Source organism: Pipistrellus hanaki (genome assembly GCF_964339955.1).
Source record: "Pipistrellus hanaki genome assembly, chromosome: 5".
Taxonomy (NCBI): domain Eukaryota; kingdom Metazoa; phylum Chordata; class Mammalia; order Chiroptera; family Vespertilionidae; genus Pipistrellus; species Pipistrellus hanaki.
This window is the reverse complement of record NC_140507.1, coordinates 18,442,542-18,573,534: the sequence shown is the minus strand read 5'-3', so window position 1 is coordinate 18,573,534 and position 130,993 is coordinate 18,442,542. Positions and strand designations below refer to the sequence as shown.

The following is a 130,993-nucleotide window of genomic DNA, read 5'->3' as shown; positions in this document are numbered from 1 at the left end:
AGAACAGTAGCCATTAGCCACCCTTGGCTATTTGAATATAATTTAGTTAAAATCAGGAATTCAGTTCCTCAGTAGCACCAGCCACATTTCAAGGGCTCAGCAGCCACATGTGGCCATCACATTAGCCTGCACATGGACAGAACATTTCCCTCACTGCCAAAAGTTCAATCGGACGGCATTGCTGTGGCGACTGCAGGCTAATTAATAGGTAGTGACAGTGAAGCATCTTAGAGATGTGTTTTGGCAGAGAAATACAGGGAGCTACATGAGCTTGGACAAGGGAGCATCTGGTCAAAATTTGGGGATCTGGGAAGTCCTCCTGGAGGAAGTGACGCCTTAGCTGAGACCTGAAAGTAACCAAGTGAGAGCATAAGGAAGAGTGTTCTCAGCAAAAGGAAGAGACTGTGCAAAGGGAAGAGGACATTCGGGGAACTTAAAATTGTTCGCTCTGAGTGGAGCATGGAGTTTGAAGCAGGCAAGGGGAAGTAACTTAGGGAGGGCCTAGGGAAATAGGCAGGCTGATCACAGGAGCCTCATTCAGCTCTGGGGGTACGGCAGGGTGGTGAAGTGGGAGTTAGGAGGAAGGAGGGGGAGAGGTCACGAAATCCAACCGTCAACTGCTTCTGTGCCCTTCAGGCTGGGATTCCAGGGGAATGCTAGAGATAGCTCCTGGCTCAATGGCCTCACTTTGCAGATGAGGAAGTGAGGGGCAGACAAGGGAAGTGACTGTCCAAGTGAGTACATAGAGGGACTTCCTGGCTCCTAGTCCAGAGCTCGGTCCCACACCACACTCAGTCCCTCAGTGGCAGTGCGCTTTTAAAATGAGCAATGGCTGCCCGGCAGCTGTGGCTCAGTGGTTGAGTGTCAACAGTTCGATTCCCGATCAGGGCACATGCCCGAATTGCAAACTTGATCCCCAGTGGGGGGCATGCAGGAGTTAGCTGGTCAATGATTCTCTCTCGTTATTGATGTTTCTATCTCTCTCTCCCTCTCCTTTCCTCTCTGAAGTCAATAAAAATATTTTTTTTAAATAATAAAAATAAAATGTTCAGTAGCCACACAAGTGGTACTGTACCAGAATGGGCAGACACTCCCATCATCACAAAGTTCTATAGGCCTAAAGGCACTAGTCCTTGAGTTAGACCAGGCGGAAAGGATGGCTGCTATTTTTCTCTCCGCATAGACCCTTTTCTCTGCTGGGAGTAAATACACCTCCCACACCCATTGCTGTCAGATGCTCTTCTCTCTGCATCCTCCCCCCACCCCCACTCCCCCCACCACCACAACCCCCGGAGCTGGAATCTCCAGTCAGGAATACTTGGCTTGCACATTCTAGGGGAAGATTAGCATTGGGTTTCTTTCCCTGCCAAGATGCTGAGGGCAATTAGCTTCTCACACCTTCTCTCTCACCTCTTCTTTCTTCTAGCTATGAATTCCCTGAAATTGCCTCTTCTGTTCAGGCCATGCGAAAGACATCAAGGAAGAAGAGGCCCTTGGACTCAGTCCTGGTTTTGCTGTGTGGTCCAGGGCAAGTTCTTCCCCTTCTCTGAATTTCCCCTTCTGTGAAGTAAAGAAAGGAATCAGACTTGATAATCACCAAGGGACCTTCCATTCTGACTCGGTAAAGAAGTTCAAAAGTTCAGAAGGGGAAATCAGGGAAGGCTAAGATGGTCAGGAAATAATAGGTAATATTTAGGATTAACATCTACCAGACAAGGCCCTACGTGCTCTTAAGTGAATGATTGCATGCATTCCTCATCAGCACCCTAGGAGACTGGTACTGCTATTTTACAGATGAGGAAACTGAGGCTCATGGTGGTTTAGGCCAACTGCTCTTAAGTGGCACAGCTGGGGTTCAAACTCAGGTACTGTCTCCGGAGCTCACCTGGAGAGGAGTCCTCTGTGCTGGACCTGGAAGGATGGGTGAGATTTGTGTGTTCATGGGAACCTCTCCCAGGCCCACACCTTTGATGCTTAATTATTCAGCTCCATCTCTTCCACCTTGTTAATGTGTGGGACATGAGGGGGCCAGTCTCATAATAGTCAGTCAGTCAATATTTATTTAGTGAATGAATGGATTTGAGCCTGTGGGTTTCCTGACTCATGAATTCTATGGAAAGCTCCCAAGGACTGGGACTCCTCAGGTTCTTAGGACCTAGCCCAGGAGTCTGAGAAGATCGGGTCTTACTGTAAACCTAAGAAATCAGACTCTCGGGTAGAGGGAGGATGGAGGCAGCATTTTTAATAACCTTAGTACTTAGTAGAGTTTGAGAAAGCCAAGTCTTAAGAACCTTCCAACTCCAAACTGAGAAGTACCTGCTTATAGATAGGCAGCCAAGGAGCCCTCGGTGTCATGAACCCTCAGAATGTACCAAGTATGCTAGTACTTCTCTGGGTTCCCCAAGCATCCAGCCCATGACATTTGCAAAAGCCTTTTGAGTCTCTGAGCATCCACTCAGTGTCAGGCCCACCACCCTTTCCTGCACTCACCCTGTGACCTCAGCAAGTAGTTTCCTCTCTCAGTCCCTCACTTTCCTCATCTGTGAAAGGGGGTTAGTTCTCTTTGCCCATCTATAACCCTGGGAATATGCCCAGCAGGATACCTGTTAGGATAATTTCCCAAAGAATAACATAGGTCAGGGGTCCGTCAACTCTAGTGGTCCATCGGAATCATCTGATCTACCTGGTCTTGGTGGGTCCTTACATCAGCAGTTCTCAGTCCTGGCTGCACATTAGAATCACCAGGTGAGTGCCTAGAAAACACAGATGCCCAGCTCCCACCCCAGACTAATCACAGCAGAATCTCAGAGGATGTAGCCTGGGATTGTTATTTTAAAAGCTTCCCAGTTGATTCAAAATTGAGACTAACACTCTCGAAGGGGCCATTCCAACAGTTCTGATGCAGGTGGTCCCAGGACCTCACAATTTCTTGGGGCTCTGTGGTCTCACCCCACCTCTTCCCCCCTCCCCTTTTTTTTTGTACCAGGGGAGCTGCCTTCTCAGTACCAGGGTCAGAGACCGTGAGGAGGACAGATTTTAGAACATTATACATGATGAGTGTGAAAAGAAAAATTAAAACTCAGACCAAGTCACGAAGAGGAGAGCAGGTACATGTAACTCAGTCAGCATCTGAAAAAATGGGATTCGGGGATGCATTTTGCAAAATTGTGCTTTCCAAGGAAACAAATTCAGGGCAGTGTATTGCAAGATTTTTATCTAAGGAAAACGATCCAAGGACAAATGTTGCAAAATTGTGCTGCTGAAGGAAGTGGCTTCTTGGCCCATCAAATCTGGAACAAAGCTTAGAGATGTTCTTAAACCAACCCCCTGGCTGGTTAGAAGAGGAAACAGAGGCCCAAGGGATAGGAAGGCACGTACCCAGGGTCAGGCAGGGAGTTGTGGATGAGCTAGCATCACAATCCAGGCTTCCCGACCACTTCCTGTCTGCTCCCTTTCCTCTATCCCTCACATATCCACCACTTCTGTTTTTGCTCCAGGCCCCCAGCCCAACTCCTGTACTCACATTCTCTTGGATAGCACCCAAGGTCAAAACCTGGGACTAAATCTGTGTCTGGATAGACACCTGTCCCATAACTGGGGCCAGAGCCCGCGGGAGGCTGGGGCGGGTGTGCAAGAGAGGAAGGAGCTGTCTGATGATGTGGCCTGACCTCAGAAAGGAAGCCTGGTCACCAGGGGGAATTTCCCCGGGGCGAGGTCTCATGTCTATGCAAATGTGGCACTCCAAGTAGCCTGGACCCTAGAATGGGAGAGAGGAGAGGCAGGAAGCAGGGAAGGAATGGTGTCTGCACCTCCCAGGGTACCCACATTGTGCCAGGCTCCCGCTCTGTGATCTCATTGTGTCCCGGGGACACCCTGCTAAGGAGGAAAGTTGGCCGGAAGTCAGTGAGGGGAGGGTACATTTGCCCAAGAAAATGCAGTACATTCCAACCCCGAAGGGAAACCAGGAAGCAGCAACAAAACGATGATGGATTTGGTGCTGCCACTGCTGCCACTTGACAAGGGTGACAGTAATGATGCTTGAGTCCCAGAAGTCTGACAAGGTTTCATTTTAGGTTTCCTTCTTGCTCACTGGGGAGTTTTATCCTGGGGCCAGATCGCCTGGGGAGGTAATGACCCTGCCTCCCTTTGGGTGCATTTCAGAGCTCAGAACGTTAGTTAGTTAGTTAGTTAGTTAGCTAGCTAGCTAGTTTAGTTAGCTAGTTAGTGGGTATGGCAGCTGGCACCGTTAACCCTCTCACCACCAGCTCCCAGAACATTCCTGGATAAGGGAAGAGAATGGGAATGATGTTTTTGAAGGAAAATCTCTCTCCTGCCTCTTTACATGTCACTCATGTTGAGCCTCACCACCCTCTCCAGACTTCCCCCAGGATCCTGCTCCCTTCCAAGGCTGACCCCATTACTGCCTGGCTCTCCAGGGAGCTGGCCTTGCCTCCCCGAAGCAGGGTGGCAATAGGACCAGAGTCTTGGCGAGACAGTCAGGCCCCACATATGTTTATCTGCCCATTGCAGAACACACACAAGAGCAGCGGACTGCTGATTTCTGGAGCTGGGCGCTGCCCTCGAGGCTGTGTGCCAAGAAGAGTGAGTGTGTGAAAAGCAAGTGTGGGTACTTGTGTGAGCTGTTTCCTGTGTGGTCAAGAGTGCATATATGGACCACACATCAGGCTTTCTGATTGTGACCAGCAGTGCGTTTGTGGACCTCATCGTTTTGTTTTTCTCTATGTGGCCACCCATGTGTGCTTCTGATTCCGGGTGTACACAGTGTGTGTCCCTGTGGATATGACTGGCAGTGATTTGAATTCCCGTGTGTCTGATAAGTAGTCATTACAGGCTTTGAGTGGATACCAAATATATGGGAGTGGGAATGGGAATTGCGGGCCCAGCACTGGCCTAGGACCTCTTTGTCCAGGCCCTCCCATCCCTGCCCATGGCTATCTCCATCCAGGCCAAGGCCATCTCAATGGGGTAGCACTGGTCGGCAAATATCATATGTAAGAAGGAGTATCCTATATCAGTGGTCAGCAAACTCATCAGTCAACAGAGCAAAATATCAACAGTACAACGATTGAAATTTCTTTTGAGAGCCAAATTTTTTAAACTTGAACTTCTCCTAACACCACTTCTTCAAAATAGACTCGCCCAGGCCGTGGCATTTTGTAGAAGAGCCACACTCAAGGGGCCAAAGAGTTGCATGTGGCTCGAGAGCCACCATATGCAGACCACGGCACTAGAGGGTTCTAACTGCAGCTGGTGGCACAATAGGCAGATGGCAGTAGATGAGAGGAAGGGGTGAGACCCTCCCACAGAAGGAAATGTATGTTCTGGAACCGCTACAACAGCTGGGCCTGGGGGGAGGGCTCATTCCTACATGGCTCTGGTTCAGGGCTTCCTCCATCCTCACTGAGCTGAGGGGGCAGTGGGATGGCCTGCACCTGGGGCCTGGGCCTCACATCCTGCCTCTAAAAGCACTTCCTGCCTCTGGTTCCCGGGTAATGACTCCTGGCTTCCCGCTGCCTCCCTCTCTCATTCCCCAAAGCGGGCCGGGCAGTTCCCTTGGTTTCTTGCTGCCCCGTGTTTTTGTTATCTTTTCTTTTCTCCATCTCTGCTTCCTCCAGTCTGGCTCAGATCCTCCTGCCTCCACATCTGGGGAATGACTACAAGCCTGTCCAGTGGTCTCCCAGGCACTGGGCTCATCTCCTCCACAGATACATCTTTCTTTTTTTCTTTTCTTTTAAAAAAAATATATTTTATTGATTTTTCACAGACAGAAAGGGAGAGGGATAGCTAGAAACATCGATGAGAGAGAAACATCGATCAGCTGCCTCCTGCACCCCCCCACAGGGGATGTGCTTGCAACGAAGGCACATGCCCCTGACTGGAATCGAACCCGGGACCCTTCAGTCCGCAGGCTGACGCTCTATCCATTGAGCCAAACCAGTTAGGGCCACAGATACGTCTTTCTAAAGGACCTCTCAGCACCTCCCGGATGAAGTCCACACTCTAGCCCTGACTCTGTGAACTTCCAGATGGTGTCCTCACACTGGGTGTGGGGCCCAAGGCCCAGGGGCCCTTCCCATCGCCTCCACTTCTGTGCCCTTACTCCAGCTGTTGCCTTTCCCCCCACCTTTAATAGTTTTCCTTGTTGGAAGCACATATACACATCTTTCAAGGTGCCTGGACATGCCTCTTTCCAGGGGGCCGCTCTTAGCGCTTCTCTGTGGTTAATGTGTGGCCTCTGCCCTTCGTACCACTTGCTTGGTTGAATTTTTCTAAAAATATTTCTCCACTTCGCTGAGGGTTAGTGGCACAGTGTAAGGACTCAGTAGTCCTCAGAGACTATTGGAAGAGACTCCCCCTCGTTCTGCTCCATGAACTGGAATCTAGTCGACTTATTAATAACAAAGAGCTGAGTCCTTACTGTATCTTGAACAATGAGTGTGGTTTAATCTTCACAACCCTGTGAGTGAGAAACCTTTGTCATTCCCATTTTACAGATGAGGAAATTAAGGCATGGAAAGGTCAAGAGACTTATCTATGTCTTAGCGGTTCGCTTGTATTTGAGGCTGCCTGCCTGCTTCTGTAGATCTAACCACTGAGCAGAGGGCTGTTATTCAACTAAAATTTCCCACTTGCCTAACTCCAACCATAATGCGGGGAAGTCGGCCTTGGGAAACCTGAGGTCTGAGGGGAGTGGAGAGGCCTGTTGGAGCGCCGATTTACCGCTTCTGGGTTCTGAAATTTGGGTTGGGCAACTTGACACTTCTCCCTCCTATTGTCTGTGGGCTCAGTCTAGCTTCCGCATGTGGAGGAAGAGGAAGGAGATGTCAGCAGAGAGAGCAGGGCAGGAATCAGGAGGCCCAGGTGCTGGCCCCAGATCTAGCCCTTTCTCAGCCAGTCCTGCTCTCTGGCCACGATTACCAAACTTACGACATGGGAGGACTGCTTTGGATGACCACTAAGGCCAGTTCCCGCTCAGTCTATCCTCAGGCAATTTGCTTTCCCACTTGGACCGGCAGTGTTCTCATTAAATGGGCCGAACTCCAGAACTCCACGTCCCCAGCACTGCCACAAAGGAATGGTTATGGAAAAGCTTCTCCCACCAGATGCCTCTGGCAGTGACTCTCTCTGGCAGTGAATGGGGATGGGGGTGGGGGTGAACAGGGGTTAAAGAGCCAGTATTTCCTACACTGCTCTCCAATGGCAGGAAATGTGACAGTGGCAATCCCCAACAGCTGCTCTGTGCTCGGACTCAAAGGGCAACCCCTCCCAACCAGCTGCTTTCTTCAGACATTTCCTGTGGCCCAGAAGGCCAAGGCTGGCACACCCCAGTCCAGAGCTTCTGAAAAGGGTTTGCCCTGAAGGGGAAATGCATGGCTTAAGGCAGGAAGGAGCAGAGAGGAGCTCTTGAGAGGATGGGTCTGGCCCTCACTGGTTTTGTTCAATGGTTAGAGCATTGGCCCGTGGACTGAAGGGTCCTCTGTGGCAGGCTCAATCCCCCACCCCAGGCATGTGTCTCTCTCACATTGATGTAAAAAAAAAAAAAAGTTTTATTAAATAAATAAATAGGATGGCTCTGGATTGAAGCCCCCCTTAGAGGGGGAAGGAGAAAGCGGGAGAATGAAGGTCCAGGGAGTTTATAAAAGCACTGAGCCCGGCCCGGGACTGCAGGTCCCAGTTCTGCCTGCTGCTAACTGGCTGTGACTTGGGCCTGTCGCTTCCTCTCTGTGGAAGTGACAGTTGTCTTTCTGTAACTGAGAGGGAGGTGAGAATTTCTGAGGCCCCTTCCACATTCAGAACATTCACCACCATCGCCGTCTTCTCCCACTTTGAAACAGTGCGGTTTGGGCTTCTGCTTTCTCTTTCCTTTTAGTTTTAATTTAGTCCCCACTTCTCTCCCTTGAACTCTGGCCACAGAAGCAATCTCCAGTCTGTTATCAGTTGATACAGGTGTTCTGAAGGGAGGTGGGTGGAACACTCAGAGGGAAGCTCGTAAGGATGACCAGTTGGGTCTAACTTTTTACATCTTTAGCATCGAGCACATAGCATGGCACGTAGGAAGCATTGGATGAGTATGTGCTGCATGAATGAATGACTGAGTGAGTGAATGAAGTACCTTGGATTCACAAGAGTGGCTACTCCCTCCTCTGCTACAGTTCGAAGAAAATAACGTGGTTTGTTCTGCAGGCACCTGGGTCTTAGTGTGATTGTTGCAATGGATTCCCAATGAGCCATGCTCCTTTCATGTTTCCTTTTTTTTTTTTTATTAAAAAAAAATTTATTTTGAGAGAGAAAGATTGATCTGTTGCCTCCTGCACACACCCTACAGGGGGATTCATTGTCTGCCTCATGCACACCCCCTACCAGAGAATCGAGCAACCTAGGCATCTGCCCTGACCAGAAATAGAACCAGCAACCTCTTGGTGCATGGGATGATGCTCTACCAACTGAGCCACATGGGCCAGGGCCCTTCATGTTTTTCTTAAGTGCATGGCTAGATGCACACCTTCCTTTCCCAAGAAAGGCTTCCCCTGGGTTTTAAGATAAAATCTGGACATACAGGTCCTCTATAATTGGATGTGAACTCCCATTTCTAATCTGGTCTCCCTTACCCCACAAACCTTGAGGGTTTCCCTTCTACTACTGACTAGTCCCAGGACACAATCCATCCAACTGAAAGAAAATTAAGTGGAAAATGCATGTTGGGAAATGAGAACAGTGTTTTGTCCAGCACGAGGGCTCAGAGCTGACCTCATTCCTGATTTCTAGGAATTCCACAAGTCCTAGTCTCTCCACTTGTGTGTTCCCTCAGCCTCCTGGGGCCTTCCACTTCTTTTCTCTTAGGTCCCATTGCTCTCTTCTTCCCACTCCCAGCCTATTTTCCCACCAGAACATATTTTTAAGCAAATGTCATATTTAGCTTCAGATGCCTCTGTGATCTGCAACTGATTTCTTGAGAACAAAGCTCAGAAAACATCTTGGGATCTACCTCTCAGTTCCTACAGTGGGGCCTGACTCAGGGCAGGTGGTGCCATCAGGCGACTCCAAGGCACTTCCATGACCATCTCTCTCACCCCATGCCCCGCACAGAGCACAAGATAAGCAGAATTGGGGGCTGTGCTTTACAAGTAAGAAACTCCACAGCTCTTAGCCATTGGCTATCTTTTGGTAACAGTTAAATTAAGTTGGGCAAATACCCCAAAAACTCTGGCTGACTCTCATGGGGTTTGGGCTCACCATGGGGTGGAAGGCAGGAAGTGGAAAAGACACGAGGTAAGTTGTCGTACTTTCAGACTCATTTTGTCAGAGATGAAGAGAGGGCCCTTCAAAACTGTTGGATCCAAGCCCTCATTGTACAAATAGAGAAAAGGAGGTCCAGTGTGGGCACTGGTCCAAAGTCACACACTGAGGGAGGGACAAGACCAGACCCAGCCAGTCTCCTAACAACCACGGACCTTGCACAGCAGCTACATTATACACACAGTGACCTCCCAGGATGGCCAGGACAGGGAGCAGGGCCCTCCAGCCAGCAGGCACTGCCATGCGATGTCACTGGACAATGTTAGATACAAGTTTCAGGGTAGAAGCAGAGCTGGGGGAAGGAAGACAGAGAAACTGCAGTTGATTCTACTGCTTATCAGTGATCTTCACAAAGTGGAAACTTTCCACGGGCCTCCCCAGATCACGATCAGATCTGGTGCCCTTGAAGAGTTCAAAAGAGGAAGTTTGGGTTTGGTTATAATGGATGAAGAGCACACAAACATACGTCCATGCAGCAGGGGTGGGGGAGGGGGCCCAAGACCTAGAGCTTAGACTCTCCTTTGGGATCCCCAGGAGAGAGTATAAAGCTCACTCCTGGGCAGGCTCCAATGAGGACAATCTAGGCTGCAGGTTCAAGGTCAAATATACAGGTCCTCACTGGGAATGTGTTTATGTGTGTCTTTTTTATTTAAAGAAGTATAAAGAGAATGATCTGGAGGCATATCCCAGACTGTCAATGCTAGAAGAAAAGCCAAGATCTCTTTGCCCAACCCTCTCATTTTGTAGACAGGAAAACAGTGAATCGGGAGGGGAAAGAGATGAGCCCAAGGTCAGAAAGAAAGTATGTGGCTGATGCAAAATGGAACCCAGGTATTCGGACTCCTGGTTCAGTGCTCTAGCACAACCACCTGGACGGAGGTGGGTGCTGAAGAGGTGGCAGGATTGTTGGCCAGAAGATAATTATTCCTCCCTCCCGTCCCGCTGCCAAGAACACTCAACTGACACCTGTCACCAGGCCCTGCCATTCGAAACACACACATCACTCATTTCATAGACAGAGGCTCAGTATGTTTTTTGAATATAACAATGCCCATGCCAGGGCAGGGGCTGTGGCAGGGACAGAAGGGTGGAGGAGGAAGATGGGGAATAGAGGTGGACAGAATCTAGGGCTACCGTTCTTCAGCCAATCAGATGTAAGGAGTGACCATGCTGGGCCTTCCATGGCTCCTGGGAGTGGGAGCCTTTCCTAAACCCCAGTTAATGACAAGAGACCACCCCTGCCCCCCTCCCCCCACCCCTGCCCCTCCCGTAGTCTCTGAAGCTGAAGAATCAGGCTTGGTCACGGTGGCTGGTGCTGATGACCATGTCTTGGCTGAGGTGCCCGCCAAAGCCAGCGCCCTAGTCCTGGCCCCCACAGATAGCCAGCAAGGCCTTCATGAAGTCTCCGGAGGTGTCACCCTGGCAGAGGCAGAGGGAGAGCCGAGTAAGTGAAAACAATCCTGATGGTCTCAATGTCCCTCCTCCTAGCTGCCCACATTCCAGGAATAGTCTGTGCATCTACCAATGTGTGTCTATAGAACATCCCTTTCCTACATAGAAATGGATATGCGACAGCCACACTATTCTGGACCATACTTTTTTGAACTGAGAGAAGATCTCAAACCAACACATAGAGTCTCCTTGTGCTTTTTTACAGCTATATTGTACATCAGGTATTTAAGCAGTCCTATATGGAGGGCTTCCACTCTAGCTACTATAAACAATACTGGCATAAACATTCCTTTACGTGCCTTTGGGAATAGGTGTGGCTATGTCTGTAAAACAAATTCCTACACACATATACCAAGTCCAAGATGTAAATGTCTTGAATTTTGAAATCTCGAAACTCCCCTTTGAAGACATACTACCAAGTTGCCTTCCCACCAAACTGTGTGAGACTGCCTATGAGATTTCCCACAGTCTTGTCAACTGAGTACAGAATCAAATTAAGATCCTGGTCATTCTCAAAGACAAGAAAATGGGATCCATAGTGAAAAAAAGTCGGACACAAAAGAACCACATATTACGTGATTCCACTGCTAGGAAATACCCAGAAAAGGCAAGTCTACAGAGACAGGAAGTCGCTGGATGGTTGCCCGGGGCTGGGGGTGGAAACAGGTAAACAGGTACAAGGACCTTAGTGGGGGGAATGTTTTAAACTGGATTGTGGCGATGCTTGCACAACTCATTACATTTTCTAATATATTTAAAATTATACCCTCAAACAGGTGCATTTTATGGTATGTAAATTATACTAGTTCAGTAACAATTTTTAAAAAGCAAAAAAAGAAAGGCCCTTGTTTTATCTGGCAATCTTTAATTATAAACCTTTGAACCATCTGGAATTTATTTTGGTATAAACAATGAGGCAGGTCTTTCATTTAGCAACATCCTGGCTGTCCTCAGAGATAAGTCATTGAAAAAAAAAAGACTATGGGAAGAAAAAGGACTTCGAATCTTATGTTCCGGGAGCTGACTCTCACCCCCTTCCCCACTGACCCCTAGCCCCACTCCTCACCTCAATGACTTCATTGAGAGACTTGTCATATTTCTCAATGAACTCCCGCCGGATGTTGAGTAGGTCGACCTCACTCCGGGAGACCATGATCCTGGTGAGGGTCTTCTCATCCGTGCCGGCGCCCTGGGAGAGCCGGTGTGAGGAAGGCACAGGGCGGGAGAAGAAACAAGGCCAACTCAGGCAAGGACTAGTGGGTGTCCATCTGCCTCGCTCCCTTTTCCTGCTCAAACCGGGGTGGGATATTCTGCCTGTCTGCCACAAATATTCCTGACCCAAATTCTCCTGGGCCTAGGGCTGACCAGACAGGCAAAAATGGCTTATATGAATTAAAGAGTGTACCCCCAAAATTCATGTCCACCTGGAACCTTACAATGAGACTAATTTGGAAACAGGGTCTTTGCACATGTCATTAGTTGAGGTCCTACTGGATTAGCGTGGCCCTAGATCCAATGACTGGTATCCTTATAGGCGGCGTGCAGGAAGCAGCCAACCATCATTGATATTTCTCTCTCTCCTGCCCATTTTCTCTCTAAAATCAATACAAATATATTTAAAAGAAAAAAAAAAAAAAAAAAAAAAAAAAGGATGTATGGACATGGACACAGCAGATACAGATAAAGGCAGAGACGAGAGGGGTTCTTCCACAAGCCAAGAAACACCAGGATTCCTGGCAAACACAGAAGCTGGAGAGAGACACCAGCGAGTTTCTCCCTCGAAGCCTCCAGAGGAAGCAGTCCTGCCAATACCTTCACCTTGCCCTTCCGGCCTCTAGAACCACGAGAGAGTAAGTTCTGTGGCCCCTCAATTTGTGGCCAGTTGTTACAGCAGCTCTGGAACACTAATACAGGCTTGAGGAGCAGGCACAGCGCAGGGACGGTGTGGGCCGCTGGGGCCTGCTGTGCCCCCAGAGCTGGCACACAGTAAGTTCCACATAAGTGGTGTCATGTCTGGGGACTGCGGGCTGAGAGGGCTCTCAGCTCGCTCTCACCACGCAGCCTCCCCGGGCTCTGTCCATAGTGGAGACTCTACCTGCTGGGCTGAGAGGGTGGCCAGCATGGCCTTTGGGAAGCCAGGGCCAGACCCAGAGCTGAGCACTCGCTACCTTTTGTGATCATTTCACAGGAGGCTCTGTGTCACCCGCTGGAAGGGGAGCTCTGAGAGGGCAGACTGTGTCCCTCTCACTCAGCCCCGTGTCTCCAGAGCAAGTTTCTCAACCTTGGCCCCTGGGGCTGGATCATGCTTTGCTATGGGATCTCTCCTGTGCATTGCAGGCTGTTGGCAACCCTTGTCTTCTACCCAGCAGGTGCAAGCTGCTGTTACTCCCCAGGCTGTGACGCCCAGGATGTGTCAGAACACTGCCGATGTTCCCGGGGCAGGGCCACCCTCCCGCCATGGGCTGAGAACTACGATGCTAGAGCCAGACACAGGGCAGATGCTGCCAAATATCCAACAGGCTGTCACCGTGCTGGAAACGAAAGGAACAGACGAGCCCGCCGTCTTACCTTCATGGACTTGTAAAGTTTGTCGGCGAAGAAGAGAGGCTTGTTCTTGACACTCTGAACTGCAGGAAGAGGAGAGGGGTGCAGGGAACTTGGTCAGAGGAGCTTTGCCCAGACTCTGGGTGGGGCTTCCTTCAGCTACCTCCTCTCCCCCCATGCATTGCCAACCCCAGGGCCTGGCACACTCACTCCCCTTCCTGGTGCCACCTTCTCTGGCTCTCACTGGGTCCCAGATTGGAGAGGGTGCAGGCCAGGCTGAGGGACACCCCACCCCCATGCATGAATTTTGTGCACTAGGCCACTAGTATTGTGATAACTATGTTTGGTGCCAGGCGGGTGCTGGAAATACCGGAGAGAACACTGTGTAAAGTATGCTATTGTTCTATGATAAAGTATGAAACACTATGCTGCACCACTGAAACCAATACAAAATACTGAAAGTAAACTGTAATTGAAAAATAAAAAATAAAAATAAAAATTTAAAAAGGACTAAAATCATGCAAGAAGAGAGTAACCAAAAAGATCTAGGTACTGGGAGGAGGAAAAGGTGCACGTGTAGTGTGTGTGTGTGTGTGTGTGTGTGTACGAGTGTGTGTGTGTGTGTGTGTGTGTGTGTGTGTGTGTGAGAGAGTGTGTATGACTGTGTATACACTCCCAGCCCGCTATTGACCTCCTGGTTTTTTCTACAGGAGAGCTGTTTCTTCTTCCTGCTCTACAGCCTGGAATAAGTCCTCATGTTGCCCACCGATCCATCACACAGAGGCAGGACCCCGGGAGCTGGTAAGGGGCAGTGTTGATTTTCCGGTACTAGTCGCTTAGGCAGCTGCCACAGCCACGTGTTCAGGGAGTCTGGCCATGTGCCCAATGCCCCCAGTCCCCGCCCTGGACCTCTAGCCCCTTCCCTTGGTCCCCCAGTTACCAATGGCCACAAATGCGTCCTTGACGTCCCCAGACATCTCCTTCTTGATGATGTGCTCCACGTCATAGTTGGTCAACTTGATGAACTCCTGGAAGACTGGCCCCAAGAGAAGCCCCAGAGGTGGGGGTGAGCTTCAGAGGGAAGGGGGAGATCACCCCTCCCGCCCACCCAGCTCAGCCCACAGGCTGTAGAAAGGGGCAGCAGGTGTGGCTGCAGGTATGGCTGTGCCGAGGTGCACCAGCATTGAGGAAGGAAGTTTTGGCCCAGCCCAGCCGGTGTGGTCGACAAATCTGGGGTTTCCCTGCCGATCGGAAAGGGGAGGGGCGAGGCTCACCTCTCCGGAGGTGCGGATAGCTGCGTGTACACAGGATCGTCATGAAACGCGTCTCCATGGAGGTCTTGTCTCCACTGCTGGACGTGTCTGCTATTTCCTGCAGGGACGGTCGGGGCCGGGGTTTGGGAGGAAGACATGGGCAGGCCTTGGTTATCTCTCACTTCCATGTCTGCCTCGGCAGAGGGCAGCTAAAAGTTGGGCTAATCCAGCCACCCAAGGACACTGACATTGGCCCTTCTCCCTTCCTCGGCCTCCTCAGCCCCCACCAGTTCCCAGGAGCCCTGGGACTGACACACGGGGGCTGAGCCTCCGGGCAGAGGACGGCGACCCCGGGGGGAGGCAGACAGGCACCAGGAAGCGTGGAGGCGCGGGAAGCGTGTTGTGCAAAAGCCTAGCCAGTGTTTCCCCATGTGTCGGAATGCCAAACAACTTTAACACACCACATCTATGTTTCCACATGATCTAGCCAGCTACAGCTCCATTTGCATTGATTGTAAATTTCCCTTTAAAAATAACTGTTTCAGCCAAAGCCGGTTTAGCCCAGTGGATAGAGCGTCGGTCTGCAGACTGAAAGGTCCTGGGTTCGATTCTGGTCAAGGGCACGTACCTTGGTTGCAGGCACATATCCAGTTGGGGATGTGCAAGAGGCAGCTGATCAATGATCTCTCTCATCGATGTTTCTAACTCTCTATTCCTCTCTCTTAAAAATCAATAAAAATATATATTAAAAAAAACACACCTGATTTCAGGTTTTTAAAAAAGAGTCAATTTAAAGAAAATATTCATCGCTCACGTAGGTAGCACCAATCAGGTGGGAAATGAGTGGGTGAAGTTCGGGAAACACTTGCCTGGCCCGTATTTTACCCAGGGGGGTTCATAGAGAAGAGAGAGAAGCTGCGAGGCAAACCCCAAATCACTGCCTGCCCCTGCCCCTGCCCCCTCAGCCCCGCCCAGAGGCACAGGCACAATCAGCCTTCACTCAGAGGCCTTCCCGCACAGGGAGACCGCGGCACTCACCAAGATCTCAGCAGCCACCTGAGAGCAGGGGGGAGAGAGAGGGGGAGGCAAGAGTCAGAGGAGGCCCAGAGAGGGTGGCTATGGGGGCCCTGGGGTGCAGGGACAGGGGGCCTAGCTCAAGGTGGCAGAGGCCCCGAGAGGCCCCAAGGGGAGGCCCCAAGGGGACTTGGGACCACAGTGGGAGCAGGGAGAACACATGGTTCCCTGACCTTGGGACTGGACATCAACATGGGGACAGGCCTGGGAATTAATTACAAAAATGTTCACCAAGAGGGGAGGGGGGGACACAGAACAGGGCACCCTGCCCATCATCACCCCGGGCAACCTGGGTACCTCCAGACCTAGTGTGCACATCTGCAAAGCCACTGAGCAGTCTGACTGTGAGACCGGCTGCATTCTTCACCCCCTGCCCCCCACTCGGTGGAGGGTCCACAGGAGACCTGCTACTTCACTCCCTCAAGCGACAGAGAGGAGAGACGGGAGAGCCGAGGCCTGGAGGCGAGGGGATTGACAGGGCACGCAGCCCATCCGGGGGAAGTGCCAGTCGCTCGGCCATGTTACAGGGGACAGTGTTCATCGCTGCCTAAGGCCGAGCGCACATTCTGTGGGGACACGATTTTGTTGGGCCAGAACCATGACCAGGGATGCCTGGGGGTGAAATGTAGCCATCCCCGTGCACCCTGGGCTGAGTTCTGCCTTTGCCCATGTTCCCCAAACTGCCCACCCTTTCATCTCTGGGACAGACCAAAACCATCCCCTTCATAAACTTTCCAACAGCTCTCTGCTTTAGAGAGCTTCTTTCCATTCTAGAAGTTGGCCATGTCCATCAAAACGTAAAATGCATGTGCTGCCTGATCCAGCAACAGTGTGGCTGGGGATGTGCCTCAGAGACAGGCTGGCCAGGTCTGCCGAGATATCGCAAGGCGCCAGGGCGGCGGTCTTTGTAATAGGGAACAAGGGGACACCGTTACTACTGGCTTGTCACTCCGGCTATGCATGGCTCATCCAATGGGAGAAATGAAATCCACACAGCTATTTAAAAGAGTGAGCGTGATCTGCAGTGTTGATAAGGAGTTTCCATTTAATTTAAGCAAAAAGGTGTAGCATCACAGTGCATAAGTGTGGCTAACAGTGTCCCTTGTATCTAGATAAGAAGAGATGAACATACACTCACTCCTACCCATTTCCTGGGAAGTCAGGACACTGCTGACAGTGGCTAGCTTTGAGGAGGACTGTGGGGGGAATCTTTTGCATTTTGTTTTATTTTCCCTGAAATTTTATGTTTGCATTTTCTCAGCATGTGTTATTATTATTATTATTATTATTATTTTTTTAATTTTAATGTCAAATCAGAGTTATCAGGGCTACTAGGTTTACGGATGCTTCTGGGTTTTACTTATACTTTTTTCTATATTAAAAATTGCCCGGCTTAGTAGCTGAGTGTCGACTCACGAACCAGGAGGATTCCTAGTCAGGGCACATGCCTGGGATTTGGGCTCCATCCCAAGTGTGGGAGGGCATGCAGGAGGCAGCTGATTGATGATTCTCTCTTCATTAATGTTTCTATCTCTCTCTCCCTCTGCCTTCCTCTCTCTGAAATCAATTTTTAAAAGGTTAAAAAAAAACACCAATAAGAAACAAACAAAATGACCTCGCTGAACCTTGAGGACATCATGCCAAGTGAAATGAGCCAGTTATAAAAGGACGGATACTGCACGATGGTGACTATTTGACCTGGAGTGTCACATTCACAGGGGCAGGAAGTAGGACGGAGGTTGCCAGGGGCTGGGGGGTGGGGGGAGGGCAACGGGCAGTTATTATTTCATGGGCACAGAGTTTCGGTTTTACAAGATGAAAAGAGTCCAGCGGATGGACCGTGGTGATGGTTGCACAATGATGTGAATGCACTACTGTCACTGAATTGGACACTTACAGATGGTTAAGATGGTAAATTGTATGTTATGTGTATTTTTTATTATGTGTGATGCCCCTTTTTACCACAATTTTTAAAAAAGTTATGCTAAAAATGCCCAGTATTTTATTTTAAAAGAGGGAGATGTTTTTAAAAATTTAAGAAAAAGCAATTAAGGTATCAAACATTCTTCATGTATTTGGGTCAGAGAACCCCAGGCATATGTTTTTTTCAAAGCAACTTTAATAATATTTGTAATATAAAAAATGCAGTGGGTTACTAAAATAATTTTCCAGATAGTCAACACCAAAACGTTTCCTCATTAGCCTAGCTACTTCATGTAAAAATTAATCTGGGCTGTTCCTCCTAAAGTTAGTTAGCCACTCCTAGAAATATATCCAAAAGAAACAAAACATACGTGTACACAAAGACTTATACACAAATGCGTATAGCCAGCAGCATTATTCATAATAGCCCTAAAGTGGACACAACCCAAATGTCTATTAGCTGATAATTGGATCTTTAAAAAATGATATATTCATACAGTGAAATAGTATTTGGCAATGGAAAGGAAAGAAAAAAAATATGTTGCATAATTTGAATAAATTTTGAAAATATTATAATAAGTGAAAGAAACTAGTCACAGAAGACCACATATTCATGATTCCATGTATGTGAAATGCCCAGAATAGGCAAATCTTAGAGACAGAACGTAGATCAGTGGTTGCCCAGGGCTGGGGCTGCGAGAAAAGAGGAGTAACTGTAACATGAACAGTTTCTTTTGGGGATGATGAAATGTTGAAAAGTCGATTGTGGTGGTGGTTGCGCAAGGCTGTGAAGACACTAAAAACCACTGAAGTGTACATTTTAAACAGGTCATTGTGTGGTGTATGAATTATATTTCAATAGTGCTGTCACATCAAAAAATATAACCCCGGCCCTAGCCGGTTTGGCTCAGTGGGTAGAGTGTCAGCCTGCGGACTGAACGGTCCCAGGTTCGATTCCTGTCAAGGGCATGCACCTTGATTGCGGGCACATCCCCAGAGGGAGGTGTGCAGGAGGCAGCTGGTCAATGTTTCTCTCTCATCGATGTTTCTAACTCTCTATCCCTCTCCCTTCCTCTCTGGAAAAAAAAAAAAAAAATCAATAAAATATTAAAAAAAAATACAATCCGGTGATTGAATTATCTAAAACTGGCCACAAATCTTCATTTCACTCTTAGAGTATATCTAGAAAAGTTATAGGTATTCTTTTATCTGGCCATAATTCATTTCACAATTAGATTCTCTATATTATTTATTGCTCCAACAGGAACACTGAGAATGAAAGGGAAGCTACTGGCAATCACTGTGGGGCCAGAGGTGAACATTGGACCTGGGTCTCCTGTTCATAACAGACCTAGAGCCGTAAAAGTTTGTTCTGGATGCCCAGGTGAGAGTGTAGAAAGGAGGAGGCAAAAACAGGCCAACACTGCTAAGTACTAACGTGCATTATCTAGATTTTCAGGGGTGCAACTTGGTTCTGCATACCAAATGCCTTCAATTTTTGGAGAGATATTCTGCCAGTATTCTCATTTCACCTCTAGAAATTGAGTCAAAGGGAAAAGTCACGCATGTGATACAAGAGTTGGTTATTCGGACGAGGGCTGGTTAAATAAAATGTGGCAGATCTTTAACGGGACAGTACATAGCCATTAAATGACGTCGATTTTTAAAAATAATATGCCACTGTTTTAACAGGATGTTATTTTTACATTTTTAACTATTATAAATCAGGAATGACAACTAGAATGATATGTTCCCAAACATTAACAAAGGTTATTACTAGGTTCTGGATTTTATTTATTTATTTTGCTTGTCTCTATTTTCTAAAGTTTCTACAAAAGAATGCGTGTCCCTTTTCCAGTGACTATAAGGACCGAACCCACACTAAGATCAGGGTCTAGCGTCTGAGAATCTGCAAAGGCAGCTGAGTGGGGCAGGGCTCTGGTTCCTTTGGTTGTTTCCACTCAGGTTCTCTCTCATCCCTTCTCTTCCCCCAAAGCTGCAAGCAAGGCTCACCGCTGCCCCCTGCTGATAGCAACTGAAGCATATTCTCATAGGTAGACCAGGCCAGGGGTCAGCACTCATTAGTCAACAGAGCCAAATATCAACAGGAAGACGATTGAAATTTCTTTTGAGAGCCAATTTTTTTAAACTTATTCTTCTCCTAACACCACTTCTTCAAAATAGACTCACCCAGGCTGTGGTATTTTGTGGAAGAGTACACTCAAGGGGCCAAAGAGCCGCATGTGGCTCACGAGCCGCAGTTTGCCGACCACTGGCAGGCACCCGATTTCCAGAAGCACTGGGACAATAGATTTTGGGTGAGCTCTACGGAGTTAGCCAGGTTCAGAGACCCTCAGCAGCACAATAGGGCCACTCTATTGAATGAGTGAAGGAAACCCAGCCTCAGAAAGCCACTCTGGGGGGCTGGGTTCTGAGGTTAGTCCCTAAAACGCACTCACAATGCAGCTGGCATACCCATGAATGGAAGGAACCCTGCAGCTTCTGGCAGCTGAATCCCAAACCAGGGGCTGGACAACTGGACAATTGGTTTGGAAGTTGCAGGGAAATGACTATATTGGGTCATGGAGGATAGCACATGGTATTAAGTACAAGCTTTGGAGTCAGGCAGGCCTGGGTTCAAATCACTCTTTGGGCACTTGGAAATTGTACCCATGGATTTGTAAGGAGCTTCATTTCCCTCCAATAAAAAAAAAGGGGGGGGGCATTAAAAAAGTACAAAGTCGTCTTAACATCACACTCAGCAGTTAGTAAGCATTCTAATAGTTTTACAGTTGTCAGGTCACAGCTAAGTGCCTCCAGCTCTGATGCTGCGGTCCCATGCTACACCTCTGCTGGTGGAACTGGGAATTGAGCCGGTGCCCTGACTCCTAATCCATCAGGGCTCTCTTCAACCCACAACTGTAACAGAAGGGGGCTGGATCTGCAGGCTTGTAGTGTCTACGCCAATCCCTGGACCCAGAGTTTTGGGGGCGCTGAGAATGGTTCAGGAAAAAGAGATAGGATCCAGGCCCTGGCCTAGGCCAGAGGGAGCTGGGATCAAGGCACAGGTGAGTGGGGACAGTGTGGGTGGCATCAGCAGGGACTGCTCAGCCATAGGAACACTTAGGGATAAAAAATTTGAAATTGTCCAGCCTCTGTGAGGAGCCATCTCCAGACTTCAAGCTCCCCAAGCCTTAGGAGCAAGGCAGAAGCAGAGAAGCCACGAGACCCGAGAGAACCCCCTGCCCCCTTATTCATTCAACAATAAGAATACATTGCGTTCTGATCACGTGCCATTTCAGTACATCAGTGAGCAAAACAAAGGTCCCAGCCCTTGATAAACTCACTTTCTAGCTTCTCCCAGGACATGACCTTCAATCTTGGTCCCATTTCATAAATAATAAACTAGGAGCTGTAGTGCTCAGGCCCCTGTCCCAGCAAACTCCCAGACCTGCTCCCTCTGGGATAATTTCACCCGGGCTACTGATTTGCTGTGTGACTTTCAGGAGTCATTCGCCCTCTCTGGGCCTGTTTTCCCTCTGTAATACGAGGAGTTTGACCTGGATGATCTGTAAGTCCCTTCCAGCTCTCAAGGTCTCGGACTCTAAGCCTAACTCTTCACACAAGAAATACCAGTAAGACCAGCACCACATTCCCAGACATCACTGACAGCTCCGAGAGCCCTAAAAATCTCACTTCTGAGGGCGGAAAGGTGCCAGGGGCCCAGAGTCCACGTGTCTGCCCATAAAACCACCCATGCTTTGCCAGGAGGCTTCCCCACTCCCAGAGAGCTAGGGCCTGGCACGGACTGATGTCAGCTGAAGCAGCGGGGGTCTCACCTTGGCATCTTCCCGGGCTTTCTCCCGGTCTTCTCCTCCCTCATCACGGTTCCCCTGTAGCAGGACCGGTGCAAAAGGTCAGTCCCCACACACCCACCCTCTCTGTCCCTCAGCAGCCGTAGGACTTGCTCAGCCACTCCAAACCCTTCTCCTCAGCTGGGACATGGGGACAATGATCTGGCCTCCATGGGGCTGGCTTTGTGAGCATTACACTGGAAGGCACTTGGCCCAAGGCCCGACTCAGACACAGTGAACTTGCATCAGGGCCTGGAACCTGGGCTGTGAGAATTTAAGAGATGGTGGTGGCAGCTCCTGGGTCACAGCACAGGGAAAGGTCACCCACATGGCTTCCTCTTGTCAGCTGAGTGCCCAGAAAGCCAGACTGAGGGCCATCCCGGGAGGGCTGCCTGGAGAAGGTGGCACCAAACCGGCTTTGAAAAGTGAACAGTGGAGGAGGCTCTACACGCGGGAGTAACTGCCTCAGCAGTGGGACTGAGTTGGCAAGAAGGGAAGATATCCTCTCTTCCCTAGGACTGGGCTCCTATCCCCTCCTCCCAGGGCCCCAGAAGGCCTCGCAGGCCCGAGGCCATGAATCACCCACCGTAGCCAGAGAGATGAGGATCCTTTTGAAGTGGCCGGATGTGTCTGAGCTCAGAGCATCCTCCAGGCACTTGTGATAGTCTGAGACAGAGAAAGGGGGTGTAGGCGGCTGCTGGTGGAGAGGGCTGACGGGGGGACCTAGAGGCCCAGACTTGGTGGGAATGGTGGGGATGAAGGAGTTTGCAGTTGGTTCTTGGGAGTATGCAGCCATCTGCTGATCTTGACACTGATATGCCCACTGGTCCTTCACCGCCCTCTGCTCCTGTCCCTATCTCCATTCTCTCTTCTGCCTCCCCTCCCGCTTGACAGCTGCTGGCCCCACAAGCACAGCTCTGACCTCACAAATTCTACCATTTTAAAGCTGCTTTCAAGAGAAAAAGTTTAAACACTCTGGGTGGTGTTGAAGGTTCTTCAGAATAATATAAGGTCTCTGGTGAAAAAATTAATAAGAATTTCAAGATGGCAACGGTGTGGCACGCAATCAAGCACGGGCCTTCTGAACGCAGGGCCGGGTGGGGCTGCCAGGCCGCCCACCGAGCTTCCCTTCCTCTCCCAGCGGCGGGATGCTCTCTCCCCTCTCTCCCAGACACTCTCTCCCGCCCCCAGGCCTTTGTCTGGCTGAACCTCTATCGGGAGCACCCTTTCCCCAGACACAGGGCTGGTATCACCCAAGGCATTACCGAAGCCTCCTGGCCTGACAAAGGGAGACAGCAGAGCTGGGGACGAGGCGGGAAGCTGGGGGATCAAGCTGTTCGCCCACCCTCCTCCCAGGAGTGCTGGGCCCCAAGCCTCCTTCCCACGGACTCACCTTCCTTGTAGGCCTCGTTGATGGCCTGGATTTCAGCATTGGTCCGAGTAGCGAGGATTTCGATGAGAGTCTTTTCATCTGTGCCGGCTCCCTAGAATGTCAAGGGGAAGAGCATCGGAACCACAGCCCTGACCTGCGTGCAGAGGCAGGCCTGCTCCGAGAAACCGCCCAGGAGGTGAACGCTCAGGCCACCAAGCCCTCCTGGATTTTCTCCCCGTACCCAGACACAGCCCCCACACCACAGGCCTTGCCCAATCAGGGGCGAACATGCCAGCTTGTCAAGATTTCCAGAACCTCCCACAAAAATTGCTGCTTTTCTTTTTAAATGCTTTCATTGCTTTTTAGGGAGGGAGGAAGGGAGAGAGAGAGAAAGACCGATTGGCTGCCTCCTGCATGCCCTCTACTCGGGGTTGAGCCCACAACACGGGCATGTGTTCTGACCAGGAATCAAACTGGTGACCCCTTGGTTCCTGGGTTGATGGTCAACCAATGAGCCACACTGGATGAGCAAAAATTACTTTGTCTCAAAATTTAAAATGAAAGGAATATGTGGTATATGGGTACTTGTACATAAAATGCATATACGTGTACATATCGGAATATAAATATTTACACACAAGTATGTAAAAGGGACAGAGGACACATATCACAGGATCCATGATTGGTGTCTGGTAGATGAGGGGTCACAGGTGAGTTCTATTTTCTTCTCATTTGCTCTGTGTATATTTTCTCAAGTTTTCACAGTGAACACATTTGAATTTGTCAAAAGAAAGAAGGGTGTAGTGCTTGAAGGAAAAAAAATATGCTCTATTATATTGTTTATATTTGATGTGATGAGTAATACATTAGGTCTTCTGGACTGGGGCATCTGGGGGACCCGCTACTCAAAGGTCCCCACTTTGAGGGAGGGGGACAAGAATGATGGACTAATCGATTGGTAGATTCAAATATCTGTTAAACATTGGCCATATGCCATTCACTATGTAGGCCGTTGGGGCTACGACTATAAAAACAGGGAAGTTGCCTGCTGGGTGGCTCAGTTGGTTGGAGTGTCATCCCATACACCGAATGGTTTTGGGTTTGATTCCCAATCAGGCACATGCCTAGGTTGCAGGTTCAATCCTTGGTCTGGGTGAGTACGGGAGGCAACTGATTGACGTTTCTCTCTCACATCAATGTTTCTCTCTCTCTCAAATCAATAAAAAACATATCCGCCGAAACCGGTTTGGCTCAGTGGTAGAGCGTCGGTCTGCGGACTGAAAGGTCCCAGGTTCGATTCCGGTCAAGGGCATGTATCTTGGTTGTGGACACATCCCCGGTAGGGGGTGTGCAAGAGGCAGCTGGTCGATGTTTCTCTCTCATCGACGTTTCTAGCTCTCTATCTCTCTCCCTTCCTCTCTGTAAAAAACAAACAAACAAACAAACAAACAAACAAACAAACAAACAAAAACACATATCCTAGGATGAGGATTACAAACAAGCAGGGAGGTCGTGTTCCCCGGCCTGGGAAGTTACTGCCCAGTGGTCAACCGGTCCCTGAGTTCTCCGCCCCGAAGCAGACTGAGGCTGCCTGAGATCTTGAACAGCCTCTTTATTAAAAGCTGCATCGGTGAGGCCAGCCTGATCCTCAGAGTGTCCAGACACCCAGGTCTAGCCTCATCCTTCTCTTAATTCTGTACGTGGGTTTTTGTTTTTTAAAGTCATTCACTTTTTTGCCTAGAAGTTTTAAAAGGACAATAATCTCAACTTGCTTTGCCAGGGAATGTTTGTTCTCTAAATCCTTCAGAGGCCAAAGCCCTAGTGATTTTGAGGCAGGATAGTAAGAAATTGGGAAAACTCCTGGCAAGTGGGATGAGGGAAACTGAGACAAAAATAGATGCATAGGCTGAGCTATAAATCACAAGATCTTTATCTTCCCTAACCAAGGACTCTTGGGAGCAGATGGTTTACACCTCTCTTCCCCAACCAGGGAGTGAGTAGCTTAAATCACCCTGGTCAGGGAGACGGAGAACCGAGACCCGGCTGATGCCATCACTGCCAGCCAAACTCCAGAACAGATGGAATCAGGGGAATAAGTAACAAAAAAGCCCAATGAGAGCCAGACAAACCCAAGATAAAAGTAAAGCAGGGAAGCTGACCAGGGCAGCTGACCAGAGAATTATCCCAAATTCCTTTGTGGCTGACTCTGATGCATCAGCATGTTGAAGGACACACCTGGGAAGCTACTGAATATTCTGTTGAGACCCTGCCCTGAGACCTCCCCTAACACTCCCATCTTTAAAAAAGAGACACGAACCCTCGAGACCCCGTGTGCACTCTCTCCCTTGAGCACTTGGGTGTATACTTTTGCTTTCCTTCTCCTGAACTCTAAGGGTCCCCATGAGACTTGCAACCAGGGGAGCAGCGGCAGCTTGTCCTGGGCTAAACCTCGTCTCTAAGGATTCTCCTTTTACCTCTGGAACTTGTTTCCTGAGTCCATGCAGCCCAGCATGGCGCACTTATTTTGCCTCTACACCTTCCTTTCTTGAGTCCATGCAGCCCAGCCTAGGCTCCCTCCTGTTGCTGTGATCGTGCCTCTTCTATCTTAAGCTTCCTTTGTTTCACTGTCCCCAGCTTCAAAAAATGTACTCTCAAAACCACCTAGACCTGTGCTGTGAAATCTTTTCCTGTGTGAAGTCAAGAACCCACGCATTTCAGACCGTACAGGGCAGACCCTATCCCTTGGTCCCTGACCTTTTCTGGTGACAATTTCATGCAATTGTCAAGTCAGGCCCTAGAACCAGAAATATTTGATCCGAATCCCAGCTCTACTACTTCATAGCGCTGTGACCCTGACCAAGCAACCTAGCCTCAGTTTTCTCATATGTAAAATGGGGAGAAAAAATTAAAAGCCTTGCTTGCCTTGTGGGTGGATGGGACAAGTCACTGAGCTAAAACACTCAGCCCACGTTAGGTTCTACTCTATGCTCTTACTAAACGCTATCAGCTCCTGGCCCAGTTGGAGCTTTGGGAAGCAAAGCAGCCTCTGCAAGAGCTGAGCTGGGACCGAAGGCCCTTTCTTGCTATTCGCAGGGCCAGGTCTTCAGAGTTAGCCGTGCCCTTCACACCCGTGACCGCACTTGACCCTCTCCCACGTTTAGAGGGCAGGGATGGCTGTTTCCATTTCACACCTGAAAGCACACAGGCTGTGGCCCAACAGCACACAGTACGCATGTGGCAGGGTCAGGCTAGAATTCATACTCCAATGGCTGCTGCTGTTTCTTCCGGATCCACCCTGCTTCCTCTAGCCTCTCCAGGAGCTCCCGCTGACCCCTCCAGGAGCTCCCGCTGACCCCTCTGGTTCCTGGGCACGTGGCACCGCTTGAATCAGCCACAGTAACAGCTGAGACTTAGTCAGAATTCCTGGGAGGAAGGACCTCTTTCCACTGGTGCCCACTGCTAGAATAAGCCATCATACCGCCAGGGGGAGAAAGGCTGGCGGACAGCCAGGGGCCGCAGAAGAAAGTGAGTCAGGGTTGGGGAGAGACAAGAGTCCACCCATTTAACATTGTTTTTGTCCCGGGATCCAGCCATGTCAAAACCAGACCACGTTCTGTAATTTCCAGTTACAGACCAAGTCCTGTAATTCTCCCTTCCTCCCTCTCTAAACATCCCCTCTGTGTTCACGCCAGCTTGAACTGGGTGTGGGAGGGGCTCTCCCAAGGAGTCACAGCCAGCCCAGCGAGGCTCTGAGGAGCCCCCGTGTCCCTCCGGCACCTGCACACACTGGACCCCGTCCGCTTGCTGCCCACACCGTACCTCCATGGCCTTCTTTAACTGCTTGGCATCGTAATGGTCCGGTGGCAACATGAGCCCCAGAATCAGCCTCGCCAGGTCTCCGGAAAGCTCTGACTTCAGGTCAGCCATCAAGTCCTGCAAGAGGCAGAGCTGAGGTCACGCCCACGGCAGCACTTACCCTCATGGGACCCAGGTCAGGGAGGACATGTGGAGGAAATAGGGGCTCCCGGGGGTGCAAGGGTGCATGGGAGCCTGTGTCTGTTTTTTGCTGATGTTGGGCATACTGTTTAGAGGAACTCAGAAGAGGGTGGGGAAAATACAACCCGGAGGAGGAAGACCTGCTCTCCGTGGAGGCAACAGACGGGGAAGGAAAGGGGACAGTGCCATTTCAATCCCGGGGCAAGCGCGCCAGCCCCACATAGGTGCCACGAAGGTGCCATGACAAGTCACACTCAGCCTTAAAGCCTCTTTGTGCAGAGGGAACCGTGGGACGCCCGAGACACTGCACAAAAACAACATACACCCCCGGTCTCGCCGGGAACTCCAAGCCATTCATTCACACGCGTGTTGCTGACCACAAGGAACTGGGGGAATGCAGATGTGTCTGCAGGCAGCCCATACCCAGCGATGGAGACACTCTCAGAACACGTGACCCCAGGGGGGCCCCCTGCCACGAAGACCCCAGTGCAGAGCTGGCTGTGACAGGCCAACAGAAGCCCAGGTCCCGGGCGGAGCCCCTTACCCGGCCAAAGTGAGACTTGAAGGTCTGCCGCAGCTGCTGCCGCTGGGCGTTGCTGCGGTGCGTGATGATGTCAATGATGGTGTCCTCGTCGGTCCCTGAGTTAGAAAGCCACGTGGCTCAGAGGAGGGCCTGTGGCTCAGCTCCCCCCCTTCCCCCCGCTGATGGGCCCTGTCCGTCTCTGGCACAGAGCTCCATCTCGCAAAAGCATCTTTACACTGTTATCTCCGAGTCCTAGATATGCTCAGCAGATACAGTCCTTCCCAGGAGTCAAAGGAAAAGGAGGCCCCGAGAGCAGGGGACTTCACCCCAGGTCCCAGGGAGGTGCCCGTGGGCAGAAGAGGGGAGAGGGCAATGGAAGCCCCACCCCAGACGCTGTCCCCAGTGGCCTTTCTGAGGACGGGCCATCCATCCACCCACAGGATAGCTCTCCCACTGGACAAATGGAGGCCTGGAAGGGGTGGCCATCAGGGGGCGCTCCCATCTGAGGCTGGGGACTCGAGCTACAGGGTCCACACCCCTTATTTGGCACATGGGGAAACTGAGACTGGGGAGGCTTGAGGGATTTGCCCAAAGGCACACAGTGAGTCAGTGGCAAAGCCAGGACAAGAGTCTAGGCCTTTGGATCTTTCACCTGCACTAGGACTTTGCTCCTGAGGGGCTCCTTGGTCTCTGGGAAGGGAGTGTGTCAAGCCCCTTACAAACCCCTCCCGGCCATGCCCCCTCCACTCAGGAGGGTGGAGACTCAGGGACCCAGAGCTGAGCCCGCTGCTCTTGCTCCTGCCTGGCCTCCTGCCCAACTCTGAGGCCACCGGTCCCTTCACGGCCCCTTACCGAGACCCTTCATGGCTTTCCTCAACGCTTTGGCATCTGCGTCAGGGTTGAAGTCGTTGGCGGGACGCACGGTTCCATTCAGCTGCAAGAAGCGGAAATAGTCTGAGCAGGTGCCTGGAGGCCCCCCGGGGGGCCAGGCCAAGAGAGGAGCATGCGAGGGAGGGGAGGCTGTCCCCACGAGCCCCAAACCAAGCAGCTTGGGGGGAAGAGGCAGGAGTGAGGGCACAGCAGACAGACCCTTGCCCGAGAGCTGAGAGAGGGAGAGAGACAGACCTACGGCAAGTGCCGGGCAAGCAAAGTGTCCAGGCGCTTGCCCAGGCAGCTCTGTCCTGGCTCCACTGGGGCCGCCCCAGTCCCTCAGGCTTGTCCTGTCCCCAAGGCCCTCCTGCCTCTTAAAGAGCCATCCCTCCCTCCCGAAAAGACAGCAGGAATGCTCTGGAATACTAGAACAGTGTTTCCCAAATTTAAGTCATGCCTGAATGACCTTCACTTTGTTCTCCATGTTTGTATATACCCTATGCCAGTGGTCGACAAACTCATTAGCCAACAGAGCCAAATATCAACAGGACAACAATTGAAATTTCTTTTGAGAGCCGAATCTTTTAAACTTAAACTTCTTCTAACACCACTTCTTCAAAACAGACTCGCCCGGGCCGTGGTATTTTGTGGAAGAGCCACACTCAAGGGGCCAAAGAGCCGCACGTGGCTCGCGAGCTGCAGTTTGCCGACCACAGCCCTATGCTATTTTCTTAATATTTTTGCTGAATTCAATCCCTTTCTGTTTTCCTTAAGGCATGCGTTTTGAAATACATTTAAATACTGCTCAAGGGCAAGGCTTTCCATCCAGTGCCAGACTCAGTAAGCACTGAAAAAAATATTTGTTAAATTGATGAGTGAATAACATAATTTACATCACTATCACTAGTAGGATGTTGGTATCATGTTCTATAAACCCAGGAAAAATAAATGCAACACAAACAAAAAGCCACGCTGTCGAATACGTTTCGCCACAGTGAAGCAGGTGCCGTTCTTGCCAAAAGCAAAGACTGGGAGCTGGGAGGACCTGGCCCGCGCGGCTCTCGCTCCTGGTGGGAAAGGAGGACCAGCAGGTGCGGCAGAGATGCGGCACCGACCAAGACACTCTCTGCGACGTGGTCAGGAAGAGCGAGGAAATGAAGGGGGGGGGGGGGCGCTCTCTCACCACGTGAGGCTCCGTGTTAGTTCACGCCGTGGAGGCCCCCCTCCCAGGCCAAGTTCATTTCCCATGTTCATTTCCTGTATAACTTCAGGCGATACGCAATGACAGCTCTTGCCTACAATTTGGGAAACGCTGTTCTAGAACATCAGAGCTCAAGAGCCCTTCAAGGGCACTGAGACCACCATGTCCAACACCCTCATTTTATAGGTGGAGACAGAGGCTCAGGGAGAAGGGGGGAGGGCCTGCCTGAGGTGGCACAGCCAGTGAGTATCCAAGGTTCCAGATATTTCTGTGGGGACCCCGGGCTCCCACTCCTGAAGTGGTTTGCTCCAAGCACTTCTGTGAACACTCTCATCCCCGTCCTCTGTGGGGTCTGGGTGTGAGGATGCTCAGGACAACCTTGAATCCTCCGGTGCACCCCGGGGTGGCCCTCTGTTCTCAGCCTTCATGCCTCCTCAGCCCAACGGCTGGACCCAGGACGGGACAGGCCCCTCCACGGAGCCAGGCGGGTTAGCAGTTAGTGGGCCAGAACCCTTCCCGGCGTGTTAGACGTCAGAGCAGGGAGCGGATGCCCACACCAGAGTGCCCACACCAATCCATCACTCCGAGGAGAAGAGGAAGCTTCAGAGGCGAGGACCCTGCGCTGGCCGGCAGAGGGCAGCTGGGTGCTAACCAGAACAGCAGGAAGGTGCGAGCAGGAGGAGAGTGGAAGCAGGAAGTGGGGAGGGTCTGACCTCTACTCGGCCCACTGCACTAAGCTCCCACATCTGATAGGCCACCTGCGCTGCCTCCGGGAAGAATTGGCCAGCGGCACTGGAATGGAGGGGGTGGGGGAGGACAGGAGGGAATGTCATCGTAGGCACCACACACACACACACACACACACACACACACACACACATACATACACACATACATACACACACACTCTCTCTCACACACACACACACACACACACACACACATATACATACACACATACATACACACACACTCTCACACACACACACACACACACACACACACATATACATACACACATACATACACACACACACACACACACACACACACACACACATATACATACACACATACATACACACACACTCTCACACACACACACGCGCGCGCGCACACACACACACACACACACACACACACACGCACACAGTAAGTCCATCTACCTTCTCCAGCCTATGCCTCATCCACTCACCAGAGCGAACCCTCCCTCCTTCCATCTCTGAGAGCCTTCTGTCCTCTCCTGAGACCCCAGGAAATGCTGGCTCTGCTCAGCAGCCTTCCTGCCTCGGGTCCCCAGCAAGACAGCGCTTCTCCAGTCCTTCAACTCCCCCGCTCTTCCTTGCAATGGGAGCGATTCCTATTCCAGTCTCCCCTCTCAGAAAAGACCAGGTTATGGCCACATCACCTCTACAGCTCCTCCTGTAGGTGCTCAGCAAACATCTGCTGAGCTGAACCACCCCCTCCGGCACTTAGGGGAACAAAGGTTCCCGTAGCCCTTACTGAACTGGACCCTTCAAGCCAGGGTCTCAGAGATGGAAGGAGGGAAGGGAAATCTCGGTATCCACAGTTCCCTTCCCAGCACATTGGTCAAGTCACGCTTCCACTTCACCTCTTCACTGGCCCACCCCCCGGGGAGAGGCTCATGTCCCAGGAAGAGGCCCCCAGCCCTGCTCCCTCATGGCCCCACCTTTGTTCCCCGCACTGGACACAAGTGCGACCTCAGTTATAAAAATGAACCAGGCTGTAAGTGTCCGGCAGCAGATGATTGGATCCAAAAACTATGGTACATCTACACAATGGAATACTATGCGGCCATAAAAAAGAAGGAATTCTCATCATTTGCAGCAAACTGGATGGAATTGGAGAACATCATGCTGAGTGAAATAAGCCAATCAATGAAAGAGAAACACCACATGACCTCACTCATTTGTGGATAACAAAGAGCATTATAAACTGATGAACCAAATGATAGATATAGAGACAGTATATCAACAAATAGACTGTCAAATTACAGCGGGGAGGGGAGGAAGATCTGGGGGAGATAATAGATCAACCGAAGGACTTTTATACATGCATATAAGTACAACCAATGGACACAAAACTCTGGGGAGGGAGGGGATGTGTGGGAGGGAGGGTGGGGGGCAAAAAAAAAAATCAATAAAATATATTAAAAAAATAAATAAATAAAATAAAAATAAAATAAAATAAAATAAAATAAGATAAGATAAATGAAGTAAATCTAAAAAAAAAAATGAACCAGGCTGGCCCTGGCTGGTTTGGCTCAGTAGTTAGAGTGTTGGCCTGGGGACCGAAGGGTCGTGGGGTTCGATTCCCAGTCAAGGGCATGTATCTCGGGCGAGTTCCTTACCCAGGTGGGGGCCCGTGTGGGAGGCAACAAATTGATGTGTTTCTCTCATGCTGATGTTTCTCTTTCTCTTTCTCCCCTTCTTCCCTTCCTTTCAACCTCTACAAATTATTGGGGGAAATATCCTCAAGTTAGGATTAAAACAAACAAACAAACCAAGCTGTACCCTCTCATCTCAGGGCCGTTTCTCCATCCCAAACCCTCTCCTGCAGTTGCTGACTTCACCCTCCCACCTCCACTTCAGGTCTCAGCCTTTGTCCTCAGGAGCCTCTCCCAGGCCTGGTTATGCACCTCTCTGTGCTTCCATAGGCTCATGCCTTCCCCCCACAGGACTGTCCCGTATACATGTCCTGGTCTGGATGCCTTTCTTCATGTGCTTCCCAAGAAGGCTGTGAAATAGGCCGAATACGTGAGTGGGGAGAGCAGGCATCTGTATTTTGGCCCTTTAATGGATGACGAAGCCGAGGAGCAGCTATGAAGTAGGCCTGGACCCCCATCTTCTGGTTCCTGGTCCACACCCCAGACTGCCGCTCCAAGTTCACGGGAGCAGACATCGCCATGTGCAAGACCACGTTCACATTCACGGTCACACACAGACACTCAGACTTTCACCGCGTGGTGCTCCTGGCTCGGGGAATCCCCAAGCTCATCCACTCCATCCGCGAGGGTGAGGGACAGGACAGCTGCCCCCCAAGGCCACTGCCCCCCACCTGGAGCCAAGAACCCACTTACTCATCATCTCCCCCACACAGCTTCAGCAGGGCCTTCTTGTATTCGCCAGAGGTGTCATTCTGGGGAGGAGGGAAGAGAGAAGGTTACCTCTCTCCCAGCCCTGGGATCCTCGGACAAGGAGAGACGGTTCTGGAGAGCCCCCAAGAGGGGAGGCTAAACATCTATTCCCCGGAGCCCTGACTTTGCTCCTGTCTGGAAGTGGCCGAGACACCAAAGAGCGGTGTACTGGCGAGTATTTAACAACTGCCCTCCGGGGAGAAAAGCAAAAGAGCCCTGTTTGTAGCATTTGCCAATTGCTGTGGTATAAATACCTCCATCGGATAATTCCAAGCCACCAATATGGTTTCATGGGATGTGAAATGAAGAAGAAACGCTCACTGCTCTGCCGCCAGATAATCCCCAGACCAGCCCTCCCAAAGTGAAAACAGGCCTCCGTGCACAAAAACGTCAGGAAAGGGAAAAAACAAGCAAACATATATACATTTAATAGATGTGGCATATTCCCTCCTGGAGCTTCATAAGGGACTTCATCGAGTCAAAGCTGTCAGAAATTCTGAGATAAAGAAACTGGCTTATCTTGGTTTATTCTAGTTTTTCCCCAAACATTTTCCCACGGAGCCCCTTTTCACATCGTGCTTATAAGATTCTGCTTCAGAAATACACTTTGTGGAGCACAGCTTGAACTCAGAAAGCTTCATCCCATTCACCCCAAAAAAGGAGGAAAAAAACCCAACGCTGCATCGGTCTCTTGACCAAGTCTCATGAGCTGGACACCCCAGAGACAGCAACTGGCCCGAGGCCTAGGGGTCCCAAATAGACGCTTCAGTATCCCCCCTTCTTCCTGGAGACCGGACCCTCGCCGCCCTGGGACAGAGTCCTCTTGGATTCGGCCTGCGGGCCCTTCACGACCCAGCCCCGCCTTCTCTCAGGAGGCGCCTCTCGGCCCGTCTCACAAGCACCCCCAGAACTTCGCTTCCCTGAACGTGCCACAGGCAGGGTTCCTGGAGCTCCCGGGATGCCAGCTTTCAGGGACAGTGGCTCCAGCCCTGTCTCCCCCCCACCTCGTGCCCATCTCCCCGCTCACCTTGATCATGCTGTAAAGCGACTTCTCATACTTGGTCCGGAATATCTCCCGAATGTCCAGCATGTCCAGCTCGCTGCGGGAGACCATGATGCGGATCAGGGTGTTGTCCCGAGTCCCCAGGCCCTGAAAGACAAGCGGGTTTTGGGGACGGAGTTGAGAGGGGGCCAGAGGGCCGACGGCCCCCAGCTTAGTGGAAAATACACTTCTCCTAACAAAACGTTATGATCAAGAGCAAAAGGAAGCAGAACCTGGCCGTTCCCTCCCTGGGTGTCCCTCCTGCTTTGATCTCCATCACTCCAACCCTCATAGGTTTACCTAACTTTGTAGCTCTGAGCAATCTATTGTTTAGGTTTGCACATTTGGGATCTCTGTAACTGTGCCATGTGGATTTATTTTTCCTGCTACTCCTGATGGAGACTGGGTTGTTCCTGGTTTTTTTTTTTTTTAAATATATTTTTATTGATTTTTTACAGAGAGGAAGGGAGAGGGATAGAGTTAGAAACATTGATGAGAGAGAGAAACATCAATCAGCTGCCTCCTGGGGATGTGCCTGCAACCAAGGTACATGCTCTTGACCGGAATCCAACCTGGGACCCTTGAGTCCGCATGCCGACACTATCCACTGAGCCAAACCGGTTTCAGCATGGTTATTCCTCTTTTTCTCCTGACACGGACAATACTGAGATGAGCATTCGAATGTGGGCACACAGGCCACACCTCTCCAGGGCCCCACCCTGGCACCGGGAGACACCGAGTAGGTGCCCACCCCTGTGGGATGGCCACACAGGGGCCTGGGGCCTCTGGCTCTGGCAACACACGCCTGCGTTCACTTCCCTGCGTGCTATGGGCATGTCATTGGTTGTGTGTCCTGGGTGTAAAATACTGGGAAGCAGTGTTGTCCGACGCCCAGAGTAAGCAGCTGGGTCGTGAGTGAGCATCGTGACTCTTAGCGAACAATGCAAACGTGCTTTCTGCTTACCCGGGTCACTATATACACATTCTGATTGATTTTTTTTTAAAGTCCATCTGGCTGGATGGACTGGGTGCAGGCTGTCACCATGCCCTCTGCTCAGTCGGAGGGCAGGGCAGATTCTGGGCGGAAAAGTGTGTGACCAGGTAGCATCTCAAGCTCTGGAGCTCCCCTGGGACACACTGCTCTCACTCTGACCGGCGGCCAATCCCCGAAGGCTCCCTGGGGCTGGTGGACCACAGGGACGTGCCCACGAGTCCCAAAAGAGGACTCCTCCCCGAACCTCGTTCACGTCGAACCCGTCACGCACCTTCATGGCTTTGAAGAGCCTCTCGGCAAAGTACTCCGGGGTGCTCCGGATACACTTCACTGAGGAGAGAGACGGGGTGGTTTCAGGAGGAGGACGGGGTGCCCTGCCCGTTTCCACGGCTCAGGGGGCCGCCACGTCCGAACCCAGGAAGAACCTGGCTCCTGAGAACCTGCAGCCCCAGAGCATCCCGGACCTGCCCGCTTGTACCGCCGCCCCAGGGGGCAAAGAACTCGGGAAACGGTCTCTTGTCATGTGGCTCATGCGTTACAGAGACCCACTTTCCAGTTCCCTTTGGGTTTCCCAGGGCACTGGGCCGGGTGGGGGGTGGCATCTGGGCGGAGCAGGGAAAGGGGTGTCTTCAGATTCGGCTGCACTGAAAGGCACTGGCTGCTGGGCCACTGGTCCTGAGGGCAGAGCGGCCAGAACCTGACCACGGGGAATGGGGCGGCCAGGGGACAGCACAGGGTGGGGAGAGGAGGCCTGGGCTGTATTCCTCTCCTAAGAGACACACAGCCCAGGCTCAGACATGCCTGGATCGCCAGGGCCTCTGGGTCAGGCAGTCGGTCCCCTGCCCCCATTCGTCAGATGAAGAAACTGAGGCCCAGCAAGGATAAGAGACTTGCTTTAAGTCAACAGCAGATTTGGGAGAAGCCCCAGGTTTGAATCCTGACTCCACATTGACCAGTCGGCTCCTGGCATCCCACACACCGAACGTTCATTACAAAATGGCTCCTCGGCCAGGGACACGGCCTCTGTGCAACTCAGCTTTCTCCTCCGTGAAATGGAGACAACGGCAGTGCCCGCTCCGGGCTCCTTTTTAAAGATGAAACCCTCAGCACGGAGCCTGGCACGCAGCTCACGCTCCACGAAACCCACTCTCCTGGTCATTGCTTCCTGAGCCGGCCCAGTGCTCTTTCTCATCCCACCACACACTGGTCCCACCACACACTGGAGGGGGAGCCGGGGCCTGAGGCTCGACCCCTGCCTCCCCGCCTTCCTCTGCAGTGCTGCTCTGGCCAAACCTTTGGAATTCACTGCCCAACGGCTCTCACCTTTCCATCGCCACACCACAGAATTTTTCCTTCCCACCCTCAGCCCCGTGCTCCTGAGCCAGCACCCCACCCCCCTCCCCCCACTGCAGCCCCAGAGGCAACACCAGGACGTACCCACAGCCAGCATCAGCTTCTCAAAGTCCCCGGACAGCTCCGCTCGGATGCTGGCTTCGATGGGCTTCCCCGTGTTCCTCAGATACTCATCGAACACTGCGGGAGGCAGAGAATCAGGGGTGTCAGGAGAGTCCCCGGGGGCGTGGAGAACAAACAGGGATGTCAGAGGGGGAGGCGCTGTGGCCAGGACGGAGTGCTGGCAGGACGGGAGGGCTGGTACTGCGGAGGTGGCAAGGAGGTCGTGCACACTGCTGGCCACCTGCTGCGAATGCTGTGAGCGCCTGGGGACACCTCGGGCTCCAGGGGGAAGACAGGCGGGTCCTTAGACGGAGGGGATAAGCATCCTCTTCACGACTTTGGGGAAGGACCATGCAAACCACTGCCTAACAAATCGGGACTCGTGTCTGGGTTGCTGATGAAGTGGTGGCCACGCTCCGTCGGTAGGAAAGGAGAAGAGAGCAGAGTTCTTGGCACAGCTCCAAGGGGGTAGCCGTAGTCTTTTCTGGAGCTTACCCATCCGAAGATGCTGCTTGCTGCGATTTCCCAAAATGTAAACGAACTGGGCTTCGTCTGTTCCCCATTTCAGTTCCCCCGCCTCGTACAGGTCCTGAAGGAGGAGAGGGGGACTCACTGAAAGAGGAAACCTCGGGACGCAGGGCTCACCGGCCAAGCCGCTCCGAATTGATGCGGAACCCCGAACAGACCATAACTGGCGGCCTCAGGACCTCCGCAGGTACCACACGGCTTTCCCCTTCTTTCCGGGAAACTCCTAGTTAAGCTTCAAGTGCCCAAGGAGACATCCCGTTGGTTGTCAAAGCACTTCCGGCTATCCCCAGGCAGACTTCTGTTTCCCTCCCTCCCTCTCCTCTCTCCCAGCGTGTTTCTTTACAGCTGTATCCTCCTGTTTCTTTATAACTTTGACCCACTGTATATTACAATGATTTCTTTATATGCCTGTCTCTCCACTATGACATGGACCCCCCCAGGACAGGGACACTATCTCAGCATTCTCTCTATCTGCCCCTCCAGAGTTACTGCACATAGTGGGGCTCAACACGCCTCGAATAGATGGTATATCCAAGGAGAAGGTGTTCGTGTGGTTAACATAATCCTAGTACTGTCTGATTTTGTTTATTAGAGATCCCTCGATGCATGGCAGAGTGCCTGGCACATAGTAGGTGTTCAGCAAATATTAACTAACAACTAACTGAATAAATGGAAGAGTTAAGGAAGCTCCAAAATACACCTTACCCACTTTACACGTTGTGCACCTTAGAAAGATAACATACATCCTCTCTTTAACAAAGCACTACATACGCGAAGCCTGTGAGCCAGTTATTTCTGGTATTTGCAAATGACTTCGCCTCCCACCCTCCCCCGGGCCCCCAACCGTTCCCCTCTCTCGGGGCTCCCTCGCTGTGCCTCGGGGACCTCCTCAGGGCTTGTTTACCTGGGCATCCTGCTGCACCAAGTCCTCGCTCACCACATCGTCCTCCTCCCTGGTTCCCTGGGCAGAGAGACAAGGAGCACGTGGTTCAGACACCAGGGCCAGGGGAGGCCTGGTGCCAGGGGTGGAGATAGGGAACACCGGGAAAACCCAGTGGGCCTCTGAGTGTCAGAGAAGTGACTTATGGCAGCCATGAGTCGAGACCACATCATCTCTTTTGTGGGAAATCATAGTCCCTCCGCTGGCTTTTCCCTTCATCCTTGGAGCTGGGACCAGGGTCGGGGGGAGTCCTGAGAACAAGGTCCTTCCAGGTGCCCCCCTCCCAGGGGAAGCGAGGCCTCGTACCGAGAACACCTCGGAGGGCAGGGCCCCTGCCACAAGGCCTAGCAAGGCCCAAGACGCTCCCAACAAGATCACAAAAGTCCGAATGTGTGCATTCTGGTAGGGGCTCCCAAGAATTCGCCAAACAGGATCGGAGGCCTGGGCCCTCAGATCTCAGCTCTGACGCTGTGAAGGCACCAGATCTCACTGGTGCTCCTCACTCCCCACAGGCCCACGGACACTCGCATGGACAGGGACAGCCAACAGAAACAAAGAGGAGGCTTCATTATAGAGACAGCTGCCTAAAGGCTTGCTCCTCGGAGCTGGGCTTGCGCTATCTCCGTGTCTGTTCCCACAGGGCCTGCGGCCACAGAGATGGCCACGAGGCTGGACAGGTTCCCATGAGACCTGCTCCCCAGTGCACTGCAGTCATGCAAAATGCAGGCCTGCTGCTGCCAGGACTTTCAATTATTCAAAAGGGTCCAGACGTCTGGGGTTTTCTAACAAAATCTCCCTGTTCGTAATGTTAGCAAACTAACTATCTAAATAGGTGGGTTTTTTTAAAACCCACTGTGTGGGGGAAATCCCTACTTCACAGCCTTTCTATGGTCTCTCTCTTTTTAAAAAAAAAATATATTTTATTGATTTTTTACAGAGAAGAAGGGAGAGGAAAAGAGAGTCGGAAACATCGATGAGAGAGAAACATCGATCAGCTGCCTCTTGCACCCTCCCCCCACTGGGGGTGTGCCCACAACCAAGGTACATGCCTTTGACCGGAATCGAACCTGGGACCCTTGAGTCCGCAGGCGGATGCTCTATTCACTGAACCAAACCGGTTTTGGCTGTGGTCTCTTTTTTATGGGCTCCTCTGTGGGGCAGGAGGAGCAGCGGGGCAGGAGGAGCAGCAGGGCAGGATGAGGGGGATTCAGTGCGGCAGCCCCAGGACCACCTCAGCCCAGGCTGGAGAAGCAATGGCAGGAGGGAGGCCCGGGGAGGCGGGAGGAGTGTGTATGGAGAGAGGAAAGAGGTCACAGGAGAGGATATTCCTGGGCAGAAGAGGGGAGGGTGCCTGCAAAGGGAAATGTGGGTCACCTGCCTGTGCAAACCAGGGTAACAGAGCAGACACCTGGACGCTCAAATTCTACACCCGGTGAGCCAGAGGGAAACCATCTCAAGTTCAAGGACAAATGTGCAGAGGGGGAGGCAGTGGCCATAGTGTGTGAGGAGCTGCCAAGAAGCCAAGAAGCCCCTCACAGGCTCTCCCGTCTGTGGAGACAGGGCGGTGCACTCTGGCAGAGAGCTCAGGGCCCCACGTGGACCAACCTGGAGCAGGACCACGAGCATCTTCTGGAAGTGGCCTGAGGTGTCGCCGATGATGTCAGCCTCCAGGTCTCGCTCGTAGGCTGCAGGTTAGAACACAAGCTCTAGTCCCATCCCCAGGACACCCCAGGGATCCAGGAGAAGGGTCCCTGCTACCACCAAATGATCAGATATTGGTTACAAATCCAAAACCCCTGTATCCATGATAACCCTGGCAAGACCCAAGGTGTGTTTTCGCAGTTCCTTGTACTGACCTAGTATGATGGCATCTCTATCCCACCTGTGCCATCCTCCTCCGGGCACCATCATCGCTCAGTGGACAGTGGTTACATCCTCCTGACTATTCCCTCTGTGTCTGCTCTCACTCCCTCTCCGATCCACAGCCAGGAGGGTGACCATGTCTTAAAGCCATGTCTGATCACGGGCTCCTGCTTTCCACTGGACTTAGAATAAAATACCATGGCTTCCTCTCGGCCTACAATGTCCTGTGCCCCACCCTCTGTGCTCCAGCCTCACCCTGGCTACCAGGCTCGTTTCTGCTCCAGGGCCTGGGACTTGCTGTCCCCTCTGTCTGCCAGGATCTTCTCCCACTCTCTCTGTACTGGTTCCTTCTCATTCCAGGCTTTCCAGGGCCACCTGTCTGAAGCAGGTCTTCCCCAGTTAAGTTTCATTTTTATCTCATTTGTTTTCTACATAACATAACCACAGCATCAACGCGCTTAGCTGTTTATTGTCTGGATCCCTCTTCATCTCATTAGCCTATAAGCTCTCAGAGGCAGGGGCTACATGTGTCTTGCCTCGCATCATATCCTGAGACCCTGGCACCCTGCCCAGCACAGAACACCTGTGGACTGGGGGACAGTCAGATGAGGGGAGGAGGAAAGAAGATGGATAAATAGGTTCTTAGGGTCGCCATTGTTGCAATCCCCCCCATTTCATGTCTAAAACCCCCGAAGGGCCCCTCCCACCCATCTCACCATCTTTGTACGCTGCCACCAGCTGGTGGATCTGCTCATTGGTCCGGGAAGCCAAGATCTCAATGAGGCACTTCTCATCGGTGCCGATGCCCTGGGAGAGGAGAAGGGGCACGTGAGTCAAGGGCTGGGATGGGCCTTGGGCTGGGATTCTGGAATGGCCAGAGCTAAAAAACCTCAGCACTTAGGGCGTTCCTGATACAGCTCGTAAGCAGCGGTTGGTAAATAATGCTCCAAGAACCAAAAGACATAGATTCTAGCACCCCCCCCCCCCGACACACACACACACACACACACACACACACACACACACACACACACACTCACACAGTCCCAATATGCCTAGATTGCCAGTTCAATCTCTGGCCTGGACACATACAAGAAGCAACTAATGAATGCATAAATAAGTGGAACAACAAATCAATGTTTCTCTCTCTCATTCTCTCTTCCTCTCTCTCGAAAAACAATCAATAAAAAAAATTTTTAAAAAAAGAAAACTTTAAATTCTGGGTCTCAGTTTTCTCTTCTGTAAAACGGAGATGCTACGAGTTGTTCTACCATCTCACGGGGAGATGGAGAAGGTAATGATCTCTCCCATTGCTTCTCCAGGGCTAGAAACTGCTGGTGTGGGGGTCTGGGCCAAGGGCCCCTTTCCATACTGACGTGTGTCCCTCATCTGTCCCCCTGGAGGAGAACGTGGGACAGGGTTCAGGCAAGTTGCCTCTTGAAGCAAGGCACACCCATGCGTGGGTGAGGGCTCCAAAGACTTGCTGCAGGGCCAGAATCTTACCCTTCACCACACCCACGCCCCAACACATGCAGGCTCACACTTCTTACCGCGAGGGCGTCTTTAATTTCTTTGGCATCACAGTAGGCCAGTGGCCTCATCAGACCCACAATCAGCCTTTCAAACTTCCCCATCAGCTCCGACTTCAGGTCTGCAATGAGGTCCTAGTGGGTGGGGGATGGGGGGGGGAGGAAGGGGAAGAGCAGTTACACCGATAAGAATCACACTTACTGAGCATGGACTCTGGACAGGCACTGGGCTAAGTAAGCTCATTTCATTGTCACTCTTGGAGCTGTGAGCTACCATCAACCCAGAGAGGCAGGCGTGGAGATGTCAGGCCACCTGCCCCAAGCCACACAGCGGCACGTGGTGCAGGGGTCAGGTCCCCAGGCCCTGCCTGCTCCCCGCCACGGCTCATTTACTCATGTACTGTGTCTCCCTCCCACGACCAGCAAGACTGAGGGGTTGGTGCCTCCCTCCCTGGTCTCGTCCATCTGTGTGGCCCTAACACCCAGCACAGGGCCCAGCACACAGCAGGCGCTCGAGGCAGTCTGTGGCTAATGGTCCCTGACTGAAGAGAAAAAAAAGGCCAAAAGCACCAGCACAGAGGCTGATCCGGAGCAAAATGCGCGGGAAAGACCCCAAAGGAATACACAGGGATGAGATCATCCCCCCAGCCCCACCCCCTGCCCTCCGGTCGCCATGGTTACCTTGCCATAGAGGGACTTGTAGCTCTGGGAGATCTCTTGCCTCTGCCTGTTGCTCCGGGAAGTGATCAGCTCCAGGATGGCCTCCTTGTCACTGCCTGGAGTAGGGGTGTCGAACTCAATCAGAGAAGGGGCCAAAATCTAAAATCCAGCCTAAATCGCGGGCCGAATGGTTTACTGAACAGTCATAAACTGACAATGTCATAAACTGACAGCGGAGTGCAGTGATGACAGCGCGGTGCGGGCCACATTGCAAGGCCTGGCGGGCTGGATTTGGCCCGCGGGCCTTGTGTTTGACACATGTGGCGTGGAGGAAGGGAGGACACCCGCACCTAACCCAACCTGCCTCCAGGAAGCCCACCAGGGCTGCGCCCTGCAGTCCTGGGCATTAGCCTTCTGCTCCCAGGGGGTGGCATCACAGGGAGGACCTCTGGGGCCCGTCAAGCCCCCACTAAGAGGGCTCGTAGCACACACAGTATGTGAGCTCCGAGGGCCCGTGATTCAGCTCCCCATCACACAAATAAGAAAACTGAGGCTGGGGATGGGGGGGCAAGGACTCACCCCAGGTCTTACAAAGAGCCTGGCTTAGAAGACCTCAGGGGTCCTAGCACCCAGGACAGGGTTCTTTCAACAAAGAAAAGAGAATACTGAGGCCCTGGCTGGTGTTGCTAAGTAGAGCGTTGGCCTGCACACTGAAAGGTCACAGGCTCGATTCCTGGTCAAGGGCCCATACCTGGGTTGCAGGTTCAATCCCCAGGCTTTATCAAGGTGTGTGCAGGAGGCAACTGATCAATGTGCCTCTCTCACATCAATGTTTCTCTCTCCCTCTGCTGACCTCCCTTTCTACTCTCTCTAAAAATCAATGAAAAACACTTCCTTAGGCGAGGATTAACAACAGAACAAAAAGAGAGAATGCTGAGAACCAAGTTCAGGATAGTGGCTCCCCGAGAGGAGAGGAGTGGAGTGATCAGCAGGAGGACCTGCCAGGGAGGGTCTAACCAGAGGAGGAAGCGAGTGCAGTTCTCAAGCGGGGAGGCAGGTCTGTGGGCGAAGCCTCTGTTTAACTCAATCAGAGAAGGGGCCAAAATCTAAAATCCAGCCTAAATCGCGGGCCGAATGGTTTACTGAACAGTCATAAACTGACAATGTCATAAACTGACAGCGGGGTGCAGTGATGACAGCACGGTGTGGGCCACATTGCAAGGCCTGGCGGGCTGGATTTGGCCCGCGGGCCTTGTGTTTGACACATGTGCTCTAGAGTCTAGACCTTGTTGGTCTGGAGTATTTCATTGTAAAATGATGAAAAAGAGTAAGAAAACAAAAGAGTGAGTGAGTGTATCTTCCATCTCACCCCAACCCACACCCCCAAAAGGGCTCAGGGATGTGCCCACAAGCCCCAGCGAGTCCTGCTTCCTTTCCGGGACCCCACTCCCAGGGGCGGGCACCCACCGAAGCCCTTCATGGCGGTGTACAGCGCCTCGGCATCCTGGCTGGGATCAAAGTTTGGGAAGTCATGAATGGAGCCGCGGTACTTGGCACCCTGTGGAGAGAGAAGCAGAGGGTGAGCTGCTGACCCTGACCCTGACCGGGGCTCCAGCCCCAACCCCAGGCCACATTCCCAACCTTGGCCACAGGCGAGTCCAGGCTGAGCCCTTTCTCCTAAAACTGAGCGTTGACCACAGAAAGCCTGGCAGAGGGCTGACTCTCCTGGTATCTGCTACCACAACCTGCCCCCGGACGGTGCCAATTCCCGTGGGAGGGTGGCCCAGCCAAGCCTGGAAACGATCCCTACAGCGGTAACAAGAGCCCCTCATATTTGTATGGCACTCTCTGATTTACAAAGCCCTTTCGCCTCCATCGCGATGCTTTCAGCAACTTGGAGAAGCACCTAAGACGATCTCTATCACAGAAACAAAGACACCGAGCCCAGAGGAGGGAAGCCTGCTGCCAGGGTCCCTGGAAGCCAGCTCCCCTCTGCTCTCCGGCTCCAGAACCCTGCAGCTGCCAGCACCTGGGGGCGGGGGTCTTGGCCCGGAGAGCCCAGAGCCACCCCCAGGATCAATGCCAGGACAAGGCACCGCCCCTCTGGGACCAGTAAACTGAGCTGCGCGCTGGCATCTGAGGACAGGCTGGCTGGGTGCTCGGGGCGAAGGGGCAGAGACGTGGAGCCAGAGGATTTCAGACATGGAACCTGAATGCACAATAGGCTGCTTCACAGAGAAGTCCGGGTGGGTCAGCTACACTGCTGGAGAAGCGTGAGGTCCAGGGGAGCGGCAGAGAGCTGAGAGCCGAAGGTGCCGGGGTCCCAGGCACTGAGCACACAGCCTGGGGACACGGCACTCAACCTGGGCCAGGCCCGACATGGCAAGCTCTAGATTCAGGGAAAGAGAAGACCCCATTCCATCTTTCACGAGCTTCTGACCCAATGGAGATGAGAGACAAACATAAAGCTTGCAGCAAATACCCGAAGATAGATGCAAAGTAAAGTGGGGAAACAGCAGAGGTGGAAGCCAGCCTGGGGGAGGGAACCAGGAAAGGCTTGGTGGCGGACAGTGGGGAGGGAGTTTGGGGGTGGCCCACATAAACTATGTCTTAAAGGAAGAAGTAGACAGGCCTCTGATCACCTCCCGCGTCTCCCAGGGACCTGGCCTGGCATTTGAGTGCTCTCTGGTTCACATCTGCTGCTGCTGGCTTCTCGGAGGTATGCAGGCGTGGGCGCCGCGTGGGCACCGGGCTGCTATTTAAAGCTCGGACAGGGCGGGTGGCCAGAAAGGAACACAGCCCTCTTCCCGCCATCAGTGAATCCCTTGCAACCTGATCACAGCCCTGGACAGAGAAGGAACGAGGAAGGAACGCGTGCCCAATACCGGGACCAGAAGAGAGACAGTCCCTCTAGAAAGCTCCGTGTCTGTCCTGCTCGCTGACGCACTCCCCGCACCCAGCACAGGGCCTGGCACAGCAGCACTCACTAAAGACTTGTTTCCTAGACCCATGGTCGGCAAACGGGCTCGCGAGCCACATGTGGCTCTTGGGCCCCTTGAGTGTGGCTCTTCCACAAAATACCACGGCCTGGGCGAGTCTATTTTGGAGTGGCGTTAGAAGAAGTTTAAGTTTAAAAAATTTGGCTCTCAAAAGAAATTTCAGCCGAGACCGCTTTGGCTCAATGGATAGAGTGTTGGCTTGGGGACTGAAAGGTCCCGGGTTCGATTCCGGACAAGGGCATGTACCTTGGTTGCAGGCGCATCCCCGGTGGGGGGGGGTGGGGGGGTGTAGGAGGTAGCTGATCGATGATTCTCTCTCATCGATGTTTCTAACTCTCTATCCCTCTCTCTTCCTCTCTGTAAAAAATCAATAAAAAAAAAAAATTTCAATCATTGTGCTGTTGATATGTGGCTCTGTTGACTAGTGAGTTTGCCGACCACTGACCTAGATGAATGGGTGCGTGAATGGGTGATGACCCAGTGTGTTCTGAGCAGAAGGAAGGTAGGATCCAAGCTGTGTCCTAAAGGACACGTAACAGCTGGCCCCACAGGGCTGGGCAGGGCGAGGGCTTCAGAGAGCAAACAGCCTGGCAAAGGCTTGGAGGCAAGAGCAAGTCACACGGAGGGAAGCCAGCCCACGGCTTCGGCGCTCAGTGCAGACGTCCAACGTCGCCAAGATCACGGGAGTGTAAACTGCCAGGAGGGAGCGAGAAGATAGAAGTGTGTCCCAGGATGAAGGGCAGAGATGTCAGCAATGGCCGGTGAGCTGAGAACCCTCTCCTGTCGCTGCCCCCACCTCCACCTTCTCCCTCCTCCCACACTGCAGTGGTTTAGGTAGTGTTTGGGGAAGGAGCTGCAGCTAAAAGATGAGGCAATGCCATCCTGGGGGAAGGGAATTCTAAGGACAGGCATAAGGCTTGATCAAAATGAACTCTTAGAGCCAGGCCAGTGTGGCTCAATGGTGGAGCATCAACCTATGAACCAGGTTTGATTCCCAGTTGGGGCACATGCCCAGATTGTGGGCACAATCCCCATTAGGGGACGTTCTGGAGGCAGCTGGTCAATGTTGATGTTTCTTTCTCATGGATGTTTCTATCTCACTCTCCCCCTCCCTTCCTCTCTCTGAAGTCAATCCTATATAATAAAGATATAATATGCAAATGGTCGTTACATAACGATTGCATAATGACTGGATCACGGATCAGCAGGAGGGTGGAGCTACAAGTGGGCAGCAGAGAGCAACAGGAGGGAACGGGGCAGCAAGCTATGGGGGTGAGGGGGAGCTACAGGAGGGGGCAAGGCAGCAAGCTATGGAGGTCATCAGGGAGGCCAGGGGAACTACAGGAGAATGGGGCAGTGGGCAGAGAGCTACTGGAGGGCTGCAGCGAGCTAATGGTGAGCTACTGGCTCACGGATTTGTGCGCAGGGCTACTAGTAAAAACATATTTAAACAAAAATAAAAACTATCCCTTAGAGATTGGCCTAGCAAGCAGCAGGGTCTCTCTCCCACAAGGGTCTTTGCACAAGGATGATAAAATCTTCTGGGGGACCACCAGCCAGGTTAGTTATCCCTGGACCCGGCAGGATCACAGCCGCCAGAAGAGGGGGTGCAGGGCGCCTCAGCACTGGTCACACAGAGACACAATCAGCACTGGTCACACAGAGACAGTCCTTCAAATCACCCAGGCTCAAGTGTCCCACCATCGGCTATCCTCACACCAAGCTGGTGAATTTTTCGTCCCCAAGTGCCACCTGTGCAGCTGTCCTACTTCTCTGGCAGACAGGTTCCAGGCCTCCGGGGCCCACAATTGAGGGGGGAGGGAGAGCAGAGGCAAAGGGACTTTCCACCCTGAAATATTCAGCAGGTCCCAATGCCAGCTGGTGAGCAGCCTGAACCCTAGGGCCCTGAGGTCTTGGGCCCCATCCAGGCTGCGGCTGGAGTAGGAGCGCCCAGGCCTCTGGGGAGCAGAGGTGACACCACCCAGAGAGAGGACTGTGGCCAGGGCTCCCCCGGAGAGCTAGCTGCCTTGATTATATCTGACCCAGGCCTCTTGCCTGGAATTCCAGCACCTGCCCTCTTGCCCTGTCCTCAAAGGGTTCCTACACCCATGATCCCATTCAAACTCAGACACCCCTGTGCACCTGAGGCGACAGAGCCATGCCTCCAGGACCTTTCTATGACACCACACTATTTCCTCAGTCTTTGGGCCTCAAGTCCTCCTCTTCTGAACAGAAAGAGAGGGAGAATAGCACAATCACAGAAGTAACTGGGAGTGATCTGGGCCAGAGAAAAGAGTAGGTTTTTTCTGTGCATGAGTGTGTGAGTGTGTGTGTGTGTGTGTGTGTGTGTTTGCATGTGTGTGGTGAAGGTGGGCACACTAGAAGCCGAACTAAGGTGCTAATAATTGGGAGCAATAGACCAATTGGAAGACCTTTGTCACACTTTTCTAGTATTGTCTTCTGCAAACTCCTCCCCTCCTAACCCTTTGCACTCCCAGCATGCCTGTTACAGCTACTGCCCTGAGCGCACTGCTTCCTCTCCCTCCCTTCTGCTCCAGCAGCCCCTCTACCTAGACCTCTCAGCCCCCTGCTCTTTCTGGGTGGCCCCTCCAGGCAGCTGCCCCATTCCCCCCACCTAGGTGCCCCCAGAGCACCAACACCATGCATGGGGGTTGCAACTCACCCCATAGGACCAGAGACCCCTAGTATTCTGCCACCCTAGGACTCTTGCTTGCAGGATGTCTACTGGCCCTTGGCCCATGGCAACATGGGTCAGCCAGGCAGACAGCATGGTCTGGGAGCACTAGACCAGGAGTCCAAGATCTGAGCCCTAGGTCCTGGCCCTTCTGACCTCCCAGGGCCTGATGTGTCTACTTCAGTCACCTAGAATCTTGCAGTTCAAAAGCCGCTCAGAAAGTACCTGGGGCTGACTGCCCATGGAGAATGAGGAACAGCAAAAGTTCCGCCTTGGCTCTTTGCCCATAACCAGGAATATCCTCTCCTCCTGGTTAAAGAGTTCACTTGTGCAAAGTGTGCTCCACAGAAGCTCACAGGGGCCAGAGCTAGAGTTGTACTGACCTATATCACATGATACACTGTGCTCTTCAAAAACTCTGACTGGACATCCTGAAGGCTCTTGTTCATTGGGTGGTGGGCCATGAAGACAGGGACGAAGTTTAGTTTTCCCTGAGCTCAACCACCTCACAATGGAAACTGAGGCCCGGAGAGGGTGAAGAATCCCCCCAAGATCACACAGCTTCTGCATTATGTCCACGGCCAGAGGCTCTGTGACTGAAGTGAGGCACAAACGGGGCCAAGTCAAAAGTCCCTTAGTTTGATTCTTCCTTTTCGATCCCATGTCTCTTTCTCCAAAAGCAGCAAACAGGGATCTCTCTCGGGCAAACCCAGGCACAGAACGACCCTGGTTCTTTCCAAGGGCAGAACCCAATCCTGGCTGCACACAGGAGTAAAACCTCCGACACACCTCAAATTCTACTGCCCAGCAAGGTGTCCCACCACATGAAAGACTGGGGTCTCACCCAGCTGGCGTGGCTCAGTGGTTGAGCACCTACCTACGAACCAGGAGGTCACAGTTCAATTCCCAGTCAGGGCACACGCCTGGGTTGCGGGCTCGATCCCCAGTAGGGGACATACAGGAGGTAGCCGATCAATGATTCTCTCTCATCATTGATGTTTCTAACCCTTTCTCCCTTTCCCTTCCTCTCTGAAATCAATAAAAATATATTTAAAAGGAACGAAAGAAACACTGGGGTCTCCTAAGCCAGGGGACCTTAATTCCAGATGCGTGTGACAGCACACTCCCACCGCCAGAGCATAGAAGACCCTCCGTGCTCCTGCCTGTCCAATATCTACTTCCCTTCCTGGGGGAACCCCTCTTGGGCCATGAAGTTCAGGTGGGACCAACCCTACTTTCTGGATCCAAGTTACCCAGGCCCAGCCCATGAGGATCTAACCTCGGACTTTCCCTAGAATCACGGGTTATAAATGATGTTGTTTCCTCCAGGCTTCTCAGGAAGCAGACGGAAAGCCCGGAGCTATTGGTGACTGGTGTGCCAACTCAGGGAAGGAGCTGCCCAAGAATGGAGCCACCAGAGGAATCCCACTTCAGGGACAGAATCTAACACCAGCATGTGGACCCCTGGATCCAGCCAGACCTGAAGGCCTGGGCTTCTCAGTCATGTGCACCAATACGCATCCTTCCTGCTTAGGCTGCTGTGGGTGCCGTGAGTCACATGCCTGACGTGGACCAGGAACAAGCAATGTCGGGGACCCTCTCCTGCTCCGATCAGGCTGAAGGTACCTGTGCAGCACACCCGGTGACTCTAGAGCCCAGGCCCGGGGAAGGCAGAGCACAGCCTCGGGAGGGGAGAGGCTCCTTACCTGTGCTGGATTGGCCATGGTCTCGGGTTCTGCAGCAGAATACACTGTGGAGAAGAAAGAGACCCCATGAGACCCCTTGCACGCTGCTCCCCTCCACTCTCGCCCCCAATTTTGCTCACCCCTCCTTCTTCCCAAGGGAGCATATGTTCTTCCTGCTCTTTTCCAGCTGCCTCCAGCCCTTCGGGTTCAGTGACACCCCAAAACCTGGCTCGGGGCCAGATGAGCTTTCCAGAGGACAGTGGATAGAGTAGCCGGTGTCCAGGCACTCCCACCAGGATGGGAAAGGGACTTGGAACCCAGAGGGAGAGAAGTCACAGCCACCGACTGCACGTGACTCCTCCAGGCCAGGCAGGTACTTTCCTAGATATGGTCCCACCTCACCCTCACGGCAATCCTTCGCAGCAGCAATTCCCCTTCTTACAGAGAAGAAAACTGAGGACGAGGGGAGTGGGCTCAGGGAGCTAAATCATTCTCCCAAGATCACACAGCTTAAGACGGAATTCAGTCAAGTCCAGATTCCAGAGTCAATGCCATCTGTACCCTGTGTGCCCTCTTTCCAAGTCACCAAGATCTGTCCCCAAACCCAGGCAGCTTAGCGGTCTGCACGTGAGAAGACTCGGGGCTCCTGGTCCCCTGAGCAAATTACCTGAAGGGCCACGGTCCCTGTGTAAGTCAAGAAACATGTCCTGAGCATCTACTCTGGCAAGGCACCACTCTCGGTGCCGAGCTTAAAACCTGCTTTTCTGGAGCTTACTCTGTAATGGGGAATATAAATCTGATAAAAACCAGGGAGAAAACCCCGGCTGGGTTACCCAGTCTGTTGGAGTGTCGTCTTGTAAACCAAAAGGTTATGGGCTCGATCCCCAGTCAAGGTTCATATGGAAGAGAACCGATCGATGTCTCTTCCTCACATTGAGGTATCTCCCTCTCTCTCTCCCTATTCCTCTCTCAAAAATCAAGAAACATTTTCTCGGGTAAGGATTAAAAAACAAAATACTAAGGAGAAAAGATAAAGCTTGGGCAGGAGGGACAGTGGTCAGGGGGTCTCATGGACCAGGTGGATTCCTGGGAGCTCGGTGTGGCTAGTATGGCAGCAGGGTCGCTTAGAGGATGTGGGGTCAGGGGCCCAGTGCTTGAGGCCACTGCAGAGACTTTAAAATTTTCTTTGATGAAACACAAAGTCATGGGGTTGAGGGGTGATTGAACAAACAGGACACACGAACTCACTAGAGGAAATGCCAGGACACAGGTTCTACACTAAAGGACTAAGAAACCAAGGTAGTAAGTCACTAATGTGGTAACTATGCACGGTGCCAGGTGGGTACCTGAAATATGGGGGACCACCTTGTAAGGTAGATGACTGTCTCTCCACTATGCTGTACACCTGAAATACAAAACCATACTGAGCTGAAACCAGTTTGGCTCAGTGGATAGAGCGTTAGCCTGTGGACTGAAAGGTCCCAGGTTCGATTCCAGTCAAGGGCATGTACCTTGGTTGCTGTAGGGGGTGTGCAAGAGGTAGCTGATCGATGATTCTCTCTCATCGATGTTTCTAACTCTCTATCCCTCTGTAAAAAGTCAATAAAATATATATTTTTAAAAATCATATTGAATGTCAATTATAATTGAAAAATAAAAGTAAAAAAGACCCCAAAGTCTCTTACCTAAAAACAGATGAAAAAGGGGATGTGATTGGTTTGGAAAGGGGAAGAGCTCCCTTAGCAGGAAGGCAAAGATGGAAGTGAGCAATCTCCTCAGAATGAGAGGAGAAAGGAGGACCAGTACTTTCCATTTTATGGAAATTAGAACTTTTTTTTTTTTTTTTTAAAGCAGAAACCCTCTGGAAAGAATCAATCAAGAATTTTTAAAACTATATTTTATTGGTTTTTTACAAAAAGGAAGGGAGAGGGATAGACAATTAGAAACATCAATGAGAAACATCGATCATCTGCCTCCTGCACACCCCCTACTGGAATGTGCCCGCAACCAAGGTACATGCCCTTGACCGGAATCGAACCTGGGACCCTTCAGCCTACAGGCCGACGCTCTATCCACTGAGCCAAACTGGTTAGGGTGAAATCAGAACTTTTTAAAGCATGTCTATGGATTGCTTTTTAAAGGTAAAAATCACAACTCTGTCAGACATACTCAGTAAGGGGCTGAGCTAGGAGAGAGGGCAGACACCAAGGCGGCTGTAGCTCAGTGCTTTCCAGTTCTGCACATCAACTCTCCCCCAAAAAACCCTAACAAAAACGCTTAAAGGAAAGCAGCCCTGGTCTTGTGGTGTGGTCACTGGGGACAGTGTGACACAGTGGGGGAAACACAGGTTTTGGAATCAAACAGACAGGCCTGAATTCAAATCCAGTTTGTCACTTATTAGCTATGTGACCTTGGGCATATGACTCATCCCTAAGCTCAAGGTTACCTCAAGGGCAAAACTGTGGCTTGCCCTTTCCTGCCTTGTAGGGTGGTTGGAAGATGAGACACAGCTCTGGTCGGAAGCAGAGCACATGAGGTCAGCCAGAGGCCTATTCTCAGTAAACGGCGGCATTTGCTGCACTAGCGGGAAGCTCTGAGGACGGGTCCCCACTGCCTGATTGAGCTCCCCAAAGGGCAGTCAGCAGGCAGACATGAGATGGGGTAGGAAGTGAAGTGAAGAGCAGAGGGCAGAGATATGTTTGCAAACAGCCTGCTGTTGCTCTGACAACCAGGGGCCCCTTGGTAATATGTGCAGCTCTCACCAGGAAATGGAAACCAGCCCTGGGTTTCCCTGGGGCCAGGGGGAAAGAGTGGGGGAAAGAGCGCTGAGGCCAGCAGAGAAACAGGGACTTCCGAGGAGGCCGGGAAGTCAGCTGAGGCCGGGAGGGCGGGACGAGGCCTGTCACCTGCACCTCCAGCCTCTAAGCCTTCTCGTTTGGCCTTGTAGATGGAAACTCCGCCGCTGGCTGCAGCCCAGGCCCATCTGGACAAGAGCCCCTTTCCAAGGAGAGCGGCTCGGAGGAGGGGCCTCGAAGTCCTTGGGGAAAATGCTCTCAGCTCTGAGAGCTGCTTTTGAGTGCTGGCCTTGTGTGTACGTGGAAAGCAAGCTTCTTCCAGGATTAAATGTTCAGATTGCAGCTCAGGGGGGTCGATCTCCAGCAGTCCCTCCTCCCTGGGCTCAGGGACACTCTGGAGCGAATCATAGAGGTGCCGTCTACACTGCTTTACCCTGGCTTTCCGAGGGGCTCTGTGTCTTCCCAGAGCAACCCAGCCCACACTTCCCAACAGGCTCACAACATGTTTTCTATCCAATGTTTCAGAAAACCAGGGGGCCCCTTAACGATCCACTACTCTAAACTCTCATTTTCTACACGGGGGTATAGGCGCCTTAGGGAGACAAGTGGCTTGCCAATTCCAAGACCAAGACCAAGACCACAGCCACACTCTGCCTCCCAGCCTGCCACAACGAGCACCCACACAGCCCTGAGCCCTGGCTGCAATGGGACCTGAGGAAGGGGCCCCAGGGAGACGCCCAGGTTCTTGTTCCCAAACTGTCTGTAACTTCAGACAAGCCAGGTTCCCTCTCTGGACCTCAGTTTCTTCATCTGTAAAATGGGGACATTATCACTCCCTCTTTGGGAAAATCCAGGGTGGATGTGAGAGGCTTTTATAGATTTCAACCAGGAATCTTCACAGCAAAATCTCAGAGTATCAATCCTACCAGGATTCTCCCCCAGACCCACATGATTCCTCTCCAGCACCCCTCCCCAACCTTAATATGCACGTCTCACCCTCTTGGTTGAAACCGTTTCTCAAAACTAGCAGGTATGGCCACTCTAGACCTGAGCCTCCTCTCTCCTCCACCAAACCCTGGATCTCTTCTGATCTGGCTGCTCACGAAGGCTCATTGTGGCTGGTCATTCCAGAAATCCATTCAAGGGCAGAGCAGCCTCGTGGCTGCCGTGGCCACCCCCTGCCTTAGCCCTGTAGCCTGCAAGCAGCCCTGTTTCCCCCTCCCTCTCTGGGAGCTCAGGCCTGACTCTAGGAAGAATGCTCTGGGGTCGAGAACATACCAGAGCCGGCAGGACCCGTGGCTCACTGTCCCAGAGCGGGGGAGCCTGACAGCTGGACAGGGGAAGGTCACGTCCAAGTCACGCAAAAGGCATGGGCTTCGGGATCAGACGTGACTGTGAGTCACAGCTCTGCTCCTGCACCCAGTCTGTGATTTCAGTAAGTTACCTAAACTGAATCTCCATGTCCACATCTGCAAAAGGCCTTTACCCTGGTAAACGTTATCTCCACGTACGGAGAAATAAAGGAAACAATGACTGTGTAGCTGTTAGCACGGTGCCGGGCACACAGCAAACACAGAATAAATGGCGGCTTTTATAGGGACGAGCCTAAACAAATACAAGGGAGGCAGCGTGGCAGCCTAAGAAAGAATGCAGGTTTTGCCGTCATGACCCAAGTTCAAATCCTGACACGGCAAATTCCTGGTTCATGACCGTGGGTGAGTTATGTCATTTCTCTGACTTGGTTTCTTCATTTCTGAAATGACAATTCCATGAAGTTTTTGCAAAATCCAATGAAGTAAGGCAGGTCAAATGCTCAGCATGGGCAGACACAGAGGCAATGTTTAATCATTGGTGGCTTCCTCTTAGAGCAGTGACTCCAGTTTTGATGGTCCATTGGGATGTTTGTTATACACACAGACAGTGAAAGATATATACAGAAGTTCACAGTCAGGAGTTTGGACTCGCCCCAGCCAGTGTGGCTCAGTGGATAGAGTGGTGAACTGCAGACTAAAGGATCCTGGGTTTGATTCCAGTCAAGGACACATGCCTGGGTTGCAGGCTTGATCCTCAGTAAGGGGTGTGCAGGAGGTAGCCAATCAATGATTCTCTCTCATCATTGATGTTTCTATTTCTCTCTCCCTTTTTCCCTTCCTCTCTGAAAACAATAAAAATATATTTATAGACTCAATGAAGTGAAGCAGAGGGAGGAGGAGAAAAGGGGGAGAGGCCAGGTGATACTAAAACACCAGCATAACAAAAACATTTCTGTCCTCCAAAGGTGGCCCTGGCCTGCGTAGCACAATGGGTTGGAGCTGCGTACCAAAGGATTGTGGTTCCATTCCCGGTCAGGGCACAAATGCAGGTTAAGGGTTCGATCCCTGGTACATGCAGTAAACCAATGTTTCTCTCTCCCCTCTCCCTCTCTAAAATTAACAAAATAAAATTTATTTTTAAAAGGTGGCTTGTGGACTTTGGAGGAGCCAAGTGCACTTTTAGGGAAGGAGGACATGTTGCATGTAAGGGGGTGAAACCAGGTGTCTGGGGTGAACAATTTGAGGAAAATCAGGAAATAACCTGGCCCAGGATGGTGTCCTCAGTGGGTAGAGCATCAGCAGGCAAACTGAAGGGTTTGGGGTTCTATCAATATTTCTTCTTCTTCTTTTTTTTTAATATATATATATATTTTATTGATTTTTTACAGAGAGGAAGAGAGAGGAATAGAGAGCTAGAAATATCGATGTGAGAGAATCATTGATCAGCTGCCTCTTGCACACCCCCTACTGGGGATGTGCCCGCAACCAAGGTACATGCCTTTGACCGGAATCGAACTCGGGACCTTTCAGTCCGCAAGCCGACGCTCTATCCACTGAGCCAAACCGGCCTCGGCTGGGGTTCTATTTCTGATCAAGGGCACGCCTATCTGGGTTGCAGGTTTGATCCCACATGCAGAATGCAACCAATCAATGTGCTTCTCTCACACTGATGTCTCTCTCTCTCTCTCTCTCTCTCTCTCTCTCTCTCTCTCTCTCTTTCTCTCTGCCCCCTCCCTCACTCCCTATCTCTAAAAACATCAATGGGGAAAAATCCTTGGGTGAAAATTTTTTAAAAAGAAGGAAGGAAGGAAGGAAGGAAGGAAGGAAGGAAGGAAGGAAGGAAAGAAGGACCTGGAAGGTGGTATCTGTGCCCCAGGAATCCCCAAGAGACTTACACTTGAGCTGTGTCACTGCCCTCAATACAGCACTCCCCCGCCACACACACACACACACACCCTGCAACTCAGCATTCAAGGCCTTTGACATCCTTCCTGATTTAACTGTCCTCTCCTCCCTCCATCCACACCACACCCTCCCCTGCACCCTCCAACCCAGAATCTCTGCCTACCAGCATTTCCGACCCAGCTTTCTAGCACTAACACAGTGCTTTTAAATTCTGGCTTCATTAATCCCACTGGGGGATGGGGGGCGGGTTCAAACTAACCAAACCAACCCCCAGAGACTCTGATTCAACAGTTCTGAGGTGAGGTCTGGGCTTTGGTAATTTTTTTAAACTTTCCTAAATGATTCTGCCAACTCTTCCAGGAAGCCAGGAGAGATTTCTCCCGCCTTTGGGGACCCCCCTCCCCCCCCCCCCCCAAACAGCATTCTGAAACCACCTGCACTCAGTGGCTTGGGGCAACCACTGTGGATTTAGGATTCTCCTATTAGATGGAGGCAGCTTGCCTCCAAGGTATTATGGGGGGGAATCTGTACTTCAAGTTTTCTAGGGTGTCTGGTTTCAGTCTTTGCTTTTGAGCTGTTTTATAGTGCAGGAAGTTGTAGATAACTGACTGACGGTAATGCAAAGTAATTCTTATGACATGCTCATCCTGTCCTACCTGGTGAAGGTCTAATTATTTCTCTCCTCCTCTGATGGAAAAAAGTTTGCCTCCATTTGCACATTCCTTTCAATATAAAGATGTCTACTGATTCTCTCTGGAGCTGGTTGGGTCATTAATCAATGAGTACAATAAAATCTTTAGCACATGGTCGTTTTTATAGCTGGGTGAGCCATGATTCTACTCTTTCTTGAAAATACTGTATATGTGTCTTTGCCATGTACCATCGTGCGTGGCTCATAAGGATTGTTGGATAAAATGCACTGAGTAGCTTTAATGCTGTCTTTATTGACCCCCTTGAAAAATCACAGTGTAGCCCTAGCCGGTGTGGCTCAGTTCACTGGGCATCGTCCCGTACACCAAAAGGCTGCTGGTTCTTGCTGTTTGATTCCCAGTCAGGGCACATGCTGGACCGCAGGCTCCATCCCTGGCAGGGGGAGTGCAGGAGCAGCCGATTGATCTTTTGCTCTCACACCGATGTTTCTCTCTCCCTCTCCCTTCTCTCTCTAAAAAAAAATCTATTAAAAATACTTTTAAAAAATCACAATGTAGGGGAGGAAAAATAATTTCCCTTTTACTAGACCTTCTAGGTTCTTCTGTCTGGTTTAATAATGGAATCAACGTGAGACAACTGAACAAGAGAAAATAACCAAATTTGTCATGTATGTACATATAGGAGTTCACTAAGATTATGGGACTCAAGGGTAAATGGCCAGTTGAGGCTTATGAACTACTTTTAAAGAGAAAGGAGTAGTGGCTGGGACTTCAAAGAGGAGGCAGGCAATTCGCAGGAGCAAACATCTGGGCCACCCAGCAATAACTCGACCCTTAGGGGAGTCTCACAACCAGACTTTGTTAGCCATATCTAGTCATTATTATGCTAAGGTGGATATGCTGGAGTGACCTCCCTTTCTGGGGCAGATTTTTCTATCTAAATTATTTTAGGCAAGTAAGGGGGAGGGTAAAAAGCTCTTCTTGAGTCTTTTGTTTTTAAAACAAAACAAAACACACAGCTGAAAATTATCACTATTCCCCCAAAACGGGCATATTTGGGGGTGGCAAACTCTGCTCCCCCTCAACAGAATAAAAGGAACCATCCGGCCTGGTGCTTCTATTCCTAGTTAGATAGCTAAGAGAGGAAATACACCGAGTGGTGAAGTAACTTGCCCAACTCAGAAAGAGAATGCGCACTTAAGCAGGGGCTCATTTTCCCAAAAGCATTTACTGAGCGCCTCTTGGGTGTCCACTGAGAGGAACTGGGGGTGGAATAAAAAATGAAACGGACGAGTCTCCCCCTGCCACCAAGCTGGCAATTTAGTGCAGTAACCTGCCTTTTTTTCCCTTTTTTTGGATCCCATACACCGCCAGAGACAAAAGAAAGTAACTGTGCATTCATCATGATGAACAAAAGCATGCTTTTTAAGCATGAGATCAAACGTCTATAGTAAACCAAAAGGTTTCTACCCGTACCTTTCGGATGAAAGAAAGTCATCTTTCGTGCCTGCCGGGGTGTGTGCACCCCACTTAGAGGTCTCTGGCCTCTAGCGTGTCTTCCCTTTCCCCTTTCCTGATGGCTCCTCCCCCAGCCCGCAGGAAGCGCCCCAGGCCTCCGGGAGCCTCGGGTAAATGGCATTCCTGGCCCAGAGCTCGGGCACGCCCCCCCCCAGCTCAAGCACTCGGGTTTCTTAGAGAGCAGTGTTTTTCCCTCTCCTGACCCACAATCATTGATCCCAGGGCTGCACAAGGCCGCAGGAGATCACTGGCTGCCCCCAGCTGGAACTGGACTGACCCGGTTTGAATCCCAGCCTGTCACTTTCAAGGTGCAGTGTCTCCCAGTACAGAGGCTATGGCTCCAGGGCCTGTGCCCGAAGCTGAACCAGCTAGGCAGGAACCTTGAGCAAGCACTTAACCTCCTAAGTAGGAGGAGAGAGAAAAACAGTGCCTACCACAGAGGAGTGACGGTGAGAATGAAAAAAATTTTTAAAAAGTGTCAACAACAAGAAGTTAAAAAAAAAAAGAAGCCCTAGCCGGTTTGGCTCAGTGGATAGAGCACCAGCCCTCAGACTGAAGGGTCCTGGTTCGATTCGGTGTCAAGGGCCTATACCTTGGTTGTAGGTTTCCTGGCCATGGTTGGGGCATGGGCAGGAGAAAACCAATCGATGTGTCTCTCTCACACTGATGTTTCTCTCTGTCCCTCCCCCTTCCTTCCACTCTCTCTAAAAATCAATGGAAAACATCCTCGGGTGAGGATTAACAATAAAATAAAATAAAATAAAAAGTTAAAAAAGAAGAAAACATGGTTAGTGCTTAGAAGAGGTCCTGGCACATAGGACACATTATGTGAGACTATTATTTCTCCCCTACACTTTTAAAGGCTCCGTTTCCACATCTGCAAAATGGGCATGCTAACAGCGTCTCCCTATCCAGGGCTGGGCCAGGGCCTGCCAAGTTGGAAGGGTGCCATACCTCAGAGAAGCTGCTATTTTAGTCTTACTTAGAGGGCCCGGGACACCCGCTTTGCAGATGGGGAACTTGAGGCTCGGGTCACTGCCATTGAGAGCACCACGCTCCTCTGAGACTGCACCGGTAGCACTTGCTTCTCTGTGCACGGCACTCTGCAACCTACAAGACACTTTCACATCTGCAATTCTGCAATCCCAAGAGGGCAAACACATCCTCCTTCTGCGGGGGGGCGGGGAGGTGTCTGAGGCTCAGAAAACCCAAGGACAGTCACTCCCCCTGAGCCAGTCTCGGTGGGGGAGGAAATGGAAAGTGGCTGATTCCCAGCCAAGAAGTGTATAAGCATGAAGGCATCCACACTACAGGCACAGACTTCCGCTCCTCTATGGGGATGGGGGGGGGGGGTTGTGTTGGGGGAAAGAGACGTGCATACTCAGAAATCTGGGTAAAGACCACATCCTGTGCTTTGTCTCCACCCCGGAAGTATCGTGGAGAGGCTGGGTGGGGTGTGAAATTGGCTGCACCCCTGGGCCTCCCGAGAAAATCCTAGAATGATACAAGAAGACCCATGCAGCCCCCACCCCCTTTACCAGCTGGGTACCCTGGGCCCATCTCCCATCCCTCTAAAGAGGAAGGAGCTAAGGACAGCGGGGGGGGGGGGGGGGGGGGGGGGTGTAACCAGGGCTCCCTCCAGTGCTGCAGTGCAGAGGCTCCAGACCCTGGCAGCGACCCATCACTGCAGAGCTCCCCCAGCCCTCCCTGGAATCAGCCCCGAGAGCTCAGGTCCCCGGCTTCCCAGGGGCAGCCTGGAAAACTCATGCAAACACATTCTGCCCCAGCAACAGCTGCAGCCCTTACCCAGAAACCACAACTATTTTCTGTATCCCAGCAGCCGCCTTGGGAACAGGGGTGGAAGGCAAAGGGAGATGGGTGAGTGACTGCCACAGCTGCAGAGGGGGAACGGAGGCCTCAGCCTCCCCGCCCAGCCCCACCCAACTCCCAGAATTCTAAGTCTTAGGGCCTTGAATCCTAGAAAACCAGTGCCAGCTCTGGAAGAGAAAGCAGATTCAGCAGACTTTGCTACCAGCGGGGGCTAAGGCCCAGAGAGGGAAGGGGCTTGCTCAAGGACCCCTCCCCCCCCAGCACCTGGATCAATATCCCAGCTTTCCCCTGACCCCAGGCCATTGCCCTCTGCATGGTGCAGGGCGTGATGGGCAGAAGGGCAGGGTCCGTGGGAGCTGAAGCAGGGCAGGTCGTTCACCCCGAAGGGGAGGGACTAAGAGGTCAGGATATCCCCTCGGGGTCCGTGGGACCAGCGATTCAAGGTGTGCTCTGGGCGGGGAAGAAGGGGAAGTGAGGGAAACCAGAGGCCTTCCTTTCACAAACCCTGGAGCCATATGCCCAAATTTGGAATAGTCCTGGGAGACCCACCAGGATTTAGAGAAAAGGAGGGGGAGGGAGGAAGCAAAGGCTGCCTCCATCCTCCCAAAGGACCCCCTGCCCCTGCCCCTCCAGGGCTGGGAGGAGGGGGGAGCGGGCCAGGCTTCCCAAACCTTTTCACAGCCAGTTTCCAGAGAGGGCCTGGCTCTATCCGCTTGTCCTTGGAGATGGAAACTGAGGCAGAGAGGGAAAACTACCCATTCAAGGTTACCCTGCAAGTTGCTGGTAGAGCTGGGCTTCGATTCAAGAACTTCATTCCCGTTCCAGGGGTGACCTGAAACCCCCAAGTTTGGGGAAGGCCTACACTGGGCTTGGGGAGAGCAGGAAGAAGGGTGGGGCCTTTGCTGGAAGCCTCCTTTAGGGGCGAGCAGGGTCCGCACCCAGACAGCCCTCCCCCCAGTTGCCTATTCCAGCCTCCACCTAAGGCTGCAAGTCTGGCTCTGCGCGACCCCGCCTGCGCCCTCAGCCACGCCCGTCCTTGCGGGTCGGGTCCTTGGATCCCCCTTTCCGAGTGCCTCCAGGGCCTCCCTTCCTCCCTCCAGCCCTCCCTCCCTCCCTTCCTCCCCAGCCCTCCCGAGCCCAGAGCAGGGCCGTCAGCGCCGGGCCTCAGCCAGGTGCGGGGCCCCTGGACCACACCCTCCGCAGGCAGAGCCGGTCGCCCCCGGGCCAGGGCGCCCTCCGCCCCTCTCCCCCGCCGGCAGCGCCAGGTCTGCTCCCCGCCCTCCCCTCTCCCGGAGACGCACCCAGCCTGCGACCCTCCGGGTGACCGCGCCCTTGGGCCCCGGCTCCCGGCAGCCCTCCCGGCTCCCGGGCGCCCCCTCCCCACGCCCGGGCGGGAGGCGGGGGTCCGGAGTGATCGAGCGTTTACTAATCGCCCCCCGCACCTTCGCAGCCCCTGGCCGGGGGGTCCCCTGGAGCCAGGCCCTCTCGGCCTCCCCGCACTCACCGCAGACGGGAGGAGGGACGGGCGGGCGGACGCGGAGCTCGCTGGGTGGAAGCCCGTTAGCGGAGCAGCAGCCGCAGCGGGGGCGGACCGGGCGCAGAGCCGTGGGCCGGGGAGGGACACGTGGCGCGCGGGGGCCAATCCGGCTCGCCCCGCCTCCCCGCCTCCCCGCCTCCCCTCCCACCCCCGGCCTTTGCCTAGGTCCCAGTCCCCGATAGCCCACCAGATCGCTGACGTTCCTTACCTGCTCTCCAGGAGACAAGGGTCCAGGGAAGCCCCGGGCTTTGGCCAGAGTCACACAGTCAGCGGGTTGTGGAGTCAGGAGAGGAACCTGAGCCTGGGGAGTCCAGAGAGCTGCTCCGTCGGGCTCGGTTCTGGGCAGTGCATGGCCCAGAGGGAAAGGGAGACAAAAAGACCAGCGGTTATGATCCAGGGCTGCGGGGACAGCAGCACGCATTTCCTGAAAGCATGAACTCTTTGGCCATACAGAGAGAGCAGGGCAGAACGGATCCCCCGGGGATTTGCGAAGACTTCCTGGAGGAGGCGACGGGTGCGGGGAAAGTCAAGTAGAACCTCCCATTTTCCGCCTCCTTAGAAATTCTGCTTTGGTGAACAGGCAGAAAGATGGCGATTCCGAGATGTCATTCAGCTGCAGAGACTCCCCGGCCAAGACTCTGACGATCAATTTGCTCATCTGAATGATAAGGGTAGCCAACGTTTCTACCAGGATTGTCCTCAATCTGTTACTATTTTCAGAGACCTCTAAGCCTCCCACAAGGAGACCTGGTTGGAAAGCCCTTTCCTCTCTTCATTTCCCAACGACATTGAACACAGTTCCTGAGCGGGGAGGCCGACGTACGCAAATGGAGGGCAGGTGCCCTAGGTCACGGTTATAATGAAGGTCAGCCAGCTGTAACCTGGACATCATAAACGGCAGTGATGGCCCACAGCAGATGGGCCCAGCCTAGCCTAGGCTTCCGCAGGACAGTGATGCTACGCTGTGACCAGAAAGATGAGTGTAATCTAGTAAGAGACTAGGAAGGAATTAAAATAATTACCTTAAGATGAGGAGGAACCAAATTGTGGGGGCAGAGGGTGGAGGCTTGTGAGCCCTGTGAGACTTTGCCTTTTACTCTGAGGCATTTGGGAGCTGTTACCGAACGTTCAGCAGATGATGGACATGATTTTTTTTCTGTAAATCCACATAACATAAATTAAGCATTTTATAATGAATATTTCGGTGGCATATACTACATTCATATTGTGCCACCACTGCCTCTATCTAGTTCCAAAATGTTTTCATCACCCTAAAAGGAGACCCCATAACCTTTAAGCAGTCACCCCATTTCTCCCCTTCCCTCGCCTGGCAACCACCAACCTGCTTTCCGCCTCTGTGGATTTACCTGTCCTGAATATGTCACATAAATAGATCCGAAGTTCTGAGTATGTCACATAAATAGATCCGAAGTATCTGTGGCTCTTGTGTCTGGCTTCCTTCTTCTAGCTTAATTGTGTTGGTCGGGGTTTTCTGGAAAAACAGAACCAAAAGGATACAAGAGGAGATTTGTTATAGAAATTGGCTTGCGCAGTTATGGAGTCCGGAAAGTCCCTCCATCTGCCGACTCCTGGGCAGAGAAGCAGGAGAGCCAATGGTGCAATTCAGTCAGAGGCTGAGGCCTGAGAACCTGGAGCCCTGAGGGCAGGAAAAGATGGACATCTCAATGAGAGAGAGAGAGAGAGAGAGAGAGAGAGAGAGAGAGAGAGAGGGAAAGAGAGAGAGAGACCTCAATGGCTTGGATGACTAGGGCAGGTGCCTTTACTCAGTCTGCTCAATTGAAGGCTAACCTCTTAGCTAATCTAATGCTAACCCTCACAGACACTCCCAGAAATAAAGTTTTACTAGCTCTCCAGGCACCCCTTAGCCCAGTTAAGCTGACACATAAAATTAACCATCACAATAATGATTTTGAAGTTCGTATCAATACTCTATCCTTTTTACAGCTGAAGAGTATTCCACTGGGCGGAGGTACCACATTTGTTTATTCATTCATCACCTTGTGGACAGTGCTGCTATAAATGCTTGATACAAATATTTGATTGAGCACATGTTTTCAGTCCTTCTGTGTTTTCCCTGAAGAGTGGAATTGCTGGTTTATACAGTAATTCTATATTTAACTTCTGTTGAACTATTTTCCAGTGTCTGCACCATCTTTTTTATTTATCTTTCGTGGCTCCTCTGGTCCTGGTGTGTTCCCTCAGCTCCTGAAGAGCTCTCATGGTTCCCCAACCTTCTCAAGGCATCTCGCTCTCCCTCTCGCTCTCCCTCTCCCCCCCCCCCCCCTTTGTTTTTATGAAGAAGCCATTCAATTGGCCCTCAGTTGTCTCTGGGGAAGAATTGCTCTAAATATAGGTGTACCTTGCATATGCTCTTGGGAAGGGATGAGTTCGGGGTCCACCTACGCCACCATCTGGGACCAGCCTCCAGCCGCACCATTTCATATTCCCACCAGCAACGCACAAGAATTCTCCACATCCTTGCCAGCACTTAATGTTTTTAGTTTGTAATTGCCACCCTAATTGGTGTGAGATAGTATTGCATGGGATTTGACTTGCATTCCTCCAATGACGTTGAACCTCTTTTCAACTCCTTGCTGGCCATTTGTATATCTTCTTTGAAGAAATGTCTATTCAAATCTTTGCCCATTTTAAAAATTAGGTTGTTTGTCTTTTTGTCATCGAGATGTAAGAATTCTTTATATATTCTGGAGATGACATATGCCTCAAAGGGTCATCAGACCCCTGTGCTAAGAGTACTGAATGCCGATAAGGGGTAAGAGTAGAAGCAAGTTCCTTAGGAGGTTTTTGTGGTAACCTGGGCAACAGATGCTGCTGGCTCAGTGTGTGTGTGCTGTGTGTGTGTGTGTTGGGGTGGGGGTGGGGGTGGGGAAGGCACCAAAAGTCTGAAGAACTGACAAGTAGCCTTATTCAAATTCTTTTTTAAAAAAAATATATTTTATTGATTTTGTACAGAGAGGAAGGGAGAGAGATAGAGTTAGAAACATCGATGAGAGAGAGTCATCAATCAGCAGCCTCTTGCACACCCCCTACTGGGGATATGCCCGCAACCAAGGTACATGCCCTTGACCGGAATCGAACCCAGGACCCTTCAGTCTCCAAGCCGACGCCCTATCCATTGAGCCAAACCGGTCTCGGCCCTTATTCAAATTCTTAAGAGCTTTAGTAGGAGACACTTACATGTAGCACATAGGCATTCTTCCTTAATAATTGTAAGCTGAACAGGCAAAGCCTTGTCTTGGTTACACATCTTACCAAAAAGGCAGATGTGTTCTCTGCATTGACTCTTATCTTTGCCCAACTGTCCTTGGGGACTGGGTTTTGATATGTAAATCCAGTCAAGTACCAGGAATGCAAGAATTCAAATAATCTCCTTTGTCTTGACTCCCCCCCCCCTTTTTTTAAATTAAATTATCTGTGTACATATCTTACCATTGCCCCCCCCCATACATACCCTCCCTCCCTAGAGTTTTGTGTCCATTGGTTGTAGTTATATGCATGAATACAAGCCTTCAGTTGATCTATTATCTCCCCCACTTCGTGGTATTTGGGGGTATAAAATAAACACGCTCTGGGTCACTATCTCTCCATCAGAAGAGGCCAGCTGTCCACCCAGTCCCAGCTTTTTCCTTCTATCTCTGTGACTTGTCACTTTCTTTTATTTCTCAATCCTCAGCTGCCTCTACTCAGGAATCGGACCCGCTCTCTAGTTGCACTGGACTCGGAAAAGAGAGAAAATAGTTACACTTATATACAGGGGCAAGACAGCTGCTTCCGGTGGTGGTCGGCTGGGGAAAAACCCACACGCTTCCCAGGACAGGGTCTCTTTTTTTTAAATCAGGTGTTAATAGTAAAACCATAGGGTTCAGGGTCACAGGGACCTCCGGTAAGAACAACGTATTCCTAAATGAGCAGTGATCAAATTCCATACATTCATTAACCTCCTTCCTAGGCGTCTGATGTTTACCTTTGGGGGGTAGGCATTCTGGTTTTTGGGTTAATCGGCCAGTCAGCCAAGCCTGAGGCTACAGAGAGTTAAGAGTCCAACACTTCCCAGATGCCTTTGCTGCTGGAGCCCTATTACATTTCAGCAAGTTCCCCTTCACTTGGCTGGAGGTGGTGATACGTGGTTAGAGACAGGATATATTTGAAAGTGGAGTGAACATGATTTCTTGAAGGGCTGGATGTGAGGTGAGAAAAAAAAGAGGAATCAAGAATGACTCCAGGGATGCTGGCCTGAACCACTGGAAGGAGGGCATTACCGTGAACTGAGATGAGCAAAATGCAGGAGGAGCAATTTTGGGGTTGGAAGTGGGAAAAAGATTAGGAGTGCAAATTTGGACCTGTTTGTTTAAGATTTCTATCACACATCCAAGAGGAGACGTCACAGAGGCAGTTGGATAGACAAATCTGGAGTTCAGAAAAGATCAGACTGGAGATATCAATCTGAAAGTCAGAGGCATATAAATATTGCTCAAGGCCTGAGAAGAGATGAAGTCATCAAAGACGGAGAGAACCAAGGGTCATGATGCTACACGGAGTCAGGGAGAAGAAAAGAGTCCAATTAGGTGACTGGGGAAGAGCTTGCTGTGCTGCTGCCGTGAAAGGAACCCCAGGAGAGCTGGTGACTTGGAAACAATGAGGAGAAAGTGCTTCAAGGAGGAGGGAGTGGTCAGTGTGCCAAATGCTGCTCTGAGGCCCAGCAGGACAGGACCCAAGAATCCATCACGGATTTAGCAACACGAAGGTCTCTCGTGCTCTGAGGAGCAGATGTGGTGGAGTGTTGGGGGGTAAGGGCCAGATAGGAATGGGCTTAGGATAAAAGTGCCCACTACTTATTCTAGGCGTTTTGCTGAAAGGGGTCAGTGTCCAATTCTTAATTTACAGTGAAGTTCATTGAAGTTCAGAGAAATGGTGACCTTGGCCTAAAGATAGCCCACGTGAGGCTGGACTGGAAGCCAGGTCGCCTTGACTTCAGAGGCCAGTCTTGTTCCTGAGCCTCAGAAAGAGGCGGATGCACTGCTCAGTCTCTTTGAGTTGATCATCTCACACCTAAGAAAATAATGTGAAATACGGAGAAAGGTTTGAGACCCAACACTGTTATTTTTAAAATCCTCACCCAAAAGGAGAGATAAAAGGAGGGAGGGAGGGAGGAAGGAAAGGAGAGAGAGAGAGAGAGAGAGAGAGAGAGAGAGAGAGAGAGAGAGAGGGAGACAGAGAGAGAGAGAGACCAATTGGCTGCCTCCCGTATATATCCCGATGGATATGTGCCCTGCCTGGGAATTGAACCTGAAATCTTTTTGGTGTATAGGACGACATTTCCACCAACCCAGAAACCTGTCCAGAGAAAATCTGTCCAATTATTTTCTTAACCACTAAAAAAGAATCAATTGAAACATGCAGGGGCCATGCAATAGCAAATAGGCATGTGTTACTCAGAAGAAGGCTGGTGGGAGAAGGCAAGCAAGGGATAGAAACACTAAGATGACTTCAACTTTTGGCCCTCTCCCAAACCACCTTCCTCCACGGAGCTCTGCTTCCCAAAGTGTTTGTAAAAGAGAGAGTGTGATGTGGCCCCGAACAATGGACTGGGATTCCATACTTTCTCCCCTCCCCTCTTTGGGCTTTAGTTTCTCTGATTTAGGAGAGGTCAGGATCTCCAGGCTGCCCTGTGGGGAGCTGGAAATAGTCCGATACTGCCACCTGCTGGTAGGCCCCAGTTATGTCGGCCTCCATCAGGAGAGGGTGCCCAGGATGGATCTCATCTTAAGTTCTCTAGAGCAATGATTTTCAGATTTTCAACCGTGTGCTGCAAGATTTTTAAAGACATGCGATACCTGACTATTTAGTTAGAGATACTGACCTCTTTTCCTTAGATTGTCAAATAAGAAAACGACAACAGCCAACACAATTGCTGTCAGGTGTGAATGAATCAAAATTATACTTTTTTTTTGTCAGATCAGAAAAAAAATATGTATTTTTGGTATACTGTAGAACTTCAGTAATTGGTTTCTGTGTGCCACAAGATGAAAAAGGTTGAAAAATCTTGAAGGAACCCTTCTAATGACCACCAGGTAGCCCCCCTTTCGCCACAACTCCCCGTAAGGTCTGTCGTCCTTAAGAAACACTAGAAAGGCCGGGACCGATTTGGCTCAGTGGATAGAGTGTCGGCCTGCGGACTGAAAGGTTCCAGGTTCGATTCCGGGCAAGGGCATGTACATTGGTTGCAGGCACATCCCCGGTGGGGGGTGTGCAAGAGGCAGCTGATCGATGATTCTCTCTCATTGATGTTTCTAACTCTCTATCCCTCTCTCTTCCACTCTGTGAAAAGTCAATAAAAATATATTAAAAAAAAAAAAAAAGAAACACTAGAAAGAAACATCAATGGGTTGCCTTCTGCACATGCCCCAACCATGGATTGAACCCCCCAACCAAGGTATCTCCCCTGACCAGGACTCGAAGAACCCACAGCCTTCTGGGGTATGGGACGACGCTCCAGCCACCTGAGCCACCCAGCCAGGGCTGTGAACATCTTTTTATGTGATTAAATTTTCTTTTTCAAAACATTTTAAAAGGCTATAAAATTCCATTATATGGTAACAGTATAATTGATCGAATTGCCTATTGTTGGACATTTACGTTGACTAACTTTTCCACATGGCTTTGAGATGTTTTCCTAAACCTTGAGTTCCGGATAAAGGAATAATGAATAGCTTTTGAAGTGTCTGATACAAATTGCTGACTTGCTTTCTGTGGAGAGGAAACCTCATTCACAAGGTATTATAGAAGGAAAACCATTGAACCTTACCGCTACTGCATAGGTCACGAAGCATGTTTGTATCGGTTATCTCTTCGCAAAGGAGGTAGACAGAGCAGGCACTGTAATCCCATCTGAAATGCATGGATTTACTGGCTGAGGGGACTCACTGGGTTCAGGGGGGCTCTGTGACTTAGCGTGCACAACAGCTATTTCGTGCCTGGGTTCAGGCTGGAACTCACGTTTCCCGACTCCATGCGGTCTCTGGGATTCCACAAACACTTCCTTTAGGTTTAACAGCACACTTGGGCCTTCAGAATGCTTTGCTTCTTGGACATGGGAGTGTACGGCGGACCTTCCAGGCAGGCAGCTCATCACCCCACAGTCTAGTCAAGCCACGAGATTACCTTGACCCTTGAAGGGGAAGTTACGGAAGGCTGGGTCACTGTGGAGAGGGTAGGCCTGTAAGCTGCTCTGATTAGAAAAGCAACTGCATAGTTCAGTGCTTTAGAGCATGGTCTTTAAATTAAAAAGCGAATAAGTAAAAACAGCCCTAGGGTCTGGCTCCATCACATTCTAGCTGAATAACCAGTAACCTTTTTTTTTTCTTTTCCCTTGAGAGTCTGTTTTCTTGATCATAATACATGGCTAGTATAAAAGTATCTTCCTCACACGTTTGTTGTTGGAATCCACCGATATAGTGATATAAATCATGTAGCAAACATTAACACTTAGTGATGAGACAATGAATGTAAGCATTGCTACTATTATTAAGTAAATGGATAGAGCCCTGCTTTATTAATAATAACAGGTGAGGGCTAATGCTGGCTGGGCGATACATGCCCTTGCAATTTTGCTTTGTTCTGTCTGTACAACGGTAGAGAAAAGGGATGGGAACACATGATCTATTCAGATTCCCTTTATCCTTAGTGAGGAAATTCTTGAGTCTCTCACATTCTAAGATTCCATTTACTGTTCAAGAGTCGGTAAGCACTTGTCTCAAGATTCTGTGAGGTGCTGGGACCGGTTTGGCCCAGTGGATAGAGCATCGGCCTGCGGACTGAAAGGTCCCAGGTTCGATTCTGGTCAAGGGCATGTACCTTGGTTGTGAGCACATCCCCAGTGGGAGGTGTGCAGGAGGCAGCTAATCAATGTTTATCTCTCGTCGATGTTTCTAACTCTCTATCTCTCTCAATTCCTCTCTGTAAAAAATCAATAAAATATATTTTTAAAAAAAGATTCTGTGAGGTTAAGATTCTATAGTTTTGAGATACTTTTTCTGCGACCCCAAGATCCCCTGACTCACTCAGAATTCCATTGAAATATTTCATTTGCATGGAATGAAATCTTCTAAGCCCGGCAGAAGCTTGCCTGAGGAGCGCTTACTATTCTTGTAGGTCTCTCCTTAAATAGCACTTCTTCAGAAATTCCTTCCTAATTCTTCCTCCAGTGCTCTTTATCCACCCCTTCCCTTGTCTCTGCTGGAATCCTGCTCTTTCCCATCCTGGCACAGTCCTTACTGGTAACCAGAGATTTGTGTGATTTGGTTAATGCCTGTCTTTGTGTCTCTGTTGCTTGGAGAAGTAGACTTTCAATGAATATTTGATGAATGATACATAAATGAATGCATGAATGCTACGAGTCAAAAATTCCATGAGTGTTTATTCCCAAAGTCTACTATTCCAGGCATTCCCCACCCCCCACCACCTGAGGACCTGACACTTGGGAAGGGAGTGACCTGTGACCTTTCCAATTCCATGATGTTGTCTGGCCTGCTTGTGTTCCCCCCTCCATACTCTCCCCACACCTCCTTTATTTGCCTGTTTGGGAACTCTTGCTCTTGAAATACAGAAAAGGTTGGGCTGTGTCTCTGCTGTTGAATCCAGCCTGGACACCAATTCGTTCGTTTGTTGTTTGTTCATTCATTCATTCATTCATTCAGCAAATGCTTGGCTAGTGCCCACAAAGTGCCAGGCCCTGTGCAAGGGACTGGGTCAAAGGGTGAACAAAACAGACCTAGTTCCAATTTTCTTTCTTTCTCTTTTCTTTTGTTTCTTTTTTTTTTTTTTTTTAAATATATTTTATTGATTTTTAACAGAGAGAAAGGGAGAGAGATAGAGAGCTAGAAACGTTGATGAGAGAGAAACATCGACCAGCAGCCTCCCGCACACCCCCCATCGGGGATGCGCCCGCAACCAACGCACATGCCCCTGATCGGAATCGAACCTGGGACCCTTCAGTCCCCAGACCGACGCTCTACCACCGAGCCAAACCGGCTTCAGCTCTAGTTCCAATTTTCATAGAGCTCACACCCTAGGGAGCCAGATATGGCATCCATGACACAATCACAAACTTAAACCATGAACCTGTGGTGGGAGGGAGAATAACAGGGTGCCCTGAGAGCTTACAACAGCACACGGTCTAGACCCAGGTCACCACACAGTGTCCTCCAGGGCCTTGACCTGGTCTCCATGTCCATTATCTGGACACTCTGCTTGTGAAACCTCTCCCTGGGGAACAATCAGCAGGAACTTGGGTTCAAAGTGGTGACAGGCTGAGCTCCCAGTACCCTTGAAAGTACTATGCCCAGCCCTAACCGGTTTGGCTCAGTGGAAGAGCGTCGGTTTGCGGACTGAGAGGGTCCCAGGTTTGATTCCGGTCAAGGGCATGTACCTTAGTTGCAGGCACATCACCAGTAGGGGGTGTGCAGGAGGCAGCTGATTGATGTTTCTCTCTCATCGGTGTTTCTAACTCTCTAACCCTCTCCCTTCCTCTCTAAAAAATCCCCACACCAATAAAATATATTTTAAAAAAAGAAAAAAGAAAGTACTACACCCAGCCGGCTGGAAGATAAACCCTCACCTCTCAGAGCCCTTCCTCTCCTCACAGGATTCGATCACTGAAAAAGAAACATTAATATCCTAGAAGGCCCAAGCTCTAGGTGCCCAACACCCACCTTGAACAGGTGGGGAAACCAAGGCCCAAAGAGGCAAAGCTGCTCAAGGTCACACAGTCAAGTGGCAAAGGGAGAAAAAACACACCAAAAAACAAACAAACAAACAAAAAAACAACAAGCTCCCCATTGTCTCCCCTCCCCCCACACCCTCTACCCACCTTCTGCCAAGAGTGACCACTGAGTATGTGCATACAGAGGGAATCCTTTTTTTAGCCTGAAGCCAAGAGGGGTTCCACAGGCTACAAGCAAAAGTTAGCATGTAGACAAGGCTCTGCAGGACAGGAAGAGGTTTATGGCTACATTTGGAGGGATTTGCGCTATGGTGTTTCCTTAGGTCCCAAACATAAATGAGAGAAAATGCATCCGGTGACGTGTCTGTATTAAATGCCATGCTTTTACTTAACAAACATCTTCTTCAAGGAAATGTAGCTATATGAGCCTGGGAATGCTAGTTCTTGCTGATGGCAGTTTGTCTCCATAGCAAAAAAACTGGAGACAACCCACCTAAATGGAAACAACTTAAAAGTCCTTTGGCAAGGGAATGGATAAACTGTGGTAGAGCCCAGCCATAGAATACTGTGCAGCACTTTAAAAAGTATAAAGGTACATCTTCATAAGGGACCAGGCACATTGCTGAGTTTTAAGGAGAGGCAAATTTAAGAAAAACATGTACAGTGTCAAACCATATTAAGCTTCATCTGTATTTTTTTTTTTTTTTCGAGAATGAATTTTATTTACATACTAGAAGCTCTGTGCACCAGTGGGGTCCCTCAGCCTGGACTGCGGGATCAGGCCAAAAACAACTCTCTGACATCCCCTGAGGGATCTCAGATTGAGAGGGAGCACAGGCCAGGCTGAGGGACCCCATTGGTGCCCGGTCAGAGCTGGGGAGGGATGTGGGAGATCCTCAGATGGGGAGGGACGAGGGAGGGCTCCAGGGCATGTCCAGCCTGTCTTCTCAGTGGCAAACAGCCAGACTCCAGCAGCAAGCTAACCTACCAGTCAGAGAGTCTGTCCCTGGTGGTCAGAGCACATCATAGCGCATCATAGCGACTGGTCTATCGGTTGACTGTCTGCCCCCTGGTGGCCACTACACATCAAAGAGAGTGGTTGAGTGGCCTTAGCATATCATTAGCATGTTATGCTTTGATTGGTTGAATGGCTGACAGGATGACTGGACACTTAGCATATTAGCCTTTTATTATATAGAACTAAAGGGCAGGTGCACAAAAATTTGTGCATGGGGGCATTCCTCAGCTCAACCTGCCCTCTTCACAGTCCAGGAACCCTCCGAGGAGGTCCTACCAGAACCAAGACCTACATCCGGGCATCAAAAGGCAATCCTAGGGCCCAGACCTCAAACACAGTTTCTAGTCCTTTATCTGGGTCCAGACACCCACAGTATTCCAGACCACTATTCTATGACTCAGAGGTCCAGCTCCACTAGGGGCCCAGGACCCAATCCTACATCTGGGCATCAGATCTACACGCAGATCCCTGACCTTCATGTGAGGACCCAGAAGATCATCCCAGTGCTCAGACCCCAAACATGGAATCCATCCTTTTATCAGGGGGTCAGATCTTCATCCATAGTCCAGACCACCAGCCCATAACCCAGAGGTCCAGCCCTTGACCCAGAACTCCTCCAGGGACCCAACCTCTCTTTGGGGCCCAAACAACCCTCCAGGAATTTGAACTATCTGGGGCTCAGACCTACATCTGGGTTCCAGATCATCATGCCGCAGCCCAGAAGTCCATCCTGGGGACTGGACTTCGAACCCAGTATCTATTCCTTTATCTGGGTCCAGACATCCACAGTAGTCCAGACTACCATTCCATGATCCAGAGGTCAACCCCTGACCCAGACCTCCTCCTGCCCCAGACTGCCCTCCAGTGCCAGGACCTCCCTCCCTAGACCTATACCACCACCAGGGGCTCAGATCTACAAAATGGTGTCTGACCTTCATGTGGGAAAAGGGTGTAAGCCGAAATCTGACCTCCCTCTGCAGGAGGTGCCCGGGTAGATGAGGGGAAGGAGCCGCCCCCATCACCCCGCTACTGCTGCTGCTTGCCCTAGGTCCTTGCTTCTTAGCGCTGGCCCTGCCCCCACCCACTGGTGGGTGGTGGGTGATCAGGGCCAGGCCGGCTTAGGGGAGGGGCTGTGGGAGGTTGAGGGACAGCATATGGCACCCTGTCCAGCCTCTGTGGAGGCATGGCACCGGGGCCCGCAGCAATGCCTCTGTGGCTGCCTCTCCGAAAGGGACAACACTGGGACCGGGACCGTGCTGCCCCCTCTCCTGCTGAGTGTCCTCGCAGACACTGTGGCTTTGTCAGGAAGGACATCTGGAAGACGTCCGGTCTAATTAGCATAGTACCCTTTTATTAGCATAGATTATTTACTTAAGTAGAATTATTCTTTAGAAATGCCAGTCTTTAGAGCCAGGTTAACAAACCTTTTGGCAGAGGCACCGGCCGCAGAGATTTTGGGCTCTGTGGGCCACATGTCGCTGTCACAGTTGCTCCATTCTGCCGTCATTGTGGTGCAAAAGCAGCCCAGACAGTCCATAGGAGTGTGAGCGTGGCCCTTTTCCAACACAACTTTATTTTTGGACACTGAGATTTGAATTTCCTATAATTTTCATGTGTCACCAATTTTTCTTTAACCATTTAAAAACATTCAAACCATTCTTAGCTCACACCGTGGCCAACACATGTGGCCCTGGGGTAGTAGCCAAGCCTTGCTTTAAGTCCAGTTCAAGCTCCACCTCCCTTCTATCCATACTCACCTATTTCGTCCTCACGTCTTCCTGTCCTCTTCCTCTGTGGCCCTCCGTGACCTTCATGGCCCTCCAGCTGCCTCCCAGCTCTGCCTGTCTGGCCTTGGGGACCCTCATCTCCTGGCGGCAGGACTGTTTTTTCCTGAGCAGGGCTCTGAATAGCTCCATTCACCTTGGCAAGGGGGAGCCCAGAGGAAGGAATTTTGTTTGGAGTCCTGGAGAAGCCGGGACTCGAGACTTTGATTTGCCTTTGAAATCAGGTCCCTTCCCCTCCCACTCCCAGGGGTCCCTTGCTACTATTTCCCCTGCTCACACCTTGCCAGCCCCAACAGTCTGTTCCCTGCAGCTCCTGCGGGCCACATCAGCTCCAGGTCTCTCACCATGGACCTCAGAACCCTCTGCTTCCTGTCCTGTTGCCTGGTCATCTGTGTCCTCTCAGGTACGGCCTCTCCTTCCTTCTTGGCAAATAAGTTTGACTCCCCCAGGATGTCCAGAGACCCCCTTCCTGCCTCTTCCGTCCAGGGAGTGCCCGTTCACAGCATGGGGCCGGGGAGTGAGGCTGGAACCCTGGTGTCAGGAGGCTGAGATCTAGGCTCAGCTCCTCCTTAATTGAGTCCTGCCACCTCTGGGAGCTCAGCTTCTTCATCTGAGCAATGACAAAGATGGGCTGTGGGACCTTCCAGAGCCAACAAGCCTCTCTGATCTAAAAGTCAGGGGCTATTCCTTTAAGTCTAGTCCTGACTTAGATTCCTGGGCGGTTCTAGTGTGTGGAGCTCTGAAATCTGACAGGTACAAACCCTGGCTCCTCTGCTCGCTCACTGGCAAGATTTCATAAAACAGTCTCTAAACTCAGTCTATTCAGGAGTAAAGTAGGGATAACAATAATCTTAAAGTTATAGAGTGGTTTTGAGGATTAAATGACATAATGTATATAAACGTTTGGCCTGGAGTCTTGCATGTAAATACTCAACAAGTGGTAGCAATGTTATTTTAACTTGAAAGACCCCTGACTAAAGCTGGCCAATCCAAGATTATATAATTCTAAAAGTCGGAGTGATCATTTCTAGGTTCTTTGACTCTAGGAGTCTATATTTTGCTCACAAAGAGCAGCAGTTGGAAGGCTCCATCAGGGGCACAGCCTGCAAGATTCTAGCCCAGAACCTAATGGAAGACAGATCTTAGGGGAGGCAGAGGGCCCAGGGAGACTTCCTCCATCTCTCCACTTCCAGCCGTCCCGGGAAGAGTTGGGACTGGAATAATCTCTGCGAGAGAAGAGCTGGGTTTGGCACAGGATTTGGAGAGATGCTGTCATCCCAGACTTCCTCTTCCAGATGCTGCCTGGCCCCTGGCAGTATCCCCACGTGGTGCCATCAGATGTTACTTAGGGAGCTTCAGATGGGAGGGAAGCGCAGGCATTTTCCTGGCAACAAAGGAGTTTAGCAAAGGGTTGATGAGCGACATTGGAGGGTTATATGAAGGAGGAGGAGTTGGGGGGGGGGGCGAATTCTGGAGGTGATGTGATCTCAGACATTTAGAACAAGGGCACTGAGAAGGCTCCTTGAGAGTCATCTAGACGAGGTTTCATAAAGCTGTGCTCTAAGGAAATAATCCTGTTGTCTATTGCCTGCCTTCGGGTGGGAGAGGGAGGGGGGGAAATAGTGGTTGAAAAGCTGGATGGGTGGGTTTCCAAACTCCACCCCCTTCTACCAGAACAAACCTATTATTATGCTTTATCATTGGCCTTTCTTTTTTAAAAAACATATACATATTGATTTTAGAGAGGAAAGGAGAGGGCGAGATAGAAACATCAACGATGAGAGAGAATCACTGATCTGCTGCCTCTTGCACGCTCCCTTCTGGGGGTGGAGCCCACAACCCAGGCATGTGCCCTTGACTGGAATCAAATCCACAGGCCGATGTTCTATGCACTGAGCCAAACCAGCTAGGGCTATCATTGGCCCTTCAATATTTCAAGAGAGGGTTCTGCTATCTAGACTTTACCTATTGATTGGTTTGCTTTTATTTAAAAAAAAAAAATATATATTTTATTGATTTTGTACAGAAAGGAAGGGAGAGAGATAGAGAGCTAGAAACGTCGATGAGAGAGAGTCATCAATCAGCTGCCTCTTGCACACCCCCTACTGGGGATATGCCCGCAACCAAGGTACATGCCCTTGATCGGAATCGAACCTGGGACCTTTCAGTCCCCAAGCCGACGCTCTATCCATTGAGCCAGACCGTTTTCGGCTGATTGGTTTGCTTTTAAACTTGAAAAGCTCTGGTTTAACTGAACCTCTTTGTTTTATAAATGCAAAAACGGAGACTAGACACAGGAAGATGGATAATATAACATGGTAGCATCCGATAGAATCCGTGGGCAAGCCACGGGATCCTCGTTTCCTCATCGGCAGGCTTTGTGGGTGTTAGATAAGATAATGCACAGAGAGCACTTCACACAGTGCCTAGGGGCCCAACAATTTTTAGTTATGACCATTATCATCATCATCAGATGCTGAAATAAAACTTGCCATCTTCCTGCAGTTTGCCCAAGTGACCTGTTGCCTTGGCCAGTCCCGAAGATCCAAAGTTGTAGACATCGTGTGACGGCTCCCTGAGGGCCCCTCCCAACGGGGTCCCACAGTCCTCAGTCCTGGGATGAGTTTGCAGCCCCCTGTCATCAGGGCTTGTGGTGGGCCCTGCCGGGTCTGCCAGGACAGCCCCAGCTCTGGGAGCCACCTCAGCCAGATATATTCAGGTTTAATATATGTAATACAGGCATACCTTGGAGTCACTGCACATTCCATTCAGACCACCACAAATGAAGCGAGTATAGCAATACAGTGAGTGGTAATCTTCTTGCTGGTGAGGGTTTTGCCTTCCGGTTGTAAAAACAAACAAACAACATAACACATAACATCTGGGAAGCACAATAGAGTGAAGTGCCATAAAACGAGGTGCACTCTAGTCCTGCAAGGCAGGCGTTCTTGTTCTCATTTTCTAAATGAAGAAAGTGTGGCTCAGGGAAATCAAGTGACTTGGCCAAGGCCACACAGCTAATTTGTAGCAGAACAAAGATGGAGAGCCCAGACCACTGGCTCCAAAGTCTGTGTTCCATCAGCCGGTCCCAGCTCACCATCCCTTCTCTGGAGCGGCCTAGATACATGCCCCCCGAGAATCTTCCTGTTTGGATGCCAGACTTCAGTGTTCTAGGTCACCGCGTTCATATGTTAAGCCCAGCTGTTCTCCCTGAGGCTTCGTTTCTCAGCCTGTAAAAAGGAGTAAGAAGCCAAAACCGGTTTGGCTCAGTGGATGGAGCGTCAGCCTGCGGACTGAAGGGTCCCGGGTTCGATTCCAGTCAAGGGCATGTACCTTGGTTGCGGGCACATCCTCAGTGGGGGGTGTGCAGAGGCAGCTAATCACTGTTTCTCTCTCATTGATGTTTCTAACTCTCTATCCCTCTCCCTTTCTCTCTGTAAAAAATCAATAAAATATATGTTTAAAAAAACAACAATACCCAACAATGAAAAAAAAAAAATCATGAAATCATATACAAGTCATTAAAAATGCTGGTGTATTGCCGAAACTGGTTTGGCTCAGTGGATAGAGTGTCGGCCTGTGGACTGAAAGTACCCAGGTTTGATTCCGGTCAAGGGCATGTACCTTGGTTGTGGGAACATCCCCAGTAGGGGGTGTGCAAGAGGCAGCTGATTGATGATTCTCTCTCATCGATGTTTCTAACTCTCTCCCTCTCTGTAAAAAAAAAAAAAAAAAAAAAAAAAAAAAATCAATAAAAAAAAGGTTGGTGTACAGCTCTGGATGGTGTGGTACAGTGGTTTGGGCACCATCCCATGCACTGAAGGTTGCTGGTTCAATTCCCAGTCAGGCACATGCCCAGGTTTCAGGCTCTATCTCTGGTAGGGGGGTGTGCAGGAGGCAGCCAATAGATGTTGCTCTCACATGGATGTTTCTTTTTCACTCTCAAAATCAATTAAAAAAAAATTTTTTTTTAATGTTGGTGTACACGTGTTTGCCATGAAATAGTAATCCAAATGTATCACTAAGAGAAAATTCAGGTTAAAGATATGTATTATATTATTCCATTTTTTTTTAACAAAATAGTTATTTAAAATACTTGCATTAAAATAGCGTTGGGGAAATGTGCTTCAAACATTCATGGTGCTTATCTGTGGATGGTAAGTTTTGGGGCAAATTTAATATTTTTCTTGGTTTGTCTGTATTTTATGTTTTTTTGTTTGTTTGTTTGTTTTTTTCCCTAAAGAGGGACAATGATTTGTGTAATAGTAATAAGTGTACGAGGTCTTCACAGGACTCTGAGACCAGTCAACTCCTGGGGTGAGGAAAGGACAGAGGTAGAGGCGAATGGTGAAGGCTGGTGACCCTAGACTCCCCTGTCTCCCTGCAGCTGAAACCCAGGAGCGTGGCAGAGCGCCCAAGGCTCAGAAAAAGAAGGACGGCCACGCAGCCACGCCCTCAGGAGCCTCTGGCAGGAGAAAACCCAAGCCAGAGCGGAGACAGCAGCCCCTGCAGAAGAAGACTCCCATGGAGGCTGCATCTCCCAGCGCCCCTGCCCTCTCCATCCTGACCCAAGTGTTAGGGAGGGGCCACTTCCAGAAGGTGGGGGACTCTCTGAGCCTGCGGGCCGGGGAGCCCCTGGAGCTGCGCTGCCGGGGAAAGGTGGTCCACTGGCGGGTGCCCATGTACCTGGAAGAGGAGGGTGAGGGCCGCCTCAGGTATGGGGAGGAGGCGCTCCTGCCACAGCCTGGGTGGGTGCGGGGTGGCTCCGGGGATGCTGGGCAACGGTTTATAGGCGCTGAGACCGTTGTCATAGGGACTGAGGTGGCCCAGGACCCACCCTGGGCATCCCATGACGTACAACTGCAGGCACCTGACAGAAGCAGGAGGGTGGGCTCGCAAGACCCACCAGCTGCAGAGAGGCTTCACAGAATGGACATGTGGCTTCCAGTGATTCTGGGAAGTCAGTTCTGGGGGCAGCAAATAGTTCTGGGGGCAGCAAATGGTGCCCGTGGGGAGAAAGGTGGCAGAGGCAAAGCCAAAGAGGTCGGCAGTCCAGCAGGTGGCACCCTTCTGCCAGGGGCCCCGCCTCGGGAAGCCAGGAAGAAAGACCAAGTCGGCCCCACCAGCACTGCCCACTCAAGTCCAGAAGAAAACCGGGCAGAGGCTGGGCTGTGGAACTGGGCTCAGAAGGTTTGCCTGCTGTTTCTCAGTTTAGCTTCTTACAATGAGCTCTCTGGGGACTCTGCCTTTTTTTAGCAGGTGCAGGCGCTTAGCGGGCCATTGCTGCCCTGAATGAACCAAGGGCCACAGCAAAGTCAGGAGCGCAAAGGTGTTTGGGGGATCCCGCTCAGCCGGTGTGGGCGTAGTCAGTGGAGAATAGATATCCCAATTATTAGAAGTTGGGTCTGGGATAGGCGAGCCAACCACAAACTGTGGGTGGGGCCAATACAAACCCTGCCAGCTTCTTCAGGGGAGCAGAGCTGGGGTAGTTGAGTGATGAAAGTTGGGGAGGGGGGACTGTCAATCAACCAAATGCTGCCACTAAGTGTCCCAAGCCACCTCCCCCATCTCCACCTCCTATCCTCACCCCCCACCCCGTCTCCTGAACCCACCGATGGCCTTTCAGAATCAGGCACTTCAGCCAGCACAGCCGGTTACAGCTGGTGAACTCCACGGGCGCGGACACCGGAGAATACAGCTGCTGGGCCCGAGGCTGCCGGGATGCCGCCTGCACAGGGGGCGAGGACCGCCAGGGGAGGACCTTCATCTTCTTCACAGGTGCCCTGGGGCCGGGTCCCCAAGAACCGCGGTTTTCCAAGAAAAACCCTCCAGACATAACTGTCTTAAGCCTTTCCCCTTCGTCCCACCTGTGCAAGGAGGGAATTGCAGAGTGGTCTCCGAGATCCTACCTGTGACATTCTGGGGTTCCAAGGCTAATTCCACGGAGAGCTGAGGAGCCCTACTTTGTCCCACCAAGGGAACAGACGATGCCCCTAGAATCCGCGGAGTCCCCCTTACTCAAATCCAACCATAACAGGAATGATTGCCCAACCTAGAGAGAGGTCCTTGGCCCTGACTCGGTGTCACCTGGAAACACCTTAAAAACAACAGGTTTCTGGGCGCCAGCCCATTCAGGCTGGATGAAGTCTGGAGCCAGGGCAGAATGCCAACATTGAGAAGACTTGGCAGCCAGCAGTCAGGGATTCCCAAGTCTGGCTGCCCACTAGGGCCCCCTGTGGGACTTTAAACCAACTGATTCTCTCTCCCGCCCCCAGCAAGGTTCTGATTTACTTGGTCTGGGGGGTGGTGCCCAGGACTTGGTTATTTTAAAATCACTTCAGGTAATTCTGATGTTCAGCCAAAGTTAACCATTGCATTTATTTGTCTCACCCTAGAGCGGTTTCATCTAATACAGATGCCACTAAATCGATGTGGCTATTTAAATCTAAATTAATGAACATGAAATAAAGTTTAAGGTCCAGTTCCTCAGTTGCACGAGCTACACTTGAAATGCCTGTGGCTAGTGGTGACATATGACAGCACTATTCTATCCTGACAGAAAGTTCTATTGGACGGCACTGCTCTAGAAAGCTGGTCCCCAGGCAGCTCCTACTCACTGCACCATGGTGCACCCAGGAATCTGGCCTGAGACTATGGTGCTCAAGGTGCCTTGAAAGAGTTTCATGAATGTGTGCCTCTCACAGGCCTGGTGCCTCATATCCAGTATCCCATTTGCTTCTTATCAGCTCTGCACAGTAGGCCATAATCGCTCCTACTTGTCATGTAAGAAGAACCAAGGCTCAGAGGAAGAAAGTGATTTGCTTAAGATCCCACGGTGAGAGGGTGGCAGGATTGGGAATCCAACCAGAAACCTCAACTTCAAGTTCAGTACTTCCTGTAATACTTTTCACATAGAAGGACCTTTAGAGACCAAGCCATCTGAACCCACATTACACAAATAAAGACACTAAAGACCAGAGAGGGATTTGCTTACGATGCACAGCCAGCTGATGACAAAAGCTTGAACTAGCAGGCTGGTCTTCAGCTCCCAGTCCAGAGCCCCTTTCCGGCGAGGAAAGAACATGGAGAATAGAGAAGGGCAGGGAAAGGGGGATTTCAAATCCTCTCAAGGGACTTATGCTCATGAGTGATGGCAGAGCATCAGGAAACAATACATATGTCCTAAGCTCATTCTTCTCTCTCCCTCCAGACCCAGAAGAACTCTTTGTCCCCACGGAGAATTATTATGAGGTGGTACAGTTACGCAGTCATCAACCAGTCCTGCTTCCCTGCCAGGTGACCAACCCCCTGGCCCAGGTGACGCTGCATCGAGAGTTCCCCCCAGAGGAGGTCCCAGTGGATGGGACGGACATCTCCTTTGATGTGAAGAAGGGCTTCACCATCCACCGGCCCCGAGCTTCCTTGGCTGGCTCCCTTTTCTGCTTGGCCAGCCTAGGAGGGGTGAGGCAAATCTCTACCAAGTACATGCTGATCTACATCAACTGTGCGTGAGTCTAGGTCTCTGGGTGGGCAGGGCAGGGCAGGGGAGGATATCGGAGGGATCCCTCCTTTGGGAACCTCAGGTTTGGAATCTGTGGATTAGCTCTAAACCACCAACCACCTTTTTACAACACTCCATGTATCCAACCATCTTGTCCAGAAATAGCCAGGCAATCAGCTACTGAGCTAGCGTGTATCAGTTCAGCCTTTCTGTCCACCCACTTAATTCTTAATCAAATCACATTATTCATCCATCCTCCCTTCAACCAACCATTCCATTCACCCATCGTCCATCAGATGAACTGTTCCATCATCTATCCGTCCTCTACTAATTCATTACAACCATTCGCACATCCTCTATCAATTCAACCACCTCAACTATTCATCCTTTATCAATTTAACCATTTCAACCATCCATTCAATCATTATAATAATCAAGTTAATATGTTTGTCCCTATTTCTCCCATCTTCTCCATGGCAGACCCATCATCATCCCCCAAACCCACCATCCAAGCTTCAACAACATCGGTCCTACTGGGAGAGAATTTCAATGTGACCTGCACGGTTCTGAGTGAGCCAGCGATTGCTGTGGACTTCCAGTGGGAATATCCGGGGCAGAAGGTAAGCTGAGGATGAAGATATGTGAGTATGTGGTGGTGGTGGTGTGTTGGGGCAGGAGTGTGGGAGTGAAGGATTAGGATGAGGGCCAAGAACAATCACAGCAGAGTGGAACCCCTGCTTGACTAGGAATCTGATGATCAGGGATTCTAGTCCCAACTCTGACATTACTTCTTTGAGTGACCTTGGATAGAGGGGCTCCTTTCAACATTTCTTTGCTTGGGAAAGCTTTAATTTCTCCTTCATATCTAACGGATAAAATCCTTAGCTGATGGTTCCCATCTTTCAATATTTCCTTCCATTTCCCCCTGTCTTGTAATGTTTCTCTTGACAAAATTGGATGATAATCTAATGGGGTTTCCATTGTAGGTTACAGTCTTATTAGAGGCCCGATGCACAAAATTCGTGCAAGAGTAGGCCTTCCTTCCCCTGGCTGCTGGCACTGGCATCCCATGTGACAGACGCTATAGTCTGTGTCTCCCCAATTTAACTTTGCTTCACTCAGTGTTTCCCAGACAATTTTGATAATGAGTCCCCCACTCCCCTGCTTTGGGGAGGGAGTACCTATTGTCATCCCCACAGAACCAGAGTGTTACCCACTCACCATTACCTCCTGCATGTCTGTGAGTGGGGAGGAGACCCTGGCTGCTCTCCAGGGACCCGAGAAGCTTTGCATTTCCCACAAAGAGTCTGGCCTTTCAGGGGCTCTGACACTGAGCTGTGGTCTTGGGCAAGTCACTTCCCCTTCCCCGGAAGGACACGTGGTACCTCTTACCTGCTGGGGCCTGAGGGAGCAATGGCCCTGGGCGAAGCTGGCAGACGGTTATCTTTTTCCTACAGATGGGCCGACCCCCCTACGTCAGCGAGCGGGCCGACGTGGTCCGCAGGGAGGGCCGGGCCCAGCAGGAGGCGGGGAGCACCCTGTACGTGGAAGAGGCCCGGGCTGGGGACGCTGGCGTCTACACCTGCCGGGCCACCAACCTTCAGGGCACTGGGACGGCCACCACCCGCGTCTATGTGACCCGGAGGCCTCGAGTCTCCCCTGCGCCTTCCTAGCTCCCTCCCTGACTGCAGGCATCTGCGTACGGAGCGGTGGGCAGAAGCAGGGGTAGGTAACTGGGCGAACTTCGGTGTTTTTGATGCCAAGGAAGTGCTCCCACTGGAGAGAAAGAACCTTAGCCTTCACCCCTTACACTGTCCCATCTCTACTTTCACCCCTCACTTCATGCTCACTGCCTCACGCCCTGCCCTGCCCTGCTCTGCAAGCCAGCCTCCATTCCAACCCCAGCTGCAGGGCTGGGCAAAGCCAGGGCCAGGGGGGCACCAGCACCCCGGGAGGAAGCCTAGACCCTGCTGGGCCACCCAGGCCCCAGGATTATTCCTCACAGAGGCCTGGCCCGGCAGAGGTCATCACCAGGACCCCCCTTTTCCCTCTCCCAGGAAAACACAGAGGCCAAGAGAATGCTATTGTGTTTCTATTTGGCTTCCACAGCTTGTCTGCCCCAGGGTGAGGCTACAACCACAGTGTGTCCCCTCCAGGCACCACAGGGAAACCCTCCTCCCCACAGCCTGCCCCTTTCCAGCCCTCCCCGATCACGGAAACAGGCTTTCCAAAGGGCGTTCTGCAGCCGGCAGCGCAGTCAGAGGAGGCTAGGAAACGCTGAAGACTTTGCTTCTTCCCCGGGACTCTGAAATGTACTTTAGCATATTAAAGGTTCTGAGAAGTCCTGCAGCTGGCAGATCTGCTTCATGGGATTGAATCTGGAGCTGCTCAAATTGCTTGGCCACTAATTCTTTTCTTGGTTGTGTGTGTCCAATGAACTAGTGTATCCCCAACAGGCTTTAGGGAAAGTTACGTGAAATAGTCCGTGGAGAGCTCCCTCCAAGGCTCCTGGATAACCCGTCTGCCCACCGCGGGCCTCCCCTAGCCCTGCGGAACCCCCAGAACTAGAAACGAATGGAGAAGGCAGTCTGGGACGAGGGAGGGAAACCTTAGTTCTACTGGACTAACTTTTTCTACAAGCGGGCCCTGCTGGGGGCTGACACTGGTGATCTCAGTCTGCTTTGATGTTGAAGAGAGGTAAGGACCTGCTTCAATGTTTTATGCAGACTGGAGGGGGAGGTGTATCAGAAAGCATTTCATTAAAAATGCTCTCTGCAAGAAAGGTTGTTATTATAGCCTCCTGCTGACGGGAAGCTTCCTGAGAAGAATCTTAAATCCACAGATATGAGGGCTGAGGGCCTGGACTGGCCTGCCCCGGTGAGTTACTCCAGCCACCCTGTTGCCGGGGAGGCAGAGGGCCCAGTGCTAGGGCCTGGGGTCAGTGGTGGTAGGAGTTAAGGTGCGAGCAGGAGTAAAAGAGAGACCGAGTGGGCAGGGGCCAGAGAGAGGAAGGAGGAGAAAGACTGTCCCAGACTTGATCTTCCCAGAGCCTGGGGAGAAAGAAAAAGCACAAGATGAGACCTGAATGACAGCTGAGGCCCCTGTCCTGGCTCCGTGAGTCCCGCTCCCCACGAGGTTTCCTCATCTGGACAGAGAGGAGGTCCCAGCGTTGGCTGTGGAGTGATTCAGATGCACCAGACGGGCCCTGTGCCCACGTGGCACTGAGACGGAGGACCTGGAGGGCCGAGGAGCGGGCTTTGCCTGGTCAAGGAGGGGCTCTGGCTTCACCAGACTCTGGGAGCAGGAGCAGTGGCATGTCCGATGCCCAGCTTCGACCCTGCCTTGGCTGGGTGGCCCCTGGCACTGCCAGCCCCAAGGGCCTCCATTGACCCCCTCCCAGATGCTCACCTTTCCCAGGTGAATCGTAAGGTTTGGCCCACTTCCTCCCCTGTCCCGAAGCCCCTAGTCTGACCTTCAGACAATCCCACAACGGGACACTGCCGTGACATAGGAGCCATTTGTTCAGTTCCCCCATCCTCTGTAGAGGCTGAGAGAAGGCCAGGGCAGAAGTGGGGGCCTCTAGGGGTAGGTTGATGGCTGGCAGCAAAGCTGACTGGTTAAGACCAGGAGGTTGTGTCCTCTTAGTCCGATGCTCAAAGCGGCCCAGGCTCCCCCTGGGAAAAGCCTCAAAGCTCCCCGATTTGAACAGAGACGGGGGGACGGGCAGAAGGGCTCCTCTTGCTTGTTCCCTGGGCCAACTTGAGAGAAGGCTTCCGGGGGGCCTCTGATGCCCCACGGGCGATTCTACGTGGCCCAAAGCCCTGCGGCTCCCTGGGTACACGCCCTGCTCCCATCGCTCTCTCGCCCTCGTCCCTCCTGGGGACAGAACGAGAGGCTCCTGCCGTCTCCTCCGAAGGTCCGGAGAGGGAGCGGTGACACGGGTGGCACGGTGGCCCAGGCCCTGGGCCTAGGTGGCCAGGAAGGAGACCTCGGTGGGCGTGACGGAGGGCAGGGGGAAGGCGGGGGAGGCGTCAGCCCCAAGGACCCGGTACAGCAGCTCCTCCTTCTCCTGCTGCAGCTGCCGCCTCAGCTGCGACTCCTTCTCCAGGGCCTCGTGGGCGAGCAGCAGGTCCTCCGAGAGCTGCCTGTGGAGGCAGACAGAGACCATGGTTGCCCCACAGGGACTCCAGCGGCTGCAGAGACCAACCCGTTCCTCTAGGACAGTGTTTCCCAAACTTTTGACATGTGTGTACCCCTTCTATAATTTTCATAACGCTGAGTACCCCTCGTTCTCATGAGAACGTAGAATTAGGCACAGCTAAGCACGGTGCAGTGCATATCCCCACCAAACTCCGGTGCAACGCGTACCCCCACCAAACTCTTCCCGTACCCCTGTGGGTACCCGTACCACACTTTGGGAAACACTTTGGGAAACATAGATGGGTCACCTGCTTGGCCCAGGGTCCCCGCCGTCCCATCAGGCCCCCTTGCACGCAAGAGGTGACCTGATCTGCTGACCAAGGAGCCTGGTCCTCATGGGCAGACAGCTCTGGGTTCAAATCTGCCGCATCACTGAGCTGTGTTTCCTTGGACGAGTTATTTACTCTTTTCAAATGTCAGTCCCCTCGTTTGTAACGTGGGAATGAGAATGATGGGAGCCAGCTCTTAGAGTAATAAGGATAGATGATAGGTGTCCATCAGATTATGTCTGATACGATATCAGCTCTAATTTACTAAGCCCTTAGATCTGACGCATTCACGTACATTCATTCATTCACTGGGCCCCCTGAGCTGGTCTCAGACTGGGCTTTCCCATGATGCTCACTCAGCCAGGATGGGGACAAGCGGATACTAATCAGGACCTCTGATTTAGGTTTCCAGTCAGGGTTGGCCCCTAGGGATACTGACTCCCAAGGGAGGAGGAGCCACATTCCCCAGACAGACCTGGGCCCACCGGTCAACCTGCCCCCTGGGCTGCTCTGAGGCCCTCAGCGGGAGGTTCTGGCCACAAGGGTGGAGGCGCGGAGGCCGGGGAACAGCTACCTGGACACCACCGCCTGGTTGCGGGCTCGGACGTGGAGGTCCTCGTTCTCCTGCTGGAGGGTGGTGATCTTCTCCTCCAGCATCAGGTTCTTTTCTTTCTGTAACAAACCAGAACGAGCTCAGGCGGCCACCAAACAACGTGTGCCGTCACCTCCCTCTTATCCGTAGGCCCTGAAAACGCCGACTCATTCTAGACCCAATGTTACAATTCAGGGAGCAAAATAACTTTAAAAAAAAATAAAATAAAGCGAAGGAGTGCACAGGGGGCTGGCCGTTCTTCATTGGGCCACGTGAGAACGTTACAAAAAGGATACAGCCACCACCACCTAGTATCGCCATCATTTCAGAAGAGAAGGGATATTCTTGGTTCTCCAAAAATCAGGGAATCAACTATATAGAAATAAAATGAAGGGTGCCTGTTATGCTCAGAGAGCCATAAAAATGGTTGGACAAAATTTAGAGGGGACATTTGAAGTTAAATGTCTGATTAAAATACAGGTTGTGCACACACAGGCCAGAGACACGTCTTCCAGAGCCACGGAATCTCTGTGCAGGTTCAACCCAGGTTTCCAAAACCCCCCTTCTCCGCAGACACAGCCACGGGGTTCCCAATGCCTGCGGTTCCCAGGCCTGTCCCCGCTCACTTTGGCCTCCCATGTCTGTCTGGTTTTCAGCCTGACATGTGACATCTGCCAGGCCCTCCTGGTTAGCCAGGCTACGTCCTGGCGTCACTCATGTGACAGCAATACAAGTAGCTAAAGAAAAGTGCAGGACCCAGGTGACAAGGAGCCAATGTTACAGAGCAGTCTCAGCATGGGTGGCAGGTCAAAGCTGGTGGGGACCTCATCCGGGTCCTACCCCCTGCACACTCCCCTGAGGGGGTCCTACCCTCTGCACACTCCACTGAGGAACTGCTTAGAGAGCAGAGGCCTGAGGTTGTATCCCTCTTGACCCCACCCCCCCATCGCTTCCTCCACGTACCACTGTTTCCATGAGGATCAGCCGCTTGTCTAGCTCATGAATTCGCTCATTCTTCATCTCAATGACAAAGTGCAAGCTCTCCAGCTCCTGCTCCCAGAACTGACTGGGGCTCCCGTAATCCTAGACAGGGACATGAGTGGCTTCGTCAGTCCAGCAGGTAGAGGGCACGCGCTGTCTCCCTCCTCCCCATTCTGCCTCCAACAACTCATGGTTTGACTTACAGAAGTCCCCTCTTTTTCTTGGCCCGTGGGAAGTGCTTAACATGCTCATTCTATCCCAATAATCCCCTGATGAGGAAACCGTGGCTCAGACAGGTTAAGTTGCCGTGTTGAGTGGTTGGTTTGCTGTTTGCACCTAATTCTCCCTGAATCCAGAGTCTGAGCATTTTATAACCCACATGCGTCCCTCTGAGCCCTGCTTCCCCTGCCCCAGTGACACGTGACCCTGCTTCTTCCGGTCCCTTGTGAAGAGAAGAATGTCAAGCCTGATCCCGGTCCTTGAAGAGGGCCTGGCCTTCCCTGTGGCTCAGACCTTGGCCTCCCTGGAGTTTCCAGAAGGAAAGGGCCCAGGTGTAGGGCCACCCACCTGGATGTGCTTCTTATAGTCTCGGCTCAGGATGGACTCCTCCACCCTCTTCATCTTGGCCTGGAAGGCCTCCAGCTGAGAGCTCAGTCCATCGATGGTCTCCTGGAGCAGGAGCGATGATCAACGCCTGGCTCACAGAGGCAGTGGGTGACCTCTCCATCTCCCCGAGAGGGACCCGTTCGGGTTCCTCGGCCTGCCTGCTCTACCACACCCAACGAAGCAGGCGCAAACCACTTCAACCACTGCTTGGCACACACCAGCCCCGCCTCTTGTCCTAAAGCCTTTAAGGCCCCTCCATAGTCGTGGGAACAATGTCCTGGGATTCAAGGCTGGTGTTAGCTTGGCATTCACAGCACCTCCAAACCGGGCTCAATACACTCACCCAGGTTTATCTCCACGGCTCCAGCTACACACCACCTCCTGCAGCCAAAGATCACATCCCTCCTCCACCTGTAAGGTGCATTCTGGCCTCCACAGCTTTCCCCTGCCAGGAATTTCCTCTACCTCCACCTTGCCTGTTACCCTTAGTGCAGGACGCAACCCTTTAATAGGATGCCCAGGTTCCCCTGCGTTTGCCCTGTGCCTACCTCTCCAGCCCCAGTTCTCTCTCCCACTCTACGCTACACCCCAGGCATCTTGAGCTTCTTCTAGTCCCACAGGGATTCCATATTGCCCCTCTCCTTCATGCCTTGAAACACACTGGTTTTGTTTTGTGTTTGTTTTTGTTTGTTTTTAGATTTTAAGCTGGGGACTGGGTGGGCCGCCATCCTGTCTGCTGGAGAGGCAGGAAGAAGATGATGACGGCCCCTCCCAGTGCCTTTATTTTATAGCCCCAATACCAGGAAGTACACACTGGTTTGTTTTTGTTTTTGTTTTCTGCATAAGGCACCTTTCCTACCCTTCTTCTGAAGAATTCCGACCTATCCTTTAGGCTCTGATATCGATCTCACTCCCTTTAGGAAATCCCTGACCAGCCAGGTTGGGTTGGATGCCTTCTTTCACGCTTCCACAGGTCCCAGTCATCCATCTGCTCACCAGTCTCATCCCACGGTGGCAGCAGCCCATGACGTCTCCAAGATCCTCCCAACAATCCTTAGAAAAACAGGCCAGCCCTAATCTCAAGCTTGGCTGTCATACCAAGGGGTCTGGATACATGAAGGCAATCCAGCCTGTCTCTCAGGCCCAGGTAGAGGCCGCCAGCTTCGCCTGTTCGGGGCTCCGTGCTGCCTTCCTGCAGTCCTCCCCTCCTGTCACGGAGACTGGCATGGCCCGCCTCTTACCTGCAGGGCCACCTTGGCCTCCTGGAAGGAGTGGGTAAGGGCTTCCTTCTCTTGCTCCTGTGAGGCCCGGAGGACTGTAGGGAAAGGAGACCTCCGTGAGCTTAGACACCCAGACACTCCACCCTAAAGCCTTCTGGCAGGCCCTCAGAGGCCAAGAGTGTGGGAATGCACTTATCCATCCTCCTATCTCATGGGCTTGGGGCCGTGTCGAAAATAAAGTAGATATCTAATAAAAGCTCATGGAAATGGCAACAAATTATGTCCAGCGAGGAACCATGAACCCTAGCAGATTGTGGGTGCCATCCACATGCCACTGGGGCTAAGATCCAAAGGACTTACGTCAAACTGTCCACCTCAGTCCACAGCATGCTGTGGAAAATGCATAGGGCCAGTGTCTTGTAAGCTGGGTTAACCAAGTCATGAATCATTGAGTTATGACTCATCAAACCATGGTAAGCACATTAGATTGGGGGCTCGGAAGTCTACCTGGTCCGGATCCTGCTTCTTCAAAATGGAGGAGCCTTGATATTTTACTTAAAATCCCTAGAAGTGCTTTTACCTCGATGGTGAAATGGGTCAATAAGCCTGGCCTCATGTCTCTAAGGGGCAAGAAAAGGACATGCGAGGACGTTCCAGGCTGGGCAGTGCTATGCGGAGCTGGATTTATCCATTCCCCAAATCAATACAGTTATATTTTTCCTCCCACCTCCTCGACAAAGTACCTTCTGGAAAATTCCAACCATGTCTTAACCAAAAGAAGACAACACAGAAATGACCAATCAATAGTGGGATGGGAAAGAGGACAGAGGACAGGAACGTTTAATACAGCCAAAGGCCCAGGTGCAGAAGGGGTCTGTCCGAGTGGGCAGTGACACAGAGAAAGGAATGTTCAATAATAGAAATGTGGGCTGTCAAAAATGGAAAAGACAGCTATATAAAAAGTATAGGCTTATTTAAAATAAAATATGGGTCTAATTTGCTTAATTAATTTGCCCATCAGTACAGATTCTGGTTCCAGGTAAGAAGGGGGAAGCACACTCCATCCAGTCTCTGACTAAATGTGGCTATAAAACCTGAACAGAATAAACGAAGCTGCTGTTTCTAGACCCCAAAAAGTAAATGATGGCAGGCCGACTGGGCAAGAAAACCAGAATTTGAAGTACCACTGAATCAGTAGATTTAAACAAGATCCAGAATCTCATGTACTCAAATATGCAAAAAGAGACAATACAAAATTGCTCAGCATATGAATCCAAAAATGGCTCAGCATACAATCCCAAATACTTAGCATACAAAGTAGCAATAAAATCTCACCCTAGCTGGTTTGTCTCAGTGGATAGAGTGTTGGCCTGCAGACTGAGGGTCCCGGATTCGAATTTGGTCAAGGATACATGCCTGGGTTTCAGGCTCAGTTCCCAGTAGGGGGCATGCAGGAGGCAGCCAATCAATGATTATCTCTCATCACTGATGTTTCTATCTCTCTCTCTTTCTCCCTTCCTCTCTGAAGTCAATAAAAACAATATTTTTTAAAAAGGAAAAGAAAATCTTAATTTGCCCGAAAAGAAATCCAACAGATGCCAATACTGAGACACCACAGAATCGTTACCAGAGACTTAAGACAGACATTATAAAAGCTCCATGAAGTCAGAGTGAGTACTCTTAGAAAGAATGGAAAATAGAAATTCAGAAAAATAGTGTCTTATTTAGAGAAAACAACAGTTTGAACAACTGTGGATTTCTCATTAGAAACCTTAGTGACTAGAAGGAATAAGCACATTTAAAAACTGCTGAAATAAAAAAAAACACGCACACACACACACCCCTATAAATCTAGAATCCTAAATCCAATAGAAATATTCTTCAGGAAAGAAGGTAAAATAAAGACATTCTCAGATGAAGGCATACTAAAAAAAAAAAATAAAAATTCATCACCAACAGACTTGTGTTAAAAGAATTGCTCAAGAAAATTATTCAGACAGAGGCAAATAACACCAGGAGAGAAACCTGGAACTTCAGGAATATAGAAAGAGCAACAGAACTGGTAAATACCTGGGTAAATATAACAGGCTATTCTTCTTCCCTGAGCTCTTTAAAACACGATTGATGGCCTTAGCCAGTTTTGCTCAGTGGATAGAGCATCTGCCTACAGACTCAAGAGTCCCAGGTTCGATTTCAAGGGCATGTACCTTGGTTGCAGGCACATCCCCAGTAGAGGGTGTGCAGGAGGCAGCTGATCGATGTTTCTCTCTCATGGATGTTTCTAAATCTCTATCCCTCTCCCTTCCTCTCTCTAAAAAAAAATCAATAAAATATATATTTTTAAAAACATGATAGATGGTTAAAAGCAAAAATTATAACATTGTCTGATGGGCTATTCAATGTATGTCGATGTAAGACATCAGACAAGTACAAGTAAAAGGGGAGAGGTTAAAGGGACATACATGATGGTAAGATTTCTACAATATATTCCGCTTGAAGTGGTAAAATATTAATTTAAGTAGACTGTTATATACACTAATTATTAGAGCAATGATTACACACACACAGAGAGAAAGAGATATAGTAAAAGAGACAATAGGTAACATAGATCTAAATGCAAAATTTAAATCCATAAAACTTCTGGAAGACAACATAGAAGACCTTTGTTACTCAGGGTTCAGCAAAGAGTTTTTAAAATGACACCAAAAGCATATATATATATATATATATATATTAATTGTCTGATCATTGTCTCTCTGATCATTCAACCAGTCACTATGATACACACTGACCATCAGGGGGCAAACACTCTGACCAGTAAGTTAGCTGGAGTCTGGCGATCAGACTGGGTGAGATAGGCCAGACGTACCCTAGAGCCTTCCTGTGGTTCCTCCCTGGTCCCAATCGTGGGGTCCTTTGGCCTGGCCTGCTCCCTCTCACAATTTGGGACCTCTTAGGGGATGTTGGAGAGGTTTTGGCCTGATCCCCACAGGCTAGGCCGAGGGACCCCACCAATGCATGAATCTGTGCACCAGGCCTCTAGTAATGAATAAAATAGAAAATAATACATTGGAATTTATAAAAACTAAAAGTTTTGCTGTTAAGAGAATGAAAAAAACAAACAAATAAATACACAGTCTAGAAGAATATATTTGCAAATACAAAGGACTCATATCCAAAAATATAAAGACGTCTCAAAACTCAACAGTAAGAACAAGCAAGCTAATTAAAATGGGCAAAATATTTGAAAAGACATTTGACCAGAGGATATATAAATAACAAGCAACAAAAGAAAAGGTGTCCCATATCATTAGTCAATTTAACCCATGAAGAAATATTACTGCACACCTATTAGAACAGCTACAATGAAAAATATTGACAAGTATTGGCAAGAAAGAATAGTAGGACTCATGCATTGCTGATGGAATGAAATGGTGGTCACTTGGGACCACAGTTTAGCCTTTTCTCATAAAGCTACACCTACGTTTATTATGTAACCTATCAATCCAACTCCTACCCAAGAGAAATGGGTACACAAAAACCTGTACCCACATGTTCAGAAGAGATGTATTCATAATCGCCTCAAATTGGAAACAACCCAAATGTCCCACAAGTGAATGAGTGAACAATGCAATACAACTCAGAGATGAAAATGAATACACTAATGATGCATGCAACAACTTGGATGAATCTCAAAGGCATCGGGATGAATGGTATTGTATTATTTTGTTTATATAACAGCTTCAAAAAGACATAACTATAACTGAAGAAGAGATCAGTGGGGGGGGGGGGAGGGTAGAGGAGGATATGAGCACAAAAGGGCAGCCTGAGAGAATATTTTTGGGGGTGATGGAACTGTTTTATACCAGATTATGGTGATGGTTACATGAATCTATGCATGTGCTAGAAGTTATGGAATCGTATACCCCAAAGAGTCAATTTTGTTTCTAAACATAAAAACAAAAGCCTCTAGTAGAAAATAAAAGAAAAAAATAAAGGTCATCGAATGTGGAAAACCACCATTATCCTCACCCAGTTACCTGTACACCTTCTCCCAAACAAAGCCCATATATTTTCCCCACGCTGTACATTCATTTAATACATGTTTATGTAGCACTTAATATGTGCCAAGAAATTTAATAATAAGCAGGAAAGAATTCTGATGAGAAGAACTTAAGATAGACAGTCCCTTCTCCTCTAGGGTTTTATAATAGGGCATTTTTCTTATCAATATATTTATAATGCTAAAAATCCTATCAAAGCAAGGTTTGGGGAACAGTTATTTTCCCACAATAGCCTTATGAGGCAGGGAAGGTAGATTTTAGACTCACAAAAAGTACACTGAGGTCAAGAGACAGGCCCAGTTTCATGAGGTATATTAATATTAAAACACAACTCTTCAAATTCCCAGGGTGAGGACCTCAATTCCATTTCAAAACATTTTGTGCTAATGTTGCAATATATTTCAAGATTCTTAAAATTGTTCAGACCTCTGTTCTAGTTATTTCATTTCTGGGAATCTGAGGACATCATGTGAAATGTGTGCAAATCTTTATGCAAAAGACGTTCAGTGCAGTGTTATTTATAGTAGTTAAAACCTAGATGTCTAGCTAGACTCCTGGTAACTTAAGAAAAACCATGTATGCAATTGTCTAGCCTTCATAAACATGTAAGTGGCAGCATAATTATATGGACACATGTTTTATAGAATGTTAAAGTAAAAAGAACAGGGTACAAAATTTTACCTACAACTAATCATCACGTGTTTTTGAAAGATAAATAATTCTGGGGAAAGGTCATGCAAATACTGATGATTAAAGGGAAAACTGGCATAACATTTTCTAGGTTAATTTCAATAGCATCAAAAATATATGTAGCCCTGATCAGTTTGGCTCAATGGAGAGAGCATCAGCCTGCTAACTGAAGGGTCCCAGGTTTGTTTCCGGTCAAGGGCATGTACCTTGGTTGTGGGCACATCCCCGGTAGGGAGTGTGCAGGAGGCAGCTGATGGATGTTTCTCTCTCATTGATGTTTCTAGTTCTCTATCCCTCTCTTTTCCTCTCTGTAAAAAAAAACAATAAAACATATTTTAAAAATAATAATTCTTCCTCATCGCTGATATTTCTATATTTGTCCCCATCTCCTTCTTCTCTGAAACCAACAAAAATATGTTAAAAATATGTAAATTTTCAAAGACGATGTACAAATGGTCAACAAGGGCATGAAATGATGCTCAGCAAAATTAGTCATGAGGGAAATGCAAATCAAAACCACAATGAGAAAACACTGTGGTGCAACTGGGACCCTTCGCATTGCTGGTGGGAACGTCAAATGGGGCAGCCACGGTGGGAAACACCTGGTGGTTTCTTAAAAATTTAAGCATAAAATTACCACGTGACCCAGCAATTGTACTCCTGGGTGCACACCCAGGGGAACCAAAAGCAGGTGCTCAAGCAGGTGCGGGTCTTAGTGTCTCCATTCACAGCAGCCAAAGAGAGGAGGTAGCCCGTGTGTTCACCAACCAGTGAATGGCAACAACGTGTGGTGCATCCAGGCCAATAGTAATGAAATATTACTCAGCCAATAAAACGAAACGGAGTGCTTTGTAAAACGGGCAAAACAACAGCAACGGAGGAATGGAGCACAAATGCATGCTGCAGTCCGAATGAGGCTCGGAACGTGCTGGGTGAGGGAAGCCGCAGGTTGCACACTTCCATTTATATGGGTGTCCAGAATAGATGCGGCAGCAGGCAGCGGGTGGGTGTTTGCCAGGGGCTGGGCGTTGGGAGGGCGCTTGTGGAGTGACTGCTGGGTGATGAGAGTGTTCTGGAACTGGATGGTGGTGATGGGGATGGACAGTGGTGTGGAATGTGGCCACATTTTTTTTTTACAAAATGGGGTTCACACCTGTAAGTGTCACCACTATTGTAAAAATTGGCAAACGTTTGGAATGATCTAAATGCCTGTCCAAAGGGGCCCGGTTAAATGAACAAGGGTGCACACTGGAATGCTATGTTGTTACTAAAACTGATGCCGCAGAAGTTTAATAAGTTGTTAAGGCAATTCAAAGTAAAACAACAATAATTTATCTCCTCCCCCCAAAGTATGTGTGTGTGTAAAGATGTATAGTCTACGTATATACCCCCCAAATGAAAGAGATCTATATCGAAGGGGTAACTGACCAGTTCTGGGTGGAACTGCACACAATTTTAATCTTCTCAATAATAAAATAATAATGCTAAGAATTATTTGCTCAATATCGTGCAAAATTCTATCTATTTACCTAAACATTAAATTAAACACCCTACGAACAAAGCTTCAAGGTTACACAGCTGCTAAGTGGCAGAGCTAGAATTCAAACCCAAGGCTGATGGCTGTGGAGTCCGAGATCCTAACCACTACGCAATAGGATCTTTCTGTTTAATCTATAGATTATGCATTTTCTATGAGGTCCACATTTGGTGATATAAGAGGAAAGGGAGCTATTTGAAAGAAATGATCAATCTAACCGGAAACTGTAAGCCCTGTCATTATTGTGGGGAAGAAATATGAAACATCCTCCTATATGTCTAGGTTTTCCAAATGTCCTTTAAGGAATATAAACAGCTTTTAAAATGGAAAAGAAAACAAACAAACAAACCACCTTCCAACTAAGGTGACACCAAGCTTGATGTCAGACTTTTAAAGCTATGCCCCACAGGGCCAGCCACGGAGCCTACAGACTGCAGTCCTGCGGCTGCCAACTGCTGGTGAAGCAGAGGCAGGAGGAGGGATGGCGGGACTCCCCCCTGTGGACGTGGCAGATGGGCCAGAAGGAGGCCCGCCCACACCCTCCCTAAGCACGGCTCCATCCTTACCTTGCAAGGCTGCCTCATGCTCGCCTTCCAGGACTCTCCTCTGCTCATCCAGTTTCTCTTGAAGCTCTAGCTCCCTCTCCTTCTCCACCTGGGGGCGGGAGTGCCAAGTGGGATGAGACTGAGCAGGTTCAGGTGCAGGTTCAGCAGAGCCTACTTACCCACTCACTGTCCCTTGGGTGCTTCCTGGAGCTAGGTGATCAGAATCCCACCCCCTCAACAGAGTGCTCAGAGAGGGCACAAGACCCCCTAGATATAGCAGGAGTGACTGACTGCCTTCTTTAGGGCTTAGAGGGGGATCCCTGAGAATTACCTAGGAAAGGGACTTAGGAGTCTTCTAATTCTGATGCCCACTCAAGATAGGAAGCCCTTCTACTGTGTTAGTGTTTCTGCACCTTCCTTTGCATATAATAAATATAATGAAACATAAATGAATATAATGAAACAAGCAGTTAGAGATATTTGTTCAACTGATAAAGAACTCCCTTCTTGGACAAAGGAGTAGGAGATACTTACCTCAACAATAAAGCCAAAAGTCGGTCCTCACTCTTGGATTTTGTAAGGCTCACGGAACAGGAGGAAAGGAGAGTGGCTGGGACGTACCTGCTGTGCCCATTTCTTCTTGTCCTCTTCGTGCTGCTGGAGAAGCCTGGCAATTTCCTTCTGGTGCTGCTCAGCCTCCTCAGATGCACAGAGCTGGACAGTCGTGGCTACAGGTGAAAAAGCAAAATAAGTAAAATCCCACTGGGAGGAAGTGGGGTAATCACAGCGACAGAGCGCGTGGGAGGCCGGAGCTGAGGGGTGAGAACCCTGATCCCTTGCAGGAATGGTCTTAGCTGGAGATCAACCTCCAGAGGCAGCCCCAGCCTCTCGGGCTTTGCAGGCTCCTCGGTGCAGGGCCAGTGGTGTCGTGTTGGAACAGCTGCTCACTTACAGGACAGGGTCAACCCAACTACCCTACCCAATATCCAAATTAAAAAGAAAGTACCCTGTTTCCCCGAAAATAAGACAGTGTCTTATATTAATTTTTTTCTCCCAAAGTTGCGCTAGGTCTTATTTTCAGGGGATGTCTTATCTTTCCATGCGCTAGGTCTTATTTTCGGGGAAACACAGGTAGTTGTTGATATTTAATGACTGGGTAGCTGTTACTTACTACAGATTTTCAGCTTTTTTGCAGAAGCCAAAGAATTGGCAGTGTATGCCTTTGTCAAGTGGGAGCTGGGGCGAGGAGCAGCTGCCGCCCTCGTCCAGGAGGGGGCTCTGCTGTCCCCACAGCCCTCACCTCTTCCTATGAGCTTCACCTGCTGGGGCCTGTGAGTGTCTGATTCTGGCCTTTAGCATTTCCCCAGCTGGATGGCGAGGAGCTGCCTGAGCAGGAAGGAGCCACAAACAGGAAGTCTAGCTCTTGCTTAGGGAAACTCCAAACAGTCTTAACAAGCTCTGGGGAGGATCTGAGGCAGCGGCCCATCCCCTCTGTGGCTCAGTTACTCAACATGTGAAATCAGGACAATAATAACACATTCTTCACGGGGCTATCGAAATGATTCAAGTAGAAAACAATGGCAATAGAAATAATAACAGCAGGTAAGGAACACCCAGAGCTCAGCATGCCCGGGCTCGTGCCCAGTTCTGCTCCAAATGCCTCACAGGTGCTACTTAGTCTGCACAACCACCCAGTGGTGGGCAGCATGATGATTCCCACTTCACAGGTGAGGAGACTGAGGGACAGAGGAGTTAGGCAATTGGCCTGCGATTCCCACTTCACAATCAGGGAGAAGGGCTAGGAGCCAATGCAATCCGAGTCCACTACCACCCCATTCATCTGATTATGCACGAAAAGCAGTGAGTGTGTGCCATGGCCAGGTAGCTTGGTTGGTTAGAGCAGTGGTAGGCAAACTGCGGTTCGTGAGCCACAGTTTGCCACTCTGTTGACTAATGAGTTTGCTGACCACTGCTAGACTAAATGTTATCGTGTAGTTGGAAGCTGTGAGGATTAGGCAATTGTGGCATATTGTGTGCAAAGAGGTAAAGGGTAGTATATGACAGTGGTTGGCAAACTCATTAGTCAAACTTGCAAGTCGCAGTTTGCTGACCATTGGGTTAGAACTTCACTGGATACACCAAGGTTGTAGATTCAATTCTCAGTCAGGGTACATATGAGAATCAACCAATGAGTGCATAAATACGTGGAACAACAAGTCAATGTTTCTCTCTCTCTCCCTCAAATCAAATAGAAAAAAAGGTTAAATAAAGAAAAGCAGTAAGTGTGGTGCTGAGCATTTGGAAGTGCTCAGTGTTCACTAAATGGCCTCCAACTGTTCCTCGGGACTCATGGCAAGCATTAGAGGCAAATACCAGTGTTGTTTGCATGTTCCTGTTATGATCACAGACCTTCATAGGCTGGGCCCGGGTAGGGTATGATGAGAAATATGGGGATTGGGGCTGCTAAGTGAAAAGCCAACACTGAGGTCAGTCCATGGGGCAGAGGAAGCGAGTCAGCGCCCTTGGTCCTGGCAGTCACAGTGGTCAAGATCAGAGAGCCCCACACAAGGTCAGAGAGCTCCACACAAGCTCAGAGAGCCCCCCACAAGCTCAGAGAGCCCCACACAAGCTCACAGATCACTCGGCTCAGGGTTCCAAATGTTAGTTCACAAGACCAGGACCGACTGGCCCTAGCTACCGAGAAGCTCACTACTCACAAACATATCATCCCTAACAGTGCAGGCTCTCCAGCCCACTCCCAGAGATTCTAATTTCATTGGTCGGGGACGGGGCCCCAGGAACTGTATCTTTGAAGTTTCCCCAGGCAATTCTCATGTACAGCCAGGCGAGAGAAACTGATTTCTGGTTCAATTGTTTATCTGGTACTTGAGCCTCATCTACAATATCGCGGACAGCCTCCAGGCTGTAATTAAACACTTTCAGCGATGGAGAACTCATTCTATTACCAGGCAGCTCTGAGGATTTTACGCCAACCCCCACACAAAACCATCCTTTGAGGCTGAACTGAATCCTGCCTGCCCGTTCCTGTTACCTGGAGGCCCTAGTTCTGACCTCTGGGTCACGCTGTACAAGGCTTATGTTTCTTCTCCATTGAGGGCACTTCAAACACTCAGTAAAACATCCTCTGTTCCTTTCACTGCTCCTTCCAGGGCCCAATTTCCAGATTCCTTATACGCCATTCTCCCTTCATTGAAATCCTTCCAATTTTCCTGGATCCCTCTGAAAATGCACTTTGAGGAAATAAACTCAGGTGTGGTATCCACAGCCCAGAACAGGAAAGCACAGGTCAGGACGATCACCTCCCTGATTTTAGACACGATACTCCTATGAATGTCACCTATCTAAAAAATCTCATGAGACAATTATGTGGCGATGTCACCTTTGTTAATTATAAAGCAGGAAACCTCGTGGATGTCAGGGAAGGCGTTTGTGGAGCAGGCTACTCACCTGTGTCCCCATTGAGGGGACCTAGTTCCTGGGGCTCCGGTCTGGGTGGCTGATCTGGTTCCCGGCGTCTCTGGAAGAAACGGCACAGCAATGAGGTGGAGGCGGAGGGTGGGAGGTCAGTGTGAGGATGGCTGCTACAGTGTCCTTCTTCCAAAGCAAGACAGGACTTCCGCTGTGCGGGACCATGTAGGCCCCCCACTTCCCCATCCCGAGGCAGCACGCCTTTTGAGGGGAAGGAGTTCCCACACGGGTTTTTCACCATGGCCAGGAAAAGCCTCTGTGTGGTTTGAGTCCTCCTGCCCCAAACCAAGGCCTTTTCCTCCTTCTCCCGGGATTGGCCAGACTCTGCTTTTACCCTCACCCCAGCTATGACCTTCAGGTGCCCTAAAACTTCCCAACTTCCAGTTCAGGGACAATTCCCCCTTCTTCCCAGGGCCCGTGGCTAGCACAACGTCCAGCCAAGTTGTCCTTCAAGTTCTGTGGTGTTGGGGGCAGAGCATCAGCAGTCCAGGCCGTGGTTTTACCGTGTTTATCTCCGCTGGAAGGGCCTGCTTCCCAGCCCTAAAGAGGCAGAAGTACTTACCTTGCCAGACGGGGTGAGACACTGAATTGGGATGTACTGGGTGGACACTATGCTGTCTACACTATTTAGCTTAATCTTCAGAGCAACCGTGGGAAATAGGAATGTCCCCACTTTAAAGAGGAGAAGGTAGGTCAGGCCTCCAGCAAGGTAGGTTAGGGCATAATTGACAGTTAAGTATTTGAGCCAGATCTAACAGGTGATTTAACCAGCCTTGGCCAGCGTTGGCTGAATCTGATCAAATGAGACTGATGGATGCAAAGGGCTTTCTAGATCACAGTGTAAGTGGCTTCCAGATTTTCGGTTTTCACAAAATTTTTAAAAAATTCTCACCTGAGGATATGTTTAGAGATGAAGGGACAGAGGAAGGGAAGAAAGGAGGGAAATTGGGGGAGTGAGGGGAGAGGAACATCAACGTGAGAGCGAAACATCCATCAGTTGCCTCCTGTATGTATCCCAACCGGGGATTGAATTTGTAACCTAGGTGTGTGCCCTGACCAGGAATCAATCCTGCAAACTTTTGGTTTACCAGATGATGCTCCAACCAACTGAGCTTCCTAGCAAGGGCAAATGAATAATTTTTTTAAAAAAATATATTTTTAGAGAAAGAAGAATGGGGAAAGAGGGAGAGAGAAAAGCATGGACATGAGAGCAAAATATTGATTGGCTGCCTCCCGTATGCACCCCAACTGCGGATTGAACCCAGCCATGTGCCCTGACTGGGAATTGAAGAACCAGTGACCTTTCGGTGCATGGGGCAGCATCTAACCAATTGAGCCACACCAGCCAGGGCAAATGAGTAATATGTTTACTGGAGAGTTCTTAAGCAAAAGGGATGAAAAATTATTTGCAGACTACCACTCACTTCATAAAATAGAGGACATTTTAACCTTGCAAAATATAGTAAGAAAAACTCAAAACCAGTTCTTCCAGGAAAAGGGAATGACATTGTTATCCAAGGTTACACAAACTCTCACACCTTTCATTTTCTCATTTCACCTCAGATAGGTGACTATTTGGTCAATATCTGGCACTGACCACTGGACCAGAACCAAAGCAAAATAATGTAAATCCTTTTTGTACACTTCTCAAGATATTCTTTAAAAGAAAGAAAGAAAGAAAGAAAGAAAGAAAGAAAGAAAGAAAGAAGAAAGAAAAAGAAAGAAAAGATATTCTAGACCCCATTTTGAGAAACATTAAAAAATAATAATAAGTTGGCCCATGAAAAGGCTATGAAAATGTTCAATTGTGAATTATCACTATAAAAGAAAAACTGGAACAGATTTTTACATGTAATTATCAGAATAAAAATTATTAACAATTTCATGAACTCAAGAACCACTGAATGCTGTTAGAAAGCATACTTGTGCTTGGGGAGGGAAGATAAGCGAAGGGAAGGCTCCTAGATTCTAGAACATTCTGCTCCTGGCACGGTGTGAGCCCCTAGCACACTGAGGGAGGCAGGGTGCCTCCCCCAGGCCCTGGTGCCCCAAATCTGCGCAGCAGCTGGGCGTGCCTGACCACAGAGTCCTCCACCCACCCTGCGAAGACTCGGCCCTCCCTTCCCAGGGGAGAGGGAGATGGCTGGGCCAGGCACAAGCCAGGGAGGCTGTCAACACGGGAATCTGGGGAAGTGACAGGAGCCAGCCTCTCCCCCTGGGCTGGAGGAAGGAGGGAGATAAGCACAGATGGTTGTCTCATCCCTCTTGCCACCCCTGGTTCCATTAATTGAAGCAACGTTTTTATGGGAGTGGGAATTCCTGAGCTCCTGTCACGGCTCTTCCACGCACTTGGACAATCCCTTTCCTCCTTTGGGAGGGGAGGGGAGGAGGTCTTCCTTTCCCCCGGGGCACTCAGAACGCTTGAGCAGCGTTTTTCAACCGCTGTTCCGCGGCACACTAGTGTGCCGCAAGATGTTGCCTGGTGTGCCGTAGGTGCAGACAAGACAAGAATTTTATAATTTTTCACTAATTTGTTTACTTAATATTTCATAATAAAGTAATTATAAAATACTTTCTTTGTGTTTATTTGATTCCTATTCAAGAGAATTACTTTATATATAGTCAATATAGACACAGAGTTAAATTTTTTAACATTTTCTAATGGTGGTGTGCCTCGTGATTTTTTTCATGAAACAAGTGTGCCTTTGCCCAAAAAAGGTTGAAAAACACTGCGCTAGAGACTGGAGCAGTGTGATCACCAGCTCCGGGCGGCCCAGATCTGGATTCAAATCCTAAATCGAACCCTGAGTGATGTATGACCTCTCCAAACCCTGGTTCCCTCCTGAGGTGGTTTTTAGGGTTAGAGGAGATAAAGCACCTCTAATACCTGGCACGTCCTAAGAGCTCACACACTGCATATGTTTGAAAGGATGGCAGGAACAGAGACTCCACAGGGCTTTGGTAGCTCGCTGAGGCAGCCAGGGGCCTCAGGTTGCCTGAAATAAGATCATAAAGCTCACGAAAAATGCTTTTCCCCCGAAGAACAACCAGAGGAAGGGGCACCACTCTCCTTCACGAATGGCTTCCAGACCAGAGGTGGGATGTGGCCTGCACCGGAGTCCCCAGATCCCGACAAAACCACCCCAGGATCACTCCTTCAGAATGACTCTCAAAGCCTGTCACGGTCTGCCCTCCGTCTGCCATCCTTCTCCTCACCCCATTTTTTTAGTTGAGGTCAAGTTGGTATAGAACATTATGTAAGTTTCAGGGGTACACATTAAAACTTGGTATTTGCATACACTACAAAGCGATCACTACCACCACCATAGATCTAGTTCCCATCCATCGCCACACAACTGACCCCCTTCACCCATGGTGCCCTTTCCCACCCCCTTTTCCTCAGGTAACCACCAATCGGTCCTCTTTATCTCTAAGGTTTTTGTTTTGCTCTGCTTATTCATTTGACTTGTTGTATAGTTCCCACATCTAAATAAAATGATACAGTACGTATCTTTCTCTGACTTATTCCACTTAGCATAATACTCTCAAGGTCCATCCATATTGTTGCAAATGGCAAGATTTCCTTTCCTTTTTTTTTTTTTTTTTTTTTTTTTAATGGCCAGGTAGTATTCCATTCTATATATGTGCCCCCCTCCCCATTTATAAAAATATTTTTATTAATTTCAGAGAGGAAGGGAGAGGGAGAGAGAGAGAGAAACATGAATGATGAGAAAGAATCATTGATCGGCAGCCTCCTGCACACCTCCCACTGGGGATTGAGCCCACAACCCAAGCATGTGCCCTTGACTGGCATCAAACCGGGAACCCTTCAGTCCACAGGCCAACGCTCTATCCACCGAGCCAAACCAGCCAGGGTGTGCCCCAACTTTTTTTTTTATCCATTCATCCATCAATGGGAACTTAGGTTGTTTCCAGATCTTGGCAGTTTTAAATAATGCTGCAATGAACATAAGGGAGCAGATACCTTTCTGAATTAGTGTTTTGGATGAGCACCCAGAAGTGGAAAAGCTGGATCATTTTGTAGTTCTGTCTTCAATTTTTTGAGGCCTCTCCACACTGTTTTCAGAGTAGCTGCATCAGTTTACAGTTCCACCAACAGCAGAGAAGAGTTCTCTCTTCTCCACGCCTCTCCAGCACTTGTCATGGCTTTTCTTTCGGTCATCGCCATTCTAACAGGTGTGAGGCGATATCTCATTGTGGTTTTGATTTGCATTTCCTGATAATTAGTGGTGCCAACCATCTTTTCATGCGCTTGTTGGCCATCTGTATGTCTTCTTTGGAAAGCTGTCTATTTAGATCCTCTGCCTGTTCTTTCATTGTTTATTTTTGTTGTTGAGTTATATGAATCATTTATATATTTTGGAGCCCATTTTCTTAATATTTAAATATTTGTAAACATTTTTCAAATTATAGTAATAGCAACATACACACATTTATTTGTTATTATAATATTACATTATTTCCTTACATATTAAATTTTCAAATAGGTTATGAGCATTTACTACATGGCATTAAGTACTCTGTAAAAATCATTAGTGTTAATGACCAAGGTATTACATCTCTATGGATGGATTTAATCATTTAATCAATAATCTACTGTTGAGTATTTAGATTATTTCTATTTTCCAATTTCCAAATTATGCTTCAGTTAACATACAGATGTGTAAGATTTTTTTACCTAAAAGTACTGGCTCTGCCCTCCAGAACGGTTCTACCAATCAGTTCGCCCACCAATAGCACACAAGGCCAGCTTCACAGCCACCTTGCCAACATGAAATAGTATCACTTTTTTTTTTTTTTTTTAATGTTGGCAAATCTTCTAGGCCAAACCCAAACCCAAACTATCTATTGTACCCACCATGTACATCCCAAGGTGCTCAAGATGACCTCAGCATGTCATACCTCGGAAATACTGACAGTCTGGTCCCAGACCACCACAATCAGGTGAGTTGTAATATTTTTGCTGGGGAAGGGTCTTGCCTTCAATTTGTAAAACAATGCAACATCTAGGAAGCATCATAGAGTGCAGCACAATAAAATGAGGCATGCCTGCACAGCCAACAATTTCTCAGAACTCCAGGCCCAGCTCATCTATCACTTCTCCGTCATCTCTCCCCAGGCCTGAGTCAGTTCTTATCAGCTCTAATCTCCAGGGCCCAGTCAGACATATGGGGTCTTACCTGACTACTTGTGTTCCTCCTGCTAGGTCAAGGGGCTCTCTGAGGACAGGGACCATTTGTGAAATCTACTACGGATTTGCCCCCTTACGATGCCCAGGGCGGTATTTGTAGAAATGTGGCCTATGGGCCTGCTGTGTTAGGACCACATGGAGTGCTGGCTTAACATACACCCCAGGCCCAGTGTTAGGCCTGCAGACCTTGAGAGTGGTGAGTGTGCTGGGAGGCTCCAATCTACAATCTCTGGGTGATTCTGACGCTCATAAACACCTGAGGACACATCGCCCAGTGCTGAGTAGGAATTGATAAGCAGCCACTCATGGAAAATCCCCAGGTTGGACCCTGGCCGCTTCCTCCTTGGAGGTCATGGAGCAGAGTTCACCCTGCAGTGCTAGAGGACCGGAGCAGGGAGGGAGACATGACTATTTCCCGTCCAAAAGCACAGCCGGGGGACTGGGGTGGGTGGGGAAGGCCTGGGACAGGGGTGGGACATCTGGGTTGAGCTCTGGAAGAGGGATGGCAGCTTCCCGAGTCAATGGAAACTTGGGGGAGGGGAGGAGAGAACCCAGGACTAGGGGAGAGGCTGGGAGACCTGGGTTCCAGCTTTGCTGTGTGGCTTTAAGGAAGTCCCATTCCCTCTCTGGACCTTCATTTCTCCATCTGTGATGGGTCAGAGTTGGAACAGAGGTTCTCAGTCCTTCTGAACTCCCAGGTAGCCCTTCTGCTAAGAAGGCTGGAAACAGGACGCCTGTCTCTTGATAACACACACAGTTCTGGATCCAGGCCCTGGTTGTCAAGCAGATTAGAGCCCTGCTCTAGGTTCAACCTCAAGCAAACCTGGTCTGAGTAGGACGTGGCTGCCCAAAGCAGACAGAGTCAGGGTACAATGGGAGGACAGTGCCCCGAGCAGAAGCCAGTAAAGTTCAGTTGGTGAAACCCCTCCCCTCCTAGAATATGTTTGCATTTTGGAGGGTAAATCGAGAAACAAATGTGTCCAAAAGGAACTGACAGGATGTGGAAGGAGACCCCAAACTAAATGACAGGAGGGACTGTTAACAGAACAATGGTGGCCAGCCTCCTGAGCAGTCAGGAAAACCGGCCACTCTCTTCAGATCTGCAGAACGCAGGAACTGCTAGCATGTGGTCCACAGCCTCGGACAACAGGGCTGTGGCCAAGGACTAGGCTTTCCAAGAAGTTTCAGTTCAACCTGGAGAAGGATTTCAGAACTATCCCAAACAGAGCAGGCTGTCTTACTGGAGGGTGGGGGTAGGGTGGGGGGTGGAGGTGGTAGTGAGCTCTCCATCACGGGCAGCATCGAAGAAGAGGCAGTCTCCCTTTTGCAGGTTGCACTGAGCGAACTCAGAGAACCCGCAGCTCCAACAGTCTATGACTCCATAAGGTAGCCCTGATGTTCAACAACTAAAGACCTCTGGTAAGCACCAAGTGTTCGGCTAGTGTGGATGGTGCGTAAAACCACCAGCCCCCACAGAGCCTCAGAGGGCTCTGTCCAGTAGCATTCAGCCTGCAGTACTTGGGGTGTACTAAAGCCCTCAGGAGTAGACTCCTCCACTTCCCTTAAATTCTGGGCCTCACCGGCAAGAATGAGGAAGGCAGCCTGGCCGGTGTGGCTCAGTGGTTGGTCACTGACCCAGGAACCAAGAGATCGCCGGTTCCATTCCCGGTCAGGGCACATGCCCAGGTTGTGGGCTTGATCCCCAGGGGAGGGCATGTGGGAGGCAGTCGATTGATGATGTTCCTCTTTGATCAATGTTTCTATCTCTCTCTAAAAATCAATAAAATTGCTTTTTTTTTTTTTTTTAGAATGAGTAAGGCAGAAGCCACTGGGATAGAAGCTTCCTGGCTCTTCCTTACCATGGGAATCCTGCCAGGATGGAAGCCCAGAGTATTCTGAGGATGGCTCGGCCTCTGCTGAAGACACTGATTAGTCTAACCTGACTTCAGGGACCATCACTCCATCCTTTTTGTGGGCCTCCAAGGCTTTCTGTATTTCTGATCGAGTGCTTTGATTTACGCCCTCAGTAGTTCTGCTTAGCTTAGAGAATTGAGTAATCAAAGGCACCTTAAGAATTCAACTGGTGCCTCTTTCCCCCTAAACCACAGCCCTGGCTTCCCTTGGCCACATGGTTCTATCACACCCATCTTGACCCAGAGGACAGGGTTGGAGGGGCCCCTGGAGACTGTTTACTCCAATTCCCCTTCCTATTTCCAGATGGAAAAACTGAGGCCCAGAGGTGGGATGGGTAATAACTAGTCAGAGGCCACAAAGCAGGGGAGCTGAGCCTAATGAGAATCCAGATTCCAGGCAGGGCCTGGAGTCCCTTCCGCTTCCTCAGTGCTCACACAGACGGAACCAAGTAGCTCAGTGTTTAGGGGACGGTGATTCTGAGCCTCCAGGGGCTCAGATCACACCCCTCTGCAGTATCAGAGCTGCCTTTCCGGTGTCTGGACGCAGCGTGGGTGGGGCCCCAGCCCCTTTCGTTTCAGGATCTGAACAACCACAGTCAGAGCAGTCAGAGCGCATTGGCTGAGGGTGGAAGCAGGAAGGAGATGGGGGCGGAGGCCCCGGGGGCCCCCTCCAGGGCCTCGGGTGGAGGAAAGGCAGGGCCTGGGTGTTCAGGGCGGTTCAGAAATGTGACTTGTTCACACCCAACTTAGTGAAAGACGCAGAAGTAGGACCCACTCTTGACTCCCAGTCCAGTGCTTTCCTCTGCAGATGCTGCAGCTGGTGCCCAAAAGCATTTGAGCATCGTCCAGGCACCTCCTTGTCTGCAATGCTCCCTCCTCTTTTGCCAAAACCATGGTTCCAAAGGGGAGCCCGTGGGTTCTGGTGCCCGTTTTGACTGGTGGCAAGGTGGGGGTGGAGTGTGAAAGGGTGGGGAGTGATGAACCTTAAGGTAGATAACTTATGTACAAATCACCACCAAGCTGGTAACTTAAAACAACAGAAACGTGTTCTCTCACAGTTCTGGAGGCTAGAAGTCCAAAATCAAGGTCTCCGTTGGGTGGGTCCTCCTGGAGTTGCTGCAGGAGAGTCTGTCCCAGGCCTCTCTCCCAGCGCCTGGTGGCTGCCAGCCATCCTGGCGTTCCCTGGCCTGTAGGTGCATCTCTCTGATCTCTGCTTCTATCATCACACGGCCTTCTCTCCCTGAGTGTCTGTGTCCATATTCCCCTGTTCTTATAAGGACACCAGTCATTGGACCGGGGCCCACAGTAATCCAGTATGACCTCATCTTAACTGGATTATGTCCACAAAACACTATTTCAAATAAGGTCCTATTTATAGGTTCTGGATGTACATGAGTTTTGCAGGGACACCCTTCAGCCCAGCACAGATAACGTTTCTGATGCCGGGGCTGTGTCCTTAAGGTGGGGCCGGGGGCTGGGCTGCATGGGCAGTGGAGAAACGGTCAGGAGGTTCATAGGCACTCAATGAAAATGAACTCCCCCTCTCGGGGGAAGAAGTACTGAAAGTAGGTCAGTCTGTACATCCCTATGGGGGTGGGGGGACTGTGGATGGGGACAGATGTTTTATGTATTGTGTAGCATTTGCCCTAAATGTTCTGGAAGACTCAGGTTTGACAATAAAGTGACACAGATAAATGATTTTTAGGGATTAGCATTCACTTGCCGAGAGAAGTAGGATGGGCCGTCTTCAGGTAATGGACAGATTCAGATCTATCTCCGGTGAAGATGGATGGGTTTTCTCTCGCTCCTTCTCTTCTTTGCTCCTTCACGTGCGTGAGCTCACAGGAGCTCCCCTCCTCTGCCAGTCCTGCTCTCCACCCTGCAAGGCTCCCAGTGCTCAGGAGCTCCTCTGCCAGTCCTGCTTCCCCCTTCCCCAAGGCTCCCAGTGCTCTGAGGGTGGAGGACACTAAGAGGAGGGTGGAAACCTAAGATGTCAGAGCCAGGACTCAGGCCATCTGCTAGACTCTTTTTTTATGGGGAGGGGGAGAGTCTCCTACTTTTTCCAAGTTGATTTTTTTGAACATGACCATTTATGAATGTTATACCGACCCCTTGGGGCTCCTTTTTCCAGGCAGATCCCAGACTTTTGTTCAGTAGCTGCCCTGGGAACATGCGATAACAGGTGGCAGCCACCCTCCATCCCCCCCCCCCCCCCTTACCAGGGTATCACCATCTCAACTTGTCTGCTTCTTAGCAACTGATTTGAAGTTTTATCGTTTCTGCCCTTTTTACAACACAAGTGCTGATGTGAAGCCTGGGCCTCAAAAGCAAGACCCAGCTGAGGCGAAGATGAAGTCCTTAGTTGGCTGGGGCACATCAGGTGATCAGGGGACCTAAGCTAGCTGGGAATCCAACTACAAAGGAAACGAACAGATTTAAAAGCGTGTGTATGTGCAGCAAAGGGGATACCAAAGAGAGCGCTCCACAGCCAGGATGAGTAAAATGTTTCCTAATGAGTTTCAGGCCGCAGAGCACAGAGATCCGGGCTGACCTCACAGGGGTCAGGGCGTGTGTGTGGAAGCCTGTGCTGGGTTGAGCTGGGATGATGTGTGGGGATGGTGGTCTCCAGGTTGGGCAAAAGCCACTCAGAGGCCACATATACACCATTGTCCCGCGATGTTTGGGGCAGAAGGCTCGGTGCCCGGGAAAGGCAGCCTTCTTTCATAGCCCCTCAGTGTCCCACCTTGGCACACTGCGTTAACAGGTCAGATTTGCCCTGCCCCTACTCAGCAGGGCCCTGCCTCTCATGTACCCCACCCAGCCTAGCACACAGGCTAGTCCACCCACCTCAAAACCCAGCCAAGATGCCACCGCCCTCAGGAGCCTTCCTCTGTCCCCTCCACTCGCCGCTGAACACAGAGCCACAGTGGCCTGGGGTTAGGATGAAACGCAAGGATGCTCACGAGTAATGTGAGCACCCAGGTGCCCACTGGTTAAAAACGTCTCGGGACATGCACAGATTGTTAGGTGGCCGTTAAAAATCATGTCTCCTTGCCAAAACCAGTGTGGCCCAGTGGGTAGAGCATCCGCCTGTGGACTGAGGGGTCCCGGGTTTGATTCCGGTCAAGGGCATGTACCTTGGTTGTGGGCACATCCCCAGTAGGGGTGTGCAGGAGGCAGCTGATTGATGTTTCTCTCTCATCGATGTTTCTAACTCCCGATCCCTCTCCCTTCCTCTCTGTAAAAAAAATCAATAAAATATATATTTTTTAAAAAAATCATGTCTCCAGCCCTGGCCAGGGTGGCTCAGTTGGTTGGGCATTGTCCAGTGCAGCAAAAGATTGTGGGTATGATTCCTAATTAGGGAACACACCCAGGTTGTGGGTTTGATCCCTGATTGGGGTGCATATAGGAGGCAGCCGATAGACCGTTTCTCATCCCTCTCTTTCTCCCTCTAATTAATAAAAACATATCCTTGGGTGGGGATTGAAAAAAAAAAAATCATGTCTCCATGAACTATTTAACATGGGAGAATGCCCCAGCAAAATGTTAAGTAACTAGAATACAAACATTTAAAATAGTCACAATCATGTATAGTATAGAGCAGGAAAAATAGAGAGAATGACACTGAAATGTACACAGAGGCTAGATCTTAATGAAGGGATTAGAAATGACTTTTACATTTCTTTATACTTTTCCAAATTTTGAAATTCTTCCTCAAACACTGTAATAAACAGAATAATTAGATTTCTTCAGTGGAATCCTAACTATTTGCTGGTCCTAGGTTTGTATCCCCTCTTCTATCCTTGCCAAAATATCATCTGACCTCTACTTGAACTCCCCTCGAGATGGGGAACTCACCACCCTTCCTCCTCCTGAGAAGCAGAATGTGGCTTCCGTTAGCTTCCCCTCCCTGGCCACAGCTCTACCTTCTGGAACAGCAGAGAACAAAGCTGCTCCTCACGCTCCTTGCCTCTATTTCAAAGTTCCAAGGCCGAGGCCAGCCTCCAGGCTCCATGCTCCCAACCCCACCAGCCACCCAAGGACATCAATGTCCGCCTGGCTCCCACATCTCGCTTGCTTTCCTTGGGTACAAGCTAGGCAGTGATGTGCTTAAAGTATAACTATGTTTCCCTTTTGAACTTACCCACATTTGCCTCTTATCAAGGGCGTACCACTTGCCAGTCAGTGCATCAGATATTCTATTATACACATTCTTTCATCTAATCTGTAGAACAACCCTATGACACAGGAGCTAATATCACATCTATCTTACAGATGAGGAAACTGAGGCACAGAGAACCCAAGACCCTTCCATAACCACTTAATGGGTCTGGGATGGAGCCAGGACTGAAGCAGCACCTAACCCAGGGCCGCATACACCAAATTAATGACTGGATGCATGAATCTAGTTCTAAAACCCCGCCCCTAGTGTCTCTGGTTGAGTTTCGTTATTGTTTACTAGAGTCCCAGTGCATGAAATGCATGCATGGGGTAGGATCCCTAGTGGCTGCCTGCTGCCAGCTGGGGCCTTGCTTCGTTTCTCGCTGCCCCCCCTGGTGGTGAGCACATGTCATAGCGAGTGATCGAATTCCCCGTTGGTGGAACTTCTGAGGGGACACTTTGCATATTGGGCTTTTATATATATAGATGCCCATGCAGGCTCTCCCATGTAACTCACTTCTGCCTCTCTCCCTCGGTCTTACCTGGCCTGTTACCTAGACATGATCACAAAGAGTTACTGAATGACTGAGCCCTTCAGAACCTGCTCCCTGAGGCCCAGCTCTGGGAGCAGTGCTGAACCAGGTCCTGGCACCCTCTCAGGGCTGTGGAGCTGTGGCCAGAGCAGACATCTTGGAGACTGGGTGGTCAGACATCATGCCAGCCAGGGTGGATGGAAGACTCCATGACTTAGCCTCTCAATGGAGTCCAGAACAGCTGGTCAGCTACAACCACCAGGCACTATAACAGAACTCAGCAAACTCTCAGAACCTTGACCCTGAAGAGACTTTGAGAAGCCCAGTGGTCCAGCCCTTGTCCCTCGCCAGGGTGGGCCCCACTGAAAGCTTTGGCCTCCTTCCTTGCTGCCTGCCACCTCCCTTCTCCACAACGAGCCCCATCACATGAGCTTTCTCTGGCTCAGCTTTTGCTCAGACTGCTCTGTCCACCTCAACTGGGTAACTCCCACCAAACCTTCAGCACTCAGTCAAGTCCCCCCACCCAATCCAAAATGCCGTCCTATATCGCCCAAGGCTGGATGAGATACTCCTGCTGCACCCTGGGCTAAGCCCTCGCCTGGCTCTTATTTGGCCCACGTTCACGCACTCAGATATTTACGTAGCACCTGAGCGCTCTGCACTCGGCACCAGGCGATGAGTACTGGATGTGGCGTGCAGAAAACCAGGCTCCATCGCACAGTTTTGCCACCAACTGGCTCGATGCCTTTGCCACCAACTGGCTCTGTGACCTTGGTTTCCTCAGCTGTAAAGTGGGGAGAATGCTGCAGCTCCGCCTAGCTTCCAGGGCTCTTGTGAGCTCAGCAGGATGTGAAAGCACTCTGTCAACTGCCACGCAGGTTGAGTCACGGTTGTCGTGACCTGACCTCCTCTTGTCTGAGCTCATTTCTGTACCTCCCGTCCTCAGAGTCCCCCTCTCTCCCAGGGGCCTGAGAGCCGGTGGGATGGGCTTGGGAGCTCAGGGGTTGGCAGCTGGAGGAGAAACTGGGCATGGACATGAAACAGGCATGAACTTTCAACAAAATCGATTTACAAATGCTGCCTCATAGAGGCGGGGCCCTGGCATTGCTAGGGCAAGGCAGGCAGGCCAGGCTGCTCTGAGGCGACAGAGTGAATGTTTTTATGCCAAAGGGCTCTGGAATCATTAAGAAGGCACCAGAAGCACAGGGTAGTGTGGGACCAGGGTGCTAAGTTGCTCTGTGGGACATCAGTCCAGACCCTTCCCTTCTCCAGACCCCAGTCTCCATTCGTACACTCGGTGCTTCCGCCCAGATGGCATCCAAGGCCCCTGCTCACCCGGAGAGTCTGTGCTTGCCTTCACGGTTTGGGAGGGAGGTCCAGCCCAGGCTGTGCTCAGGACAGACAGGGACAGCTGGGAAGGCTCTCAGCAGGGCCAGGAGGCATGGGGACCCACGCTCATGGTGGTCTCCTCTTCCAGCCTGTGGAAGGTCAGGCCAGCACAGGGCTCCTCCCCAGCCTCCTCCCTCCCACCGCCGTGCGGATGGAATTCACCGCGGGCCCATTTTGCAGACGGAGAGGTTGGCACAGGTACACAGACTCTCACACTGTCGGAAATCATTCTGCACATTCCCCTGCTTCTCCTTATTGAGGGGAAACCGAGGCCCGGAGAGTGGCCAGGGCTTTCTAAGGGTCCCACATCATATTGACGGCAGAGCCAGGATCTAAAGCCAGGACGCATGTCACCAGCTCGATTACAGGTCTCAAACCAGGCTCAGGCTGATGGGCCCTTCACCCCTGTCAGTCAGCCCTGTGCTTCCGCCGATGGAGGCAAGCCTCAGTTTCCCAGTTGGAGCCAGGGAAGACACCAGGGTTTCTGGGTCGGAGCTTGGTGAGGTTTTTCTGAACTGGGTGTGAAGGAGGAGCAAGGAAAGCTTGGGACCAAAACTTAACTTCTAGTTTTGGACTAGACCCAGGGCAGAGAATAGGGTCACCCAGGCTGGGGCCAGTACGCAACACCTAATAGGCAGTAAAGCTTATGCTTGGGCACAAGCAAAGCAGGTACAGAGAGAGACTCAAGTTCAATGAAAAAATGACTCAATATTCTCACAGGTTGGGCTCTGCCAGGGTCTCCAGGGAACTGATCACCACATTTATGGGACCACGTGTTCCCACTGGCTGGAGGGCAGACAGTCCTGGGAAAAGGACCAGGACCTGAGGGGTTCTCCCTTTCCTCTCTGCGCCTCAGGTTGTCTCCAAGGAGGTTTGTCCTTCAGGCTCCGGGCTGTGAACCTTCTGGGCTTGTCAGACCCCAAGGGGCAGCTGGTCCCACTGCAAGAAACCTGAGTAGTGTCTCCTGGGCCCTAACCCAGCTCTGAGGCCCCTTGGGGGAGGGACAGGAAGGCAGGGAAGGGCAGCAGGCGGTAGATCTCCACCCTCGTTAGCCCCTCCCAGCTCTCCCGCCCCCCCCCCCCAACCCCCCCATCCAGCACAGCCCACAAGCGCCCGCTTTGGGTCCCAAAGAGGCTCTAGACCAGCGATTCTCAAACTTTAAACCTTGTTGTCATCACCGGAGGATCTGGTTCAAAGACCGGCTTCTGTTTGAGCAGTCTGGGGCAGAGCCTGAGAATCTGCATTTCTAACAGGTCCCACGTGATGCGGATGCTGTGAGGCCATGGACCACTCTGCGAGCAGCGGCCCCAGAGGTGATCTGCAGCGGACCGGTGGGAACGCCGGAGGGCCAGAGAGGTCAAACCACTTATCCGTGGCCACACAGCGGACCGGCCCCAAGCCGAAGGAAAAGGGCACCTGCCACGGGCGCTGGAGATGTCCTCTCTCGGGCGGAGGAACGATCTGCCCTTCCCAGGCCCGGCGGCCGCGTCTGCAAACTCCGCTGCCCCGCGCGGCTCAGCCCGGGGCGGGGAGACAGAGCGCCGCCGGCCGGCCGCCCTTCCCCGCTCCCTCCGAGCCGGCCTCTCGCCGATCTCCGCCGGGCACCCCCGCGCTGGCCGGGGGTTCGGGCTGGGGGAGCCCGTGGCGCCGAGGGTCCCCTGCCCCGGAGCCGGTCCACACTTCCCTTCCCCTCCCTCCCGAAGGCAAACTTCTCCGCCTTACCTTTTTGGGGGGGTTGCAGCAGCTCAGCCTGCTGTGCCCGCAGCCCATCCTCCTCCGGGGGCTCCCGGTCGCCGCCTCCCAATGCCGGGGCCCCCAGAGGCCCCCGCCGCCCGGGCCCCGCTCCGCCGGCTGCGCGCCTGCCGGCCCGGGCTGCGGGCGAGACCCTGAAACTGAACCTGGAAGCGCTGACTTGAGCCCGAGCGGCGCGGCCGCGCGCCGTAAATACCCGAAGAGCAGGGCCTCGGCGAAATCCCTGGGGCTCGCCGGCAGGTGACCAGACTCTTTGGAAGCGATAGGAACCTCTGGCCCGGAAAAGATCCCTTCTGGGCACTCAGCAGAGAAAAGGCCAGGGGAAAAAAGAAATCAAAACAATTTTATTTTTTTAATTAAATACAACAGCTGCCACTTCTTGAGGGCTGTTTCTATCCCGGCAACTTTTTACATATATTTTTTTAAAAACTTTTTACATATTGTTTCTATTTCTTGCCACCTCTTTGCAACAGAGGTGTTATCGCCTCCATTGTACAGGTGAGGCTCAGAGATGTGATTTGCCTAAGCTCACAGAACTAGCAAGTACCAGAGCCCAGGTAGAATCCAGTTTTAACTCCAGAACCCAAGCTTTAACTCACTTCCTTACAAATACACAACAATGTTAAGTTTAACTGCAATGCCTCCTCACTTCTGGGCGGAGAGCTCTTTCCGGATACGATATTCAACTCTGTCAGTCTGAGATAGATGTTATCCATCAAAACAACTTTGTGAGGCAGACAGCGGACACAGTGGGAATAAGGGACACAGAATGCCTGGGGGAAATACCTTTTTGTCTGCCCTCTCTTGGTGACTAGCTGAGGTTTCTAGGAGTAGCGATGCAGGAAAAAGACACCCAACTCTGAAAATCAGGGTGCCGGTGTGTCTGTGTGTATGTTAGGAAATTACACAAGGCCCAGAGGCACTTGCAAAGGGTGTGGATGGAAGGGGCTTATAGTCATGAATGGGGAAAGAATACGAGACCACAAAAGAAATTCCTCCTCCACAGAGCACAAGGCCAAGGGCAACAGGTCCTAGTAAAGGAAGCGAAGGACAGGGGCGACATTAGGTTCTTGGAAGAAGAAGAATAAGAATATAGGATGGTGGTTCACAAAGTATGTTCCCACATCAGCAGCGTCGGGACCACCAGAGAACGTTGTTAGAACTACAGAGTCTCAGGCCCCACGCAGACCTACAGACCCTAAACTCTGGGGGTGGGTCTCCGGCATCTCTAGCTTCACAAGCCCTCCTGGCCATTCCGGCCCATGCTGACGCTTGAGAACCACTGTGGTAGGACAGGCTAACTGGGTAATGAGCAAAGAGTGTCTACTTAAGTTACTATTAATCAAAACAGGGCTCATAATTTAGTCAAAACCAACAAGGCCCAAACCAAAACCACCGAAACATCCCAGAAAAGAATACTGGTTAAACAAATTATGCTCCATCCATAAAAATAGAATGTCATGCAATCAGCAAAAACGCTGATGAAGATGAATGTTTTAAGTATTATAAAATGTAATCAATCCATTCTTAGTTTTAAAAGTGTTATTGGTGACTACTTCTGGGTGGGTGAGATTTTAGATTTTTTAAATGATTTGTCATTTTCTTATGTTAAAAATGAGTATACACTTATTACTATTGTAATAAGAAAATTAGTTCTGTGATAAGAAAAAAGGCTTTTAAAAATATATAATTTTAAATCCATACATGAGACTGAGACTAGTTTTTCACCATCAAGTCGTGAGCAAGTATGTGAAAATCCCAAAGTAATATGATAGATAATGACTATGAAAAGCAACAGAAAAATGGCAAAAATGCAGCCGGCTGGTGTGGTGCAGTGGTTAAGTATCAACTTATGAACCAGGAGGTGTCATGGTTCGATTCCAGGTCAGTACACATACCTGGGTTTCAGGCTTGATCCCATTAGGGACATGCAAGAGGCAGCCAATCAATGATTCTCATCATCGATGTTTGTATCTCTTCTTTTCTCTCTGAAATCAATAAAAAATATATTTTTAAATGGCAAAAATGCATGGGGAGATCATCCTGAAACACTTACTTCTCCCTTTGGAGAGTTTCTCATATGAACATTGAAGAGTTGAACTTTTTAAATTGTTCTTGACTTGTCATGTCAACAATTGCAATCAATACCTGGGCTAATGTCGAGTTGTATTCTCCATGTATTAAAAGGAGATGAAGAAAAAAACGAAAAAACAAACAAACAAACAAACAAAAAAAAGGAGATGAAGAGACCATGATGGATGGGGATGGGGAAGGAGGACTCCCTGGAGGAATATTAAAACCAAAGGATATGTATGCTGAAGGGTATCCTAGAATCTCAGGTTGGGATGATATCTGGTGCTTTCCTTCTGCTGCTGGCAGCTCAAATCTCTTTACCAATTTCCTTCCTCGGTGTCTGTGGAGCCTAGGATCGAATACTCCCAGTGCAGGAGAAGCCATCCCCTCTCTCGCCATATCTAGGGGGAAGAGGAGGAGCAGGGGGGAGTTGTTACAAGAAGGAGGAACAGTGTGAGTCAAGTCAGGGTAGAGTTCTTGGAACTCTATTAAGAGTTCCAAGGTTGTGGAGGATGGGGAGTCAGGGAATGAAAAATTAGTGTTTGTAGCTAGGTTGTGTGTAAAGGGTTAAAGGGGAGGATGGGTGGGCTCTCTTGTGAACCACATTGGAAAGAACAATAGGATTTACGCCCCCCCCCCTCCTCCATTAGAAAAGCACAATGTGCCCATTCATAAAACGTGGTGCCTAGAACCCCTGGCAGCTCAGAGCCCCCTGCAGCCCGTGCCATGGGGCTGTGTCTGGACCCAGGTTAAGAAGCTATCGACGCAGTGCTTGCTAAACATCTTTCGAGCTCCCAAAGCTTTTTCTGTTCCAATTCTTCTGATGGAGCCCAGTTGTTTTCCCGATACATGTCATCTTCCCAGAGTGACTTCCTTCACCACTCGCCTCTGCAGGTTACAATCTACCTGTGCATCAGGCAGCAGCCCAGCGACCCCTCCGCACGCCTTGCCGCACCTGTTCCGCGGTTCTCTCCGCGCACTTGGCAGGGTTCCTCCGAGTTACACTTGTTTGTGTGCTCTGCGTGGCCTCCCTAATGGACTAAAGGTTACACAGCTCCGTCTCCTCCCTCCTCACCCCACCCCGTACGTAACAGATTGTGGCAGAGATTTCCAGTCACCTTATTCAACTTGCGTTCTGCCCTCTTCCCTCGCTACCGGACCCTGATGTTCTCTGGGACGGCTGTGTGCTGGGCTGACGGGCTACGTACCCGCTCCCCTTGCATCTGGGGGCGGCCAGTGAGATGTGCGGGGGAAATGACTGATTGGAGCTTCCAGGAAATCTTTTAATAGGGGAATGACTCAGCTTGGAGCAGGGATCCCTCTTTCCTTGCTCCACACCCCCCTTTTTCCTGCCTGGAACACAGACATGATGGCCGGATTCCAGCAGCCATTTTGTTACCCTGAGCCAAAACATGGGAGGTGCCTTTATCTCTGATGAATTTATAGGAACCCCTGGGCCAGCCTTGATCAACAACTCCCTAACTTTTTTTTTTTCTTTCTTCACACTAGACTAAATAACAAATCTGTTTAACCCACTGCCATGGAGAGTCTGTCTGGTGAATGCAACGGCTCACCAATTCACAGCTACTAATTTAGATTTGTTCCATTGAATTGGGTAAGAATAGTTTTCTCTTACAGATGCTCCCCAGCTTCGGTTCTGGAGGTGGGAAGTGAGGCTGTGCTGAGCTCTGCCAGCCTCGTGATGGAGATGCTTTTGATGGCTTTCTCTTGGAAGATGCATCTGTAAGAGAAGGAAATGAGAGGGAAGTTAAAGTTACTGAGTCCTTATGCTCCTACTGCAGTGTCGCTGAAGGAATGGGCAGGCCATTTGCTTCAAGTCGTCTGGGCATTATTGGTGAAAGCCCAGGTTCCCTGGAGCCCTCTCTTCTTTCCCCTCCATTGAATCGGGGCCTGCAGGACTGAGTCCTCGGAATGTTCACACTAAAATCTGAGCCTTAGTGGTCCAGCGGTTTGTGGTGGGTCATCTCAGCAGGGAATCAAATCGCTACATTAATTACACCGAGCTGTGTCGAACTGAATGAATGGGAAGTCCTCTGAAAGGAGGATTGAGTCTGAGTAATGCTAATGACCAAGAAGCCATCCCTGCCGGTTTTCCCAGGAGGCCCGTGGTTTGGGATTCGGGACTGCCTTGGGAGAGGTGGCAAGATTCACATTACCACGTCCCTTTACCAACTGTCGATTCATGCCAGTAATGATTGGTGAGCACTTCCTCTGTTCAGTGACGTTCAGTGGAGTCCCAGGGCTTTTCTCTGGGGAGAACTGCACACCACCTCTTTGCGAGGTGCTGGGGCCTGGAGGCTACTAGAAGTGGGCAGGAGTGGACTTTCTTCACAGCAGTGGTCTCAGAACGTGGCCCAGGGACCATCAGCAGCATCTCTTGGGAAATTGTTAGAAGTGCAATCTCTTGGGCCTCACCCCAGGCCAGCTGTGTCAGAAATCTCTGGCTTAGGGGCCCAGGAATCAGCGTTTCACGTGTCCCCAGGGAAGTCTGATGTGTACTTACGCTTTGACCTTTCTGTCCTCTGCAGGTCTGACAGCCACTTTTTTTTTTTTTTAATGGGCACAGAAGGTAGAGTGGAGTCCAGGAGTATATAAGTAAGCCCCATTTTCCATGTTTGAGCATCCTTGGCTGGGCTGCGTGACTGGTGTCTGAGCCACCCCCACCTGCTCCCTCCAGGTGAAGCACAAGGGACTGCTCCATGGCCTCTGAGCCATCCCCATCTAGAGACTGAGAGTCACTTTCTGCATGGGGGCCTCTGATGAGCAGCTTGGTGACGTAAATGTAATCGAATGAACACCAGCTGGGGGCTTTTGAGGCCCAGATCAGAGATGGATATTCACTTGTCTGGTTGCACCTAAATCAATAATCTATTTGTCCCCTCCTACAACCCCCCCACATATCCCTTATCATAGGACTGTGTTTGCACCTTCTACATTTCCTACCCAACATCACGTTGTCAATTCCATTCAGTTCCAAACATATTTCCTGTGTATTCTGACACAGTGGGAACCACACTCTCCAGCAGCCCACCTCATTCTTTTTTTTTTTTTTTAAATATATTTTATTGATTTTGTACAGAGAGGAAGGAAGAGAGATAGAGAGTTAGAAACATCGATGAGAGTCATCGATCAGCTGCCTCTTGCACACCCCCTTCTGGGGATATGTCCGCAACCAAAGTACATGCCCTTGACCGGAATCGAACCCGGGACCCCTCAGTCCCCAAGCCGACGCTCTATCCATTAAGCCAAACCGGTCTCGGCCCACCTCATTCTTGAGTTGAAAAATGACTAGTTTTCCACGTAGGTCACCTGCTATTTAATCACAGTTTAAGCAACTGCTTTTCCCCAGATGACTGCCCTAACCCTTTCCTTTAGGAAAACCCGGTGTTCCCTGGCCCTGGTCTCACCTTCCTTGCTCACTCTGATGGGAGGACCTTACCCACATGAAACTCATTAAAATAAGACTCAGAGGATGTAAGGACAGGGGCTGTGTTTTCCAAGACAAAAATTGGAAAACGTAATTTAGCAAAGGAATTGATGACATTTATGTTTTTTATTGACTTGATTCATTCATTTATTCCTTGCCAACATATTGGGATTCTGGGACATCTCAATAGTTTACGGGATGAGGAGGTAGACTATTTGTCAATGGGAGGGGCCCACAACATATGAGAAATAGGATCGAGGTCCAAGGCTTAAAACTTAAATGCCTGCAGGCTGGTAGGCACATACATGAGGAGAGGGCCAGCATGAGATGGGCTGGGGTGCACACTGGGGACCAATCACACACCCTGCAGAGGGAGCTCAGGTGGGTGTACAGCAGCGGATGGGCGTTAGAAGGAAATGAAGGCCCAGGCTGGCCTGACCTTCCAGTCAAGAGAAACTGGAAATTGGGGTTTCTTAAATGTAACATTTCTCTCTCCCCCCCCATCTCTCTCCCTCTCTCTCTCTCTCCCTCTCTCTCTCTCTCTCTCTCTCTCTCTCTCACACACACACACACACACACACACACACACACACAGTTAGTTATGCAGACCAAACCAAATATTTAATATTTGCTGGAGGTTATATCACCTGTGGTCCAGGTAGGCAAATGATGTAACAAGGCTTATGGGGAAATACTATGAAAGCAAAAGGGATCTCTAATTCGATCTGGGGGAGGCGAGGGAAGAGCAGGCTTTACTGCGCGGGTGATGTTTGCGCTGGGCTGTGTGGAGTACGTATGGGTGTATGGGTTCCTCTTGCCAAGAAAGTGGGGAAGTTTAACTATGTGAAGTCACGGATGTGTCAACTGGCCTTACGGCAGTGATCATTTCGCAAGGTAAACATGTATACAATTAAAATGTAAAAAAATAAAGAAAGAAAGAAAAAGAAAAAGAAAAGAAACAGCGAGGAGGGAAGAACACTCATGCCCAGTGCGGTGTGGCTTTTCAGGGGGCTCAGGGGCTTTGTGTGGCTGGAAGTGCTGGGTGAACGCAGGGAGTGGGGGAGGGGCGCCAGCAGGACTGCAGCCCCAGGTCCAGCTCAGGCCCTGCCCTCACCGAGCTCCCAGCCTGGTATAATATAGTAACTACGGTGGCGGTGGCGGTGGCGGTGGCATGTGCAAGGCAGAGTGTGGGGAGCTGCTGGGGTAGGTGGGGTGGGCGGAGAGCAGTTTCCTCTCCTCTCAGCCTGGGAGGCGGCAGCTAGCAGCCGGCAGTGTTGTGGTTACCGGGGCCTTGGGTTACAACACATGTTTGTTTTTAAGAAACGTTGCAATACCTTTTAAATCAGGGCCCTGGACAGGATCCAAGGACAGTAGCCGGACCAGTCCCCGTGGCACTTCTTCAAGAAGCAGCTGCAGGGGGTGGGAGTCCTGGGGACCTGGGCTGCATTAGGCAGGGCTTGGAAGCTGGGCAAGGCTGGAAGTGGATCAAATCTCCAGCTCCCCTCATTGCCCTTCTCCTCCAAGGCCCTGTGGGCCTGGAACACTTGAAGATGCTCAGTCTCCCAAGCTGCCTTGGAAAACTAGAAGCAGTGGGTACACGCCCTTAGGAAGGAGAGGTCCACATCCTTCCGAAGAAAGGCCTTCCAAACGGTCCAAGATTCAGGGGTCCAGCTTGACAGGAGTGAGCGCCCCACTTGGGGAGGCATGCAAGCAGAGACTGACATTGGGAGGGCCCATTGGAAAAGGCATACAGGGGTCTGCTGAGGGCAGGGATGCTCAGAGCCGCTTTGATTGCACCTGGAAGGGATCTTGGTCCCTTTTCCAAGACAGAAGCTCCTCCTCAAAGGAGTCTCGATGGGGATTCGGGAGACTCTCGTTCTGGTGTACTGTTGCTGGGAATGTATAATAAAATGGTGCAGGCGTTAAGGAAAACAGTATGGAGGTTCCGCAAAGGATTCAAAGCACCCAGCAACCCCACTTCTGGGTATATATCCCCAAGAACTGAGATCTGGATCATAACAGATCTCTGCGTACCTGTGTCCACTGCAACATGATTCACAATAGCCAACATAGGGAAACGGGCCCCCTCTCCACGGACAGATAATGGAGGGCAGTATGCTGAGTGAAATAAACCAGCCACAGAAGGACAGACACTGCGTGATTCCACTTGCATGAAATTTCTAAAATAGGCAACTTGTAGAAGCTGCGAACAGAAAGCTGCTTTTGGAGATCTGTGGCACAACTTAGTGCCTAGAGTTAACAACACTGCTCTGCACTTAAACATTTGTTAAGAGGGTGGATCTCATGCTCAGCGTTCTGACCACAAAAACAAACAAAGGAACAGAGACAAAAAATTAGGGGGCGGTAATTTTTGGAAGTCATAGGAATGCCTATTGATTTTTGGTAATGATTTCTGGGGTGTATGCATATGTTCTTACTCATTGAATTCTATACGTTAAATATGTGCAAATTTTTTTACACCAATTATACCATCAAGAAAGTTTGCTTGTTTTTAAGAGAGAGAGAGAGGAAATGAGAGGGAGAAAGAGAGAGAAACATCAATGTGAGAGTGAAACTTCCATTGGCTGCTTCCTGCACACTGCCTACTGGGGATTGAGCCTGCAAACCGAGCATGTGTCCTGACCGGAATTGAACCGGCAACCTTTTGGTACATGGGATGATGCTCAACCAACTGAGCCACACTGGCCAGGGCAAGAAAGTTATTTAAACTTTTTTTTTTTTCCATTCTGATTCTTGGCTTGCTATTGATTTGCACTTGACCCTGGATAATTCACATACATTCATTTCTCTGGCCTCACATCCTCATCCTTCCTTTTATACAGTGTCTGGCATGGAGTAAGCTCTAGCCAAGATTTGTTGACTGAATGAACGATTTGGATTGGGGCTGAGGTTGGATAGGGATCAGTGAACTTCATCGTTTTACAAAAAATTCCTGAATTATTCACAATCATGAATAATCCTGAATTATTCATAATCTTCAGGAACTGCGAGGGGGGAATTGGATAGGATACTAATTCCGCTCTATGAAAGTGGAAACTCAGGTTGGGGAGCGTAAGGACCTGCTTAGGGCCAGATGCTGGATTTGAACCCAAGTCCATCAGACTCCACACCTTGAGCTCTTGACGAAGTCCTACAGCTTCTCCAAGAGATCTGTGACCCCAGGAAGTAGACAGGAACGTGCTATGGCTCTAGAGTTCCATTTCTCTGCGGGACTGTGGGGGAGGGGGAAGAAGGGGCTGAGGTGGAGGAAAAAGAAAAGCCAGCACGAGCAGGACAGCGCCCACGCCAGCGAGGGCTGCTATTTAGAGCCGCCCCCGAGCCCCTAGGAAAGGATGACAAGGGGGCGGGCGGGCAGGGAAGAGCCGTTGAAACAGGAGCCCCGGGAGGGGGAGGGGGCTATCTCCTCTCCCGCCCCTGCTGCCTCAAGCTCGCCCTGTCGCCTGATGTCTAAATAAGGCTGAGAGGCACATTCTGGGAGGCTAAAAATAAACGCCGGCTCCTCCCGCCCCCCCTGCCCTTGGGCTCTGGCGACCTCCCCAGCCCCGCCAGGGCTCCCCCTGCCAGGACCCGCTCTCCGGGGGCAGCCTCCAGGGACGCAGAATCAAGTCTCTCTGGGGACCCCGGGCTCTGATGGGAGTGCTGCCTACCGCGAGACCTGGACAGAAATCAGGACGCCTGCGTCCCACTCTTCTTAGCCTCGCCCTAACAGACCTGCAGATGTACTTTCTTTCCCCCTCTGAGCCTCTGTCTCCCCACATGTCAAACGCGGACGCTGGAATCATGATGTTAAAGCTCCGGCATTTGTGAATGAAGTCAGAACCCCACACACTCTGGGATCGAACCTCAGAATTTGCCCACTGGGATTCTACCCCTGGGTACATCTGTCCCGCAGACTTATTTTTAGCTCCCTCCGTCTTTTATAATGTGATCTGAACTAGTTGCCCATTCTTAACGATTTAAAGAATCCGCGTAAAAGTCGATTCCCAACCTCTTGGAAAAAAAAAATCCGATCTGTCCACACGGGGCCAGTGTTTTCTGGCAACTTGAGTCTGAATCGGGTAGCGGCCGCCCCCTGTCGGCAGGATGCGTGTACTACAGGTGGCTGCTGCCGCCCTCCCTGAGGGTCAAGATCCTTATAACCTCTCTCTCAACTCCACCCTGTTGTGAGACTTCAGACTGTAAAGGCGCTCTAGGGCCTGGCCTGGACCTCCGAAGACGTCAGTGGGACTGTCTTTGTTTGGAAAAAATATTAGCAGACACGCCCGAGGTCTGTTGAATTCAAATAACCCCCAAGAGCCACGTTGGAGGCCAGCAGAGGGGTGAGGGCCAGGGAAGGAAGCGGGGAGGGAGGGAGGGAAAGAAAAGGAGAGTAGAGCTGTTGGAAGAACAGGATTCTGGTCAGCCTGCCAGGAGTCACCCAACTCCTCTAGGGCAGCTCATCGGAGCCAGGCTCTTCGCAGAATCAAAGATGTTGCGTCTGTGATAGGGGGGTGGGGTGGGGCGTGAGATAAGAATAGAGCCACCTTGTTTCATAGTTAGCCACCTTCCTAACTATAGATAAGAAGTGTTCTTACAGACCCCGGGGGACTGGAGGATGTGCTGCAGCTTGACCCAGAAGACAGAGTTGCAAAATGATAAGATACACCTTGGGGCCCGGATGTGTCCATGGCTCAGAAAAGAAGATGCGTTTTGAGAACGGTCAAAGGACAGCGTGAGCTTTGATTGGTTGCTGTGCCTGGACCCTGACCCCCTCTGGGAGTTTGCTGCAGGAATGCTGGCCACTCTCAGGTCCTAGGAACTGGTAGAGCTGGGTTTAACCATCATTGACAATTAACTATGGTACCTTGTTATTAGACTTCAAGATCCTGGAAGGAGACACACCAACCACAGACCCTGCAGCCATTCCCTCCCCTGTCCCCCCTACACCCTTGCATGCAGCCTCTCTTCCTTATCTCTGTATGATCAGCCAGCTAGTGTGTGTGTGTGTGTGGGGGGGGGAGGGGTAGATTGTTGTGGATGACCTGCTGCTCTCCCATACTGCTGGCATTATTGGAATAATCGCTTGTATATGATTCAACCCTGTCTCTGCTGAATTAGCTCAAGTAGTGACAGGCAGTCCCCACCCATTATTTGTCTGGCTTCACCTGGACTGGTCCTCAGACCAATGGAATCCATCCCACCTCAACAATATGGTGTGGGGGAGGAAGAAATTTTACTCCCCTTCTAGATTCTTCTGGCTGACCTAATAATTAAGTTGCCATGAGACAGATTAACAGGGGAAAAAAATAGCCAAACTTAATTGCATGCATATGAATGGGAATCCCACATACAGGAGAGGTTCAGAGACAAAAAGGGAAAATAAGGACTCTCTGACATTCTGAGCTGACGAAAAGGTCAGGCACCTGGGTCTTCTGAGGGGAGGGAGGAAGGTCATTCACACTACGATGAGAACAGATGTTTAGTAATTGGGTTTTTGACCTGTCCTATAGGTAGGCCATAAACAGTTATTGCCAGCGATAACTCTTATGGTGGCCAAGGCCCCTAATTTAAATTATTTAAAGGAGAGGTAGAAGGCCTAAGTGAGCCTGCAGTGTTTTAATTGCTTTCAGCTCAACATAAGCCTTATGCCAAAGTAGCACAAAGTAGGGGATGCGTGTTCTGAACCCCTTGAAGGGTGATGGGGTGTAGACATGAGAACCTGGGAACAACTGAGGCCTTGTTCTTCCCGCTGTTTCACCCGACACCTTCCTTGGGAGAAAACAGTGACTCCATAGCTGACCCTCACCAGCCACTCAAGGGTGGAGGAAGTGGGTCTAGTTCCAGCCCTTGCTTCTCTGTGGTCCTCAGACCTGCAGCATTGGCCTCATAGGGAGCTTGTTATTATACAAAATACAAATAATTGAGCTCCAGCCTCACCTACGGAGTCATAATCTGCCTTTTAAAAGGGGATCCCAGGTGTTGGCATGCATTGGATAAAAACTGCTTTAGATCAGCGATTCTCCTGTTGGCTGCACCTTGGATTCCCCTGGGGGACTTTAAAAACATGCTGATGCCCTGTGCCAAACAGGGGTGTAGCCTGGGCTTGGACACCCAGGTTATTTGTTTAAAGCCGTCCAGGTGATTCCAATGTGTAGCCAGCACCGAGAATCAAAGCTCTAGGCAACGGCTGTAATGAGATGAAAACATTTGGGAGTTAGAGTGATGCAAACTTGTGTAGGGCCCACCCAGACGGAGGCACCTTCCCCAGCCCTGTCTGTCTGGCCAGACCAGTACAGCTCGGCTCCCCAGGGCATTTCCAGGCTCTCCAGGTGCTCTCGGGTTTCAGAAGAGCAAGGTGAGAAGGGAGTGGTGCTCCTGTTAGCGCTGCAAACTTGCCCTGGGAGGAGGCCCTGAGCAGGGAGCCCAGAAACCTGGTCCTCATCCTACCTCCGCTGGGTGGCTCTGGGCTCCAGTGTCTTGCTCTCTGACGTGGGCCAATCAGAGGGGATTGAAATCACATCTAGTGTTCCTCCCACTTTACACATACACACACTCTCTCATAGTTGAAAGGGACTTCATAGAGGCCTGGCCTGATACTCAGTGGGTTTGAGTATCTTCCGGATATGCCAAGGTTGTGAGTTTGATCCCCCGTCAGGGAACTTACAAGAAGCAAACCGTGAATGCACAAATAAGTGGAACAACAAATCAGTGTGTTTTTTTTCTCTCTCTCTCTCTTCCTCTCTCTAAAATCAATAAATATTAAAAACAAAAACAAACAAACAAGCAAACAAAAGAAAGGGACCTCAGGGATCATCTAGTTTGACCTTATCTTCCCACAAATGAGAAAACTGAGGACCAGAGAGGTTAGAGGCATTGTCTGACGTCAGAAATGTCATTACCATTTAAAGGGAAAATGGGGCTTTGTCAAAGAACAAAATTCAACCGAGTAAGTTTGAAGATCTGATTGGCTTTATGAAGTGATTCATGAATATGGCAGCGTCCTATTTAGCAAACAGAAGGGTGCTTCTGAAGGGTTGTACAGAATGGAAGTTTTTATAGGCAGAAAGCGAGTGGGACTAGAAAGTTAAAAGAGTAGATTATTTCAGGCAAGGATACCTTTCCTTTGGAGAAGGGGGGTGGGTGAGGGAAGGGAGGAGAGGAGAAAAGGGGGCTGGGGTCTTGTCAGGCAGATTACATCACTAGTATTGAGAAGGAAATTCCAGATCATTAAAATTTCACTTCTGAGAGAGAATGAAAAAGCAATTAGGTTAGTTATTAAGTTTTGGCTTGGTGATATGGCTGAGCAAAAGTGACTCCATTTGGCCATTGTTCCTTTTTTTCTTTTTTTTTGTTATACCTTCAATGGAAAACTGTTCATTTTCTAGAGCATACTCTTCTACATGCCTAGTTCGGATGCTGTGCCGGGCTCTATGCCTTTCATTGCCTCTGAAGTTGCAGATAGTTCATAAGGATGGACAGTAATCTGTGCCTTGACGTATGTACACTCTTGACCTGTGGAGGTTAAATTGACTTCTCTTCCCCATTAAGGAAAAGGCCAGTTTTGCCTTCCTCTGCACATTTACCCCAATATTCTGGATCTGTAAATGTGTTTGCTCTTTGGACTCTTCTTAGCACCGTTGTTACATTTCACAGGTTCCCTCACTGAAGGAGTTACATTCCATCTCTAATGTATGTTCATTTTATATCAATGGGAGTTACGATGTTGCCTTCTGTTAAAGAGAAAACCACAGACCCAAAATGGCATCACTTATGCTAAAGACCATGATACCAAATCTAGATTTAGTGCCTGACCTAATCATTGTTTCAACCTTTCCTAGAAATATAATCTTAAAATTCCAGTCTGGAACCAGTAATCTGTCACATGGGCCCTCTCTCCACCCGTAGAAAGAAGAGGCAGTCTGCCTAAAACCCCTGACCGTTCACTTGTCCCCCGAAGAAGATATCTTGGTCTGAAAAATAATCCTTTCCTTTTGTAAAGGGTTCCTAGTCTGACCCCTTTTCCTATAAAAACCTGTCATTTTGTACAGTTCCACGGAGTCCTTCCAGTTGCTTGATGGGATGTAGTCCAATTCATGAATCACTTAATAAAATCATTAGATCTTTAAATTTACTCCGCTGAATTTTGTATTTTAACACTTCCTTTTGAAAATTAAGAGTCTTATTGGGATGTTCTATGGATCGAGCTAGCTGGGCAAAATATGCAAGATTTAAAACCAGATGTCCAGACTATATTTGAGGCCAGTTAGTGTTGTGGGGTCGAACCCTGGGTTCAAAATAAGACCACCTGAGGCTGATGATTTATTTAAAAAGTCAGGCAAAGATTTATTGAAATATCTGGCCAGGACAGCCGCAAGAGCACCACACGCAGGCGGACTCTACACAATTGCGACTGCTTTAGGGGCAGGTAGTTATTTTTAAAGGTTCTGAGAAGGAAAACCCCTATTTTGCAACAAACTGTTGTTTGGAATTTTTTGCTATTCTTCCTAGATAAAATGTCGCTTTCTAGTTTGCTTTAGCCCATTTGAAGAATGATGAAGATAAACTTAGCTGTCTGACCTTGTAGGCCAGAGACCAGATATGCCCACGATCTCAATACCATGCCAGGTGCACTTTATTTTTTTTTTTTTTTAAATTGGATAGAACTGTATTGTTTTTCAAGGCCAGCATCGAGATAACACTAAGTGTACATAGGGCTGGCTCTTTAATAAAAAAAGAAAAGAAAAAGGAAGTTCTGCCTGTAACCTTGCTTAGAATTTGAATTCATCCTCCCTAAGCCCATCGCTGAATGAACAAAGCAAGTAAGTGAAGGTCAAAGTCAGAACAGCAGGGTTAAAACTCAAACAGCAGTTTCCACCCAAGTATGATTGCCACCATATTTCAGTTAGTAACCAGTTCTCATGTCTATACCATCAGCTTTGAAGGGGTTCAGAACAGGGCTCCCCAAGATGTGCCACTTTGCATGTGAATTCTTTTGAGCTGAAGGCAATGAAAACCCTAGGGCTCATGAGAAACTTCCACTTTCCCCTAAAGAATTTAAATTGTTGTCCAAATTAAATTTAATTCTTGCCCAAAATAAGAATTATAGCCAGAAATAACCTTTTATGACCTATCTATAGGACAGGACAAACACCTAATTACTGAATATCTACTCTTCACATCCTGTGAATGACCTTCCTCCCTTCAGAAGACCGAGGTACCTGACCTATCCTTAGCTCAGGATGTCATATTTTCCTCATATTCCTTTTCTGTCTCAGAACCTCTCATGTATGTGGGGTCTCAAACTCTCTCATGGATTGGGGGAGGGTTCCCATATATAGGTTTGTGTAGAGCACATGTGTCAAACACAAGGCCCGCGGGCCAAATCCAGCCCGCTAGGCCTTGCAATGTGGCCCGCACCGCACTGTCATCACTGCACTCCGCTGTCAGTTATGACATTGTCAGTTTATGACTGTTCAGTAAACCATTCGGCCCGCGATTTAGGCTGGATTTTAGATTTTGGCCCCTTCTCTGATTGAGTTCGACACCCCTAGTGTAGAGAGTGCCTGGGAAGGAGCATGAGCTGATTGTCGGCTGAGTCCAGTGGTGTTGGCAGAGCCCACGTCCTGGAAACATACCTTGTCAGAGGCAGGTATGTTGTCAACCTGACCTTTTAGCTCAGGTGCCAGGGGGTGGGTTGCATTATCTAAGTTCAGCCAGGTGCCAGGAACCGGCACAATTATCTAGGCTCAGCCAGGAATGACAATTACAAAGAAGCCACAAGAATGGAGAATTGCAGCTTGATCTTTAACCATGATGTCACATAATTTCCTTTGTCTTGAACTCTAGTAAAACTTCCTGGTATCATGCTGTATATAATAAATGCACTGCACCAGCCCTGGGTCACTGTCTCTCCATCTGAGGGCAGTGTCCCACCTGGTCTCAGCTGTCCCTACTGTCTTTGTGTCTGTCTCTTTCTTTTTCTCAATCCCCCGTTACCCCTACTCAGGACTTGTCCGCTCTCTAGCAGTGCTGGTCACAGCTCAAGAGAGAAAAACTTATAGGTTTGTAATTAAATTCATACATTTTCTCTTGCTAATCCATCTCGTGTGTGTTTGATCATTAGACCAGCCAAGAGAAACATAGGAAGTAGAGGACACTTCCTTCTCCACAGTTGTTTGTCTGTGACTGCCACATCAGACCTATTGTCTGATTTTTATGCATTTGAGGTGCTAATCACTCCTCATTACATCCAGGGCACTCACCACACCAGCCTTTAGATACATGCTATGTCCCCACAATTTTCACCCCTACCCCACACAAGCATGGCTGCCAGGTCATTCTGGGCCATGTCATTCCAGGACCCAGACCCAGTTAGTTCTCCAGGAAACACATGATGACGAACATTAGAGTGACAACAGTTTCCACATTTCCAACCCATCCCTCCTAGAATGTGGATTCTTTAAAGACCAGGGGCTTGTTTTAATAATTGTCATTTTTAGTATCAGTGCACCAAACCAAACCAAACCAAACCAAACCAAACCAGTGCTGTGTCCCATCTCCAGAGATTTAGATGTAACTGGTCTGAAGGGCAAACTGAGCATTGGGATTTTTAAAAGCTTGTCAGAGGACTGCTGGGAACTGGGGCTTGATGGGCTTGACCATGTTTAAATTTCATGTTGGCTCTAAACCCTAATGTTTCTCACTTCTCCCACGGAAGGCCAAAATCCACCTCCTCAGAGGATTCTTATGGGACCCAAGAAGGCAACCCACTGCACTTTGAAGTAGTTTAATCTGATTTTCTTGTCTTCTGGTATTCTTCTTCTTAGATAATATCTTGTTTATTTCTTTACTTGCTGATTGCTCTTCTTCAATGGTCCCTAGTGGGAGTAGGAATAAGGTCTTTATCTGGTTCAACTGTTGGATCTATAAATATTTGTTGAATGAGCTTAATACTGAAAGTCTTATTATTTTTTTTGTTATTATTGTTATTATTATTATTATTATTATCTTTGAATAAGCCACTGTTTGCCCTCCCTTTCACCACGGAAATGGCAGTTATGGTGGTGTTTTCAGTCACTATCTGTGGCCTCACTATCAGAATTTCCCCCCAAAACCCTTCAGATGGGCATGTCAGATACTCTAATCTCCAAGGAGTGCACTCACTCATTGAAAGATCCTCCAAAGTTGCTTGGGCTGTAAAAGAAGTGTTAACTGCCCAAGATAATTGACTTCTTGTGTGAAGGAGTGTGGCTGAGGCTGAGAGAGTGGAGTATTTAGGAGTCAGGAGGAAGTGGGGAATGGGGTGGAGAGGCCTTGGCAGGTGCAAAGATGGAGAAAGGATGCTGCTGGAAAGGAGGCTTGCAGTCCCTTCCTATTTCCCAATGAGGCCCCAGTGATACCAGCGTTGGCATCCAGTTCCCCCACCCACCACCCACACGTCCACCAAGGAGCACAGCCACATGGACATCTTCATAGTCCTGTGGGATCAGCCCCCGGAGAAGTGAGTTCTAATCTCACTTCTCACTTCTGCTGTGTGACTTGGGCAAGTCCTCTTCTTCATAGGACCTCAAATTGCACTTGTGTATAATGAAGAGGTTGTGCTGGATGAGAGAATGAAGGATTTGTCAGATTGGGAGAAAGATGTGCAATTTAAAAAGCATTTTAAGGCCTAGTGGCTCAGTGATCGAGTGTTAACCCATGAACTAAGAGGTCCCTGGTTCTGTTCCCGGTTGGGGCACTTGACCTGGTTGCTGGCTCGATCCCCCTTCCAGGGCT

General features: G+C 50.2%; 3 protein-coding genes across 5 annotated transcripts; 1 reads left to right on the top strand and 2 right to left on the bottom strand.

Annotated features, from left to right (window-relative positions):
- Window positions 1-10,325: 10,325 nt before the first annotated feature.
- Window positions 10,326-60,547, bottom strand: ANXA6 (annexin A6). 3 transcript variants are annotated; one of them, XM_084884043.1, is made up of 26 exons: window positions 60,443-60,547; window positions 48,949-48,992; window positions 43,016-43,106; window positions 41,570-41,664; window positions 40,910-41,023; window positions 40,076-40,166; window positions 39,102-39,181; window positions 37,461-37,517; window positions 36,524-36,617; window positions 36,011-36,106; window positions 34,845-34,903; window positions 33,565-33,687; window positions 32,481-32,539; window positions 30,094-30,172; window positions 28,162-28,243; window positions 27,331-27,425; window positions 26,610-26,723; window positions 22,812-22,902; window positions 22,005-22,084; window positions 21,404-21,457; window positions 15,606-15,623; window positions 14,589-14,685; window positions 14,255-14,350; window positions 13,339-13,397; window positions 11,837-11,959; window positions 10,326-10,737 (listed from the first exon to the last, which is right to left on the bottom strand). In XM_084884043.1, exons 2-26 carry the CDS (start codon window positions 48,964-48,966, stop codon window positions 10,678-10,680), a joined length of 2,025 nt encoding a protein of 674 aa, XP_084740169.1. In that variant the 5' UTR covers window positions 48,967-48,992; window positions 60,443-60,547; the 3' UTR covers window positions 10,326-10,677. The 3 variants fall into 3 exon arrangements, with proteins under 3 accessions (XP_084740169.1, XP_084740170.1, XP_084740171.1); XM_084884044.1 differs by lacking the exon at window positions 60,443-60,547 and adding an exon at window positions 58,915-58,985; XM_084884045.1 differs by lacking the exon at window positions 15,606-15,623.
- Window positions 60,548-61,048: 501 nt separating this feature from the next.
- LOC311622753 (platelet-derived growth factor receptor-like protein) lies at window positions 61,049-82,481 on the top strand. Its single transcript, XM_084884068.1, has 7 exons — window positions 61,049-61,146; window positions 73,288-73,443; window positions 77,428-77,755; window positions 78,667-78,818; window positions 80,251-80,544; window positions 81,022-81,161; window positions 81,999-82,481. The coding sequence occupies exons 2-7, from the start codon at window positions 73,386-73,388 to the stop codon at window positions 82,212-82,214; spliced, it is 1,188 nt and encodes a 395-aa protein (XP_084740194.1). The 5' UTR covers window positions 61,049-61,146; window positions 73,288-73,385; the 3' UTR covers window positions 82,215-82,481.
- A 136-nt stretch (window positions 82,482-82,617) lies between these two features.
- On the bottom strand, window positions 82,618-113,862 carry CCDC69 (coiled-coil domain containing 69). The gene is made up of 9 exons (XM_084884077.1): window positions 113,668-113,862; window positions 98,714-98,783; window positions 95,867-95,973; window positions 95,267-95,354; window positions 88,431-88,504; window positions 87,151-87,252; window positions 86,566-86,685; window positions 85,585-85,682; window positions 82,618-84,686 (listed from the first exon to the last, which is right to left on the bottom strand). Exons 1-9 carry the CDS (start codon window positions 113,713-113,715, stop codon window positions 84,509-84,511), a joined length of 885 nt encoding a protein of 294 aa, XP_084740203.1. The 5' UTR covers window positions 113,716-113,862; the 3' UTR covers window positions 82,618-84,508.
- Window positions 113,863-130,993: the final 17,131 nt, after the last annotated feature.

Bases quoted from the DNA above. Each gene is read 5' to 3' on its own strand.
- LOC311622753 (XM_084884068.1), top strand. From the start codon at position 73,386: ATGGACCTCAGAACCCTCTGCTTCCTGTCCTGTTGCCTGGTCATCTGT. The intron at 78,819-80,250 runs GTGCCCTGGGGC...CTCTCCCTCCAG, and splicing joins GACCTTCATCTTCTTCACAG to ACCCAGAAGAACTCTTTGTC. The intron at 80,545-81,021 runs GTGCGTGAGTCT...TCTCCATGGCAG, and splicing joins CATGCTGATCTACATCAACT to ACCCATCATCATCCCCCAAA.
- CCDC69 (XM_084884077.1), bottom strand. From the start codon at position 113,715: ATGGGCTGCGGGCACAGCAGGCTGAGCTGCTGCAACCCCCCCAAAAAG. The intron at 95,974-98,713 runs GTGAGTAGCCTG...TTTCACCTGTAG, and splicing joins TCCCCTCAATGGGGACACAG to CCACGACTGTCCAGCTCTGT. The intron at 88,505-95,266 runs GTAAGGATGGAG...CTTTCCCTACAG, and splicing joins GCATGAGGCAGCCTTGCAAG to TCCTCCGGGCCTCACAGGAG.
- ANXA6 (XM_084884043.1), bottom strand. The intron at 22,903-26,609 runs GTACGGTGTGGG...TTGACATTCTAG, and splicing joins AGTTAAAGAAGGCCATGGAG to GGAGCCGGCACAGATGAAAA. The intron at 13,398-14,254 runs GTAACTGGGGGA...CTCTTCCTGCAG, and splicing joins GGACGCATTTGTGGCCATTG to TTCAGAGTGTCAAGAACAAG.